At 39.3% G+C, this 144,179-nt stretch overlaps 4 protein-coding genes across 9 annotated transcripts; 2 read left to right on the top strand and 2 right to left on the bottom strand.

Annotated features, from left to right (window-relative positions):
- Positions 1-1,813: 1,813 nt before the first annotated feature.
- On the bottom strand, positions 1,814-44,629 carry Nsl1 (NSL1 component of MIS12 kinetochore complex). Of its 2 annotated transcripts, XM_026387501.2 has the most exons (6): positions 44,380-44,629; positions 41,168-41,246; positions 30,420-30,550; positions 28,702-28,756; positions 5,395-5,462; positions 1,814-3,692 (listed from the first exon to the last, which is right to left on the bottom strand). In XM_026387501.2, the coding sequence occupies exons 1-6, from the start codon at positions 44,611-44,613 to the stop codon at positions 3,417-3,419; spliced, it is 843 nt and encodes a 280-aa protein (XP_026243286.2). In that variant the 5' UTR covers positions 44,614-44,629; the 3' UTR covers positions 1,814-3,416. The 2 variants fall into 2 exon arrangements, with proteins under 2 accessions (XP_026243286.2, XP_077658856.1); XM_077802730.1 differs by lacking the exons at positions 1,814-3,692; positions 5,395-5,462 and adding an exon at positions 27,610-27,676.
- Positions 44,630-44,728: 99 nt separating this feature from the next.
- Tatdn3 (TatD DNase domain containing 3) lies at positions 44,729-61,169 on the top strand. 5 transcript variants are annotated; one of them, XM_026387444.2, is made up of 10 exons: positions 44,729-44,842; positions 47,821-47,853; positions 48,946-49,019; positions 49,224-49,308; positions 52,442-52,504; positions 53,406-53,515; positions 53,682-53,737; positions 55,505-55,617; positions 56,831-56,908; positions 60,939-61,169. In XM_026387444.2, exons 1-10 carry the CDS (start codon positions 44,777-44,779, stop codon positions 61,080-61,082), a joined length of 822 nt encoding a protein of 273 aa, XP_026243229.1. In that variant the 5' UTR covers positions 44,729-44,776; the 3' UTR covers positions 61,083-61,169. The 5 variants fall into 5 exon arrangements, with proteins under 5 accessions (XP_026243229.1, XP_026243228.1, XP_026243232.1 ...); XM_026387443.2 differs by having other exon boundaries at positions 56,828-56,908; XM_077802442.1 differs by having other exon boundaries at positions 44,772-44,846; positions 56,828-56,908.
- Positions 61,170-74,600: 13,431 nt separating this feature from the next.
- Spata45 (spermatogenesis associated 45) lies at positions 74,601-74,909 on the bottom strand. The gene has a single exon (XM_026387383.1). The coding sequence runs from the start codon at positions 74,907-74,909 to the stop codon at positions 74,601-74,603; it is 309 nt and encodes a 102-aa protein (XP_026243168.1).
- A 17,319-nt stretch (positions 74,910-92,228) lies between these two features.
- Positions 92,229-126,937, top strand: Flvcr1 (FLVCR choline and heme transporter 1). Its single transcript, XM_026387461.2, has 10 exons — positions 92,229-92,971; positions 97,044-97,188; positions 102,951-103,091; positions 109,735-109,802; positions 111,204-111,307; positions 113,821-113,931; positions 114,627-114,732; positions 115,035-115,146; positions 124,099-124,166; positions 124,316-126,937. Exons 1-10 carry the CDS (start codon positions 92,234-92,236, stop codon positions 124,388-124,390), a joined length of 1,668 nt encoding a protein of 555 aa, XP_026243246.2. The 5' UTR covers positions 92,229-92,233; the 3' UTR covers positions 124,391-126,937.
- The last annotated feature ends 17,242 nt before the right edge of the window (positions 126,938-144,179 follow it).

Here is a 144,179-nt window from a genome sequence, read left to right as displayed (position 1 = left end):
TTCCTGATTTCTTTCCTGGCAGAAAGCTATTTATTGACTTTTGTATGTTGACTTTGTATGCCAATCTCTCTTCTTAACAGTGTATACTTCTTCAATATTATTGATAGTCATCTTTATCTTAGTTAATAATCTAAAACACTGTCTTTTCCAAATGGTATTTCTATATTAAACTCTGCTATAACTGTATAGTGAAACTTGGGCTCTCAAGATTTCAAGCCTCAGCTGTCTGTCTAGAGCTAGATATTTTTTTTAATTTAATTATAAACATTTCCAGGAACAAAACTAGAAAGATTATAAACATCCATCACACAGATTCAGCATTACCAAGATTTTTACCACATTTGCTTAATCTATTTTTTTCTTTGATGAAATTTTGCAGAGCAAATTCAAGACATCATGTCACTCTATGTATTTCAATATTTAGCCCTTAAAAGGTGGGGCACTTCCTTACATAATTAAAATGAAATTATGTTATATAATCTAATAAACAATTTTTATTTCTGCTTGGGAATTTCTGAAGTGAAACCAATCATACAGAATTTCAATACTGATAGGGTATAGCCAGATGTGAGTGGTGGGAACATGAGGTTAAGGGAATAATTCTATAAATTGTGACCTGACCCTCACATGTTTCTTTTTGTTTGTTTGTTTTGGAACTGGGGATTGAACCCAGGGGCACTCAACCACTGAGCCACATCCCCAGCCTTTTTTTTCCCCCAATTTTTTTTAGTTGTTGACGGACCTTTATTTTATTCATTTATTTATATGCAGTGCTGAGAATCAAACCCAGTGCATCATACATGTGAGGCAAGTGCCCTACCATTGAGCCATAACCCCAGCATCCCCAACCCTTCTTTATATTTTATTTAGAGACAGTGTCTCACTAAGGTGCTTAGGACCTCACTAAGTTACTGAAGCTGGATTTGAACTCACACTCCTCCTGCCTCAGCCTCCCCAGACAGTGGAATTACAGGCATGTACCACCACTCCCAGCTACATGTTTCTTTTTAAAAAGAATTTACCTGCATCCCTGCCTGGCTTAAGTTGACAGAATATGTTGCATTCCTTAGCAAATAACCTGTATCTGCAGGAGAAATGCAGGTCTGAAATGTTAATAAAAAGAATACAAGGGCTGGGGTTATGGCTCAGTGGCAGAGTGCTTGCCTAGCACATGTAAGGCATCGGGTTCGATCCTCAGCACTATACCAAATAAAATAAAGGCATTCTGTCCATCTACAACTATTAAAAAAAGAATATAAGTCACCCTGAAAGGGGTGAAGGGGGGAGGATTTTTGTGACCCTTATACTGACCAGATCCCAGAACTCAGGGAGATCAGGATAATCCTCTCTAAACATAAAATCTATAAGAACAGGTTCTAATTAGGACTAGTCAGCATGGGTCAAAGTGACCTACAGTTGTCATAACAGTGGGAACCTGAAAGTCTGACATCATCTTGCTGTCAATTAAAAGTCAAGAGGTGGGCATGACTCTCTGGAAATTTCATTGGGAGCCCTCTCTGGGTCTTCCTCCAAGTGAATTTTAGGATTATCTCCCAATAAAACTGGAAAGCCAGAGCAGCATGCCATCCCTCTCCTGAGAGGACCTACTCTTTCCCTTAAGAGTGTCCCCTTTTCCTCTTTTCTATCCCTTCTAATAAATTCATGCCTGTTACCTTGAGTGACATGTCTGAAATCTTTCTGGCATGACTGCAAGAAAGGTCTCTGTGCTACATCAGTCTTGCAGTAGGCCTCTACCCAAAACAACAGTATGAAGTTAGCACTGTAAAAAGAGCAATATTCTATAGCCTCAAAACAATTTTAAAGTGAAGTTTAATATCTTCTGAAATGCAAGGTGCTGACCTGCAATTCAACTAAAGCTGAGCTCAAGAAAACCCACTGAAAACTCTTAAAAATACATAGTATCAAGTTCAGTCTTTGTACATTAGGTTAATTAAAAACATTATATACAAACATACAGATATCGAACTGTAACATTAAAACATAGAATGTAAAAATGCAATAAAGTGACTTTATAAGTTTTCTTCACGGAAACAGGCTTCACAAATCTAGACATTTATGATTATTAAGATATTATGAGCAACAGATATATAAAAAAATCTAAGCCATGATTAGTAAATTCCTTTGGAAGTGGAGAAAAGTAGTATACATATCAAAAGGGAAACATGGTAAGTTATATGGTCCCGCCTACTTTGCATATTATAAGAGGCACCAAAAGTGCTATAGGAAACTGTAGTTAAATGTTAGAATTATATGTAATACATTTTCTCAGGCTTCCATTGATGATTATCTATTTGACTTACAAATATCCTTAAATGTAAAATTGTTCAGTATTATTGCATTTGTTGTACAATGAAAATTTGCCAATTAATCTGATATATACTTTGAGCTGAAAGAATTTATGTATAATGAAATAAATGAGGGCTGGGGCTGTAGCTCAGTGGTAGGGTGCCCGCCTTGCACGTGTGAGGCACTGGGTTCGATCCTCAGCACCACATAAAAATAAAGATACTGTGTCTAACTACAACCAAAAAAAAAAAAAAAATACAAAAAGAAAAAGAAAGAAAGAAATGAGGAATCCTAAGAAAAAATTATTAGTTTCTAAGTCAAATTATGTTAAATATTCATGAAAAATAAAATTATAGGCCAGAAACACTGGCTACTTGCCAGTGTTCATTCTGAATAATAATTCTTGCACAAATAATAGCCATCTTTGTCTTTTGAAGCAAACCCAAAAAAAGCCTAAAATTAATCCCACAAATACAAATTAACCGATTTCAGAATAACAAATTCAAAGCCAGTATTGTCATTTGCACATTAAGTTGATATGCAACTCTAGCTGAGAGGTAGAGCACAGGTGTGGCATGCACAAGGCCTTGGGTCCCAACCCCAGCACTCCAAACAAATAAAATCCTACATATAAAAAAATGCATCTGCTCCTGTATAGAACTAATTTGTTTTCAGCACCAAATGAATCATCACACAGCCTCCCCCTCTTGTTTTAAGGAAAGATATACATCAAGGAAATCAATAGAATACATTACTTATACAATTCCTCAAAAGCGGCAAGGCAGCCAAGAGTTGATGGCATTTAAGGAAAGTAAAAAATTTGCACTCTTAATGTCCACTGATGTGATTTGTGCCAACTTCAAACAAAACAAAACAAAGCCCCCAAAAAACCACCACCAACAAAAATAAAACCCAACCTAAAAACACTTTTCACCTAGTATACGTGAAATGAAAAGAAACACAATATTATATCATATCCCAGCACAGACTTACTATGTTTGTATCAATGACTCACTAGTAAGAATTATCTGTTGTTTAAATAAAGTCCTGTCTAGGTAGTAGATGGTAATCTAAACACTGACAGCACCTATAGTCTCAAACAAAAGAGCTTATGAATCCAGATTAATTCTCTTTGGCCGCAGTGGATACCATTTTCTCTGGGGGCAGTCCTTAGTTCGCTTTCTTTTCAGTACCACATCAGAGGTTTTCCTGGGAGCAGTCTCCATTGGTGTGGTTTCTATTTGTGTTATAAAGCTCTCGGGTTTAGCATCTGGTTTTCTACAACTGGAAAAGATTTCTTGGTGGATCCTCTGGAGCTGAATGATAGGTTGCATCTTCAAAACTTGGGAAAATCCATCTCCTTGTTCAATCAATACAGGGAAAGCCTTAAAAAAGTAACAATCAACATTAATCTCAGGTTGTAATACAAACATATGGACGCAGCACTATCTTCAGGTCAAGGCTTTTTTGAGACCTAATTTCTTGGGGTTATGGATATTCTGCTTTTATCTTCAAAATAACAGTTTAAGCTGAGGAATTTTTACTAAAAGCTAAGACTAGAAAGATTTATTCTTATCTTACAATGTTTGGTATTAAAATTAAATTCAACAGAATGGAATAACAGAATTTCAGAGCTAAGGATCTAATGTCTGAAATTCTGTATTTTAGGATTAAGGAGTACTTTGCAAAGCTTAATAATCAAGAAGAGGGATCAGTAAAGGACCAGACAGTAAATAGTTTTGCTCTGGAGGTTTGCATCTCTACCATAAGAATGCAATTCTTCTGTTGTAATGTGAAAGAAACCTCAGAAAATAAGTGAATGAATGGACATAGCTATATTTTAGTAAAACTTTATTTACAAAAATGGGGTAAGTGCGGGGCTGGGGATGTGGCTCAAGCAGTAGCGCGCTTGCCTGGCATGCGTGTGGCCTGGGTTCGATCCTCAGCACCACATACAAACAAAGATGTTGTGTCCACCAAAAAAAAACTAAAAAAATAAATATTAAAAATTCTCTCTTAAAAAAAAAATGGGTAGGCTGAATTTTAGCTTGGCCTACCCTAATTTGCCAATACCCAATCAAGAACATGCTCAGAGAGAGATAATTACTAGAAAATTATAGAATCAATCCAAACCTCAAAAGAATATTACAGAAAATTAACATTAGAACAGGGGAGATTCTGAAGGAGTTTAAAAATAATTTTCGTATACTAGAAATCCAAATGTTTCCTGTTTGGATAAAATAAATATCAAACCATAAACATTTTCATAATAATAATATTAAGATTCTCCAGTTGGAGGAGTAGTATAATATAGTGATTAAGAGTATAGATTCTAGGTGAGGTGTAGGGATTGCTCAGTGGTAGAGTAAGTCCTTTTAGCATACGCGAGGCCTTGCATTCAGCTGCCAAATACCACCAATGAGAGAGAGAGAGAGAGAGAGAGAGAGAGAGAGAGAGAGAGAGAGAATGAGAATGAATGAATATATATAAATTCTAGAGCCAAACATTCACGGTTTAAATCCTGGCTTGGCTACCTTAGCATCTCAGTTTCCTTATCTGTAAAATGGGGGAAATATAGTACCTATAACATAGGGTTAGTATAAGGATTAAATGAAGTAATAAATGTAAAGCAGTTATATGGTGCCTGATTCACTCCAAGTAGACAATAAATGTTAGCTAGTATTATTATCCAGGATCATCTAGTGGGCTGCTAATACTCAGCCCATTAGATGATCCTGGATAATAATACCAACCTTTAATGTACCTTTAATGTGCCTAATAAAGTGTTCTGAATTTTACTGTTGCTTGATACATTTATTAAACATCTATTTATTTATTTAAAAATTTTTTTTAGTTGTAGAGGGACACACAATATCTTTGTTTATTAATTTATTTTTTAATGTGGTGCTGAGGATAAAACCAGTGCCTCACACATGCTAGAGGCAAGCACTCTACCACTAAGCCCCAGCCCCAGCCCATTAAATATCTATTTAAAAGACTAAGAATTAAAACACATATGGATGTTGAGAGTAAATAAGTAGTCATACATTTTGTTCACTTTATACTTTTTTATCACATAGTTTTTACCTTCATGGCTTCACTGATCACCTTAGCTATGGTTTCCCCTCTGCATTTCAGACTTTCCATGCGAGAATCTACAAAAACATCACCAAGCAATATTAGGTTTTTTAATTAAACAGCAAATCATAGAAGCATTCAGATACTATCTGGACACAAATCTGTTAGGACCATTTGCTTTAACTTAATCTTCCTTAGATTGCCTTGTAATCTATTAAAACAAACATCCTAGTAAGTTAATTTGGATAAATGAAAAGACTATAAGAACATTAAAACAGTAAAGTAAAACTAAAAGTTAGAGGCATAAGGTAGTAAGCAAGATTCTACCATGAGCAGTCCTAATAGTGTGTGCTCCTAGAAGAGAGTGCAATATTCATTCTATATATTATCTACCATCATATCTAACATCTCTGAACACCATCATCATATTTTAGAATATAGGTTAATACTTAAGCAAAAGATTTTTTGAACTTAGATATACAATCAGGCTATGGTGGTTATACTAATATCAAACAAAATAAACTCTAAGTCAAAAGTTGTTATCAAAGAGACTTTATTGATAAAAGGAAGTCAATCAATTCAGAAGCTCTATCAATTATTAACCCAACAAGAGCTCTGTTTTGGTTACTGTTTGCATGGAATATCTTCATTCATTCTTTCAATTTCAACCTGTTCATGCCTTTGGATTTCAAATGACTCTCTCTAGACAGAATATAGTTCAATCATATCTTTTTTCTCCATTTGCCAACTTCTACTTTGAATTAGAGAGTTTTTAGACCATTTATATTTAAGGTAATTACTAATAAAGAAGGACTTTTGCCACTTTGGTATCTTTTTTTTTTTTTGTATATTATTATACCATTTTTGTTCCTGGGTTCCTTTGTTACTGCCTTCTTTTTGTTTAATTTTTTGTAACATACCATTGTTGTTCTTTTTTAAAATTTTTTTGTTGTTGATGGACCTTTATTTTATTTATCCATATGCAGTGCTGAGAATTGAACCCAGCGCCTCACACATGCTAGGCAAGTGCTCTACCACTGAGCTTCAACCCCAACCCCTGTTTTTGTTCTTTTCTATTCATTTTTAGTATAATTTTCTAGATAATTTGTTAGGTTACAACTGATAACTAGTATAACATGAAAGCAATTTTCAAATCAATATATTAAGGCCTATGCTAGGTGAAAATTAAAATTCTCAGCAAGTGCTATAGTTTGGATCTTTAATGCCCCTAAAAACTCGTGTGTTAAAGGCTTGGTCCCCAGTTTGGCACTATTAGGATGGTGGAAATATTAAGAGGTGGGGTCTAGCAGGAGGGCTTCAAGCCACTAGGGGTTTGTCTTCCACAAGGGGATTGTGGAACCCCAGTACCTTCCTCTTCTCTCTTTCCCTTACTAGCCATGAGGTGAGAAGTTTTATTCTGTTGCACATTCCTGTCATGATGTGCCATGGCCAACTGATTGTGGACTGATACCTCTAAAACTGTGAGTTGAAATAAACCTTTTCTTTTCATAAGTTGATTATTTCAAGTATTTGTTATAGTAATTGGTGAGTAATACAGTGATTTATTTTTAAATATATGCAGGTATTTCTTTGCAACTAAAACAAACCTCATTTAAAATTTCAAATGTATCTAAAGATATGATACCATGTTAAACTTTCAGTTTTTGACTGAGCCTTATATGATACACTAACAATATCAAGTGTTGGTAAGGATATGAGGCAAGTGGAACAATTACCATGACTGCTGATTGAAATGTAAACTGGAAAACTTTCTGCAGTAGCTATAAAGACTAAATATATGCCTATCACATGACACAAAAACTATTTCTAGATTTATATCCATAAGAAATGAGCACAAAAACAATATATGAATATTCAGAGTTGCACTACGCATATAGCCCAAATCTTCAAACAATCCAAATGACAATTAGTGGAAGAACAGAATAAACTGTTTATAGACACATGGTAGAATACTACAACAATGAAAAAACCTTTTTTACTACTCTTAAAACATGGATGAAATCTCAAAGAAACAACTCAGAGCTAAAGAAGGTAACACAAGAGTACATAACTGTATAATTCCATTTATACGAAGTTCAAGAACAGATAAAACAAATCTATAATGATGTAAGTCAGAAAAGTGGTCATCTCTAGTAGAAGTAGAATACTGACCAAAAAGAAGTATAAGGAAACTTTTGGGGATACTGGAAGATACTGGAATGTTACACAGAGTGTCTATAAAATTAGGAAACAGGATACACATGTGTTAGTTCCATTTTCAAATGATATGCTCAATATCTTTTTAAAGCAATAGGCCCTATTGTTAATCTAAAAACATGTAACAAATACACTATTTTACTTATGCTTTCAGGTTCTTTTGATACTCCAAATTATATTTATTGTATAATTTTAAACATAATGGGAACATTATTTGAAAATGCAGAGTTTAAAAATAAGTATATCCTTCTTTCTAACTATGCAGATACTGAATACCTAAATCAAGGTGGCAGGTACATGTATATATGTGTATAAATTCACCAAGCTGTGCACTGCACGTTATACCAACCCACAGACACACACACACAATGAACACAATATATTTTAGCATTTACTGTAGAAAGTTATCTTACTTTTACTTATATAGTAAGGCAATCCTAATCTTCTTCATTGTTACTGCATGGTTTACAAAATGATCTATCACCTGAGTGATTCTGTTCAATGTTTTATTAACAGTACCAATAATTATGTTCACCAATTTGTGAAGCCTTCACTATGATTCTCTAATTGGAAGATTCTTAGAGACTAAGAACTATCAATGACTAATGTAAAGAACTCCTAAAACACCTAATTACTTTTTTGGTCTATAAACTTATATATTGCTGAACAACAAAGCTTTCCATCTGTTACACACGCAATGCAAAAGTATATTGGGCTTGTATACAAAACGTAGTTAGGTCCTAAGTTTGAATAAAGATGGTCACACATGAATGTCTGATGGGATATGCTAAAGTTGTGCAGGACATATAAGACATTTAGTATCCCTGGCCTGAGTATGAAATGCCAGCTATACCCTTCTCATTACTATGGTAACTCAAAAATGTCCCCCAACTTTTTAAAAATGACCACTAGGGGGCAGTACCTGCTCCAAGGAGAACTCTAGTATTCTTTATCTTCTAGAACTACCTTGGGAACAGGAACCTCATGCTCTCATCTTATGATCTCTGGTGTTGAACACCTAACATGTAGAAGAAGTGCACAATAGTTATGATGGAGCTAGGCTATATAATAGAGAATACTATACAGGCCCAAAAGGGTGAGGTCAATCTAACAGGAAAACTGAAGGGAAAAGAAAATCACAGGTGTTGTAAGAGAGCTGCCTTAAAAGAGGATTTGGTGCTTGGAGGAGCTTGGGGATTATAGGGGTAGGAGGTGGGTGACAGAGGATATGCTATACCAAAACAAGGGAATAAATCAAAGAACAGGAGAAAACAGGAACCAGGAAATGTGATACAGAACAGGAGACAAGTAAAGGAAATTCCCAGAATGATAATGAAAGGAACAGATAGGATGAAAGCTCTCTGCAGCAGACTTAGAGAGTACCCAGTCCAGATTTGGAATAGAAAGGTGGAAGGTTCCCAGAATATTTCCAAGAAAAGAAAGGAATTTAAAAGTGGATTTGATGGATGATAACCTGAAGTGTTTGGTAAAGAAGGAACCAAAAAGAAATTATCATTCCAGAAGGGAGCAAAAAACTATTCAAGAAAGAAATACACTCATAGTAATAATTACCTGACTCAGATTGAAGAACATTTATATAGTCATAACAATATAAATACTAAATACTGATTTTTTTTTTTACAAGAATGACTGAGATTTGGTTAAAAGTAATGCTTGTGAGATGATTCTATTAAGAAATCTGACAATGAAAGGGAAGATTTCAGGAAAGAAATACCACATGAAAGTTTTCTCTACTTGTTCCTACTTAGCCCATTCCTACAATAGTACACGTTGCCATGCCAATCTACATTATGTAATTTTAGTAACCCTGTAAGGCAAGCAGATTTCATTTGCCTTCTTTTATAGGTTAAAAAAAATTAGATGCTGAGAAATGAATCTACAATTGAAGAGAATTAGAATTTACATCTCCTAGAATCCAAAGCATGTACTCTTCTATATTCTATATGTAACTTTCCCAAATACCACTTTGCCAGGAATTACACTATCTTCAGAAGAACAGAGGTTGTGAAATATTTAAAAGTTAGCTCAAGCAAGGGTGAGGATATAGTTCAGTGGTACAGAACTTGCCTAGCATCCACAAGACACCGAGTTTGATCCCTAGCACCACAAAAAGAAAATTAGCTCCAACATAATGAAAATATCTTGAAATAAAAATAATTATGCCTGATAAAGAATTAAAATAGCACAATTATGGAGTTAAATGTTTTAACTATTAACTTTATAATATTTTTTGAGTTAAGTAAATTAAATTCTTTGCATTTAAAAAACTAAGCAGTATCAATAATTTTAAGAACAGAACTAAAGATTTTTAAAAAGAGACAAGGTAGGAGGAGACACATTTAAAAAGATCACTAAATATGTGACTATGCTGTCTGATAATGGAATAATAAATAATTTCCAACATTAATATCTGTTTAGGAAATTTCAAAATATACAAACATCTCACTCCCTAACTCACAATTACTCTAAGTGAATTTTTCACATTTTTTAACTGTGAGAGCATATAGGTACTCCCAATACAAAATCTAATTTAAGAATGTCTCACATGTAGATGTCTGGTCCAGGCCATGCAGAATATGGAATAGGCAGAAGCATTCTCAATAGCCTCAAAAAGACAATTTTGCCAGGCATAATGGCACAAGCCTATCATCTCAGTGACTCCAGCAGCTGAGACAGGATAGCAAGCTCGAGGCCAATCTCAACAACTTAGGCCCTAACCAACTAAGCAAGACCCTGTCTCTAAATAAAAATCAAAAAGAGCTGGGGAGGTGGTTCAGTGGTAAAATGCCCATGGGTTCGATACCCAGACTAAAACAAACAAACAAAAAAACCCAAATCTTCATGGCACCACTATTTACCCTCTTTACCACAAACAATGGTGGAATCCAAAGTTTAGGGATCTAGACTTTGCCCTGAAAAAAATCCTACCTAAACATCACACAGTAAAAATTATGCACCTGAAATGTGATATTCCTAATATCTTTTATCACCAATGTGTAGTATTTCAGCTACATTGTATGTTCAACAAGCCTTTAAGGGGGAGCCTAGAAACTCACTCATTTCTAATAATTTTCAATTTTTTTTTGTCAAGGGGGAATGCATTTCTAATTCCAAAGCCCAGACTTTGAACTTATAAAACATAACTACTTATAAGTGCATGGCTACCTATAAATATTGTAGCCTAAGAAGGACAGCATTGTTAAGAAAGAAGAGGAAATGCCTTTAAATCTTCTGCTTGTAGAGTTAGTAAAGAACTGAAGTATTATTAAGGCTGCTGTATGAAACTTAAAATAGCTCCTTGCCATCACATGTTTAATGAAGAACAAAGAAAAAAAAAGAAGAAGAAAGAGAAAGGGGGGAGGGAGGGAGAAGGAGAGGACAGAAGGGAGGGAGAGCTCTTCAAATTAATTTCAAGGACTTTTAAAAAAAAGGGCAAGATAGAGGCAATTATTCATTATACTAGTAGAATTATAAAAGGTTGTTACTGACAAATGAGAACCACATTTTATTGGTAGACAGTTAATCAGTAGATTACTTCAAGGATATTAAAAAATGTTTGTCCTTAAAAATGTGGAAGTTAAGCACCCTTGAGAATGCTGCCTTCCCTAGCTGCTGCTTTCTAAAACACAGGGAAATGAAAAAGTAGAAATGAAAGATTGAGTAATCACCCTAGTTTTGCTTTCAGGTTATCACAGTGACTAAAGTAGGAAACATGAACTTCCAAAGCAGGCACAAATTCAGGAATTCAGCAAAAATGTATTAACTGACTGTTTGTTTTCTATTTCCAATGTATGTTATGCATATGAATAAGCAAGATCACATAACACAGGATGACTGGTTTGTACTGGTTTCTGAGAATACAACTAAAATCATTAATTAGAACCATGAATAGGAAAACAGCATCCCTGGTAAAAATGAAAACAAAAACTAAGCCATGATTTATGATTTTCTAGAACTTAAAGAGATCTGCTTATTGGACATAATCCTCCACACCCATTCCCACATATACCTTGCCACTTCCTTCAGCACCGTGAAGTCTCTCTAAGGCATTGTTAAACCCCTTACCCTCACTCATTTTATCTGGCCTCAGAGAAATCACTAATCTTAGCTTGTAAAGTTCTTTCCCTCTGTTCACTCCACTGTACTCAGTGGATTTTATTCCATAAATACCTAAGCTCATTCCTGATTTAGGAACTTTGTTCTAGCTCTTCCCTCTGCTTAGAGAGCTCTTCCTCTTGATGGTCACCAAATAAAATTCCTTCCCGTTACTACCACAGAAATGTGTTTCCTATCACTTAAACACATCATCTTGGCACTGATGTCACTAACTTATTTTTGTATATATTACTTTTTCCTCCCACTAGAATGTAAGCTTCACAAAGCAAAGACTTTGTGTTGCTGCTCACCATTATGTCCTCCATGCTGGGAACAGTTCTGGCACACAGTAGACATTCAACATGTATGATTAAATGGACAAAGGAGTAATAGTCACACACTAAGTATTTATGAGCACGGTGCTATTACACTGGCTACATATAATGTAAATATACTGGAAAAAATTTCATAGAACTTTCAGTTGTATGTGTGAAAGAGAGACTATAAATAAGGAAACCCACAAATAAATTATAACAAGTAGTATCAAAGAAATAAACATGTTATGATAAAGATCTAGGGAGACATTTTAATTAGGATGGTTAGGAAAGAACTCTGAGAGGGTAACATTTATGAGAAAGAAAACATGGGAAGAGGAGGGGAAGCATGTGTGAAAGTGAGACACCTTCAATGAACTGAAAGATGGGTAGGCAATGGGGGGCGATAGCCAAAGGAAAGTGCCTGAAATGGATTTAGAGAGGCAAATAGGGGTCAAATCATCTAAGGGAATGCAGAGAAGTTCAAACTTTATTACATATATATGTATGTATATATTTTTTTTTATTGTTGGTCGTTCAAAACATTACATAGTTCCTCATACATCATATTTCACAGTTTGATTCAAATGAGTTATGAACTCCCAATTTTATCCCGTATACAGATTGCTGTATCACATCAGTTACCCTTCCATTGATTGACATATTGCCTTTCTAGTGTCTGATGTATTCTGCTGTCTGTATTATTCTCTACTATCCCCCCTCCCCTCCCCTCCCCTCCCCTTTTCTCTCTCTACCCCTTCTACTGTAAATCACTTCTTCCATTTGAATTATCTTGTCTTACCCCTCCTTTCCTCTTATATGTCATTTTGTATAACCCTGAGGATCGCCTTCCATTTCCATGCGATTCCCCTTCTCGTTTCCTTTCCCTCCCACCTCTCAACACTGTTAATGAAAATCTTCGTCTCAAGCTCTTCGTCCCTACCCTGTCCTTGTTTCCTCCCCTTATATCAGAGGAGTCATTTGGTATTTGTTTTTTAAAGATTGACTAGCTTCACTTAGCATAATCTGCTCTAATGCCATCCATTTCCCTCCAAATTCTATGATTTTGTCATTTTTAAATGCAGAGTAATACTCCATTGTGTATAAATGCCACATTTTTTTAATCCATTCATCTATTGAAGGGCATCTAGGCTGATTCCACAATCTTGCTATCGTGAATTGTGCTGCTATGAACATCGATGTAGCAGTGTCCCTGTAGCATGCTCTTATTAGGTCTTTAGGGAATAGACCGAGAAGGGGAATAGCTGGGTCAAATGGTGGTTCCATTCCCAGCTTTCCAAGAAATCTCCATACTGCTTTCCAAATTGGCTGCACCAATTTGCAGTCCCACCAGCAATGAACAAGAGTGCCCTTTTCCCCACATCCTCTCCAGCACTTATTGTTGTTTGACTTCCTAATGGCTGCCAATCTTACTGGAGTGAGATGGTATCTTAGGGTAGTTTTGATTTGCATTTCTCTGACTGCTAGCGATGGTGAGCATTTTTTCATGTACTTATTGATTGATTGTATGTCCTCTTCTGAGAAGTGTCTGTTCAGGTCCTTTGCCCATTTATTGATTGGGTTACTTGTTGTCTTATTGTCTAATTTTTTGAGTTCTTTATATATTCTGGTTATTAGGGCTCTATCTGAAGTGTGTGGAGTAAAGATTTGTTCCCAGGATGTAGGCTCCCTGTTTATCTCTCTTATTGTTTCTTTTGCTGAGAAAAAACTTTTTAGTTTGAGTAAGTCCCATTTGTTGATTCTAGTTGTTAACTCTTGCGCTATGGGTGTCCTATTGAGGAATTTGGAGCCTGCTCCCACAGTATGTAGATCATAACCAACTTTTTCTTCTATCAGATGCCGTGTCTCTGATTTAATATCAAGCTCCTTGATCCATTTTGAGTTAACTTTTGTGCAAGGCGAGAGATAGGGATTCAGATTCATTTTGATGCAAATGGATTTCCAGTTTTCCCAGCACCATTTGTTGAAGATGCTATCCTTCCTCCATTGCATGCTTTTAGCCCCTTTATCAAATATAAGATAGTTGTAGTTTTGTGGATTGGTTACTGTGTCCTCTGTTCTGTACCATTGGTCCACCCGCCTGTTTTGGTACCAGTACCATGCTGTTTTCGTTACTATTGCTCTGTAGTATAGTTTGAAGTCTGGTATCGCTATACCGCCTGATTCACACTTCCTGCTTAGTATTGTTTTTGCTATTCTGGGTCTTTTATTATTCCATATGAATTTCATGATTCTTTTATCTATTTCTACAAGAAATGCAGCTGGGATTTTGATTGGCATTGCATTGAACTTATAGAGAACTTTTGGTAATATCGCCATTTTGATGATGTTGGATCTGCCTATCCATGAGCAGGGTATATTTTTCCATCTTCTAAGGTCTTCTTCTATGTCTTTCTTTAGGGTTTTGTAATTTTCATTGTATAAATCTTTCACCTCTTTTGTTAGGTTGATTCCCAAGTATTTTATTTTTTTGGGGGATATTGTGAATGGAGTAGTTGTCCTCATTTCCGTTTCAGAGGATTTGTCGCTGATATACAGGAATGCCTTTGATTTATGCGTGTTGATCTTATATCCTGCCACTTTGCTGAATTCATTTATTAGCTCTAATAGCTTCTCTGTAGACCCTTTTGGGTCTGCTAGGTATAGAATCATATCATCTGCAAATAGTGATAATTTAAGTTCTTCTTTTCCAATTTTTATCCCTTTAATTTCTTTCGTCTGTCTAATTGCTCTGGCCAGTGTTTCGAGGACTATGTTGAACAGAAGTGGTGAGAGAGGGCATCCCTGTCTTGTACCAGATCTTAGAGGGAATGCCTTCAATTTTTCTCCATTCAGAATGATGCTGGCCTGTGGCTTATCATAGATTGCTTTTACAATGTTGAGGTATGATCCTGTTATCCCTAATTTTTCTAGAGTTTTGAACATAAAGGGATGCTGTACTTTGTCGAATGCTTTTTCTGCGTCTATCGAGACTATCATATGGTTCTTATTTTTTAGTCTATTGATGTGGTGGATAACATTTATTGATTTCCGTATATTGAACCAGCCTTGCATCCCATGGATGAATCCTACTTGATCATGGTGTATAATTTTTTTGATATGTATTTGAATCCGGTTCGCCAGAATTTTATTGAGGATTTTTGCGTCAAGGTTCATTAGAGATATTGGTCTGTAGTTTTCTTTCTTTGAAGTGTCTTTGTCTGGTTTCGGAATCAGGGTGATGTTGGCCTCGTAGAATGAATTTGGAAGTTCTCCCTCTTTTTCTATTTCCTGAAATAGCTTGAAAAGTATTGGTGTTAGTTCCTCTTTAAAGGTTTTGTAAAACTCTGCTGTATACCCATCCGGTCCTGGGCTTTTCTTAGTTGGTAGTCTTTTGATGGTTTCTTCTATTTCTTCTATTGTTATTGGTCTGTTTAGGTTGTCTATATCCTCCTGGTTCAATCTGGGCAGATCGTAAGACTTAAGGAATTTATCTATGCCTTCACTATCTTCTATTTTATTGGAGTATAAGGCTTCAAAATAGTCTCTGATTATCTTCTGTATTTCTGAAGTGTCTGTTGTGATATTGCCTTTTTCATCCCGTATGCTAGTAATCTGGGTTCTCTCTCTTCTTCTCTTCGTTAGCATGGCTAAGGGTCTGTCAATTTTATTTATTTTTTCAAAGAACCAGCTTTTAGTTTTGTCAATTTTTTCGATTGTTTCTTTTGTTTCAATTTCATTAATTTCAGCTCTGATTTTGATTATTTCTTGCCTTCTACTTCTTTTGCTGTTGTTTTGCTCCTCTTTTTCTAGGATTTTGAGATGAAGTATGAGATCATTTATTTGTTGGTTTTTTCTTTTTTTGAGGAATGAACTCCAAGCAATGAATTTTCCTCTTAGGACTGCTTTCAATGTGTCCCATAGATTCCGATATGTTGTGTCCGTGTTTTCATTTAACTCTAGGAATTTTTTAATTTCCTCCTTGATGTCTTCAATAACCCATATGTCATTCAGCAACCTGTTGTTCATTCTCCAAGTGATGCTTGATTTTTCCTTTCTTCTTTTATCATTGATTTTCAGTTTCATTCCATTATGATCAGATAAGATGCATGGTATTATCTCTACCCCTTTATATTGTCTAAGAGTTGCCCTGTGACATAATATATGGTCTATTTTTGAGAAGGTTCCATGTGCTGCTGAAAAAAAAGTGTAACTACTTGATGTTGGGTGGTAAAGTCTATATATGTCAATTAAGTCTAGGTTATTAATTGTGTTGTTGAGTTCTATAGTTTCCTTGTTTAACTTTTGTTTGGAAGATCTGTCCAGTGGTGAGAGAGGTGTGTTGAAGTCTCCCATGATGATTGTATGGTGGTCTATCAGACTCTTGAACTTGAGAAGAGTTTGCTTGATGAACACCGCTGCACCATTATTTGGGGCATATATATTTATGATTGTTATGTCTTGTTGGTTTATGGTTCCCTTGAGCAGTATGAAGTGTCCTTCTTTATCCCTTTTGATTAGCTTTGGCTTGAAATCTATTTTATTAGATATGAGTATGGACACGCCTGCTTGTTTCCGCTGTCCATATGAGTGGTATGATTTTTCCCAACCTTTCACCTTCAGTCTGTGGATATCTTTTTCTATCAGATGCGTCTCCTGTAGACAGCATATTGTTGGGTCTTGTTTTGTGATCCATTCTACTAGCCTGTGTCTCTTAATTGGTGAGTTTAAGCCATTGACATTTAGGGTTATTATTGAGATATGGTTTGTACTTCTATCCATATTTGTTTGTTGATGTTACTAAACCTGATTTGTTATCCTCTTTGACTACTTTCCCCCCTTTACTGTCCTACCTCCCATTGTTGGTTTTCAATGTTATTTTCCATTTCCTCTTCCTGCAATGTTTTGCCCAGGATTTTTTGAAGAGATGGTTTTCTAGCTGCGAATTCTTTTAACTTTTGTTTATCATGGAAGGTTTTAATTTCATCTTCTAACCTGAAGCTTAATTTTGCCGGATACACGATTCTTGGTTGGAACCCATTTTCTTTCAGTGTTTGAATATGTTATTCCAGGATCTTCTAGCTTTCAGAGTCTGTGTTGAGAGATCAGCTGTTATCCTGATTGGTTTACCCCTAAATGTAATCTGCTTCCTTTCCCTTGTAGCTTTTAAAATTCTTTCCTTATTCTGTATGTTGGACATCTTCACTATAATGTGTCTAGGTGTGGATCTCTTATGGTTTTGTACATTCGGCGTCCTGTAGGCTTCTAGGATTTGGGATTCTGTCTCATTCTTCAAGTCTGGGAAGTTTTCTCGTATTATTTCATTGAATAGGCTGTGTATTCCTCTGGTGTGGAGCTCTGTGCCTTCCTGTATCCCCATGACTCTTAGATTTGGTCTTTTGATATTGTCCCATATTTCTTGGATGTTCTGTTCATGGTTTCTTAGCAGACTTGCTGAGCTGTCTATGTTCTTTTCCAGTTGAAATACTTTGTCTTCATTGTCTGATGTTCTCTCTTCTAAGTGATCTACTCTGCTGGTAGTATTCTCAATTGAGTTTTTAAGTTGGTTTATTTTTTCCTGCATTTCTGGTATTTCTATTTGTTTGTTTTTTATTTCCTCTATCTCCCTGTGAAATTGATCTTTTACTTCCTGGATTTGTTTGTCAATGTGATCTTTCATTATCTGATTTTGCTGTCTCATGTCTTCCTTGAGACTCCAGATCATCTGAAGCATGTATATCCTGATCTCTCTATCTGACATTCCATCTGTTGCACCTATTACCTCTTCTAAAGTTGAGTTGACCTGCATTGCCTGTGGTCCTTTCTTTCCTTGTCTTTTCATACTGCTGGCGTTTCTTTCTGCTTGGTGAAACTGTTGTGTTTTGAAATTTTCCCTCTATTTATTTATATTGCTCTTGTATAGTTGAATAATCACCCTTGCAGGGCATGTAGTGGCTGTGATCCTCCTCCAATTGGTGTGATCCGTCTACCACGCTGGCAGGCCCTAGGTCTGCTCTGCTGGTCGGTCAAAGGTCCGCCTACCCAGCAGGCACGAGGGGCACCTCTATCACTCCGCAGGTTGCTGGGCCTAACCTCCCGATGGGTCGAAGGTTCGCCTAGCTTGCAGGGGGCTGCTCCCGGAGCGAGAGCTAGGCCTCCCGGGGGAGCCCGGATGGTGGAGGCCGACTGCCGGTTCAGGCGGGGCGGGCCAAGCCGCACTGGGTGCCGGCGGCTTGCAAACGCGGCTGGTATCAGCAGGACTTAACTCCTGCACCCGCTGCGGGGGCACCTTTATCGCCGAGTAGCTGTGGTCGCGTGGTTGGGAACCGGGCGGGTGGGGCCGCTTCTCCCAGGGCGAGAGCTGGGCCTCCCGGGGGAGCCCGTATGGTGGAGGACTGCCGGTTCGGGCGGGGCGGGCCAAGCCGCCCAGGGATCCCTCGGGTTGCAAAGGTGGTTGGCGTCTGCAGGACTTAACTTCTGCACCCGCCGCCGGTTCGGGCGGGGCGGGCTAAGCCGCTCAGGGTTCCCGCGGGTTGCAAAGGCGGCTGGCGTCTGCAGGACTTAACTTCTGCACCCGCCACGTGGGCACCTTTATTGCCTAGTAGCTGTGGCTGCCTGGTTAGGAACCGGGCGGGTGGGGCCGCTTTTCCCAGGGCGAGAGCTAGGCCTCCCGGGGGAGCCTGTATGGCGGAGGACTGCCGGTTCCGGCGGGGCGGGCCAAGCCGCTCAGGAATCCCGCGGGTTGCAAAGGTGGTTGGCGTCTGCAGGACTTAACTTCTGCACCCGACACGAGGGCACCTTTATCTCCAAGTAGCTGAGGCCACCTGGTTAGAAACCGGGCGGGTGGGGCCGCTTCTCCCAGGGCGAGAGCTAGGCCTCCCGGGGGAGCCCGTATGGCGGAGGACTGCCGGTTCGGGCGGGGCGGGCCAAGCAGCTCAGGGATCCCGCGGGTTGCAAAGGCGGTTGGCGTCTGCAGGACTTAACTTCTGCACCCGCCACGTGGGCACCTTTATTGCCGAGTAGCTGTGGCTGCCTGGTTAGGAACCGGGCGGGTGGGGCCGCTTCTCCCAGGGCGAGAGCTAGGCCTCCCGGGGGAGCCCGTATGGTGGAGGACTGCCGGTTCGGGCGGGGCGGGCCAAGCCGCCCAGGGATCCCTCGGGTTGCAAAGGTGGTTGGCGTCTGCAGGACTTAACTTCTGCACCCGCCGCCGGTTCGGGCGGGGCGGGCTAAGCCGCTCAGGGTTCCCGCGGGTTGCAAAGGCGGCTGGCGTCTGCAGGACTTAACTTCTGCACCCGCCACGTGGGCACCTTTATTGCCTAGTAGCTGTGGCTGCCTGGTTAGGAACCGGGCGGGTGGGGCCGCTTTTCCCAGGGCGAGAGCTAGGCCTCCCGGGGGAGCCTGTATGGCGGAGGACTGGCGGTTCCGGCGGGGCGGGCCAAGCCGCTCAGGAATCCCGCGGGTTGCAAAGGTGGTTGGCGTCTGCAGGACTTAACTTCTGCACCCGACACGAGGGCACCTTTATCTCCAAGTAGCTGAGGCCACCTGGTTAGAAACCGGGCGGGTGGGGCCGCTTCTCCCAGGGCGAGAGCTAGGCCTCCCGGGGGAGCCCGTATGGCGGAGGACTGCCGGTTCGGGCGGGGCGGGCCAAGCAGCTCAGGGATCCCGCGGGTTGCAAAGGCGGTTGGCGTCTGCAGGACTTAACTTCTGCACCCGCCACGTGGGCACCTTTATTGCCGAGTAGCTGTGGCTGCCTGGTTAGGAACCGGGCGGGTGGGGCCGCTTCTCCCAGGGCGAGAGCTAGGCCTCCCGGGGGAGCCCGTATGGTGGAGGACTGCCGGTTCGGGCGGGGCGGGCCAAGCCGCCCAGGGATCCCTCGGGTTGCAAAGGTGGTTGGCGTCTGCAGGACTTAACTTCTGCACCCGCCGCCGGTTCGGGCGGGGCGGGCTAAGCCGCTCAGGGTTCCCGCGGGTTGCAAAGGCGGCTGGCGTCTGCAGGACTTAACTTCTGCACCCGCCACGTGGGCACCTTTATTGCCTAGTAGCTGTGGCTGCCTGGTTAGGAACCGGGCGGGTGGGGCCGCTTTTCCCAGGGCGAGAGCTAGGCCTCCCGGGGGAGCCTGTATGGCGGAGGACTGCCGGTTCCGGCGGGGCGGGCCAAGCCGCTCAGGAATCCCGCGGGTTGCAAAGGTGGTTGGCGTCTGCAGGACTTAACTTCTGCACCCGACACGAGGGCACCTTTATCTCCAAGTAGCTGAGGCCACCTGGTTAGAAACCGGGCGGGTGGGGCCGCTTCTCCCAGGGCGAGAGCTAGGCCTCCGGGGGAGCCCGTATGGCGGAGGACTGCCGGTTCGGGCGGGGCGGGCCAAGCAGCTCAGGGATCCCGCGGGTTGCAAAGGCGGTTGGCGTCTGCAGGACTTAACTTCTGCACCCGCCACGTGGGCACCTTTATTGCCGAGTAGCTGTGGCTGCCTGGTTAGGAACCGGGCGGGTGGGGCCGCTTCTCCCAGGGCGAGAGCTAGGCCTCCCGGGGGAGCCCGTATGGTGGAGGACTGCCGGTTCGGGCGGGGCGGGCCAAGCCGCCCAGGGATCCCTCGGGTTGCAAAGGTGGTTGGCGTCTGCAGGACTTAACTTCTGCACCCGCCGCCGGTTCGGGCGGGGCGGGCTAAGCCGCTCAGGGTTCCCGCGGGTTGCAAAGGCGGCTGGCGTCTGCAGGACTTAACTTCTGCACCCGCCACGTGGGCACCTTTATTGCCTAGTAGCTGTGGCTGCCTGGTTAGGAACCGGGCGGGTGGGGCCGCTTTTCCCAGGGCGAGAGCTAGGCCTCCCGGGGGAGCCTGTATGGCGGAGGACTGCCGGTTCCGGCGGGGCGGGCCAAGCCGCTCAGGAATCCCGCGGGTTGCAAAGGTGGTTGGCGTCTGCAGGACTTAACTTCTGCACCCGACACGAGGGCACCTTTATCTCCAAGTAGCTGAGGCCACCTGGTTAGAAACCGGGCGGGTGGGGCCGCTTCTCCCAGGGCGAGAGCTAGGCCTCCCGGGGGAGCCCGTATGGCGGAGGACTGCCGGTTCGGGCGGGGCGGGCCAAGCAGCTCAGGGATCCCGCGGGTTGCAAAGGCGGTTGGCGTCTGCAGGACTTAACTTCTGCACCCGCCACGTGGGCACCTTTATTGCCGAGTAGCTGTGGCTGCCTGGTTAGGAACCGGGCGGGTGGGGCCGCTTCTCCCAGGGCGAGAGCTAGGCCTCCCGGGGGAGCCCGTATGGTGGAGGACTGCCGGTTCGGGCGGGGCGGGCCAAGCCGCCCAGGGATCCCTCGGGTTGCAAAGGTGGTTGGCGTCTGCAGGACTTAACTTCTGCACCCGCCGCCGGTTCGGGCGGGGCGGGCTAAGCCGCTCAGGGTTCCCGCGGGTTGCAAAGGCGGCTGGCGTCTGCAGGACTTAACTTCTGCACCCGCCACGTGGGCACCTTTATTGCCTAGTAGCTGTGGCTGCCTGGTTAGGAACCGGGCGGGTGGGGCCGCTTTTCCCAGGGCGAGAGCTAGGCCTCCCGGGGGAGCCTGTATGGCGGAGGACTGGCGGTTCCGGCGGGGCGGGCCAAGCCGCTCAGGAATCCCGCGGGTTGCAAAGGTGGTTGGCGTCTGCAGGACTTAACTTCTGCACCCGACACGAGGGCACCTTTATCTCCAAGTAGCTGAGGCCACCTGGTTAGAAACCGGGCGGGTGGGGCCGCTTCTCCCAGGGCGAGAGCTAGGCCTCCCGGGGGAGCCCGTATGGCGGAGGACTGCCGGTTCGGGCGGGGCGGGCCAAGCAGCTCAGGGATCCCGCGGGTTGCAAAGGCGGTTGGCGTCTGCAGGACTTAACTTCTGCACCCGCCACGTGGGCACCTTTATTGCCGAGTAGCTGTGGCTGCCTGGTTAGGAACCGGGCGGGTGGGGCCGCTTCTCCCAGGGCGAGAGCTAGGCCTCCCGGGGGAGCCCGTATGGTGGAGGACTGCCGGTTCGGGCGGGGCGGGCCAAGCCGCCCAGGGATCCCTCGGGTTGCAAAGGTGGTTGGCGTCTGCAGGACTTAACTTCTGCACCCGCCGCCGGTTCGGGCGGGGCGGGCTAAGCCGCTCAGGGTTCCCGCGGGTTGCAAAGGCGGCTGGCGTCTGCAGGACTTAACTTCTGCACCCGCCACGTGGGCACCTTTATCGCCGAGTAGCTGTGGCCGCCTGGTTAGGAAGCGGGCGGGTGGGGCCGCTTCTCCCAGGGCGAGAGCTAGGCCTCCAGGGGGAGCCGCCTGCCGGAGCGGCTGATGGTTGGGGGACTAGACCTCTGTGCCTGCGTGGTCTTCCAAGATCCACTTCTCTGGGGCAACCTGTCACTTCGAGTAAACCTACCAGTTCACGGCAGCTCTCCTCTTAAGGAAGTTATGCTAGAAGTTCCTCCGTAGCTAGGCTGCAGCTGTTTCGATGAGTCTTTCATATCCCGTTAAAGTGGAGACGTTGGAGTCGCTGCTTCCTCGCCGGCCGCCATGTTGGATCTCCTCTCCTCTATTCAATCTTCAGTTTTGTCCTGTTAGCTGCCTTCAATGGGGAATGCTGAGCAGCTAGGAAAGAATTCAGGATGTGTCTCAAAAAGTCCAGCAGTAGCCGAGGAACAGTTTGTTTTTTCCTAAAAAGGGCTGTCTATAAAGTTATGTAAGATCCAGCTCTTCTCACTGGGAGCGATTCCAGCTCCATCTGGAGGACTCCTTAAGCTGTTTAGAACTTCAGGAAAAGGTTTGGCATTTCCTACTTGGTCACCCTATACTGGTGCCATCTCTAGAGGTAGGGAGGTTCCAGAAGAGAAAGCAGTTTCTCAACTCTCACAGCCAGCTGCAGCCCCACTGAGTTCACCTCGCTTCTCGCTTCAGCCTCGTCCTTCCGCGCGGGCGGCGGCTGCAGCGGCCATGTATGTATATTTTTTAAAAAATATTTTTTCAGTTGTCAATGGACCTTTATTTATTTAAAATGGTGCTGAAAATCAAACCCAGTTCCTCACACATGCAAGGCAAGAGCTCTACCACTGAGCTACAACACCAGCCCTGTATATTTTTATATCAAAAGATTTAGGGATTTTAAGCAGAGGAATGAAAATTGATTTGTGTTTTTAAAAAGTATCCTAGATTTCTAGTCAAGTGATCTTGGAAGTTCATAAAACACCCTATCTTTGCCTCAAACAATGTTGGATACAAAAATCAATCAATCTATCTATCTACCTACCAGCACTGAGGATTGATTCCAGGAGTGCTTTACCACTGAGTAACACTCCAGATCCTTTTTGAGACAGGATCTTGCTAAATTGCTGAGGCTGGCCTTCAAACTTATAATCCTCCTGCCTCAGGCTCCTGAGCTAATTAATGGGATTACATCTGTGGATCACATCCATGCCCATGCAAGGCAAAAGTAGCCAGAATTTGTCTCCTACAAAAATGAAAAGGGTTCAATGTGTTCCAGAAGAGCAGGAAATGGAAAGTGTCCATTTCACTTTTGAAACCAAGGGCTGAGGTGAGTTTTCCCACCTTGAAAAAGAGGCTGGGGGAAAAAAAAAAAAAAAGCCTGCCTTCCACCACTGTCAGGATCTGAAGCTTACTTAAATCTATAGCAAAAACAATGAGAAACAAATAATGCCTCAAGGCCTGGACCTGGACCAGGCCACATGCTGACTGGCTCCAGTATCAACAGTGGGATATGAGCCAATGTAAGATATGGTTCTTACATGGGATTGTTGAGGCCAAATGAAGGCAACCACAAAAATACTGGACAAGGAAGGGCGAAAGCAAAAACAGGAAAATAAGCACAAGAAAAATTCTATTCAAGAAGAGCATGAAAAAATTCTTACATATGTGAAGAAATTAAAAACATGAAAGATGACCGATATAACTAATGTTGGGGAGAGGAACCTCCTGCAGATGAAATTAAAATAGAGCAACCTGATGATGACATCAAAAACTGTTTGAGACCCCCAGGTGCAGTGGTGCACACCTGTAATCCCAGAGATTAGGAGGCTGAGGCAGGAGAATCACAAATTTGCAGCTAGTCTCAGCAACTTAGCAAGGCCCTAAACAACTCAGTGAGACCTTATCTCAAAATAAAAAAGAGGGCTGGGGCTGTAGCTCAGTGGAAGAGCATTTGGCTATCATGTGTGAGGCACTGGGTTCAATTCTCAGCACCACATAAAATAAATGAAATAAAGGTCCATTGAAAACTAAAGAATATTTTTTGAAAAATAAGATAAAAAATAAAAAAGGGCTGAGGATATAGCTCAGTGGTAAGGTGCCTCTGGATTCAATCCTCAGTACCAAAAAAAGCAAAAAAAAAAAAAAAAAAAAAAGTTCTGGATTCTCCAATAGCTAAAGAAAATCAGAACACACATCATAAAAGAAAATAATAATAATAAATTAAAAACAAGTGTAATATAAAAATAGAAAAACTGATTAGCAAAATTGAAAGACTAGGATAAAGATTTTCTAGAAGATGTGAAAGTATATAGGCAGATGTTAGTGGAAGATGGGAGGAAAGAGGAATCAAGGAACAAAAACAATTTTTCAAAAAAATTCAAGAACTATGTGTATATAATCCCATTTAAATAAAATTGCCTTGACCCTTACTTCACTATATTCATAAAAATTAAGATGGATCATAGATCTAGAAATAAAACTAGAACCTAAATAAATAAATAAAATTGCCAACAGGTGAAGAAATTACCAATTAAAAACCATGAAGGTAAACTATATATTGTTGAGTGAAAAAAACATTGACAAAACACAACGTATTATGTAATATTTATATAAGAAAGCAACTTAAAAACTCCTGTGCTATCTGTGTACAAATGCACTAATAAAAACATAAAATTGGATATACCAAACTCCTAACAGTAGTTGCCTATTTGAAGGTGTATGTGATCAGGTAGCCTTAGGAAAAGAGGCTATGGTATATTATCATTTCCTAATTGTTTAAAATTCTTAATTATGTTAATTTTTAGGATAAACTTATATTTATTAAAGACACAAAAACTAACTATAGAGCCAGGCAATGGTGACACAGGCCTGTAATCCCAATGACTCTAGAGGCAGAGACAGGAGGACTGCCTTTGAAGTCAGCCTTAGTAATTTACAGAGGCCTTCAGAAACTTAGCAAGACCCTGTCTTAAAAAATAAAAAGGGCTGGGGATGTAGCTCAGTGGTAAAGTGCCCCTCGATTCAATCCCTAGTATCAAAATAATAAAAACATAACTATAAAAATATTTAAAATACAACCACAATTTAAAACAAAGTTTGATCTATGCCAGTTCATCCGGAGGATTTCCACCATAAATTTGAGTTATAAGACTAAATTGTAGATAACCTGATGTATGAATCACTTTTATGTAAAATAAATTATGCCCCCAAATTATCCAGTTTATACATGCTCCTATAAAATTATATGTTCAGAGAAAAATGGTCTCATACCAGCTTAACTTTCAATATCTAAAGGAGTGGCAGATGAGAAGGGAGAGAGGACACCAAAACAAAAAGAAAAAAAAAATAGAACAGTATCCTTGATTTTAAAAGGAGAATAATATGAGCTCATCTATACAAAAATTTTTGCATTAATATTTCTTGCATGCACTTGATCTTAGTGTTGGAGCACGCCCCCTTAGCCTTGAGTAATGGGGGGTGGAACTGGCTATGGGAGGCAAGTGGGCCTCACCTTGGCAAGGAAGTGTAACTCAGGATTTGGGCGTCACCCAAGGGGATTGGGCTTGTTTGTTGTAACACAATCCCTTGCCTTATTTGGGTGGAATTTTCTATCAAATGTCTTTCCCCTAAATAAAAACAGGGATTGGGGTGTGCTTGCTCTCTTGCCTCTTGCTTCCCTTACTTCCCTTGCCCTCCAATGTGGGAGCTGACACCTGAGGTCTCAGAGCCATCCCTGATCCCCGAAAAACATATTTCTTGTTTGTGTAGTCTTTTCGTTGCCAGCCCAATTCACACAGAGGGACCCTGACTCCATTGCCTGCGCAGGACATGGGCAATAGTTGGCGCCCAGAACAGGGACATTCTGCGTGAATTTCAGGCATTTGGTAGGTGTGGCTTTCTCTCCAATAGTAAGAAGCGTGTATATATTTGCAGAGTATTGTGGATTGGTTTGTGAAAGTGAGAGGAGGGAGGAAAGTGAGTGGACATAAAAAATAAAATAAATTATGGGGAATTCTTTGTCTTCAGAGAGAGAAATCTATTTTGCAATTCAGAAGAAGACAATCAAGGGAAGGTGAGGCCCACTTGCCTCACTGCATGTGATTCCACACCCCCATTACTCAAGGCTAAGGGGACATGCTCAGCTCCTATTCAGGGCAGCCTGACAAGTTAGGACATAGAGAAGTGAGAGCTTAAGATATGGGAAAAGGGGAGGGGCAACAATAATGAATAGAAATGATATCAGTAAGTGGTAGACTAAAATAAAGCAGGTGGAGGTGATAGAATATGACCATAAGGGTCATAAGGGAATTTGACACAGGCTCTCTGGGAAGATCCTCTGATGAGGTGATAGTTTGATAGAAAATTGAAAGAAATGAGAGAGTTGGGCAGATAGTTTCAGAGAGAAATGTGTTTCAGGTAGAGGAAGCAGCAAGCCTGAAAGTCACAGGACTACTATGAGCTTGGAACATCCTGGAACAGCAAGGATGCTATTGTGATTGAAGCACAATAAGCAAGGATAAGAGTGAGAAAAACACCAGGGTCAGAGATGATATCAGAGAAGCAGCCAGGGACCAAATCACTGGGGAGCTCCTAGAACAGGTGAAGTATAATGCAAGAAACTGGAGGGTTTTTAAGTAAGAGGTAAGAACCTGATTTTGCTTTAAAAGAATTCTCTGGATATGGTATAAAAAATAGGACTGAAAAGGAGACTAGTAAGGAAACTATTACAGTAGTCCTACTAAGAGGATATGATGAGGGCTGAGGATGTAGCTCAGTGGTAAAGTATTTGCTTAGCATACTCAAGGCCTTGGGTTCAATCCCCAGAGAAAGAGAAAGCCTATGATAAACAGAACAAAAGTACTAAGAGGTAGATTTGGTGAGTGGCAGCTGGATTTGGAATGTTTGTTTCAAGATAAAGGCTGCAGGATCTGCTAGCGGTTTAAGGGTGTAGATATCAAACAATTTTACTTCTAATTCTGGTGACATGTTAAAAATGTGATTTAAACTATTTTGCTTGTTAATGTTTTCAAATATGCATACATTATTTATATGATTAAGAAAAACAATACATTTTCCAAAAGATATACACTAATTAATCCTTTCCTTACTTTTGAGATTAGAAGGATATGACACAGAAGATTTTTATACTAATGCTATGTAACCAGAATGTTGGGAGTAAAATCACATATACCTTCAAATGATCCTTTAAGTAAGTCTGTATTCCCTCCTAGATAAAAAGGTTACCAGGTTTCTTTAGATAAAAATTAACTGTATCTAAAAAGAGATACTTCAGTATATTTTAAAGAAACAAATTTCTTTTTTTTTTTATAAATATTTATTTTTTAGTTATGGACGGACACACATCTTTGTTGGTATGTGGTGCTGAGGATCGAACCCGGGCCGCACGCATGCCAGGCGAGCGAGCTACCGCTTGAGCCACATCCCAGCCCCTTAAAGAAACAAATTTCAATTACTGTTTTTATGCTGTGCAAAATCAAAACAAATACATGTCAATCACTGTATTTCGAAACTACCCATATTTGGTGAACCATGATAATTGATTAAGCATTAAGTTCTAGGTCAGTTTTTAAAAGTCAAACTGTGAGTTTTGTGATTTTAATCAACTTCAGAACAGTTTCTAATACTTGTACTTGTCCTTCTCAGTTTATCCTGCTGGTTTAGGAGATTTGGGAAATTGGGGGAGGGGAGAGAGAGGTGTGAAAAAAAGAGTTCAGAATTCAAGAAAGACAGGGTATTTCAAGCCATGAGCATAACTATTTCAATCAAATAAATCAAGGGTTTTGCTAGGTTCCTCCCCCCCCCCAATAATTGTTCAGAAATGGCATTTTTGAGTGCCAAAGGAAATTTCAAAAAGTCTGTTAGGAAGATTGCTAAAGTTTTAAAATGTGAGAATAGACATTTAAAAATATGTATGACTCATATTTTTAGCAATGTCAGCTCTACTGCTGCATTTCCATATGTTTATTTGTATTGATTTTATTTATCTGTGTTTTAAGGGAGACATCTAAGTGGAAATAAAACTAGGTTCAAAGGTACAATAAATACCTATCTCTTAAGTTCAGTGTAATTTTATTTATTGGATTTTATTTTGTAAACAAGGATAACTTTGTTTAATAGTATAACTTTGACTGTAATGCAAAGAACAGACGGTAACAGCAATTAGAGACAGGGTTATTATAATAAAATTAGAAATGGGCATGTGTTATAGTAATCTAGGTCAGGAGAAAGCTTTATAAAGTCTAGATTCCTGGGTCTAGCCCTGGAGATTCAAAGACAGCAGGTTTAGAGCAAATTCTCAGAATTCTGAATGAAGAGTAAAATATGAATGACTGGTAGTTAAGTTTAAGTATCAAAGGAAGACATCTTTGATGCTGTACCTTTAGAAGAACAGCAAGAACTTAATAAAAATCACAAGCTCATGCTTCATTTTTACCATAAATGAACACTGCCTTACCTGAATCAGGATCATATTTTAGATCCAATGGAGATACAACAGGTCGGTACTGTTTCTGCAAATAGCATAAATAAAACAGACAATTTAATCATATAATGTCTCACGTAATGTCTTTCAACTAATGTAAGAAAATATACTATGTAATCAATAATACCGTTTTTTAAGGGGGAAAAATATATTTTAGATCCTGAAATCTGTAGGAAAGAGAGGAAAAAAGGTGAGGTCAGGAAGTCCAATTTATATCTTTTATAGTACTGCCACCTGCTGCATACACTAAGAAATAGCACCATAAAAACAGGTATAATCAGAAAAACCAATCAAGTAAATTAAAAACAGAGACTGAATGTTTTGTTTAAGGTACAGGGCAGTCTCCAAATTATGAATAACTGCATTTCAAAAGTTCATTTAGGAAAACTCAAAATTCGTATTTCCAGAGAAATGCCATTCTAAATGATAGTTGAGCTACCATATCATCACACTAAAATCTATATATCCTATGTTAACACTTGAACTACTTTAGAACTATTGGTAATTCCACAGTTCAGGCAACAAGAAAGAGGAAAATATTTCTTCTTATTCCTGCCCAAAGCCAAAAGGAGCAAAAAGAATTTAAAAAATGGAATAAAGTTTAAAAAAGAAAGAATTCTTTAGTGTCTTCACTCCATCCATTTTACCTCACTTTTAAACAAGTACAGTGGGTACATCACCTAGGCAAGGAGGGAGACAGTAGAAAATACACACGCTTAGAATGTTTTTCTCAAGAAATTTTAAAGTGGTAACGGATTAGGTATTTGAAGAATAACTGCTATGGAAGAAAAAGAGAAACGATCTCCTTATAATTTTTTTTTCATAGAATGATGTTTTAAAGTATTTAAGTGTTTTAAAGTATTTAAGTGTTTTAAAGTATTAAGCCCAGTCTTTAATGCCCTAGAACAATCCCTGAAAGGGAAAAGACTAGAAGACTTACATGCAAAAGTATGCTGATTTCAAATACTTAAGGCAAATAGTATAGAATAATCTAAAAGCAGCAAAAATTTCGTATTCAATGGGCAATGCCACTTCCAATAAACCTTCCACAATCCCTAAGGTAACATTTAGATCTAATTTGCTTTGTGGACTTATTTTGTATTTATTCCAGTCCTAATAAATCTGAAAGATGAAGGTATAATACAGTTAATACTAACATTTACAGTAATTGGAAGAAGCAAGCCTATCATTCTGCCTATCTAAAGAAATCAGTCTGAAGGAGTTGACTTCCTGATCTTATGACCCAGATGGTTGAGTTTTAAAGCAAAAAAAAAAAAAAATTATACATAATTCATAAAGCAAATTTGGAATTTCAGCGTTATAAATAAGTACTCAAATCATTTTCTCCACCAATTTAACTAAAGGGTTATTCCAAAATACACAACCATATACAAATAATATTCCAAATACAAATAAGAACTAGAAAACAGTTAAAAGATAAATTCCCTTTCCCTTCCTGGTCTCAGAATCATTAAGTCATCATCAGGCTTCCATCTCCAATTTCAATTTTAACATCACCAGTGTTCCACACCTCATACGACTTAGATCAGGAATAAGTCTTAAGAGACAAATAGTACTGATTAAGACAGGAAAGACAAAGAGAACAAAATATCATCTATCTCCATGTGGTTCACATATTTTATTTTTTTATTGTGGTAAAATATACATAAAAATTAAATAAATCATCTTACCAGAGCTTCATGTTGTGCCTTTAAGGTTTTGATGACACATTCAAGGATCTTTCTGGGATACTGCTTACGTTTTGTTGCTATATCTACTATGACTTCATCAAACTGATCTTCAAGTACTTTGATGTCAGAATCTATTTCAGAAAAAAATAATAACTAAAAGAAGTTCTTAAAACTCACTATATATATTAGTATGGAAAATTGTTATAAGTAAATTAAATTTAGAAAACACAAATAACTAAAGAAAACATATATGGCAAGTTAATAGACACTCCTACTTTGGTGATTAATTAATTTACTCATTCAACAATCCTTTTTTTTTTTTTTTTAGTACCAGGGATTGAACTCAGGGGCACTTGACCACTGAGCCATAACCCCAGTTCTATTTTATATTTTATTTAGAGACAGGGTCTCACTGTGTTGCTTAGCGTCATGCTTTTGCTGAGGCTGGCTTTGAGGCGTGTGCCACTGCACCCAGCTGAACAATCCACTTTTGAGCACCAATAGGAAGTCAGGCCTAAACCAGAGAAATATAAATGTTAACCTAATATGATCCCAAGAAACAGATAACTGCAATTGATAAATCAACAGAGGTATTAGCAAAATGTCATCAAAACACAGAAAATGAAACACTAACTATATCTGGAGTTTAAGACTTTTAAAAGGAAGTAATATTTGAGCCTGGCTCAGTGGTACAGTTTTGTTATTCCAGCAACTCAGGAGACTAAAGCAGGAGGATTGTGAGTTCAAGGCCAGCCTTGGCAACTTAGCAAAAAAATATAAAGAGCTGGGGATATAGCTTGGTGGTAGAGCACTCCTGGGCTCATTCCTAATACAAAAAAGAAATAACATTTGAGCTCAAAATATAACTGTAAATCCACTGGATAAAAATGGTAGGGGAAGGCTGAAGATATAGCTCAGTTGGCAGAGTTCTTGCCCAGCAATCACAAGGCCCTAAATTCAATCCCCAGAGCCAAAAAAAAAAAAAAAAAAAAAAAGGAAAGAAAAAAATGATAAGGAAACGCATTTTTGGCAGAGGAAAACAGTATTTGTAATAGCACAGAGTCTTGAGAAACAGAAAAATTCTAAATGCCTGTGGAATGAACTAAAGGTAAAAAGGATGAAAAATATTTAAGAACTAGACTGTAGGGCTGGGGTACAGCTCAGTGGTATAGCAAGTACTTAGCATGCAAGAGGCCCTGGATTCAATCCCCAGCACTAAAAAGAAACACAAAAACAAACAACAACAAAAAAAAAAACCTTAGACTATAAAGGACATTTAGTATCAGAGATATCCACAAGTTATTAATGTGATTATCCTCACATAAAAATAAAAAAATCTTAAAGAGTAATATACCACATAAAAATAAATTAATAAAAATAAAGGTATTAAGAAAAAAACTTTTGCAGAACTCATAATCAACTTGTCTTTATGAGTGCAAAAATTTTGATTCAGTATGTACATAGGGCCCAGAAATGACACTCTACATGAAATGAGTTCAGGTGCTGATCAACTTTATTCTGAAAATAATTTTGAAGAGTAAAAACACTAAGTAGTTATGAATCCTAAAAAACTAGGTCCTCAGCTTACTTGGTTTACATTAGATGTGTTCTGTTGTGTCAAAATCTGTTAAAAATGGATCTATTTGGGGCTGGGGTTGTGGCTCAGTGGTAGAATGTTCATCTAGCATGCGAGAGGCACTGGGTTCAATCCTCAACACCACATAAAAATAAAATAAAGGTATTGTGTCCCCCTATAACTAAAAAATAAATATTTAAAAAAAATGGATCTAGGGGCTGGGGTTGTAGCTCAGTGGGGAGAGTGTTTGCCTAGCATGTGTGAGGCACTGGGTTCGATCCTCAGCTCCACATAAAAATAAAATAAATAAAATAAAGGTATTTTGTCTGTCTACAAAAAAATTTTTAAATGGATCTATTTATTTTATTAAGTAGAAACTTTGTTATAAAATTTGAAACAGCATGTATATTATTTGAAACATTCTGAGAAACTGCTGATATATGTCAGCATATACATCCATATCAGGTAAAGATTAATGAAGTACATCAGGTATGCTCTTTCATTCATGTAATGAATATTTGTTGAATCCAAATAAATTACTTCTTTAGAGAGTATTATGAGAGAGACATTTCTTACTTAGAATACTTATTTATAAATAAGCAGCTCTAAATTTTAACATATCCATTAAAAAAGTTAAATCACTAACTAGAAAAGAATAATGTACACAACCAGTTTAAAAAAAAAAGTCTCCCAGCTAAACCTTTGTAGGGAAGGAAAATGGTCTCTTAATGCCACCTAAGGATAAAAAAGCTGCAAAATTGAAACATGTAAACAAATTTGAACAGAGAATTATTCATTAATTTAACAAACACTTAACAGGGACCTATAAGGTGCCAAGTTGAAAAATATGAGAAAAACAAATATAGTTCCTGCTCTCAAGGAACTTATGTTCCAAACATTAAATCTAACTGATCCTCCTGTAACTAAGTCAACTCAGGGTAGTAACAGAGGAAGGGAAGAGGTTGGTTTCACTTATATATTCATTCATTCATTCCTTTGTTCCTTCACTTATTTACATAAGGATCTCAAGTGCCCGATCCTAGAAATCTTAGTCAACAAAACAGACAAAAAACTTCTGCCCCAGGGGCTGTGGTTATGGCTCAGTGGTACAGCGCTTACCTAGCACCTGTGAGGCAATGGGTTCAATCCTCACCATCACATTAAAATAAAGGTATTGTGCCCATCCACAACTGGAAAAAAAATAATAAACTTATCTTGCTAAGGGTTGCTTTAGCTATTCTGGATCTCTTATTTTTCCAAATAAATTTCATGACTGCTTTTTTTTTTTATTTCTATGAAGAATGTTATTGGGATTTTAATAGGCATTGCATTAAATCCATATAACGCTTTTGGTGGTATGGCCATTTTGACAATATTAATTCTGCATATACAGGAGCATGGGAGGTCTTTCCATATTCTGAATTTTTCTTCAATTTCTTTCTTTAGTATTCTGTAGCTTTCATTGTAGAGGTCTTTCACCTCTTTTGTTAGATTGATTCTCAGGCTTTTTTTTTTTTTTAAGGCTATTGTGAATGGAGTAGTTTTCTAATTTTTCTTTCTGTGGTTCATCGCTGATGTATAGAAATGCATTTAATTTGTGGGTGTTGTTTTTATATCCTGCTTCTTTGCTGAATTCATTTACTAGTTCTAGAAGTTTTCTGGTGGGAATTTTTTGGATCTTCTAGGTATAGAATTATGTCATCAGTAAATAGTGATGAGTTTGAGTTCTTCTTTACCTCTTTGTATCCCTTTAATTTCTTTCTTTTGTCTAATTGCTCTGGCTAGAGTTTCAAGGATGATGTTGAATAGAAGTGGTGAAAGTGGGCATCCTTGTCTTGTGCCAGTTTTTAGCAGGAATGCTTTCAATTTTTCTCCAATTATAATGATGTTGGCCTTGGGTTTAACATATATAGCATTTATAATGTTGAGGCATGTAAAAACTACTAACCCTAGTTTTTCTAGTGTTTTGAACATGAAGGTGTGCTGTATTTTGTCCTATGCTTTTTCTGCATCTATTGAGATGATCATATGATTCTTGTTTTTAAGTCTATTAATATGATGAATTACGTTTATAGATTTCTGTATGTGGAACCAACCCTGGCATCCCTGGGATGAATCCCATTTGAATGTGGCGCACTATCTTTTTATATGTTTTTGTGTGTGATTTGCCAAAATTTTTTTGAGAATCTTTGCACCTATGTTCACCAGGGATATTGGTCTGAAGTTTTCTTTCCTTGGTGTTTCTTTGTCTGGTTTTGGTCTCAGGGTTGTATCAACCCCATAGAATGAGTTTGGAAGGGTTCCCTCCTTTCCTATTTCATGGAATACTTCAAAGAGTATTGGTGTTAATTCTTGTTTGAAAGTCTTGAAGAACTCAGCTGAGAATCCATCTGGCCCTGGGCTTTTCTTGGTTGGTAGGCTTTTTTTTTTTTTTTTTTTTTTTTTAAAGAGAGAGAGAATTTTTTAATACTTATTTTTTTAGTTTTTGGCGGACACAACATCTTTGTTTGTATGTGGTGCTGAGGATCGAACCCGGGCCACATGCATACCAGGTGAGTGTGCTACCACTTGAGCCACATCCCCAGCCCGGTTGGTATGCTTTTGATGGTGTTTTCTATTTCATTACTCGAAATTAATCTGTCTAAATCATGTATGACCTCCTCATTCAGTTTTGGTAAGTCATATGTCTCTAGAAATTTGTCAATGTCTTCAATATTTTTTATCTTATTAGAGTATAAATTTTCAAAATAGTTTCTAATTACCTTCTGTATTTCGGACATGTCCATTGTGATATTTCCTTCTTCATCTTTTAGTAATTTGAGTTATCGTTTTTCTCTTCATTAGCATGGCCAAAGGTTTACCTATTTTATTTATTTTTTCAAAGAACCAACTTTTTGTCAATTTTTTTCCATTGTTTTTGTTTTGATTTCATTGATTTCAGCTCTGATTTTAATTATTTCCTGTCTTCTACTGCTTTTGGTGTTGATTTGTTCTTCTTTTTCTAAGGTTTTGAGATGTAGTATTAGGTCATTTATTTGTTGACTTTTTATTCTTTTAATGATTGCACTCAATGCAATAAACTTTCCTCTTTGTACTGCCTTCTTAGTGCCCTGGATATTTTGATATGTAGTATCAGTGTTCCCGTTTACCTCTAAGAATTTTTTTATTTCATCCTTGATTTCTTCTACTATCCATTCATCATTCAATTGTGTATTATTTAGTCTCCATTTGTTACAGTAGATTCTATTTTTTTATTTTATTGTTAATTTCTAATTTTATTCCATTCACAATACCCAACCTTAAACTATACTACAGAGCTATAGTAACAAAAACAGCATGGTATTGGCATCAATACATTCTATACTATTGGTCTACATCTACTATGTAGACCAATAGTACAGAATAGAGGACACAGAGACAAACCCACATAAATACGGTTTTCTCATAGTAGACAAAGGTGCCAAAAACATTCACTGAAGAAAAGATAGCCTATTCAACAAATGGTGCTGGCAAAACGGAAATCCATATGTAGCAAAATGAAATTAAACCTCTCTCTCTCGCCCCGTACAAAAATCAACTCAAAGTGGATCAAAGACTTAGGCACTAGAACAGAGACCCTGCACCTACTAGAAGAAAAAATAAGCCCAAATCTTCACCACACCAGCCTAGGATCTGACTTCCTTAACAAGACTCCTAAAGCACAAGAAGTAAAATCAAGAATCAATAAATGGGATGGATTCAAATTCTCAGCAAAGGAAACAATAATGTGAGGAGAGAGCCTACAGATTGGGAGAAAATCTTTACCACATGCACCTCTGATAAAGCATAATCTCTAGTATATATAAAGAACTCAAAAAACTTAATACCAAAAAAATAAATAACCCAATCAATAAATGGGCTAAGGAACTGAAGAGACATTTCACAGAGAAGAAATACAATTGATCAACAAACATATCAAAAAGTATTCAACGTCTAGCAATAAGAGAAATGCAAATCAAAACTGCTCTTAAGATTTCATCTCACTCCAGTCAGAATGGCAATCATCAAGAATACAGGCAACAATAAATGTTGGTGAGGATGTGGTGAAAAAGATGCACTTATACATTGCTGGTGAGACTGCAAATCGGTGTAACCACTATGGGAAACAGTATGGAGATTCCTCAGAAAATTGGGAATGGGGCCATCATTTGGCCCAGCTATCCCACTCCTTGGTTTATACTCAGAAGACTTAAAATCAGCCTACTATAATGATGCAGCCACATCAATGTTTATAGCAGCTCAATTCATAATAGCTAGACTATGGAACAACCTAGGTGTCTCTCAATAGATGAATAGATAAAGAAAATGTGGTATATGTATACTTAATGGAATATTCCAAAGCTTTAAAGAAGAGTGAAATTATGGCATTTACCAGTAAATGGTTGGAGAATATCATGCTAAGTGAAAAAAGCCAATCTCACAAAACCAAAGGCTGAATATTCTTTCTAATATGCTAATTCACAATAAGTAGGGCGGGGCACTACAGAAGAATAGAGTTGCCTTAGATTAGGTAGAGGGAAGTGATGGGAGGGGAGGGGAGGGGATGTGGGGATAGGAAAGATAGTAGAATGAAACAAACATTATTATGTATATATGTGACTACATGACCAATATGATTCTACAACATGTACACTCAGAAAAATGAGAAATTATATCCCATTATGTATGATATATCAAAGTGCATAAATGCATTCTACTGTCATGTAGAACAAATAAAAAATTTTTTAAAAAACCACCTCTGCCCTTGTAAAGCTTACTTACTGCTTCTATGTACTACATCAAAAACAAAACAAATCCTATTAATTCTATTTTCTGAATCTCTCTCTTTTCTGGGGGGAGGGTACTGGGAATTGAATTCATGGGTACTCTATCACTGAACTATATATATTCCCATTCCTTTTTTATTATTTTTTTATTTTGAGATAGGATGTTGTTAAATTGCTGACATCAGCCTTGGATTCACAATCCTCCTGCCTCAGACTCTGAGCCACTGGGATTATAAGGGTGTGACACTACACCTGGCTCTAAATATCTCTTGAACGTATCTTTTTCTATTGTCTTAGTGCAGGTCTTCACCATCTTTTGCTGCACTATTGCAATTAACTCCCTATGGGCTGACTGCCTTAAATTTCTCCATTCTCCAATCCATCCCTCAGACAGTCAGCAGTTAGTTTTCTAAAACAGAATCCTTTGCATCTAATTCTACTTTTAAAAACTCATTGAGGGCTGGGGGTGTAGCTCAACAGTAGAGTGCTTTCCTGACACAGATGGGTTAGATCCCCAGCACTGCAAAACCAGACAAAAACCTCACTGCTTCACATTGCCTACAGATAAAGTACAAATTCCTTAGCATATCCTTCAAGGCTACTGGAAATTTAACCTCAACTTTTCTTTCTGGCCACATCTGCCATTTTTCCCAATTCACTTCTGATATTTTCCAAACACATCACTCCTGTGTGCTTTTGCACATGCTGTTTTGTTTCAGATATCCTTGCTACTTCCTATCTAGCACACTCATTTATTTATGCATCTTACTTAACAACAACCTACTGTTAGGTCTTCTCCCACTTTCCAAAGAGCATAGTGATTCCACACCCATTTCCTTCCATAGCTGCACCATTGTTTGGGGTATACATATTTATGATTGTTATGTCTTGTTGGTGTGTGGTTCCATTGAGCAGTATGTAATGTCCATCTTTATCCCTTTTGATTAATTTTGGCTTGAAGTCTACTTTATTTGATATGAGTATGGAAACCCTTGCTTACTTCCGTAGTCCATGTGAGTGGTATGATTTTTCCCAACCTTTGCCTTCAGTCTGTGTAATGCCTTTTCCTAACAGATGAGTCTCCTGTAGGCAGCACATTGTTGGATTCTTTTTCTTAATCCAATCTGCTAGCCTATGTCTTTTGATTGGTGAGTTTAAGCCATTAACATTTAGGGTTACTATTGAGACATGGTTTGTATTTCCAGCCATATTGGTTTATTTTTGTTATTTAACTTGTTTTTTCTCTTTGATTATTTTTTCCTTTAGTGTACTACCTCCCTTTGCTGGTTTTCATTGTTGTTTTTCATTTCCTCTTCATGAAATGTAGTTCTCGTTTTCTAGCTATAAATTTTTTTAACTTTTTTTTATCGTGGAAGGTTTTTATTTCATCTTCAAATCTGAAGCTTAATTTTGCTGGATACAAGATTCTTGGTTGGCACCCATTATCTTTCAGAGCTTGAAATATATTGTTCCAGGATCTTCTAGCTTTCAGGGTCTGTTCAAACAGAGATCTACGCTGATAGCCACACCTATCAAAAAATGGCGAGAAAAGTTTTCCAAAATGGAGTCTCTCTGCTTCCAGCGCTGGGGTGTCTGGTAAAGTGGGAGGAGCTGGAATGGTCTTGTGCGATGGCTAGATTGCAGTCATGTGACTGGAAAACAGAGGCTCTGATTTCTGCACAGGTGGTCACAGCTCTCCATTTCCTTCCATGAATGATTAGTTCCTAAATGTCAGGACCATGTCTGTTCCTCAGTTTTCCAGCATTTGGCATAAGACCTAGCATTTACCAGGTACCATGAAAGAAGGTGAAAGTATACTGTAGCTTTCTCAACTACCTCTCCTCACAAGCTTGCACCACCACATTCAGCAATTGTTTTTTTCATTTTAATGTATAAATAAAAAAGTGAATTTTGGTAACTTTGAAGAGATAAATATTATAATCCTAAGGACAGTAAAGTCTTCAGAGCGAAGTATTACCTCAATGTTGAGAAGAAAAATTATAACCACAGACAGTTTTGTGGTAGGGCTGTAGTCAGCTCAGGGGTATGAACATAAAGCTATGCTAGTGACTTCAACTCAATAATATGAACATAAAGCAGTGACTTCAAGCTATGCTAGTCAGATCTGAGTGACAGCACCATGAGAACATACTAGTCTCTCTTGTCAAGGTAGCCCTTCTCTGGACATTGCTGTCCTGGCAAGGGGAATTCTGCCTCTCTTTTCACACTAATAATTCCCTACCTTTTTTTTTTCTTTCAACACTAACCATTCTTTCTCTTAAAACTTTTGATATCTTTAGATACTTGTTAGAGTGTGTGTATACATACATATGTATATAAATGATCATATATATATATATATATATATATATATATATATATATATATATATAAAATCAACTCTGCTGTAGGCCAAGAAAATATTCTTTTTAAGGAGTCTTCTACAAATATATGACCTCATCCTTTGCTTGGTACTAGTATACTACTTCTAAGGGTGCTTCAGTATCCACTCTAAGGATCACTTACAAAAATAAAACTTGTTTTATAAGGAATGAATAGGAATTGTCTGGGCCTGTTTCTTTTACTTTTCTTTTTTTTTCCCCCAATATAAGTGAATTTATTTCATGTTAGAGTTGTCAAATCTGACAACAGAACCATTTGCATACATAGTATTCTGGTGTTTTGTCTACTACAGTATAACAAATCTCCTGTAAACAAGTGGCTTAAAAGAACTGCTGCTTAAGTATGGAGATTCCTGGGAAAGTTGGGAATGGAACCACCATTTGACCCAGCTATTGCCCTTCTCGGACTATTCCCTAAAGACCTTAAAAGAGCGTAATACAGGGATACTGCCACATCGATGTTCATAGGAGCACAATTCACAATAGCTAGACTGTGGAACCAACCCAGATGCCCTTCAATAGATGAATGGATAAAAAAAATGTGGCATTTATACACCATGGAGTATTACGCAGCACTAAAAAATGACAAAATCATGGAATTTGCAGGGAAATGGATGGCACTAGAGCAGATTATGCTTAGTGAAGCTAGCCAATCCCTAAAAAACAAATACCAAATGTCTTCTTTGATATAATGAGAGCAACTAAGAACAGAGCAGGGAGGAAGAGCAGGAAGAAAAGATTAACATTAAACAGAGGCATGAGGAGGGAAAGGGAGAGAAAAGGGAAATTGCATGGAAATGGAGGGAGACCCTCAATGTCATACAAAATTACATAAAAGAGGTTGTGAGGGGAATGGGAAAATAAACAAGGAGAGAAATTAATTACAGTAGATGGGGTAGACAGAGAAGATGGGAGGGGAGGGGAGGGGGGATAGTAGAGGATAGGAAAGGTAGCAGAATACAACAGTTACTAATAGGGCATTATGTAAAAATGTGGATGTGTAACCGATGTGATTCTGCAATCTGTATTTGGGGTAAAAATGGGAGTTAATAACCCACTTGAATCTAATGTATGAAATATGATAATGTCAAAAGCTTTGTAATGTTTTAAACAACCAATAAAAAAAATTAAAAAAGAAAAAAAGAACTGCCGCTTATCTGCTCTCTGTTCATGGGTAGAGGGTGGTAGAAAAAGCTCATCTTTGTTCTATATAATATGGGTTGGTGGCTTGATGGACCAAAGGACCCATGATGGTTTCAATCACAGGTCTGCTGCCTTAGCTGGGATGGCCAGAATGGCTGGGGGGCTGGCAGAACTTCTCCTCTCCTTTTATAATCTCTCATCTGCCAGAGCAACTACCTTCAGCAAAGTAGTCAGACTTTTGTGATAAGTTAGATGCCCTCTAACAGAACATTTTGGTCTGAACTATAACCCTGTAAAATTCTTATGAAGTATTAACTCTCAGAAAACCTCAGAGATAGACACTTAAAATGAAGTAATATGGAAAGGTCCTAATCCAGTATGACTTGTGTAATAAGAAAAGCGGCACCACAGACATGCATGCACAGTGAAAAGGACACAGTGAGAAAGGACACAATGAGAAAGTGGTCATCTGTGAGCCAAGGGCAGAAGTCTCAGGAGAAACCAGCCTGCTGACATGGGCCTGTTTCTTCATCTGGGGATAATACTACAGTATTTTCCAATAAACTTTAAAGATTAATCAGATGAAATCCTGTTTATAATACTAGAGAGCATATATGATGGATCAAGGTAACTACTGTGTTTTCTCCAGATTATGACTTCAATAGTCTTCTATATTAGTTTCCACTTTTTATCCTCATAATTCACATAAAGAATTAAAAACAAGTGATAATGACAACTGGGATTTAAAAGAAATATTCAAAATAAAATTAGCGACCAAAAAACAAAGAAATTAATGATAGAAGAAAAAGTTATGACACATACCCATAAAACAATTATCTGAAGCTTCCTGCCATGCTTGCCCATTAATGCTGACATTCTCTTGCACAGCTGATTCAAAGGTCTGCAATAAATTCACAGTAGTCAAGTCACTGAAAAATTTTTTAATGCCAAATCCAAGCATTTTGTCAAAATAATTTCAGATTTGTGACCATGTACATAGAAAAGTTAGAGACTAGCCTATTAGTGCATTTATTCTTTGCAATGAAGTAAAATTCCATTTTAGTCACTGAGATGTACTGATAACAATTTTAGCTATGATAGCCATTATGGTACCTGTGAGAAAATTTGCTGCATAATTTTAGAATATTCTTGTAAACAAATAAATAAAAAAACCTGTATATGAAATTAAAAATAAAGGCTAACAATTTGGACTCAATTGAATCCCAGGTGTACTAGTGATACACATGCTGCAGAATGAATGCCACTGTTAACAAGAGGGAAAATAAACATCCTTAAAATAAACTAAAATTAATTTCTACTTTATAAATAACAATATTGGGGAGGCTGGGGATATAGCTCAGCTGATAGAGTGCTTGTCTCACATGCACAAGGCCCTAGGTTCAATCCCCAGCACCACAAAAAAAAAAAAAAAAAAGGTTTTTTTAGGGATGCAAAGACCAGAAAGACCTGAGATTTGCTTTAACACAATACAAAATAAAGAACTAAAGGAATTTGGTAGTGCCATTAAATTTTTAATGCATATTCCCTATTACCCAACAATTTCACTTATAGCAATATATCTAAATGGATTAGTTTAATTAAAAAAATTAAAGAGGATGGACTCTTTATGGTACAGAATGTTCATTTCAATACTGTTTGAAATATGAAAAATTAAGGGGAAAAATAAAATTCAATTTAAAAATCAGGAAAATTGATAAATACCCACACCAGATGGTACTTTGAAAGAATATCATCTCTATATAACATTGACAGGGGGCTTGGGCTGTGGCTCAGTGGTAGAGTGCTCGCCTAGCATGTGCGAGGCTCTGGGTTCTATCCTCAGTACCACATATAAATAAAGTTATTGTGTGCAACTACAACTAAAAAAATAATTATACATCTTTAAAAAAATTGACAGGTAATAGTCAAAGACATTTAGTTTTTTTTAAAAAAAGGCAAGTCAATAACAATTCATCAGCACGACACTATTAATGTAAGCAAGCAAGCAAAGAAAAACAGAAGGGGGAGTAAAACCATAAAAAAAGGTGTGTGTGTGGGGGGGGGGGGTTTATTCCCCACCAGGTACTCTCCAAATAGTTATCTCCAGGAAGCTTTGAAGAGGGATAAGGAAAAGAAATTCAAAGCAGAATTTTGCTTAAATTTAAGCAAAATAGAATTGCTTAAATTTAAATGCTACTGTTTAAATTTTTAAAAACAAGTATGTGTTTTGTACCACTTTTATAATTAAAAATAGGCATAAATCAAATAACTGACAATTATAAAATGTATATTCTACAAGGATTTTATAAAGTAAAATTTAGGTTGAAAATGTTCATAACACAATACAAAATATGTATGGGCTTGCAAGAATTTATGTATGGACTTGCAAGAATTACCTAAGAATACAAATTGTCTTTGTAATACTCACTGCAGTCCTACCAATACTATTTTTGTAGAATAAATGCTACTATATTATACAGTTTTAGATGAAGAGCTACATCAATATAATTAAAGCTTATTTAAAATGAAACACAAGTTAATTTCCTTGGTAGTTAGTCTAAGCCTTCAAAAATTTATCTTGTTGATTCACTTTAAGATCTCACTAAAGAGGATATAAGATGTTAAGCCACATTCTGCTTTTTACATATGGTAATTAAGTGTTTAAAGTACCTTAACATTTCCTAAGATCAGAGAAACTCTATTATTATTGCAGTCCTCTTTCAAAAAAACTACTAAAAAAATGTTCTGAGGTATACCTTTCTTGCCTTTCTTACAAGAGGGAATGACATGAACCACTGCATATAAAACTGGAATACAAATTACAACCTAAGGAGTTTCTCTCTCCTTCCTCCCTCTCCCCCTCCCCCCTCTCTCTCCATGAACCACTGCATATAAAATTGGAATACAAATTACAATTACAATTTAAGGAGTTTCTCTCTCCTCTCCTTCTCCCTCTCTCTTCTCTCTCCTTTCTCTCTCCTCTCCCCTTTCTCTCCCTTCTCTTCTCAATCTCTTCCTCTCTCTCTCTCTCTCTTACTCCCTCCCTCTCCCCCCCACCCCCAGCAATACTGGGGAGTGAACCCAGAGGCACCCTACAACTGAGCTACAGCCCCATCCTTATTATTTTTGTTCTGAGACAAGGTCCCCACTAAGTTGCCTAGGCTGCCCTTGAATTTGTGATCCTTTTGTCTCAGCCTCCCAAGTACCTGAGATTACAGGCAAGCACCATCATTCTGGGACCCAAAGAATTTTCTTCATTCTTTTTCCATTTAACCTCTATTTTAACTCTTTGCACTGTGATCATTCATATTCACCAATGTGCTGCATTATAAGCTATAAATTATTTTTCTTGCACAGATTGTGTGTTTCCTTATGATAGGCACCAATTCCTCAATTTATTTCCTTTTTCCAACAACTACCATCTCCAGGGCTTTGCAAAATATCCGAGAAAGGAAGGGAAAATGTGTTATAAGGACTAACTTTGACATTAATGAAATTTATAAGCAACATATGGACCCTCTTCACTTATTTTAGACTTATAAAGAAAATGTTTTCGATCTGCTTCTAAGAGGTTCTAAAACGGCAAAAGGCCAAGACCAGGTGACTTTCCAGGATTACCCTTTCTTGGAGAATTCCTCAGAATGTATTATATGCCTGCTCCGTTCAAAAGAGGAATCAATAGACACGTAGAAAGGAAAGTTAACACGTTCAGTGTATCATTACTTTAAGTGGTAAAATGGTAGCTTGAGTTAAAGAAAACATTTTTATTTCAATTAATTTCGCCTGTTTTTTCTTTTATAATTATTTATGCAGGTCGCCTTACATTTCTCCCGGGTCAGCACTGGTCCAAGTAATTAATAATACCCAGCTGATACTAACATCTATTTCGTTCTCCCCTCGCCTTTCTCAGGCTGCTTCTACAGCAGCCTGGGCACCGTTAATTCCGCTGAGGCCTGGAGTAGGGTCTTTCTTAGCCCGGAGACCCGGAGTACTGGGTAAGGAAGTGATAAACAGGCGGCAAACTTGGTCCGTACCCACAGCGCATCTCGCAGCGCGAGCTCCCGAATCTCCTCTGGCAGCGCGTCTCCGAGCTTTTGCACGAAGCAGCGGCACAGTTCTACCAGTTCCGTCACAGCTCTCTTCGAAGTGCAGCGCACTCGGAAGTCCTCTCGGGGGTTGGCTGGGCCTGCGGTCTGGCTGTCTGTCCCGACCACTATCTCTTGGTCCTGCGAAGGGGCGACAGCCACTGACGCAGAAGCCCCCGCCATTTTCCAGTTTGAACTGCAGGCGGGGACCCTGGGACCGGAAGTCCGAGTTCCAGCTAGTGGAAGGAGCACACGTCCCGCCTGAAACTCGAGGGGACGCAGCCTAAGCGTTCCGGCTTTTGCTTCGCAATGCGTGTTTAGAGAAGTGGCGGCTGCAGAAGGGACGATGGGCGCGGTTGGCAAGGGGCTGGTGGATTGTCACTGCCACCTGTCCGCTTCGGACTTTGATAGCGTATGTGAGAACGAGGCGGGACTCGGGAAAGTGGGGAGGTTCTCGTCTTTTCCCCGCAGATTATCTTTCTCTTCCCCGTTGGAGTGAAGCCCGCAAATCCCAGGCCTTGCCCGTGTCCCTTTGAGACCTGCCCGATTTCCTGCTTCACCCCAGTCATATTGATTTTTTTTTTTTTTCTGACCCTGGATTACAGTAGACTCTCCACAAAGCTTGTGTTTGCTGTTTCTGGTTCTTGAAGTCCTTTTTCTTACCTTCCCTGGACCGGGCTGCTTATCCCATATTCTCTAACCGCCCCCCCCCCCCCCCCCCGCCATCTGACACATCGCATGCTCCAGTTCTAATGAAGCAGAGAGGCAAACTAAAAGAATAACACTCACACTCACAAAACCAGTTTATAAAGTGTTTTGCCTGCTACGTTGGAAACAAGAGACTGCTAACAGAGAAGGAAGAGTGGGTGTCTCTTTCAGGGAGCAAACTTGTTAGGAGGTGAGGCTTATGGCTGGGAATATAAAAAAGCCAGCCAAGGCAAGGTGGTTTAGTGGAGCAGGCAGGTTGCAGGTCCCCAGGATAAAATTTAGCGCATTCCATTTACCAAAAGGCTGGATGAGCCTAATGAGCTACGGAGAGGAAGGAATGAAGCTAGACTGAAGAATTTTGTAGGAGATGGGTAAGGTAAGTCAGTAAGGAATTTGAATTGCATTAGATGCACAATTCAGTTCCATTAAAAGTGGGTCTGGGGAGTTAATAAGGCTGACCAGATCAAATAGCCACTTGAAGATCATTTTGCTGCTGTGGCAAATAGATGGAGGTAGAATAGAAGGTAGACCAGTTAAGAGACTTTTACATAATCAGACAAGAAATGATGCTTAGTACTGTAACAATGATCCACTTTGTGCTTTGAATATAGCCCTTGCTGTTCTGCCACTGAGGGCTTATTTTAAAATGGACATGTTTTCTTTCACTTCCTCTCTCCCTCCCTTTCTCTCTGGAATTTCCCCCTCCCTAATTTTAGGGCAAACAGGATTATCTTGCTTTCCCATCCTAGGCAGTTATCTGGCCTTGAGCACACACTCAGAACAGGAATAGAATAGAAATTATTCAGACTTGGGGGATTTTAAGAGATGACTAGCTCACAAATAAACAAATGAATTACAACTCTGGACAGAAAACTACAGGAACTTAGCCTTTGAATCACCTTTTTTAAAAAAAAAATTATTAATATATTTTTATGTGGTGCTGCTGAGGATCAATCCAATGCTTCACATGTGCTAGGCAAGCGGTCTGCCACTGAGCTACAGCCCCAGCCCCCTGAATCACCTCTTTAAAACTCCCCTATTCCAGAAATCTTGCTGAGTAGAATATAAAAGTTAATGTAAAGTTCTTAACTGTAAAGGGTAATCTTTTAAAATAGATGCACTGACTTGTCTGTAAATTTTGAAAAGGTCAATTATGACACAGCGTATGGGTAGCTAATCACAATTTAGGGTAACACTGGGATGTATAGAGTATGAGATTTCGGATTCTGGAGCTTTTTCTGAGTACTTAACATTGGTTTTTGAATATTTTGAGGTTTCTGATGAGTTTCTACTGTTTTATATTAAAATATGTAATGTTATATAAGGGTTTTAGTATTCCAGATAATGAGAGTGGCTTTTTCATGGTATATTGTTGTTTTACTTAATCAAAGTATTTTTCTAGTTTATTAGAAGTATAAATAAATAAATAAACCGCCCTCCCCCATTCCCCCTGATGAGCAGAATCACAGCCTCTGTGACAGGAATCCCTCATGTTTTCTCCTTTGCTAGCAAAGCAATGAAACTTTGTTTTCCTTTCTTTTTTTTTTTTATTGGTTGTTCAAAACATTACATAGTTCTTGATATATCATATTTCACACTTTGATTCAAGTGGGTTATGAACTCCCATTTTTACCCCTTATACAGATTGCAGAATCACATCAGTTACACTTCCATTGATTTACATATTGCCAAAACTATGCCCTCGTTATTGGATTGATGTCAGAGACAAGGACTGAGCTTTTGGTAACAGTACTATAATGATAGTGGAGGAGTCTGAAAGGAGTAGATGTATTCAAGAAATATTTTAGAGATAGACTCTATTATACTTGCTAAGGAATTGGATTTGGAGAGGAAGGGAAAGGGAAAAATCAAAGTAGACTCATATTTGTAGCTTATACTGTAGGGAGAATTGTGGAGCTGCTTACTAGGATGTGGTGGGGAGGTAAGCAAAAGAAATTGGTTTGTGGGAAGAAAAGAAAGATTTATATTGGGAACAGGTTGGAAAGCTTGATCCGTCCAAGTGGAACGGTCATATAGTCATTTTTAAATATGAATCATGGGTTCAGGAGAGATTGGAGATTCAACAAAATGATCTTTTAATTTTTTTAAGTTACAGATAGACATAACACCTTTATTTTATTTATTTATATGGTGCTGAGGATCGAACACAGTGCCTCACACCTGCTAGGCAGGTGCTCTACTACTGAGCTAAAACCTCAGCCCCAATAGAATGATACTTAAAACTGAAAACAGATGAGATCCCTTAATGCAAGTGCAGAAGGAAGAGCAGAGGGAGAAGTCAAGAGAAGGAGGGAAGCCAGTCATGAAACTAACAAGTAGCTGCCGGCGAGAATATGATGGTTGTACAAAGCAAGAGTGGAAACTCTTTCAAGAAGGAAAAAGTATACAAATGAGGGGTTCCTAGTGCCGCTGAGAGGTAGAGTAAGAAGAGAACAGAGAAATATCCTTGATGTTTGACAATAGCAATTTCTTTTTTAGTGCAGTGACAAAAGAAGCCAGACTTGAGAGTAACAGGAGGTGGGTCAGTGTAGGCTCCTCACTTTCCACCATCCTGTTCCTTGCTAACATTGTCATTCTTTATGGTTCCTCAATTTCGTCAATATACACAGCCAAGGAGTCATTACATATTCATCTAATTGTGATAATCTATGCTTATTTTAGGATCTGGACGATGTGTTGGAAAAAGCCAAGAAGGTAAGTCAGTACTTATAATTGTCTCCCTTGTTCTTCTTTGTCTTTCCTGCTAATCTCAAACTGTGACTAATTTCAAGCTGAAACAGTTTGAAGTTTAGATATACTATGTTGATGTTGTTTCAGAAGTTAATAAGTGGCATTTGTACAAATGCTTACTCTATGCCAGGAACCAAGCTAAGCCCTTTCTGAATTTTATCTCACTTAATGTTTTATAACCTTCTGAGGAAGTACTATTTTGTAGCCAACCATTTCCCATTTGATAGATGACACAGTTAAGGCTGAGAAATTAGTAACTCTAGTTCAAATACACATGCTAGTGAAGTGATAGAGACAGGTTAGTCTGAATTCAAAACATATTCCTGAAACCACCATTCTTACTAGTCTTGTATAACAGAATGGTCCATCTGTAAGTTCTTAAATTCACATTATTCTAGAGATTGGGGATATATTATAAAAGTTTTCTGAAACATTTTTATTTCCGCGGTCTAATCAGAAAGTGGTAGAGTCTGGGTGTGGTGGCTCATGCCTGTGATCCCAACTACTCAGGAAGCTGAGGCAGGAGGATCATGAGTTTGAGGACAGCCTGGGCTACTTAGTCAGACCCTGCCTTAAAACTGAATTTAGAAAAAGGGCTAGGGATGCAACTCAGTGGTAGAGCACTTGCCTAACATGCCCAAGGCTCTGGGTTGGATCCTTATTACTTGGGGGGGAAGGGCTGGGGGCTGGGGGAGAGTAATAGAATTAGAAATGATTGCCAATGTCTTTTTACATACAGCCTAATTAGGTGGGTGCGCTTTAGAATCCCACAGGCCTAATGACCTATTTAAGCTATTTGACTGTATTCAAAACTCTGTCTACTGATCTATACAGTGGATTATAACAATACATACCTCCTAGGTCTGTGTATATTAAGGGAGATAATATTTATATTAACTGAGCCTGGGGCCTGAAACAGTAAGTACTCAGTGTTAGCCATTATTATTATATTAATAATAAAAGCCAGAGTAAATAAAAATAACTAAATTTAAAATTTGAATTAAATGTGTGATGTGTATTGTTTGGGACTCTTAACTATTCTATTTTTTTTTTCAGGCCAATGTTATGGCCCTTGTAGCAGTTGCTGAACATTCAGGAGAATTTGAAAAGATTATGCAACTTTCAGAAAGGTACTCCTTCTAATTAAAATTTTAAAGAATTGCTATTAAGGACACTTATATCAATTATATAACATCAAATATTTATTTTTAAAGAGAATGGGAGGAAAAAGCATATTAGCATAGTCCTAAAATTAAGATTCTTTTCTACTTTAGATTGACACTGTAGTTGCCTACTCTATATTCCTGTGTTCTTAATTTATTCTACATTTTTAGATACAGCGGGTTCATTCTGCCATGCTTGGGTGTTCACCCAGTTCAAGAACTTTCACCAGAAGACCAAAGAAGTGTTACATTAAAGGTAATAGTCATATAAAACAAGACCCATAAAAATGATAATAACTTTAAAAATTTTTTTTTAGTTGTAGATGGACACAATACCTTTATTTTATTCATTTATTTCTATGTGGTACTGAGGATCAAACCCAGTGCTTCACACATGCTAGGCAAGAGCTCTACCACTAAGCTCTACCCCAGCTCCTGATAATAACTTTGACCCAGTTATCCTCCTCTTTCTAATTTATATTCTAAGAAAGTAATCCATTTTTTCACAAAAAAATTTGTTATGACATTATTTATAGTAGAGAAAAATAGAAACAGCCACAAGGTTCAGAAATAAAGGAATCATTAACTGACTTGTAGAATGTTAATTATAATTCAGTTATAGAAAATGAGAATTATGAAGTTATTGTAGCACATGAAAAATGTTTACTATAATAAGGAGAAAAACAATACCAAATAGTTTATTGACTATTAGTAATATTCATGTAAAAACATATTCCAAGCCGGGCACCATAGTGCACACCTGTAATCCCAGCAGCTTGGGAGGCTGAGGCAGGAGGATTTCAAGTTCAAAGCCAGCCTCAGCAAAAAGCGAGGCGCTAAGCAACTCAGTGAGACCCTATCTCTAAATAAAATACAAAAATAGGGCTGGGGATGTGGCTCAGTGGTTGAATGCCCCTGAGTTCAATCCCCAGTACCCCCCAAAAATAATAATAATAAAAATATATTCCACAAGGAAAAGACTGGAAAGAAAAACCCAGAAATGATAATAATTATGATGATTTGATAGAATTATAAATTACTTTATTCCACATTTTTTGTCCTGTAATCATATTTCTTTGGAAAAAAAAGTGATAGGATATATGTAGAAAAAGAAAGATACAAAGATTCACAGGTATAATGTGAATAGGTGGGTTCTCTGAACATGAAAGCATCTCTTCAGAATTGCTCTTAAGCTATTAAATTGCATTGATATTACACTCTCTCTAAAAACATCCTATCCACAAGGTCTCATGACTCACAGTATTCAACATGTGTTATATTTCATGCTTGTCTCCTGACTCAGCATCATGAAGATGCACAATTTTTTGAGTTTTTTTATTATATAATGGAGGTGATAGATCATTTCAAAGAAGTAATTACCCTTTGGTACCTATGAATAAGTTATAGGGCCATCGACTTTTATACTAATGAAAGTTATTTAGTATATTCCTACATTAAAGATGGTGACAAGGTGTGATTTATATTTTAAAAAGATCCCTTTGTCTACGGTATGAAGAATGAATTCTGAGGAGGGCAAAAAAGAAAAAAGGATAGTTAGAAGGGTATTGCAGTAGTCCACGTGAGAATAATGATGGGTTGAACCAGAGTGATAGTAGTACAGGTAAAGAGAAGTGAATGAATTTGGCATATGTTTTAGATGGCTTTTCACCACTATGACCAAAATACCCAGCAAGAACAACTTAGAGGGAGTAAAGTTGATTGGGGGTTCATAGTTTCAGAGATTTTCATCCATAGACGGCCAACTTCATTGCTCTGGGTGAGGCAGCACATCATAGGGAAAGGCCCAGTGCAGGAAAGCTGCTCAGCTCATAGTGAGATCAGGAAGTGAAGAGAGAAAGAGGAAGGGACTGCAGGTAGAACAGCCCTTCCAGGGCATGCCCCCAGTGAACCATTTCTCCAGCCAGGATGGACTGATTAGGTCTCATAATCTAATCATTTCACATTTAAATACTCCTGCATTAACAGGAAACTTTTGGGGATACCTTATATCCAAACCATAACAGCAAATATTTTATTTCAAAATAAAATTGCTTTGCCAGGCATGGTGGCACTTGCCTGTTATCCCAGCATCTCTGGATGCTGAGGCAGGAGGGTTGTGAGTTCAAAGCCAGCCTCTGCAATTTAGCAGGGTGCAAAGCAACTTAGCAAGACCCTGTCTCAAAATAAAAAATAAACAATTTTAAAGGCTGGGTATGTGGCTCAGTGAGTTCAATCCCTGAGTACCAAAAAGAAAAAAAAGAAAAGAAAAGAAATTGATGGGGCTGGGGATGTGGCTCAAGCGGTAGCGGGCTCGCCTGGAATGCGTGCGGCCCGGGTTCGATCCTCAGCACCACATACCAACAAAGATGTGTCCGCCGAGAACTAAAAAATAAATATTAAAAATTCTCTCTCTCTCTCTCCTCTCTCACTCTCTCTTTAAAAAAAAAAAGAAATTGCTTTTAATTCACTTCAGGTAAAAATGCTTATCCTCTTGTCCTCCTGAGTTGTTGAGTATGATACAATTAGCTAAACTGCCAGAGAATCACAATCCAAAATGTTGGAAACCAGAGCAGTACAGCACTCCGAAGGATCTCTACTATTTATATAGAGGTCTATTACCATAAGTGTTCATTTAGTTAACCAGTGTTTACTGAGCACCTACTATGTGCCAGCCCCTGCTCTGAGCACTAGAGACCTGACAATGGATAAAAGCCCTCTCATGGAAGCTAGATTTTAGATGGGACAATCATCAATTATATAAACCAGAAAACTTTCAAAGCACTAAGTGCTTTGAAAAAAAATTAAAAATGATTATTTGATAGGAATTTGGATGGTGTTTTGCTGTTGTTGTTTAGTTTTACTTTATATTTTTTTGAGGTACTGGGGATTGAAGAAATAGAAGGCTGATATGGCTAAAGGGATAGAGAAAGTGATAATGATAGAATCAGAAGAATTGGACAAGATATCTCATAAAGACCTTGTTTGATTTTAGTTTACATGTAATGAAGGATGTAAAGTGTGGAGTGACAAGACGTGATTTATGTCTTTAAAAGATTCAGTTGGCTATAATAATCCAAAATTTTACCAAATTATACTTCCTAACTAACTGCCAGGAAATGTCTGTAAACAGAGGGCAATGATTAAGTGGGACTCTTCGTTGAAAAGTCATATTTTTATAATCTGAATACGTATGGGATAAGTTTCTACTCAGACTATAGGTAGAAGTACTCACAATTATAGAAGGGTTACTATTCTTAGTTCACTAACTGGTTAAATACATTAAATGTATGTAAAGTATCGGCATAGCATAGAGCCTAGCACTCAATGTGTACTCATGAAATAGTAGTTTCCTTCTTCCATTTTAACAAATTTACTTTTTGTTCTCCCAGGATTTGGATTTAGCTTTGCCTATCATTGAGAAGTATAAGGATCAGTTGTTGGCAATTGGAGAGGTAAAGACCCATTAGCTGATCAAACAACTTTTAATCTAGACCTCCAAATGATATATGATAGGTGAAAATAATCCTTATTTTCATATTGGTGATTATAACTGACTTGAATAATTATGTTCACTACATTCAGCTGAATTTGTTGATAGTTCCTCAGTAAACAAGAGAGCATGGGAATGAAAGAATAGAAAACCATAGGCTTATATTAATAAGAGAAACTATTCTAATAGCATTTCTAAATACTTTGCTTTTTTTTTCTCTCTCTCTCTTTTGCTTAAACGTGGGTCATTGCTTTGGTTAGTTAAAGTAGTGTATGTGTATCTCTTCATAAGTAATTTAAAAGCAAACTTTAAACAGGGTATAGTTTGTAACAGTTTTATTTAAATTATTTATAATGCTAAAATATTTTCATCACCTATTAATAAAGTCCATTCCTTATTCAAGATAGAAGAATAACACTCAAACTTAGAATATAGATAATATAATGCATGCCAATATAGTGTCAAAGGAAACAGTCATCTATAATCTATGCTGTCCAGTGTGATAACCACATGTAGCTGTTGAACATTTGAAATATGAGTCCTCCAAATTGAAATGGGCTGTAAGTGTAAAACACATACTGAATTTCAAAGTCCAGTACCCCCTCCCAGAAAAATAATATAAAAAGTTCAGGTTTTTGTACATGTTAAAATGATATTTTTAACCTACTGGGTTAAATAAAATAAAGTTTGTTATTAAAATTAATTTCACTTGTTTTTTTCAATATTTTTAATGTGGCTACTATAAAATGTGAATTCCATATATGGCTTATGTTATGTTTCTACCACATAGTACTAATTTATAGAATCTCTTTGGGGATTTATTAAGCCATAAATATGTAATTTCCTTTATTTTTCTGTTACAGGTTGGACTAGATTTCTCTCCCAGATTTGCTAACACTGATAAACAGAAGGAAGAGCAAAGACAAGTTCTAATCACACAGGTCCAATTAGCCAAAAGACTAAATTTGCCTCTGTAGGTTTACTTATCTTTCTGTATTAATAGCTATAGAGCAAATTAATTAATGAACAAAGAATCCTCCTGAAATGGAGTTCTGCATCTCTTTTTCTCTGAATTATTGAACAAAAATAATACTTTCAGATTTCCAAGTATTAAAAGGAATTTTGTTGTTATTAAACAGAAATGTTCACTCACGCTCAGCTGGAAGACCTACCATCAGCCTCTTGCAGGAACAAGGTATTTAAGATTCCTGAGAGAAATGTGTCTAATCTGCAAGTTTGACATTTCTAGTTCATAATATCATAGAGCAAGCCACATTTTGATTTGATTTCTTAAAGGGAAATGAATGAAGCAAGAGCAAAGATAGAAATCAACTAAGGTGATTTTGCAAGTCAGGGTACTTTTTACAAAGGTTTCACACAATATATTTAACAGGACAGGATAGAGCAAATGAAAACTTGAATCAATTTATATTCCTTACTTTAAAAATCAGTAGCTCCAGTTTGGTTTCTTTTTTTTTTTTCTTTTGGTACCAGGGATTGAACCCAGTGGGGCTTAACCACCAAGCCACATCACCAGCCCTTTTTTTATATTTTATTTAGAGACAAGCCCTCATTGAGTTGCTGAGGCTGGGTTTGAACTTTCAATTCTCCTGCCTCAGCTTCTCACTGCTGGAATTACAGACATGCGCCACTGCGCCCAGCAGCAACTTCAGCTTCTAAATCACCATGAGTAACATGAAAGAAGAAAACAAGGCAAGGCAGGGCAATCACACAACAATCATCTTGGATCAATGTTTTGTATGTTTTCTGTCTATTGCTTCACAAAATGGTACTGTACTGATTGTGGCCATCATACATAAAATGCACTGTCATCTTCACGGTTGTCACTAAAGTAAAAACATCTTATAGCATTATTGTTTTTAAATGCCATCCACAGTAAAAAATTTTCTTAATTTTGAGACTCATATGCACATAAATAAAGCTAACATTTTTCATAAGCAGCACATACATGTGTATTTGTATGTAAATATATTTACATAGCACTCAATGTGTACTCATTGAGTTTAAGTGTATGCAAGCCCATGCTTGTGGGTTATCACCTACTAAAATTGATTTTATAGCCCATTTATTGTCATAACCCATAAATAGTCACACATACCATTTGAAAAAACACTGTCAATTAATGAAGCAGATGTAATTGCCTGCAATTAAACATTGTATTTCTCCGTGATGAATACTGAACCCTTCTGAAATCACTGAAAACAGGATTTTTTACAATTTTTTTATTTTTAGTTCTAGATGGACACAATACCTTTATTTATTTATTTTTATGTGGTCCTGAGGATCGAACCCATTGCTTCACGTACAAGGCAAGTGCTCTGCCTCTGAGCCTCAACCCCAGCCCCCTGAAAACATGATTTTTATGTTGACTGAGCAAAGCAACTGTCCTTTAAGAACTAGAGTTGATTTTATGAAGCCAACTCTTAACTGTTTAATTTGTGTGTCATCTAGCTCTCCATTTCTTCTTTATTAGCATTTTTTTAGGAAAATAAATGTGCCTAAAAATCTTCTATTAGGGGCAATAATTTGACAATTCAAAGACTTCTGGAAAAAAAATCTGACGGTATAGGCAGTTTAAATAATTGCTTTTAAAATTGTTTCAATTTTATTTAAAAAGAATTTATTTTTAATATTTATTTAGTTGTAAATGAACACACAGTATCTTTATTTATTTTTATGTGGTGCTGAGGATTGAACCCAGTGCCTCACACATGCAAAGCAAGTGCTTTACCACTGAGCTACAGCCCCAGCCCAAGAATATTTTTTATTCTATTTATTGAATGTTGTATTTATCTACCCTGAAGTCATAGAATCTTGCCTTTATATCGCAGTAACCAAGATTTACTTAGAATTTCAAATCTCTGTTGTTTAATTTGACTAAAGAGAAAAACTTTTCTTAAGGAAACAAAGTGGAACACTAATTTATCTTTAATTTTGGAAGGTGCTGACAAGGTACTGCTGCATGCGTTTGATGGCCGGCCATCTGTAGCCATGGAAGGAGTAAGAGCTGGGTACTTCTTCTCAATTCCACCTTCTATCATAAGAAGTGGACAGGTAAATTTTTTCATTAAAAATTATCATCCAATACTTTGTGAAATGTACTTTAAAATATAGGCTTTGACAACATACTTATGATACTTTTCTAGTTACATTTCAAAAGTTAATATATCTCTCATATATATATATATATATATATTAAAAATATATTACAGACCAAAATATAAGAGCTAAAATTTATAAAACCCTCAGAAGAAAATAGGTCTAAATATTTTGACCTTGGTTTTGCAATGGTTTCCCTAGCTACAACAACAAAAACATAAGCAACCAAAGAAAAAATATAGATTTAGACATTATCAAAATTCACAACTTCTGCAATTAAAAAAAAGAGACATATACTTCAAAGCATACTGTCAATAAAGTGGAAAGACAACCCACATAAAGAGAAAAAATATCTGCAAGTCATGTATCTGATAAAAGTTCAGGTAGAATATGTAACATACCATTACAGCTCAATAATTAAAAAAAAAACAAACTTGATTTTAAAAATTGGCAAAGGATTTACAAAGATATTTTTCTCAAGAAGACATCAAGTGACCATAAGTGCATAAACATGCTCAACATTATTCTCCATTATGTTAATGCCAATCAAAGGCACAGTGAGATGCTCTACTACCCAACTCAGTTTAGTAGTTCCTCAAAAAATTAAAGGTAGATAGAAAGAAACACTGAATGTGGCAGTGGTGGGCCAATGACGGAATTCTCTTCTTTGGGTCTTTCAGAAGATATGTGATATCAGATATATGAATTTCTTGGGACTGGGGATGTGGCTCAAGCGGTAGCGCGCTCGCCTGGCATGCGTGCAGCCCGGGTTCAATCCTCAGCACCACATACAAACAAAGATGTTGTGTCTGCCGAAAACTAAAAAATAAATATTAAAAAAGTTTTCTCTCTCTCTCTCTCTCTCTCTAAAAAAAAAAAAAAAAAAGATATTTGAATTTCTTGATGGACTTACTTCATTTTTGCTATGGTTATAACTAGAAGCTTAGTTCCCCGGAAGCTTTGAATAAGTTTGTCAATGAGTGTTAATATTTTAACAATAACTGTTAATAGTGGAATGATGTGAACATAGTAGTCATCCAGGTAGTATTTATCAATTTACTATTAAAACCTGAATTTTAGTTTCTTCTGGAATGATGCATGCGGGTTTAATATTTTATCTGTATTTTTTCATGTTTTAATTTATTGGCTTTCTCTTTTCTCTAAGAAGCAGAAACTTGTGAAACAGTTGCCTTTAACTTCGATCTGCTTAGAAACAGATTCACCTGTGCTAGGACCAGAAAAACAGGTAAATGATTTTTCAATTTGAATATTATTTAGGTTGTATCTTTCATGTTAGCTGTTTCAGTTTAACTATGTTTTTCGGCATAGTGTAAATACAGTGGAATCCTAATGCTAGGTTGATTGTTTACATTGAGTTTTTTAAAATTATTTTTAGTTGTCAATGAACCTTTATTTTGTTTATTTATATGTGGTGCTGAGAATCAAACCCAGTGCCTCACACATGCTAGGCAAATGCTCTATCACTGATCAATTCCCCAGCCGTGTATTGAGTTTTTTTCTAAATACAGCTGTTGTGCTACATAGAATGTAATTTGTTAGGGAGCATGCCCTAATTTACACAGTGTCTAGAACCAGAAAGATTTGATTCAAATTTTGTTTCTGTTGCTGACTAGATAACTTTGGGTAAGCTTTTTAATCTCTCTGAAACTGTTTTTTTTTCTTTCATTTATAATATGTGGGCAAAATAATACTATACTTTAAGGATTATGGTAAGGACTACATGAAGGTACGTGAAAGCACCTAACAGTAGCTGGTATATTGTAGGTGATCAATAAATATTCATTTTTCTCCTTTTAATTAGCTTGTTATTATGTATTTCTTTCATTACAAGTATTGATAGAATCATAGATTTGTGTATCTGACCTTTGCTATAGTATCTCTTTTTGTTATTGTAGACCACAAAGAATCACCTTTTAAATTTCATACTTTCATATTGCTATATTGGCTATATATTTATTATATAGCCAAATTATATATAATTTTCTGAAAGGAAGTCATAGCATCTGCTTTTTATTTGCTTTAAATAGTGTCTGTTACAGTTACCTCATAATGTACAATTTGATAAGTGCTTGTGATGTCCATTAGATCTGTGTCTCTACACATCCCAAATTCAGAGAACTGTCCCTCAAAATTTGGAGGTCTAGAAGCAGCAGAAATCATTATGTGATTATTAACAAATGATGATTATTTGTGATTTCGATGTGAATTATACTAATTAATATCCAATTAACTACATTCTTAGTGGAGAGGGTACTGGGGATTTCACTCAGGGGCACATGGCCACCGAGACACATCCCCAGCCCAATTTTGTATTTTATTTAGAGACAGGGTCTCACTGAGTTGCTTAGCACCTCACTTTTGTTGAGACTGGCTTTGAACTTGTGATCCTCCTGTCTCAGCTTCCCAAGCCAGTAGGATTATAGTCGTGCACCACCATACCTGGCTAATTAACTACATTTTTGTAAATCATTTTTTATCAGAGTATAAAAGCCAGGAATGAGAAAGTAGAGGATCATAACTTCTTTTTTCTATTTGAGTATAGGTCAGAATAGTATAGAATTACTGTCCTGACATGTTAAATGAAAGAAAAGGATCTAGCATTTTTCTCCTATACAAGAATAAATTTTGAATGCTGTTATAACTCAGTTTTTTTATTTGTATTTAGATGATTTAACAAAAACTGAGTTTGTGGCATAGTGCCTTGTACTAAGTAGGTATTCAATAAACATTTTTTGTGTGTATGTATATAGATGTGTGTGTGTGTGTGTGTGTGTGTGTGTATGTGTGTGTGTGTGTGTGTGTTTGGTGGTGCTGGGTATCAAACCCACAGCCTCACTAGCCAGGGCTCTACCACTGAACTACATCCCCAGCCCTAAATGTTTATTCTGGAAAGTTAGAAATAGGGAAGATCATGAACAAGAATATAAAACTATCTGCCACATTATAATTGTTACAGGCTAAAGTCAGATTGCTTGGGTTTAATCTCAGCTGGCCTTCTTGCTATCTGTGTAGGATGTTTTTTTACCTACTAAAATTAGAGGTACTACTAGTAATCCTACCTACTGCATGGAGTTATTTTGAGGATTAAATGAAATATTTCATGAAAAGTTTAGAAGAGAGTCATCTATAAAAAAAAAAAAAGCACTACATAAATGTAAGTTCTCTGTCCTTCCAGACTTTTTATATCCATGTATGTATATACATATATTTCATAAAAATAGGATTAGCCTGAATGTATTATTTCATAATTTCCTTTTATGTGTGCACTTCTGCATATATTAACAAATATACTTTCCACCTCATGTTTAACAACTATATAATATTCCAGTGTTAAAAGTAAATATGCAATCAGTTACTTGAAAAATTGTGCTCTATATGTGTAATATAAAATGAATTGCATTCTGCCATCATGTATAACAAATTAGAATAAATAAATAATTTAATTTTGGGCTGGGGATGTGGCTCAAGCGGTAGCGGCGTGCCTGACATGCGTGCGGCCCAGATTTGATCCTCAGCACCACATACAAATAAAGATGTTGTGTCCGCCGAAAACTAAAAAAAAAAAAAAATATTAAAAAATTCTCTCTCTCTCTCTCTCTCTCTCTCTCTCTTAAAAAAAATTAATTTTTTTAAAAAAGTAAATATTTGGGCTGGGATTGTGGCTCAGTGGTAGAGCACTCAGCATGGGTGGGACCTGAGTTCGATTCTCAGCACCACATAAAAAAAAAAAAAAAAAAGATTCATTCTCTCTCTCTAAAAAAAGTAAATATTGGCTGGGTGCAGTGGTGCATGCCTATAAACCCAGTGGCTTGGGAGGCAGAGGCAGGAGGATTTTGAGTTCAGAGCTAGCCTCAGCAAAAGCTAGGTGTTAAGCCACTCAGTGAGACCCTGTCTCTAAATAAAATACAAAATAAGGATGGGGATGAGGCTCAGTGGTCAAATGCCCCTGAGTTCAATTTCTGGCTCAAAATAAATAAATAATATTAACCATTTAGATTGTATTATAAACAATGCGAATAACATACTTGAACATAAATTTTTGTGCACATTTTTTATTGTGTTGTTAGGCTACATTAATAAGGTTTTTTTTAACTTTAACAATTAATTTTATTCCTCTGAATATTATCACCATGAGTAGATGCTTATTAGTAACAACAGTAATTATTTATTTCATCAAATCTAAATGCTACTGATTATAGATACAATATGTTAAGAAAAGAAAAACACTGTGTGTTGTACTAAGACATGCCACTGAGTGTCAGTAAAATATATATATATATATCCATTTCAGAGATGTTAAGATGGGGTAGGAGGAATGCATCTTGGAATCAGTGAAATTCCAGTACATAGGTTATCTGGTCTTTCCAGATAGATGGTGTTTTTCTTTTAGTCAAACTGTCATATAACCTGTGAGGTAAGAGGCCAAGCAATAGCTCCTTTTGGAGCAACTTACGCAACAAATTAAAGAACAGTTGATCCATCAGACAAGCTAGTCTCCAAGTGTTCACTACTACATATTGCTTCATATGCTAGGAACTGGGACTTTAATTGTTAATACCCCAAGGAGCATAGACTTAGAATCAATATTGCAGAGGTACCTTTTCTCCTGCCTTCATCAACTTATTAAAAAAAAAAACTACAATTTTTAAAAGTAAATCAATTTAAAGGAAAAAAACAAGATGATCTTATCAGAAAAAAAGATTTTATCAGTTGTTTTTTATTTGTTCTTTTTAGGTATATGTGACAGAGTATATTTTGACATTATACAAGGGTTGGAACTTATTCTAATTAGGTTCCCATTCTTGTGGTTGTACACAATGTGGAGTTACTCTGGTCAAGTATTCATATGAACATAGGAAAGTTATGTGGGATTCATTGTACTGTCTTTCCTATTCCCATCCCCCCATCTCTTCCCTTCATTCCCCTTAGTCTAATCCACTGAGCTTCTATTCTTCCCTCCCCTACTCCTTTTTTGTGTGTTAGTATCAGCATATAAGGGGAACATTCAACCTTTGCTTTGCGGGGATTGGCTTATTTCACTTACCATGATAGTCTCCATTTCCATCCATTTACCAGCAAATGGCTGGGTAATATTCCATTGTGTATATATACCACATTTTCTTTATCCATTTATCTGTTGAAGAACTTATCAGTTGTTTTTCACCAACTCATTTTTTTTTCTGTTTTATCTACAGTTTCCAAGGACCTGCTTCCCTTGAATTATGTTTAAATTAGTGCCTGTTTTTTTGTTTCAGGTACGGAATGAGCCCTGCAACGTTTCTATTTCAGCTGAATATATTGCCCAAGTGAAGGGGATCTCAGTGGAAGAAGTGGTAGAAGTAACAACGCAGAATGCATTGAAACTCTTTCCCAAGCTTCAACACCTGCTCCAGAAATAGCTTCAAAACCATTCATTGCATAATCAAATCATCTTCAGGGGACAACATTTGAGAAAAAGAAATGTACAGATTAAGAATCTGAACTGAGGCTGGGTGCAGAGGCACATGCCTGTAATCCCAGCGGCTCAGGAAGATCACAAGTTCAAAGCCAGTCTTAGAAACTTAGCAAAGCCCCAAGCAACTTAGCAAGACTCTGTCTCAAAGTAAAATATCAAAAGAGCTGGGGATGTGGCTCAGTAGCGGCTAAGTGCCCCTGGGTTCAATCCCCAGCACACAAAAAAAGGGGAACTGAAGAAACCATTCCACAGGATACAGATGTAAATTCTAGAGGAATATTTCTCTTTTAAGGATAACTTGACTTGCGTCCTGAAACCCTGGTTCTGATTCCAGCCTTGTGCTCCTTTTCAGTTAGCCAAGTGCTAGCAGAAAATTGGGTAAATCCTATTGCTGTACTTTACCTTGCCCCACTAAATAGAACTACCTTCTGAACCCAAACCATCACTTCTAGGAAGGGGTTCTCCCACAGGTAGGAAGACATCAGCACCAACATGAGGAGGGAATGGGTTTGATCCCTCGCTACTTGTTTTGCTTCAATAGAACTGAACAAGTGAAAGGAAAGTCTGTTTTTTTGTACCATCAGAAATATCTTTCCTGAGTTTGTAATACTTAGTACTTTGAATTATTTCTCCTTAAGAGCAAAATGTATAAGGTTTCACAGTGATATTAGATTTTGACTTCCAAGGTCTCTGTTTGATAGTCACTATTAAATAGCAAGCCTAAAACTTGTGCCCCTTGGCACAAAAGTTGCGTTAATAAAATAATTTAAAGTTCCAATCTGAATTTTGTCATATTTAAAATGTAAATGACTTTCTTAAAAATGTATCTGCCCTTTTTGGTGTGAAATAATATTTTGCTTTTACATTTTAAAAAACTGTAGGGGCTGGGGATATAGCTCAATTGGTAGAGTTCCTGCTTGCATGCACAAGGCCCTAAGTTCTGTCCCCAGCACCATACACACACACACACATCTTAACTGTAAAAACAATCCTGTAGATAGGTAGGTGGTAATGTTCATAACAACAGTGAGTGTACCCAATGCCCCTGAAATGTATACTTCAAAATGGTTAAGATGGTGCATTTCATTTTATTTGGGGGCAGTTTTATAAATTTATTTGCCAGTCAGTGGTTTGTTCTCATCCACATTGACTATCTGCAGATTTTTGAAAGTGTTAGCAGAGACATAAGTTACAAGAGTATATAGAACTTGTGTGGTGAATCTTCATCCTCATTTCCTCTCTAGATAACAGCATATGGATATGGTATGGGACATTCCCCATTCCTTTGGCTCGGACAGCTTTGTTGAGCCTGATATCAAAGCACATATCTGGAGTCTCCATCTTCTTCATAATACATTTTCAGATTGTGAGTGCCCAAGAGGCACAATTTTGAGTCTATTCCATGAATGCACTTGTGAATATTGATGGTGTATTCTCAGGTCACTGCCTCATTGATGGCAAAAAGGCCCTTCTCGTTACCCTTCTTTGTGGGAGCCATTCTGCCAGGCCCAGGAATGGACAAGATGTGAAGCCATCTTTAAAATAAATTGTGAAACCACTATTTAAAAATACAAATTTACTCCTATGATTTATACTAAAATTGGGTATTCAATTTTGCTAAGCATCAAATGCTAGAAAAAGTACTTGTCATAGAAAAAAAATCAACTTCCTAAAAGGCAAAATAATTTCATGTAAGGAATCTTTAGTAGATATTTTGAGGTAAATTCATTTTCAGAGAAATCAAAACTAATGCTAGGGCAGATTGTCCAAACTAAAGCAGAGTAGCTAAGAAACAGAATAGGGTATTTTATGAGTGTGTTAATCAACCTCCCATTATTCTAACAAGACACCTGAGATGATAAACTTATGAAGAGAGTATTTTGGTTCACAGTTTCAGAGGTTTCAGTCCATAGTTAGTTTGTCTCATTGTTTTGGGGCCTGTAGCAAGGCAGCACATCATGGTGACTAAATGTAATGGAACAAAGTCACACATCTTATGTCTGGGACTTGAAAGACAGCAAGAGAGGAAGAGACTGGGTTCCCACAGTCCCCTTCAAGGACACACCTCTTTGAGGACATGATCCCAACATCTCCCACTACATCCTGCTTCTTAAAGTTTCTGCTACCTCTTGCTAGCAGCAAAGGCTGGGTACTGAGTCTCCAGCACATAGACTTTGGGACGACATTTAAGATCCAAACATGGTGATGTACACCTGTAATCCCAACAGCTTGGGAGGCTGAGCCAGGAGGATCCCAAGTTCAAAGCCAGCCTCAGCAACTTAGCAAGGTCCTAGGTATCTTAGCAAGACCTTGTCTCAAAAAAGAAAAAGCATTGGAAATGTGACTCTGGTTAAGCACCCCTGAGTTCAATCCTGGGTTCAATCCCCAGTGAAAGAAGCAGCCACGCGAGACAATTCACCAGAGAAAGTTCCACTTTATTGCAAAAGGCTGTGGGCTTATATAGATCTAAAGAGAGATGACAGGGCTTAGATAAATGGCGGGCCACCAGTTTATTGGCAAGTTCTTCCAGATATCAGTTCCGGAGCCCATGGAATTAGTTCCTATTGGGGCTAAGGTTCCCCGCCAGCGAGATTTGAAATATTGGCGCCTGCGGCAGAGTTCACACCCGTGGGAACTTTTCGCGCTAGTGGAAAAGGGGAAAGCAGGAAGAGAAACTCCTGAGGCGCCATGTTGGGTTTTTTTCTGGGGTGCGGCTGCCGTTATACTTTTTCCCAACACCCGGTACCAAAAAAAAAAAAAAAAAAAAAAAGATTCAAATGATAGCAATGAGGTATGTAACTATCCATCAGCATTAATATACACAAAATTTCTACATTTAACAGGAGCTTATAGTAAAACCAGACTTCAGAGCTCTTCCAACTCTATTTCTTTTTCCTGTTTCCTACCTCCTCCTGCCCACATTTCTTCTGTTAAACTCTCATCTTAATGTCCAACATAAATTACTGCATCTTATTCACTCACTCCAGCCAGGCATGATCCCCACCTTCATGTTGTTTAGTCATTTTTTAAATTTACTTATTATAACTTATTTATAATATTTATTTCATGTATTCCATAAAGTTATTGCGCCCTTCTATAAGTGACCCACTAGATGATGTCCAGAGGTTACAAAGAGGAATAAGACATGTTCCTTGTTCTCAGTTCATGTTTTAATAAAAGAGGTAGCCAAATGGACAAGTCATTTCAAAGCAATGTGAGAAATGCCACAATAATGGAGATCAGAGTGCTGTCAACCAGTCTAATGAAACATTCCTTTATTTTTTTCAGTACTGGGGATTGAACCCAGATTCTCCTGCATCCTGAGCAAGTGCTGGACATTCTCAGCCCCCTTTTTATTTTTTGGAGATAGGGTCTTGTGGGAGGCCATCCTCACACGTGATTTGAGTTACCTCCCTGGCTGGGTGAGAGGCGCTTGGACACAGTGGTGTTAAAGCCATCCCACACCCTTTCCCAGGTCCGAGGGCTTGTCCATGCAGAGGCGTGCCTGGCCACTGACCTGAAGACCCAATCGCCGGCCCTGACCTTCATTGGATGAGATTTTCCCTTGAATTCTTTGTTCCCCAATAAAAGCTCACTCCCTGGCATTCTCTCTCTCTCTCTCTCTCTCTCTCTCTCTCTCTCTCTCTCTCTCTCTCTTCTCTTCTCTTCTCTTCTCTTCTCTCTTCTCTTCTCTTCTCTTCTTCTCTTCTGCAAACCTTGCCACCGCATTAGGTGGCTGGAGGCGGGAGCTAGGAGAAGCCATCTCAGAGCTAGGGTTTAAAGGTAAATGAGAGTCTGTCTCTTTAATTTAAAACTCACTAGCAATTTCTTATGCATCAAACCTTCTTTTATGAAGCTTGGGCTGGTCGTGTGGCAGAGGGTCTCACCAAGCTGAGCCAGCCATCCTCCTGCTTCAACCTTCAGATTAACTGGAATTACAGGTGTGCACCCCCACACTCAGTTTATATTCCTTTTTAGTATAATTGTCTTGTGTATGTTTTGCACCCTGAGAGGTTGTAAACCTTTTTTGTTTTCACCTCTTTTTTTGTACTGGGGATTGAACCCAGGGGCACTTAATCACTGAGCCACATCCCCACCCTTTTTTATATATATATTTTGAGACAAAGTCTCATTAAGTTTCTGTGACTGGCTTTGAACCAGGATCTTCCTGCTTCAGGCCCCTGAGTCACTGGGCTTTCAGGCATGTGCCACTGAGTCCAGCTTTGTCTTCGAATTTTGTACATGGACTGGAACAAAGAGGGGAAGGAAACATGTGACAGAGGTAAGGATTATGATAGGAGTGAGCAAGAGAAAGAGCAAGCAGCAAAGTGCATGATAATGAAAGAACAGGTATTAATTTCTTCTTACAAGAATGATATAATTTCATCTGATTATTACTAAAAAAAAAAAAAAAAAGATAAGAGCTAGAGTGAAAACCTTTTCTTTCAGTAAGGGAAGTCACCATATGCTGGGAGGTAGGGAGACATTTTGCCTTTTAGCCAAGGCAGGAAGAAGCTGTTTCCAATTAGGACTTCTGGAAATGAGGAAAGGAATAGAATTGGAGGTTAAAAATAAAACTAAAGACAGGCAGAAGATGGAGGAATGTTTTATAGCTATGCCCAAGTTATCAACAGAGGCATTTTGGGGTTACAAATATGATTACATATCCCAATGCTGCTGATAGAAGAAAATAAAAATTATTCTATCTGAAATAAAATATCTACCCCAACCTTTAAAAAACCTTCACAGAATAATATTCTCAGTGAACTTCAAAACAAAGCAGCAACCTTTTAAAAGCCAAATCAATTAAATTGTTATTCATATCATATATATCTGACTAGTTGTATCTTCCTTGAGCTACAAAAGTGCATATTTTAGGAAATTTCAGCAATTGGTAGTAAAGAGAGATTTATTTTTAATCCTAAGGAAAAAATTTGGTCACCTAGAAGAGTAAAAAGTAGAAAATAAAATTTTCTTCAACTCTCTTAAGTTTGTGTGATGGACTCCTGAAACAGAAGACAGATTAATAAAATAAAAGCAAGCAAGTTTATTAGTGCACATTGTATGGGAGAAAAGTCACTCAAGGTAGTGGCTTAGAAGACTGCCTTAAATAGTATTTCCACAAAGAACAATACCTTTTAGAGAAGTAACAAGACAAAGGAAAACAATCCCAGGCTTCAAAGGAGGAAAACATAGAATGTAAATTTATGGACTGAAAATTGGCTCACTGGTGCCTGTCTCTGAGCTGATAAGCAAGTGTTGTAAAGAGGAATTTATATCCATTCTGTGGGTGGGAAAAAAGGAAGGATGTAAAAAGACCTTCTGAATTTGTGAATGCTATGGTTTGGATCTGGAATGTTCCACAAAGTCTCGTGTGTTGAAGGCTTGGTCCCCAATGCAGCAGTGTTCAGAGGTGGGGCAAAAAGGTAATTGAGTCTGTGTGTTTATTTTGATCTCACTAGTTAACTTCTATGCTACGAACCTCTTGAATGAAACCAGCGATGCTGGTTGTGCGGTGGACTCAAGGGCTCTGACCTCATCAGTGAATTAGTCCATTAATGGGTTAATAGTTTGATGAAATTATTGGAAGGTAGTAAAAACATAGGAAATATAAATTCCAGGGGTAGTCAGCCAGCATGGATGAGGAAGAGGGACCTGCAATACAAAGGGGGCATAATACAAAAGAGTTTTTTCATTAAAATCCCCAAAGGAAACATGCAAATTTGCTGGTCTCTGCTCTTCCTCTAGGACAGGAAGTGGACCACTTCACCCACCCATCACTCTAGAATAACAGAAAAGTGCAGATTTGAGAAAGGGTTTTACACCTAGGTATACTTGACCTGCCCACCCACACCACTTCATTCCATATCGTCACAATCCAGCCCTCATAGGTCCTTCTTGTTCAGAAGGCCTTAAACAGTTGTGGACTGGCTATTGAAGTTTGGCTTCTGGCTCCTGCTCGGTTGTCCCTTTGGACACATTGCAGGAGCGACTTATGGAAGAGGCATTGGCTTTCTGTGGCTGCAACTACAATGGTAGGCCTAGCTGGTCTTTTCCAGACATCCCTGGTACTTGAGAAAATATCTCAGTATGGCCCGCTGTCATTGTTGCATTAGTGGGATTGACTGGGGCATTCCACTGCAGGCAGCTCTGCAGGAAGCCAGGGCTGAAAAGGAGGAGCTGTCATCAAGTGTTATACCGAGGAATCACAGGCACCTAGCAGGACAGGTGAAGGGTGAAGCACTACTGGGAGGCAGGGTGAGGGTGGCTTGACTTCCTGCCATTTCAAGTAGGGTCGGAGTCCATGTTATTTTGTGACTTTTTGAGTTTCTGATTTTAGCTCAAAGCTCTTACAAGTTCTTACAAGTTCTTAGAGGAGCACAGAATAGAAATGTGTAATGGTGGGGGTGGGGTGAGGCAAGGCAGCTTAAAGGAGGTGGTATTTAAATTAAATCTTGCACAAGTTGAAGTTGGAGAGGTAGGAGAATACGCTGAATTCAGAGAACCACAAGCAGTTCCATAAAGCCAGAGGTATATGGTGAGACAACAGGATAGGGCCATAGAGAAATGAGGATAGGGAGGTTGTTCATTGTATTGGGTAGAACCTGATTTGCTTATCTTCTCTATTTACCTTGGATTGAGCCAAACAATAGTACTGTATTTGATGATCTTTATTTGAGCTTCTGTAAGTGTTAGAAGATGATTTTCCATGGCTCTCTCCTGTTTCAGTACACCAAGGGTCAGCAGCACTGATAACCCTTGTTCCTTTCTTTTTGGAAGGTAGAGATATGGTTTCTTTCTGGAGCAGAGGGCAGGCTCTGGCAGATAATGTCTCCTTCCAGGCAAAGGTCAGGTTTCTTAAGCTCAGGAATCTTCCCCTGTGTGACAAAACCTCTGTGTGTGTGTGTGTGTGTGTGTGTGTGTGTGTGTGTGTGTCTACCTGGACTGCTCCCTGTTGGTCCAAGGATCTTGAGGTGGTGGGGGAGGGCAAGGAGAACCAGCCCCAGCATGAGGCTTATGCTGCTGCTTTTCCTTTGTAAAGCTCTTTGGCTCTGAACCCAGAGTCTCATCTCTTCTGCCAGTGCCCAGGAAACTGGCAAGTCAACTCTTCATGGTTTTTGAAACTAGGTATTTGTCTTTGGGGAAGCAAAAATTAGATCTAGGTCTGGCTAATTTTTTACATACATCATAGTTTTATCCACACTGTGCCTGAGAAAAGTCTAAGCTGAGGCAGGGTTGTAGGCCAGGCAACTTATCGACGTCCCTTCCTATGTCAGAATACTTTGACTTTCTGTGAATCTGAGCTTCCATTGGAGGCAGAGAGAAACCATAAACAATGCCAAGAAGAGTCCGAGTTCCAGGCCAGTCAGCACTCAGCTTGCCATTTGGAATAGGCGCTTAAGTACAAAAAAAAAAAAAACATAAGCCAAGTTAAAAGTCTGAGGTACTGTGCCCAGAGAAGAAATGAGAAGAAAGTGACAGCAGCCAAATAGGATTTGGCCACAAGATGATTCTAAGAAATTCTCACTTTAGGGATGAGCAATAAAATATAACAAAAACTTGAACTACATACATGCACCTTATTTTACTTCTCAAGTAAAATCAATCTTATTTTACTTATAAAATAAGATTTTATTCAAATCACCAAAACTGTAGGCTTGACAGAGTAAGTTAAGGTAATTGGCAAGTACAAACAAGTGTTAATTTCGAGCAATTTTAGCCTTCCACTGACCAGTGGCGTTGGTCAACATATTCTTCTGACTTACAGAAACAAATATAGACTAAAATTTAAACATTTTAGATTAGTAAAGGGGACGTTGCTATAAAGTTTAGGTCTTTCATCTTTGAAACTGTCTTTAATAACTCAGATCCCCTGTTCAAAACATCTAAGACTAAGTGGTGGAATGGAATGAGTGAAGAAGATGTAGCATGTTTTATATGACTCAAAAATTTGGGGTGTTTTAGCTAATAACTTTGTTTAGCTTCTTTTGTTTGTTTGTTTGTTTTTGGTGCTAGGGAATTGAACCCAGGGTCTTGTGCATGCAAGGCAAGCACTCTACCAACTGAATTATATCTCCAGCCCCACTGTTTAGCTTCTTTTATAATTAATTTCTAAATAATTCAGGCAAACATTGAAGAAAGATCAAAGAGAATGTATTTGTGTGTCTCTAAGAGATGCACTTCATCTTCATCCAAATATGCCATTATCTGAAAAACAAAAACAGAAACAAAATAAATAAATAAATAAACAAAGTACTTGGTATATAAATTATAATGCATTTCAAAGTTTTCAAAATAACCTGAAGGGCAGAGAGGTTGAATACCATTCTATAGCTGGACACTAATGCTCAGAAATATCACACGACTAGAAGCATGAGACTAATTAATGAGAGAGGCAGACCTTGAACCCAAGTCTTCTGTTTTGTTTTTCTTTGTTTTATTTTGTTACCAGGGATTGAACCCAGGGGCACTTAATCACTGAGCCACATCCTCAGACCTTCTTTATATATTTTTATTTAGAGACAGGGTCTCTCTGAGTTGTTAGGGCCTGGCCAAGTTGCTGAGGATGGCTTTGAACTCCCAATCCTCCTGCCTTAGCCTCCCAAGCCCCTGGAATTACAGGTGTGTGCCACCATACCCATCCAAGACTTCTGTTTTTAAGGCTGTACATTTAAGTAACACTGCCCTTCTTTTGGCCTCCATATCTCCAAATGAATGACTGAAGAGAAAACTTGGAGATCTCTGTCCAAGAAAACTCCTTCCCTGGTCCTCACATCACTATTGACAGGAGCCCCCCAGAACTCTTGAGTACTTTTAGCAAAATCCTTGACCTCCTTCTCCTTCTACTCTCAGGGTTCCTGGGGATCTGGAATGTCCCCCAAGGCCCAGGTGTTAGAGATTTTGTTCCCAAGGCGGCGTTATTGGGAGGTGGTAAAACCTTTAAGAGATAGGGCCTAGTAAGAAGTCTTTAGGTCACTGAACACATACGCGGGAAGGAAATTTTGAGATCCTCGTGCTTTCCTTTCTTTGGCCTCCTAGTCATAATTTGAGCAATTTTGCTCCACAATGCTTTCCTATCCTTGCTATATGACACCCCCTGCCCACCAGCAACCTAAAAGCAATGGCTTTTTCTGGAATCTCTAAAACTGTGAGCCAAAATAAACCTTCTCTCTTTATAGGTTGATGATCTCAGATATTTGTTACAGTAACAGAAAGCTGACCAATACACCTCTCCTCACCAGTTTAGACCACCACCAGGTTCAACCATCAGGACCAATTTTGTTCTATGCCTTGGGTAATAATCCTCAAATAGTTCTTTAGACAGCAATGAATCCCGGCTCAAGCAATTCCTATCCCGCTGTATCACTTCTTTATGTTTCTCCAAATATGTAACCGTTTATCAAATGTATCTTTTTTTTTTTAACTTTAAACAAGTTTCTGATTTGTCCCAGAAGAGGAAGAAAACAAAACTATGGTGGTTCTGTGGAAGGAAGCCAGGTTGAATAGAGGAAATGAGTTTGGGGTGGGGAACAGGAATTCTAGAAAAGCATATGCCATGTCCCAGTCAGTATTGATTCAGTCAGCCAATATTTTCTGAGTGCCTAATTTGTGCCAGACACTGTTACAGGGAATGAGGATAAAACAATGAAAACCCGCATATGATCCCTGCTTGAGCAGGGAATTCTGTGTTAGCCATGGGAGATGGGAGATGGCCTCAAGGGCAAGGGGCAGTCTGATAGGTGCAATCTGATATGCAAATAAATCTAGAAGAGAGATCAGGGTCAGAAATAGAAAATGTGGGTGTCAGCAGACAGAGATGATATTTTAAGTACTCTTACAGGTTAAGTTCCACGAGCTATCTCGGTCAAGATCACCTAGAGATGTTTGGTGTTTTGCTGTTCTTCAATATCCACAGGACAGGAGAGGGTCAGCTTCTCTAAAGAAGATGTTATTTTATCGTGAATGATGTTTATTGAATTCATTTAATGAATGTTTCTTGAGAGCCTACCACAGTAATATGTCTATCCAACTTTAGAGGTAACATCCCAATTCTTCATTTGTAAAACGCCTCTGCTGGTCTCCTGGAGGGCACTCTCTTATGGGTTCTCAGTCCAGTAGCAGGTCTGAAGTTCTGTTTCAAGATGGGGTCAATTTCCTTTAGGGGCAAGTTGGCCATTTGGCTGCTCTTTAGCAAATTCCTCCAATACAGATTTTTTTTTTTTTAATAAGGATGCCAACAGTTTTACCTCTATTTCTCAAGTGATCTAAACTCAGTTTAGGAACAAAGAAACCTTAATAGTATTCAGAATAAAGTAGGCACTAAAAAGATTTTTTTAAAAAGTAGCATGCCTTTTTTTCTTTAGCCCAGGTACTTCCCACTTGTGGAAATAAGAAAATAAAATGTGTTGGCCTTGGTGGTGTGTGCTTGTAATTCCAGTGACTAGGGAGGGTCAGGAAGAAGGATTGGAATTTCTAGACCAGCCTCAGCAACTTAGTGAGACCCTAAGAAACTTAGAGAGACCCTGTCTCAAAATACAAAGGTCTAAAGGTGTGGCTCAGTGGCTAAGCACCCCTGGGTTCAATCCTCTGTACAAAACAAACAAACAAACATAGTATTATTATAATAACAGTTTTGACCTTGCAGACTCCTGAAAAAGACTCAAGTACACAAGGATCCCTGAGCCACACTTTTGAGAACGACTAGTTTAGATTACTAAGACAGATAATGTGTTAGAGTCAGCTTTTGTACTGCTGTGACCAAAACACCTGACAAGAACAACCTGAGGAGGAAAAGTTCATTTTGACTCACGGTTCCCGAGGTTCAGCACGTGGGCAGTTGACTCCATCACTTTGGGCCTGAGGTGAGGCAGGACATCATAGTAGAAGGGTGTGGTGGAGGAAAGAAGCTGAGGAAATGGCTGCCAGGAAGCAGATAGAGATCTCCACCCACCAGGGACAAAATATAAACCTCAAAGGTACACCATTAGTGACCTGCTTCCTCCAGCCACACCTGCCTACAGTTACCATTCAGTTAATTCATACCAGTGAATTAATCCACCGATTAGGTCAAGGCTCTCACAACCTAATCATTTCACCTCTGAACATTCTTTTGTTATCTCACGTAGGAGCTTTGGAGGGACACCAAACAGTAACACCATGTATTTACATGCCAAATTTTTATCATTTAAATTAGGTCTATACTTATCTTGTATCCATACACCATAAAGTTAAATTGCTGTTTAAATCTGTTTAGTTAAAAGGGGCAAAGATTTTTTTCTAAAATATTTTTAAAATCATTTTACTTACTTATTTTTTAATTTTTGGTACCAGGGATTGAACCTAGGGGCATTAAACCACTGAGCCACATCTGCAGACTTTTTCTTTTTCAGTACCTTTATTTAATTTTTTTTATGGGGTGCTGAGGATCAAACCCAGTGCCTCATACATGGTAAGCAAATGCTCTACCACTGAGTCACAACCGAAACCCTGGGAGTTTTTTTTAAATGATTTTTGGCTTATAAACTTTATACCATAAAACTTGTTTATGTTTACATGTGTTAAATTATGTATTGTAAAAAGCCATGTATAACCATGTAAAGTCATATACTATGTTTGTCTTGGAGGCAGATTTTTCCCTCCACTATCAAACTTGTGACAATTAATTCATAGTAGCTATGAATTAATTCTTCTCGTTCCAAATAATTCAACCAGAGTAAAAGATTATGCTTTTTTTCTCTTAGAATGAGCAATACTCTTTGTAAAAGTATTTTTTGAGTAAAACATGGCCAGTGCACCTCAGCTTGGGAGGCTGAGGCAGGAGGATCACAAGTTCAAAGCCAGCTTCAGCAAAAGCAAGGCACTAAGCAACTCAGTGAGACCCTGTCTCTAAATAAAATACAAAAAAGGACTGGGATGTGTCTCAGTGGTTAAATGCTCCTGGGTTCAATCCCCAGTACACACCCTACCCTGCAGGAAAAAAAAAAAGGATTGTTATAGATTAATTTTAAGATACAATGCATCCTTTTGGCTTTCTATGTCACACTGCATCACTTCCCTCTACCACTTACTAAGAGCTCTGACCAAATGGAAGTCACAGTCACATCAAAAAATTAAATCTCCAATGTGGTCCATTCTTTAGCTTCTGAACTAAATAAAGCATTGGTTGTATTAAATATAATTACATACGCACACTTCCCCCAACCCTCCACAATTGAGAAAATATTACCTGTTGACTGCCTTGACTAAGAAAGAAGTCAATATTTATAACAATACCAAAATAACTGGCATTTACGACTTCTTCTTCCTGAAAAATAATACCACTACCCCATACCATTGCCTTCCACCCAACCTCCCTCCACTTTTTTTTTTTTTAATTATTGCTTTCAGGGCTATTGTGTGACTTTTATCATCAAAATCATTTTTCCTTTGCTTCAATTTTGCACATAAAATGTTTGCAGAAGGCAACAGAAATTGGTGAGATAGGGGGTCTCTGAAGTTCTTGGGATCTATCACAATTATGTGTAACAACTTTTTTAAAAAAATGTGGTGCTAAGGTCATCAGCATCACAATCACCATAGTCTTTTGAGAATCCAGATTTCAGGACCCAGACTAGAGCCTATTGAACGAATCAGCCTGGGTCTGGGATTCTGTATAGGCACAAGAAACTGAGGGTCTGAACTCTGGTGGATCTTATACAAACCAGCCTAGTTTACTGATACTTTTTCCTTCAGACAGATTAAAGTATCTCAGGGTAATATCTAGTGTGTTAGTCAGCTTTCCATTGCTGTGACATAGTAGCTATGACAAAATACCTGACAAAAACAACTGAAAGAAGAAAAGGTTTATTTTGCTCACAGTTGCAGAGGTTCAGTTCATGGTTAATTGACTTCATTGCTCAGGGCCCAGGTAAGGCAGAACAGCATGGTGGAAGGGAATGGTGGTAGAAAGCTGTTCATTTTATGGCAGCCAGGAAGAGGGAGAGGGAAAGAGAGAGAGGGGAGCGGGAGGGGAGAGGCACCTCATGAGAAGCCAGGGACAAGATATAATCCCCAATGGCATGCATCCAATAACCTACTTCCTCCAAACTCACTCTTTCTGCCTATAGTTAACACTCAGTAGTCGGTTTCAAATTATTAATCTACCATATGGATTAATTCACTGATGAAATTACAGCTTTCATATATAATCATTTCACTTCTGAACATTGCTACATTGGATATCATGTTTTCTTTTTTTTAACTATCTCTTATTTATTTGTTTATTTTTATGTGGTGCTGAGGATCGAACCCAGTGCCTCATTCATGCAAGGCAAGTGCTCTACCGCTGAGCCACAGCCTCAGCCCCCGATATCATGTTTTTAACACATGAATTTTGGGGGAGACACTGTATATCCAAACCATAATATATAGGAACCTCTTTTGACCCCAGAATTTTTTTCCTAAATTTTCTTATGAATTCTTCCTATGAAGAGTAGGAATTCTCCTGTAACATCTTACTTTTTGGTTCAAAGTGCCTTTTCTCTGGGTGAACAAAGACACTTGGTTGGACCCAGGAGTTCCTGCTGCTGTCAGGAATACCTTCTTTGAAATGGGTGAAAACACAGGACTGATGGGCACCACTGAAGTGCCTCTTCTGAACTCTCAGGAAGCTGACTTGATTGCTTCTTTCCACAAAACAGTTGGTTTCACGCTTTTCATTTATCTGCTCTAGGAGACGTTGTTTGCTTATTCTATTTTGATTTATTGTTTTTAATCTGTTGATGGATGACATGATAACAAATAAACTCTCAAGTCGTTCTTGCTATCCTGCAAATGAAAAAAATACTATCAGTTGCCTGCCTGACCTAGAAGCAGTATTCACAATTATATTTACGTTCCTCTTTCTCCTTCTGCAAAATATTCCTACTACCACCATGTCCCCAACCCCACATCTCACCCCAATTTTTGCTATTGATTCCTAAGGACTTTGTGGTTTTGGGTTTTCTTCAGGGAGAAAAAGACCAAAAAAAAGTATATAGGAAAAGAGTATATTTTGTTTTTGAAAATACTATTCATTGGTTCTGATTACAACGATATTGTTACTTCTGATTTAATACGCAATATATATGTACATACATATGTATGTATATATATTGGAATATATATATTAGAAAATTAAGGAAATACAGAAAAGTTAAAGTCACTTTTTTTGCGGGGGGGGGGGTATTGGAAATTGAACCCAAGGGGGCTTAACCACTGAGAAACATCCCCAGCCCTTTTTATATTTTATTTAAAGACAGACTCTTGCTAAGTTGCTTAGAGTCTTGCTAAATTGTTAGGGCTGGCAATCCTCCTGCCTCAGCCTTCTGAGATGCTGGGATTACAGGCATGTGCCACCACACCCAGATTAAAGTCACTTTTGATTCAGTGGTCACCAACATTTCGGGTGTTACAAATATCCAAAATATCCAAAGTGATTTCATTATAAAAAGTACTGAAAAAGTCATTAAGTTGGCTATGGTAGAACATAGATTTAAAAATATGTGTTAAGTACTTAGGGATTTTTTTAAAAATATTTTTTTAGATGTTGATGGATCTTTATTTTATTCATTTATTTAAATGCGGTGCTGAGAATCGAACCCAGGGCCTCACATATGCTAGGCAAGTGCTCTACCACTGAGCCACAACCCCAGCCCCACTTAGGAATGTTTTTATTTGTTAAGGCCATAGATTTGTCATTTCAGGCATTTGAAGTGCTTAAAAATCAAATGTGTGAAATTTATAAGGGAAGTTTATATTTAAAGGACTTGTATTAACTAAGTTTTAAATGGACTGATTACTTCAGGGTATCTAGTCTTCTCAACTTGAGTTACTTGAATATTAGCAGAAAAAAATAAGAGTTATTCTTTTTTATTATTTTATAGGATTTGTTTATTTATATATATGTTTTATTTTGACAGTATTGAGGCTTGAACCCAGGACTCTGAACATTAAGGTCAAGTGCTTTACCACTGAGCTACATCCCTAGGTAAAGTTTATCATTCTTACTGTAAACAAAAATAACTCAATTTATAAATAGAATAACAAAAACCATACTGAAATCAAAAGTTGGCAAAAGGATTGTACAATTTTTGCTTTAGAAAATTAGCATTGGGCTGGGGATGTGGCTCAAGCGGTAGCGCGCTCGCCTGGCATGCGTGCGGCCCGGGTTCGATCCTCAGCACCACATACCAACAAAGATGTTGTGTCCGCAGAGAATTAAAAAATAAATATTAAAAATTCTCTCTCCTCCCTCTCTCTCTCTCTCTCCCCTCTCACTCTCTCTTTAAAAAAAAAAAAGTAGAAAATTAGCATTAATTTGAAATCCAAGTAACTATAAAAAGGATTTTCTACACACAAGGACTGTGTTCAGACATTTAAGACAAGCTCACGTTAACATTTTTGTATACATGAACAGAATTTAAGAAGCAAATGCACAATGTGGGACTGGAAAGATTATTTTCTTTCTTTTTTTTTTTTTCTTTTGTTCAGGGGATTGAACCCAGGGGCACTTAACCATCGAACCACATTCCCAGCCCTTTTTAATATTTTGTTTAGAGACAAGGTCTCTCTGAGTTACTTAGGGCCGCACTAATTTGCTGAGACTGGCAATCCTCCTGCCTCAGCCTCCTGAGCCCGGGATTACTGGTGTGTGCCACCGCACCTGGCCTGAACAGACTTTCACTGAAGTGTCTGTGATGAACTATTCACACATATCTCCCAGTGAAAACTGCCAAGAAATGTGGGGGATTTTTCTGTTTTCCAAATTTTTCAGTGAAGAACTAACAAGAGAGTTAGGAACTATCAGGCCCCTGACTACAGAAGGCAAGAACCAGAGAGGACAGGCAGTCTGATCCCAGGAAGGTTAAAGGAGTTTTTCCAGCCTTTATAAGAAGGGGCACAAAAACCAAAGCCCAAGGCCTGTGAACAGTGGGGAGTCTAAAGAAGAGTTTTTCACAAGTTAGAACCCAGCGATCACCTCCTCAGGGCAGCAGCAGTGGAGCAGAAATAAACTCTGCACTCAGACCAGCTCAGAGTGGAAAACCCCTCCAGGGAAGGTTCCTGTGCTAGAATCCTTGCATTGTGCTTTCAGCCCAAATTCACAATCAGGGTGTTAACCAGAAACAGCAAGCTGTGAAGCCAGGGTGGGTACAAAAAATGTCAAGCTCAGAATTTAGCTGCAGGGGATCCAGACGGGAAACACCTGTGTGTGCTTGCGTGCATGTGTACGTGTGTGTGTGTAATAAAAAATATAAAAAGAAAAGAACCTTTTCCCCCTCTGAACTGCAGTATAATTTTTCCATTTCTGGCACATGTACTTTTCCCATTTTATATTTCAGTCTCCCTTGAGAAATCCTTGAGCTTAGAATCCTTTTTTTTTTTCACAATAATTTTTGAAGTTTGAACTCAGTTTAATGGAGGAGCCCAATAAGAAGTGGCTGACTTCTTAAAGATAAAAATCCAATAATGTTTGTTCATAAACATACAACCCTCCTAAAAATATCCCCTTGGTATTCAAGTGATTTAAGTAGACATCTTTAGATGTCGATTGAAGAAGTGAGAATATTCCTTTTCAACATTGGATCTAGTGAGTTTAACTTGAAGGAAGACAGAATGTCTTACACACTCAACATTAAAGAATTATATTGGCCTCCATAAAGCAAACTATGCCAATCATGAATGAATTATCCGGTATAATGAAAATCAAGAATAATATGGATGAAATAAAAATCGACATTTTTTATTTAATTAGATGAATTAAAATATCTCATTTTTATCATTAACTTAAAATTCCTTTTACTAATGATAGGAGTTCATCAGAAATCAAACTTTTTGAATTCTATCTCCATTGATACTTTACCATCTGCTCTGGGGGATGTATAAACGAAATGGAGAACTGATTAAAGGACAGTAAAAAGATAACCTGGCAATTATTTTTTTATGTACTTTTGAGTTAATTTATATTTTATTAAAAGCCCATCTTCGGGCTGGAGATGTGGCTCAGCGGTAGCGCGCTCGCCTGGCATGCGTGCGGCCCGGGTTCGATCCTCAGCACCACATACCAACAAAGATGTTGTGTCCGCCGAGAACTAAAAAATAAATATTAAAAATTCTCTCTCTCTCTCTCTCTCTCTCTCTCTCTCTCTCTCTCTCTCTCTCCTGTCTCACTCTCTCTTTAAAAAAAAAAAAAAAAAAGCCCATCTTCTAGGCCTACTGCAAATGAAATGGAGATGTCTTAATTGAAACTTCATTGAGATTATCACAGAATTCAAACATTTATTACAAATTATCTAAAAACTGCAGCTCAATAAAATTACTCAGCTCTACAAGTTAGTGGTAAGATCATGGATTTGGGGGTTATTTGTTTCAGATGCTAACTATGTTACCCACTAACTTCTTTGGGCCTTAGTTTCTTTATATATTCAGTGGAAAGAACGTCCAACTCTTAAAAGTCCAAACTCCCTAAAGGAGTTAAAATCTATGAAGAGTCTGCTATTGTCATCCTCAATAAATGGTCACTTTATTATATTAATTAGGTACTTTGAAAAAAAGGATTCATTCAGTTTATAAAATAGATGTTTTTTTCTTCTCTCCACTTAAATCCATTTGTGTGTTGTGACACAAATTGACACCTAAGTGTAGCACTGAAGTGCTAGCGATTGTTCCTAAGCACAAGAATGTACCTGATGGAGAAATGTCTGTTAGATAAGCTTTGTGTAGGCATGAGTTGTAGTGCTGTAGGTCATGGGTTCAATTAATCAAGTGTTAATGAATCAACAATATCTATTAAATTAAACAGTAACAGAAACCAGACATGGTCGTGAGAGCCTGCAGCTACTCAGAAGGCTAATGCAGGAGATGGCTTGAGCCCAGAAGTCTAGGCCTGTCTGGACAACAAAGCGAGACCCTCCCTCCCTTCTAACATTCCCCTCACACACATAAAAATAAACAAACCATACAAAAGATTACATAGTGATTGTTTGAAAAAATATTGTCATCAGAGGCTCATGGGAACCTAACTTCCCTAGAAACAATGGTTCAGCGTTTGCTAATTTTACTGCTTTCATCAACTTTTTTAGAACATAACTACTAAAAGAATGAAAATTGATTGCGTATAGAGAGAAAATATATTACTGTTTCTACAGATTCATTATTATCAATTACCTATTATTTATTTTTAATTTTTTATGTATTTTTTGTCAATGAGCCTTTATTTATTTATATGTTGTGCTGAGAATCGAACCCAGTGCCTCACACCTGCTAGGCAAATGCTCTACCACGGAGCCACCACCCCAACCCTCAATTACCTTTTATTTATTTTATTTTATTTTTTTTAATTATTGGTCGTTCAAAACATTACATAGTTCTTAATACATCATATTTCACAGTTTGATTCAGGTGGGTTATGAACTCCCAATTTTACCCCGTATACAGATTGCTGTATCACATCAGTTACCCTTCCATTGATTGACATATTGCCTTTCCCGTGTCTGATGTATTCTGATGTCTGTCCTATTCTCTACTATCCCCCCTCCCCTCCCCTCCCCTCCCCTTTTCTCTCTCTACCCCTTCTACTGTAAATCATTTCTTCCCTTTGTATTATCTTGTCTTACCCCTCCTTTCCTCTTATATGTCATTTTGTATAACCCTGAGGATTGCCTTCTATTTCCATGCGATTTCCCTTCTCACTCCCTTTCCCACCCACCTCTCGTCCCTGTTTAATGTACATCTTCTACTCAAGCTCTTTGTCCCTACCCTGTCCTTGTTTACTCCCCTTATATCAAAGGAGTCATTTGGTATTTGTTTTTTAAAGATTGACTGGCTTCACTTAGCATAATCTGCTCTAATGCCATCCATTTCCCTCCAAATTCTATGATTTTGTCATTTTTTACTGCAGAATAATACTCCATTGTGTATAAATGCCACATTTTTTTTATCCACTCATCTATTGAAGGGCATCTAGGCTGATTCCACAATCTTGCTATGGTGAATTGTGTTGCTATCCCTCAATTACCTTTTATATACAGCAATTCAATGCCAATTTGAAATCCACCTGTGAGGATCAGCCCACTGGGATGTTACCCTGGTGATGGAATGTTCTCATCTGGGCCATCCACCCTTGTTCTATTCATAGAACCCTGGCTAAGAAAAGTTTTAGAGTAAAAGAGACTATTTATTTACTTGTCATATATCTTTGGATACATTATTCCATCTTGCAACATCAATTTCTTCATCTATTGTGGAGAGCCATTCTCACACGTGACTGGGCGACTCCCAGTTTGGGTCTGAGGCGTTCTGGCTGTGTCAGAGCTTTCCCGGCCCTCTCCTGATGAGAGAACAGGTCCGTGTGGGGGTGTGACTGACAACTGACCACGGGGGCCAAATCGCTGACCCTGACCTTGGAGTGCAGCCCCCCCTCAACCTTCATTAGATGGAATTCTCCCCTGAATTTCTTGTTCCCCAATAAAAGGCTACTCCCTGGCGTGCTCTCCCTCTCTCTCCTGCTAGCCCTGAGTAATCCTTGCTGCCCTACGGGTGGTTTGAGGTGGAAGCCAGAGAGGGGAGCCATCTCGGACCTGGTCATAGAAAAAGGTAACTGAGTCTGTGTGTTTTATTTCGATCTCTGCTAGCTAACTTTTATGCCAAGAACCTCATTAATGAAACCATTGCGCTGGCCGCATGGTGGAATCTATAAAATGGGAATACAGATAATATTTCATTAAGCTGGGTGTTTGTGAGTGGTCCACTGAGTAGAGGCTGATGGGATTAAATGAGGCAGATATGCAAAGCTCTGTGTGTTGTAGCTGCCATCAATTTTTATACATATTTCTTGAGCACCTATTCTCTGCTTGGTGCTATTGTGTGTATTAGGGGCAAATACTTGCCCCATGGAGAGTAGCTCTAATCTAAGGGTTCATTGGAGGTTCTCAGTCAATGGTAGCTATTTTTATTAATTTTATTAAAATCTCAAGCCTAGCATGGTGGTGTACCTAGAGTCCCAGCTACTCTGAAGTCAGAAGGATTGTTTGAGCCCAGGAGTTTGGGACCAACTTGGAAAACATAGTAAGACCCCATCTCAAAAAGAAGAAAAAAATTCATATTTTACACAGAGAATTATTTTATTCATTTATCTGTTTTCTCAGAAGAGGAGGTCTCCATTAAAAAAAAATCTTTAGAAATAGAAAAATCATTTGTATTTCACAAATACAAATATAGTCCTCATTTCTTTATAGGAATTAATAATAAGTAAAATAAAATAATTATTGCAGAAAGTGTTTCACAATGCCAGACAAATAAGTTCCCTAGAGATGCACTTGATGGGTTAGCAGCAAGCAGCATACCAGGCCACCCAACTCTGAGGGCCCTAGAGCACAGAATTGAGAGGACCAAGGCAGGACAGTTACCAAGGATAAGAGGGCATTTTTATTCATTGTTTTGTTTGGTTTTGAACAAAGTTCCCCAGATAAATGCAAAGTGTTATCCAGAGACCCAATCCACTGGGTCTGTCCTGGGTACCTGTGAGACTGGCCATTCTCTCAATTTTAGTCTCTGCCAACTAAACACATTCACTGAGTTAAGTGCAATGCTTCTCTATGACATGAGTTGCTAAGAGAAAGCTTTGTAGGTACTGAGGGGAGTATAAAAGAAAATATAAGACCCAGTCCCTGGCTTCAAGAAGCTCAGATTTAAATAAGGAATAAAACAGGTGAAGGAAGTCACATTGCCAGAAATTCAGTGAGTTTTTGTTTGTTTGTTTGTTTTGATAGCAAGGATTGAACTCAGGGACACTTAACCACTTAGCCACATCCTCACCCCTTTTTATATATATTTTATTTTGAGAGAGGGTCTCATTGAGTTGCTTAGAGCCTTGCTAAATTGCTGAGGCTGGCTTTGAAATTTCAGTCCTTCTACCTGAGCCTCCCAAGGTGCTGGAATTACAGGTGTGCACCACCACACTAGGCCAGTGAGTGGTCTTGAATGTGCTATCAGGGTCAGAAGAGGTACAGGCCTCCTAGATTCCAGACATGGAGAAAGACTAAGGAAAAGAAGTAGGAATTGAGTTGACCTGGACCACAAAGGATGGGCAGGATATGGCTAAACTGAGAGAAGATAGGTGAGTGTTCCTAACAGATCACTCAAGGAAGACTGCAATCTAGAAATGCACAGGGCGTGCTGGAGCTATAGAGTGGCCCAATGTGGTACAGCTCCTTAAACCTTCCTGCCCAAAGAGGCAGTGTATTAGCAACCTCATACTCTCAGGCCTGGAGATCAGGAATTCATTTTGCTGTAGTAGTTAACAAATAACTACTACTATCCTAATCATAGCATTCATGCACTGAATAGTTATTGAGCATTATTTTTTAGATACAATGCTAGGTGCAGGATATTCAAAGATGACTTAGGCAGTTGCTGCCCCAAGAAGCTCATAGTTGTTTGGGAGACAAATACACATGACTAATGCAAAAAGCGGTATTGTAAATGTAAATGGGATTGGGCCAAAGAGAAATATACTCACAATGAGTTTGCACATGTTTCCCCATGAGTCACCTCAAGTCATTTTGGAAATAATTCAGAGTTTATAACATACCCATTCTCTTATAATTGTTATACTGCTGATTCCCACAAATTCTTGTTGGAATAATGTGGGGTGTTCAGTAAACCATAGGTAAATATATGTTATGTGTTCGTTCCACTCGAGAGCTGCAAAGGCCTAAGGCATACTGTTTACCAGTCCCAAAGAGAGAACCTAGAGGACCCAAAAAGAGATTTTGGACATTTTATTTCTTACTCCTCGGTGGTGGTGGATCAGGATACAATGGAGGGCTTCGATGTGCCTATAAGCTGGGGGAATGTATAGGATAGGTGCATGCCCACTGTGCAGGTGGCTTTCTTCAGATGCTTCATTCCTTTACTTTACAACCAAGGTCATTTGTGTAGATATTCTCTCAAAGATTGGAGATAAGGGAAATGGCAGGCTCCCCCTCCCCATTTCCCTATTTACCACATTCTTTTAGAGACCTTCTTATCTCACTGCAAAATTTCCTAGGCACTGATTAGTGTTTAACCCAACAGTGTTATATTGCTTACTAATAGGTATTTTTGCCCTTTTTATTTATACTGGGTCTCACTAAGTTGCTGAGGCTGGCTTTGAATTTGCAATTCTCCCATCTCAGCCTCCAGAGCCACTGGGATTACAGGTCTGTGTCACTGCACCGGCTTCAATTCATCTTCCACAATAAGATATATTTTGATCATTCTACTTCTTCAGACAAGAGATTTCAAAGCCTTCTTAATATTTAGAAAATAAAACTGAGGTTCCTTAACTGAAATTCAAGGCCTCTCATGATTTGGCCCAGCCCACCCAGTTTTTATTGCAGCCATACCAGTTCTCCTCCCCCATGCCATAGCCACTCTTACCTGGATGCCTTTTCTACCATCTAGAGTGTCCTCCCCTTCCTCTCCAACAACTGAACCTATTTTGTTTTCTTTTCCATGACCCGCTCCAAATTCACTGGCTGGTCTAGCACAAGATACAATAGTGAAGTAGGTGATGTCTATTACTGACTGCTTTGCTACAGGTCAGTCTCCAACTCCACCTCTGCCACTACATTCCCTCCCTTCCAGAGCTGCAGGGACCTTGATCCACAATCTGCATCATGGAAAGAATCTACACCATGGAAAGTCTGTGTGAAAGTGTGTGTGTGTGTGTGTGTGTGTGTGTGTGTGTGTGTGCGCGCTAGCGTGCGCCCATGGGTTTACCATGACTTGCTTATTGACTTAGAATTGCTCACTCCATTCCCTACCTTCCTTTCAGACCTGCTATCTTAGGTATCTGCTTTCTGGGCCTCATGCATGTTCTCTCCTTTGTCTAGGCCTCTTTGGATCAGGAGCTTGACTTCCAGTGGCTTGGTTCCATCTGGCACATCTCTAGATACCATTTCCAGGAGCTATTTGTTCTCTCAACTGGAATCAGATAGTCCTCTGGAGTAGATGCTCCACACTGGCATAGGGAGGGAGACTGAAGGTCTATTTCTGGCATAATCTCTTCATCACTACTTCAGTAAATGAATTCCAAAGAACTAAAGCAACAGGAAGGTTGCACAATCTTTCTAGTATAACTCTAGCAAAGAAGAAATTAATTGCTTTAGGTGGGAGGGGTGAGCAGAGGCAGATTTGCTGTGAAGTTAATAAAGCTTAAATTTCAGGGTGTCTTTGAAGGTCTTGCATATCATTTTGTATTTTAATTTTGATGTCAGTTTCTTAAAAACTTTCCCCAAGATAATTTAAAAACCTGGCCCAACCCCAGGGTGGAGGGTAAAGAGCAATAATGCAGGTTTCAATTAATTCCAGTGAGGCAATTAAATTGAAAGTGAAAGTAAGAGAAAGTGAGGGTTTTTAAAGTGCTAGAGCTTCAAGAAAGGGCTTTTTGTGCTAACCCATGACTTGGGAGGAATCAGCTTGGAAATATAATGCTCAGGTCCTATGTCACTAAGTCCTCTGGTCATATACTTAATCAAACTGAGAGAGCAAATCATTTCCTTTACTTGGATAAGTAACTTTACAAGAAAATGAAGAAAATCAAACATAATGTTATTTTACTTTTGATTTTTTTTGTAATCATCATAATAATCAGTGTGTTATCTAAGATGTTTGAACATTTTAGAGACCTTGGTATGTTAGGGAATCTGACTGATTTGACTTTTAATTTTAAATTATATTTAATTTCACTTGTAGTTTTTATTTGGAAGGTCTGAAAGAATTTGCTTATGAAAAGCATCTTGTTGTTTTAGAGAAATTTGTTTCAATCTAAAAGTTTTTCAAGAGCTTGGTAATGTTTTGAACAACCAATAAAAAAAAATTAAAAAAAAAATAAAAGTTTTGACTTATTAAATTTGTGAGCAGTATCTTACATCTTTGGATGATATGTTAGCCTTCCATTGTTACAACAAAAAATGCCTGGGAAAATCAACTTAGAGGAAAAATTTATATTTTCACTATATCAGAGGTTTCAATCCACGTCACTTGGCCCCGTTACTTTGAGCTTGTGGTGTGGCAGAAGGGTGTGACAAGGTAAAGCTGCTCATGGCATCCAGGAAGCAAAGAAAGAGAGGAGGGGGTCAGGGTCCCAACATCCCATTTAAGGCCGCACCTTGGATGACCTAACTTCCTTCCACTGAGCCCCACCTCCTAAAGATTCCCCCACCTCCCAACAGCACCATCTGCTAGGGACCAAGCCTTCAACACAGGAGTCTTTGGTGGGGACATTTAGATCCAAACCATAACAGATGATTTGTTTGTTAACATTTTAGCAGTGTCATACTGGTAAATGTAGCATTTGTTTATTTCCATTGTATATATACTCTCATCATAGATGATTTTAAGCTACCAATGCTGATGTCGTTGAGGGTGGAAAGAGATACACTCAATCAGCTCTCTCAAGCCTGTGCCCAACATACCACTACTTATAAGTTTGCCTTGTTATAAATCCAATGCTGTATTTCAGAATCACCAGGGGAAAATAGGTATGTATATTTAAGTTTAAATGATATTAACATGTAATTTGAAGACAATAATGATCTCAGAGCTGGAAAATTTCTTGTGAACTTCCCAGAAAGGCTGAAGTAATGTGAAGTAGTCAGCCCTTTGCAACTCAAAGGTCTAAAAAAATGGCAGAATCATCTGCTTTCATGCATCAGTTTGGTTTAACTGCACTGATAACCTTAACTAGCATCAAGGACAAGAGGAAGAAAAATAAACAAAAAACACACAAGAGGGAAAATCCTGGGGCTTTTTATCCCTTCTAGGAAGGCAAAAGACGCATACAAATAAAATGTCTCAATGTGGGGAAAAAGTACACATGGGAGAATTCAGCATGGTCTGTGCTCCCTAGGAGGACAGAATGTGGTGTTAGTGGACCAAAATCTACCTCCTCATATAATGTTACCGCTGTTGACCGGTGACGAGTCCTTGCTTCCCCGATGTTGAAGAATAACACTAAAGAAGCACGCGGAGGCAAGGTCAGAGTAGAAATTAGAAGTTTATTAAAGGACAGCAGAAAAGACTTCTCCCAGAGGAAGAAGGGGACCCAAGAGGTGGAATCCGTGGAAGGGCTGTTGTTTCCCCTTTTTATAGTTTTGGTGATGGAATGTAGGTCAGAAGGCCTGAGGGGTGGGACACAGGTGGGCTTAATTATCACCTTTTGGGATGGGATTATCACTTCTCTGGGATGGGCTATCTCCAAATCTGTTGGGGCTGTTGGTTAACACTTCTTTGAGGTGGACTTTGGCCTAGGGCCTTTTCAGGACTTTATTAACATTCCATGAATTGTCCTGTGTTTTCCCTGAGTCATTCTCAGCATGGCCTCCATTTTAGATTTCACTTGATATTAGACCCGATTTACCTAACTTCAAACTGACTACCTAATTTTAAATCTGGCTTCAATAACATCATGGATAGTGTTATTCTAATATGCATCTTATCCTCCAAAGTTCTTAGATTATAGGAGACCTTTGCTTCAGAACAGCCACATCACTCTTAATGGCATCTTGAACCTTGACTCCTAGATATTCAGATCTCTTATCACTGAATGGTTACTTATTCAAATCTCTGGGAATTGGCATTCTACACTAATAATATAGTTCAATCTCATCCTGATTCCTAGCCAAGTGGTGCTCTTAGTAGTGTCCTTTCTGACAGAGATTAAGGTTCATGTTATGTTATACATGTAAACACATAATATGAAGTGTGATTCATGCCTCAATTGGTTAATAAATATCTACCACTGATACCACAAGAGAAAGGAGACAGTTTAAGGATTTAGAATGACTTTTCAAGAAATACTGCTGAGTTTTCCCCTTTTCTGGACTCCATTTTTAACTCTATGGAATTTGTTGAACTTTATGAATTTTTTCTAATTCTTCCATTAGAAATATCTTTTTCACTTTTCATAAATCCTTGCAACAAAGTCAGAAGAAATCTTAACTCTCTCATAGCTCAATTTTCCATGAAATTTAGAAATCCTATTCACAACATACTTGTTCTGACTAGTTGGTTGCAGTGTTTGTTGGGGATGGCATAGGATCGTCTAGATATGTCCAGATGATATGTCACAAGATAGTCCAATTGTTGACCATCTGTGATGATAAGGAAATTGCCTCTTATTATTCAAGGATCATTAGGATCATTAGGATAAAGCCACTGTGTGTGACCCTTTAGGTGCATCCGGAGAGCACCCTCCAGGAATAAACAACTGTAGAAGAATCCAAGCAGGTTTACATACATAAGACAGGAAATTGAACCTGAGTCAATACAAAGAGAATGAGATATGACTACGAGAAACACAAAGATATGAGTTAGATGAGTTGATAATGATGATAAGTGATGAGTGATTTACTGAATATTAGCATAGATAAGAAATCAGGCCCTGTTTGAGTGCTTTACATTTATTAGCCATTAATTTCTTACAAAGATCTCATGAAGAACATTGCCTTCATTTTACAGTTGTGTGAGTGCGCCCGTGTGCTCCCGCACACACAGTAGCTAGTCAAAGGTCATGCAGCTAAAAAGTGAAAGAGCTTGAATCTGAATCAAGGCCATTTGGCTTCAGAGTTGGATATTTAGCCATTACAATAGATCAACTTACCGACTATAAGAGAATGCCTGTCATTGTTCAATCTTTTAATCCTCATAGCAATCCTACAAAGCAGGATTCTGTTACTCTATTACAAACAGCTAAGTAACTTGCCCAGGGTCATACAGCTAATGAGTATTAAAGTTGGGATTCAGTCCTAAGTAGTTGGTCTCTAGATCTGATGCCTTTCCCCATTACTATAGATTCCCTATATGGTAGACTCCAGATAGATGGTAATAGCATCAGATACAAAGCTTTGTCATATGCAGGGAAGGGAAATGGTAAGGTGGGCAAGAATAGGTACCAGCAATCAATGGAAGGGTAACTGATGTGATACAGCAATCTGTATACGGGGTAAAAGCGGGAGTTCATAACCCACTTGAATCAAACCGTGTAATATGATGTATTAAGAACTATGTAACGTTATGAACGACCAATAAAAAAAAAAAAAGAATAGGTACCAGCGAGTAAAACATGGAGGAAAACTAGCTGCTGACTGGCTGTGCAGGACACCCAGGGAACTCTCAACCCAAATGTAGAGAAGACAAATGATCTTTAAAAACCTTCCGCATACGAGTACATTCCGGGAAGCTACCCCACGCAGAGAGAAAAGTTATCTACAAATCTGGCAAGAGATGATCGCCAGCTCTCACTGATAATAGGGAAATGAAATTGAATATAATTTGCCTGTTTGGGTTTCAAGAAGGGGGTGAGAATTTTGCAAATACCTGAATGTTTACTATGATTGTTTAAACAAAATGGTCCATTAAAATTCAAGCTGCTGGGCTGGGATTGTAGCTCAGGGGTAGAGCGCTTACCTAGCATGTGTGAGGCATTGGGTTCGATCTTCAGCATCACATAAAAAATGAATAAATAAATAAAATAAAGGTATTGTGTCCATATTCTTAAAATAATTTAAGCTGCTGTATTCCCTTTCTTAACAGATTTTTTGTTTGTTTGTTTGTTTGAACACAGGGTCTCCCTATGTTACCCAGGCTTTCTTTAAACCTCTAGTCCTAAGCAATCCTCCTGCTTTAGCTTCTGAACAGCTGGGTCAGTAACAGGCAGGTACCACTGTCCCCAGCTTACACAGCTTTTTTAAAAGCTGCATAGAAAGTTTCATGGTACATAAAAGTATTAATAAGATGTCTGTGATAATTTGTGCTGAATATTAAGCACAGTAATTATTGTCTTTCAAAAATCCATAAAATAAAGTTTCAAACTGAGGCTTAAATTCATTGGATCTGATGTTATAGCTATTTTCTTTTATTCATTAGGTGAACATTGCTCAGTAATCTAAAATAATCTCCAAATAGATGCTCAGGAAATTATGCTGGGGGTGGAGTTATAAGATTTTTAATATATACATATTAATTCATTTACTAAGCAAGCAATTTTTAAAAATATTCAATAGTAAATTCTGTGCTAACTGCATTGATTCAGTAAATATTTATTTTTATTTTTAATTAATTATTTATTGCTTTTTAGTTATACACAACAGCAGAATCTACTTTGATACAATTGTAGAAGCATGGAATATATTTTATTCTAGTTGGGATCTCATTTGCTGGGGTACTAGGGATTGAACTCAGCGTCATTTGACCACTGAGCCACATCCCCAGCCCTATTTTGTATTTTATTTAGAGACAGGGTCTCACTGAGTTGCTTAGCACCTGGTCATTGCTGAGGCTGGCTTTGAACTCCAGATCCTTCTGTCTCAACCTCCAGGAGAAAGCCACCTGCCCAGCGTAGGCCTTCATTCTTATGGATATACTCGATGGTGGAATTCACTGTGTTGTTTTCAAATATGTACATGGGGAAATTATATCATATTTATTCCACCATCTTTCCTTTTCCTATCCCCCTCCTTCCCTTCCATTTCCCATTATCAATCTATTGTACTTCTTTCTATTCCTCGCCCTATACCCCCATATTGTGGGTTAGCTTCCACACATGGGAGAAAACATTTGATCTTTGGTTTTTTGGGACAGTCTCCAGATCCTCCATCCATATTTTTACAAATATCATAAAGTTATTCTTCTTTAGGGCTGAGTTTAATCCTCCATAGTGTATATATGCCACGTTTTCTTTATCCATTCATCTGTTGAAGAGCGCCTAGGTTGGTTCCATAGCTTAGCTATTGTGAACTGAGCTGCTATAAAAATTGATGTGGTGGCGTCACTATAGTATGTCGATTTAAAATCCTTTGGGTATTTATTGAGGAGTGGGATAACTGGGTCAAATGGTGGTTCCATTCCAAGTGTTTGATTCAGCAAATACTGAACATGCACTTTGTGCTAGATTCTGACATACATTCTCAGAAAACAGTAGCAGCGAAAAGTAACAAATTTTCAGTCCTGCCTTTATGAAGCTCACATTCTAGTGGGGAGGGAGAAAATAATCAGAAAAAAAATATAAGTAAAATATAGGACATTTTAGATGCTAGTAAGCGCTAAGAAAAATAAAGCAGGGTAAAAGCATGGGTGGCGGAAGGCAGGTAGTAATTAAATTGGGCAGCCAATGAAGACATTCCAATGCACGTACTTATGGAGCCAGACTTGAGGATAGGTAGTTAGTGTACTTAGGTAAATCGGGTCTAATATCAAGTAAGATAAAGAAAAATGGAGGCCATTATTGAGTATGGAGTCCAGGAAACCAGAGCAGCTCTTGGGGAAATTGAAATGTTAATGTCCCCAAGGCCAGGAACCCATCCTAAGGAACTGTTAAAGAAACAGCTCCCAGCATACAGGGAGGTGCTAATTCAAAACTGCCCCAGGCCCTTACAGCCCAGATTACTCCTTCAGCCCACCCATCTCCCACCAGTTGGCCTTTCCACCTGCATTCTATCACTGCAGGATTAAGGGAAACAAAGGACAGGAGTGTGGGAAGATTAAAAGAAGATTTTAGCTATAAAAGAGGGAAGACCTCCCTCTTCCATGGATTCCGCCTTCCGGCCCCCTTCTTCCTCCAGGAAGAAGTCTTTTCTGCTGTCCTTTAATAAAGCCTTCCACTTTCCACTCGCCTTGGTGTGCTTCTCTGGTGTTTATACTTCAGCATTCCCAGAAGCAAGGACTCCTCACTGGTAAACAGCAGTAACACTTAGGGCTGCCTGATACTGCCTGATACACTTTTATACATGCCCAAAATAATAATGTAAGAAGCAATGAAAACGTGTACAGGTTTTAGAGTGCTAGATATGGATACATTTTAAGTCTATAAAAGGATCCTGGGGCTGGGGTTGTAGCTCAGTGGTAGAGTGCTTGCTTAGTACGTGTGAGGCACTGGGTTCGATCCTCAGCACCATATATAAACAAGTAAATAAAATAAAGGTATTGTGTCCATCTACAACAAATAAATATGTTTAAAAGGATCCTAGATATACCTAGTTTTAATTCCATTTTAATAGTAAATACTTAGGGTATCATTTTTTTCAAATGTAGTTTTCCAAGGAGTGGTAGGATTCACTTTTTCTCCACACCAGGAAGCCCCCAAGGTCCTTTTTACTTAGGAGTAAATGAACTGTATCTCATTTTAATGATTTTATTCCCCACAGCCTGTAACTGGTACACATCGTTCAAAACAAGTTTGGTACCTGGCACCGACGGAACCCACTGAAGGTGCAAGTCCACTTACTATTAACTACAGATTTGGGTCCTAGAGAACGAATGAGCAACAGGGTCTCCCCTCTGCACAACACGTCTCAGTCGCCTAATGCAAACCAGCGTGGAGGAGGTGGGGGAATTCCAACTTCGCAAGGACAAATTTCTGACGAAATCTCTTTCTCTAATCAGACTGGAACGCTTTCTGGCCTTTTTCTTCTGCCGAAATAGAACGAACCTACAGATCGTGGTCTGTGTGCTCCAGAGCTTGGGTGTGGGGGCGAGAGGCCACAGCAGAACTCCGACCTCAGGAAGCCCCTCTTGGTGGCGACAAGGTACCTGTCCCTGGGTCGTTTCCCTGCTTCGACCGCCCTCTCGTTCCGGGTCCGGAGCTGCCCAGTCCGCGGGCCACCTCCCGCCTGCCCAGCCCCAAGAGCCAGAGGACCCCCGGGACCCTCCCCATCCTTCCTGGAAGGAGAACACTCTCAGCAGGGTCTTCCTCTCTAGCCTCCGGGTACGTTTGCAGCCCGCCCCGCCCTTCCCGGCAGATTCCCTATTGGCTCTCGCGCCGGGAGAAGATGCCCTCTGATTGGCCGGCGAGCCGCTACCACTTCGGACGCGGCGCTCTCGGGGCGGGGCCTGACATGGAGTGACTGGCGGCCCGGAGGAGCGTGGGGAGGACGCGTTCACCTGCGCTCTCAGGCAGGGCTAGTGTGCGCACCACCCGGGAAGGGTAGCCGGAGTGGGGGACCCAGGGGGTGGTGGGGCTGGGGTGCCGGGAGGGACCAGGGTACAGAGGTAGGGAGGTGGGCTGGGGCGCGAAGCAGCAGCAGGGAGCACAGTGACATGGCGCGGCCAGACTCTGAGGAGGGGGCGACGGTGGCTCCCGGGCACCCGCTTGCGAAAGGATACCTTCCGGTCCCGAGGGACGCTGCGGCCGGGAAGGTGAGCGCGGAGCAGCAGAACGGGCCCAGAGCTGGCTCCCTGCTCCTGAATGGGGTCCCCAGAGACAACGCCGCTGACCTCTCCGGAGCGCTTGGCGGGCCGCAGATTCTGCTGGCGCCGGAAGAGGAGACCCAGGCCCGGCTGCTACCCACGGACGCGGGAGAGGAGACTTCGGGTGCCGAAGGGACACCGCTGCCCCGGACCGCGCTTTCCACGCGGCGCTTTGTGGTGCTGCTGATCTTCAGCCTGTACTCGCTGGTGAACGCCTTTCAGTGGATCCAGTACAGCATCATCAGCAATGTGTTCCAGGGCTTCTACGGCGTCTCTTTGCTGCACATTGACTGGCTGTCCATGGTTTACATGCTGGCCTACGTGCCTCTCATATTCCCAGCCACCTGGCTGTTGGACACCAAAGGCCTGCGACTCACCGCCCTGCTGGGCTCTGGCCTCAACTGCCTAGGTGCCTGGATCAAGTGCGGCAGTGTGCAGCAGCATCTCTTCTGGGTCACCATGTTGGGCCAGTGCCTATGCTCCGTGGCCCAGGTGTTCATCCTGGGCTTGCCCTCCCACATTGCCTCAGTTTGGTTTGGGCCCAAAGAGGTGTCCACGGCTTGCGCCACCGCCGTGCTGGGCAATCAGGTAAGGACCTGAGTGAAAGAGAAAAGTCGGATCCTTAGAGGACCAGAAAAAGCCATAGTCCATGTGAGCTAGTCATATAAATGGACCTCGGGAGGCATTTGTCTATAAAATGAAGATGAGGAGATGAGTAGTTGTAAAATAAGAGACAGTCTTGTATTAAAGAGGGCTTTTAGGCTCTTTGTAAGGACAGAACTTTCAAAATCAGCTTACAGTGACTACCTTGTCGTCTTGCTTTGAAAATTATTTATATTGGCCTGTATGTGCTTAATGTCATAGAAAACTTGTCAGTGCATTAATGAAGTAAACTTGCATAGGTGTTATGTTTGTCACCAGTGTGTTCTTTGCAAAAGGGAGGTGGTGGATTCTGGGAAGTTTGTTTTCATTTAGAGTGGTCATTGTGAACACTATTTAATTTTATATATTAGTAGTCAGCACAGAGCTATGTATTAATGACTCCTAAATCAATATTCTGGTGATAAAGATTTCAAGGCATTACTGAGTCCAATTACTTACTTTTAACATAAGACTATGCAAGACAAATCACTGATTGTGGAAAACATCGCAGAATGGATGGTTTTTTTGCTAAGTCTCCATTAAGAGTCCAGATTGTAATGCCATTAGCATTTCAGAAGCATTGTTAGGTAGAATCGTTTTTGTGTGTGTTTTTAAAAACTGCGGACTGATTCTCATTATTTAAATTATGTGTATGGGATCCTATGATACTTTATGTAAACTATATTGAGTGTTCATTCAGCTTGAGAATATCTAGTTAAAAACTGGTACACCAGAACCTCCACATCTCTATACTTATATTGCCATATGTAACTATGTAACACAAGAATGTTACTTTCTCACTTCAAATCTCACATTTGTTTCAAGATCACAGGAATATTTATTTAAAATACACAAAGACTGACTCTAGATGCTGGTTGCTTTATTTCCTTTTTCTACAAGTGCAGAAGAAAGAGTAGCTTGAAACATATTTGTGTATTCAAAATAATTTATGACTGACACTTCACTTGGTTGCTTCTGCATATTCAATGGGAGCTGTTTTCTTAAAGTATTTTACATTTAAAAATTATATTCAAGATTAATTCTTCATTGAGCATGATAAAAATATCAACTCCATTTACTTATAGGCAGACTTCCTTTTAACCACACACTTGTGGATTATCTTCCTACTCTTCCTTGTGTTCTCATTCCTTCCTTGGCTCCAATAGTTGTACCGATGCTCATTATTCCCAAGTATGCACTTTCAGCCTAGTTTATGGAATGTCCATTCATACTTAGCATTGTTGAGCACTCACTAAGAGGCTGGCAACACACTAAGTGTTTCACATGCATTATGTCATTTAATTTAATACTATAAGATTGGAACTGTTAGTCTCCTCATTTGATAGGTAATAGAAACTGAGACTTGAAGTAATGAAATTATTTTGTAATGGTCACATAGCTAGTTAGTGGTGTGTGACCACACTCAAGTCTGTCTAGTTCTTGAATTCCTAGCTTTTAATTTCTGCATCTGTACTGCAAGTCTCTAACTAGAAGACCCTTTTAAAACATAGATCAAATTATGTCGTTGCCCTGCTTTGAACTTGCCAATGATTTCCCATAGTACATAAAATGTAAACTCTACTCTAAATGACAAAAACTAAAAACAAAACAAAACAAAAAACCCACCAACTTATATATATGTCTTCTTTGGTTCCTTAAACAGCGCTAAGCTTGTACTTGGTTAAGGGTCTTTGCAGAAGCATTCCCTTTGCCTGGAATGTTCTTCATTTTAGGATCATGTGATTATATTCTTAGTGTCACTCAGCTCTCTGTTTAAATTCATTCTAAATATCCAGTGGCATTTCTCAATCCCATTTAGAGTTGCTCAGTCAATTTTATATATCATTATATTGTAATTCTTCATATTACATTTATCACTCTCATATTTATTATTTATGTATTTATATACATACATGTTCATTGTTGTCTATTATCCATCTCCTTTCCCCTTGATTATAATGTAGATTTCATGACAAGCTATATGGTGTGAATACACACAGCTCTATCACTACACTACTATATTATAATCATTACTGTATTTATTATAGCACCTGGCTTGTTGTAGGCTCTCCCTGAAAATATGATGAGTGCATGAAGAAACTTCAGACTCATTGCCACTGGAGTATTGCCATATCTCTTAGGAATCCACCACTCAAAATTATCTTGTAGTTCATTTCTTTTCACCTCTATTGCTTAGTTTGGCCACCCATGGTGCTTACCTAGACCATACTAACTGATCTCCTTATCTGCAGCCCTTGCTGCCTTCCCTCTGTTCTTCACAGTCTTCCTGCTCCCTAATGTGCCGATCTCTTCAGAGCACTACCTTGGCCCCTGCAGTGACTTCCATTGTCCTTAAGATAAAACAAGACCCCCTCTAATGTGACTTGCAAGATTTTTTAGATCTGCCTCCTACCAGCTCTTTATCTCACTCCATGCCCCCCTCCCCTTTTCCGCATACACAGTCTTTCTCTGCTTTGAGCCATACCGTGCATACTGACAATTTCTTACAAGGCCCCTTCCTGGCCTTTGTACATGAATGCACTTTGGCTTAGAACACTACTTCTTGTTCATTTGTCTAGCTCCAACTTCTTTCAGCCCTTTGTTTCTCCAAAAACTTTTCTTAAACCCAAGTCTGTACAAGGTGCTCCTACAAAATATTCTACCACCTAGAATGAGCACATGTCTCAGTATACCTGGCTTAGTCTGGGTGTACATCTGTTGCTTAGTATAATTACTATTGAAGTTTGTTTTACTCTGAACAGTGTTCTGATTTGGGTAATAAATTACACAGTCTCCCCAGTCTTAGAACTCTCTAATTCTCCATCACAGTACTGTATTACCACAATCTGTTAGAGTATCTTTTTGATTGTCTCTATTCAGCTTTTTGGAAAGAAGCAAGTGAAATATTTGTTAAACATTATTCTTCCTACCTCAGCCTTGAAACATTTCTTGGGCCCTTCCAATACCACAAAGTAGTCACTCCCCTCCCTCCTTCCTTCTAATCTCTAGTAATTACTAAACTGCTTTCTCTCCATATGTATTTACCTAGTCTGAATGTTTCATACAAACAGAATTATACAATATATGGCCCCATTTGTATCTGACTTCTTTCGCTTATCATGTTTTCAAAGTTAATGCATGTTATAGCACTGCATCAGTACATCATTTCTTTTTGTAACTGAATAATATTGCATATACCACAGTTTGTTTATCTACTCATTCACTGATAAACATTTCAGTTATTGCCATATTTTGGATATTGTGAATTATGACTACTATGAACATTTATATATAATTATTTATTTGAATACCTATTTTCAGTTTTGGGGGTATATACCTAGGCATAGATTGCTGTTTCATAGGGTAATTTTATCCACAATGGCTGTATCATTTTATACTTCCACCAGCAGTATAGGAGGGTTTTAATTTCTCCATATTCTTGCCAACCCTTGTTATTTTATTGTTATAGCCCTTCTAGGGGTGTGATGTGGAATCTCATTGTGGTTTTGATTTGCTTGTCCCTAAAGATTAAAGATATAGGCATTTTTTAATATGCTTATTGGCCATTTGCATATATTTAGGAAAATCTCTATTCAAGTCCTTTGCTTATTTTAAAACTAGAACATTTGTCTTTTTGTTCTTTAGTTGTTGAGAGTTCTTTATTTTGGATGCTAGTCTCTTGATTCTTTCTCATTCTGTGGTTTGTTTTTTCTTAATCCTGTTTTTATATATTCTTACTCCCTTTCATGATTGTAAGCATAAAAGTGTAAGGACTATATTTTACATTATTTTATAGCAGAATCACTCAGAGTAGAAACTCATTATATGTTTTTTTTTTAATAGGAAAGAGATTTGTTGGAAATTTTCCTTTAACAATAATACAAGGACATTAGAATATAGTTTTAGAATTTATAGTATACCTTTATAAATATTAGCTCTTCTGTATGTTCTGTTAAATGGCAGTATTTACCTTTTTCTCTAGCGATATGAGCTGTTAACGGGACTATTCATTTTACAGCTTGGAACCGCAGTTGGCTTTTTACTACCACCTGTTTTAGTGCCCAACACACAGAATGATACAGATCTCCTGGCTCATAATATAAGCATCATGTTTTATGGAACATCAGGTGTCGCCACACTTTTATTTATTTTAACAGCAATTGGTAAGTGAATTATTTTCCTTAAAGATTAGATAAATGCATGACAAAGAGATGAGAATAACTAACCCTGAAAATTTTTGCTGATACTATCACAAATGCCATTTGCTTGTTTTATTCTAGCTGTGTACTATGCTCAGATAATGATGGTACAACCCTAGGGTCCACTACATGGTATTTTACTATCGTAAAAGGTTTGACGACTAATCCATCTCATTTATCTCCTTACTAACTTTTCTTCCTGATAATTTCAAATATATCACTTGCTTCCTTCCCATATTTGTCTACATGGTCCGCATCTTATGCCTACCTAGCCAGGAACAAGTTTTTGTCATGCTTTGAAATGAGTAAAGTAGGCTACCATCTTTCTTTTAATGATAAGTCCTCCCAAGGATCCCCAATTTTAAAATTAACTGGATCTAAAATGTTGACCAGTGGATGATCCTGGGCAGCAGCAAGCCGTTCAACGGAATTTCAAACTGTGGCAACTATCTGCTTGTTAGGCCACTCCAGCAAAGCACGGCTGCCACCATTCGTCACTGAGTCCTCTCGTCTGGGCCTGTCTCTTGAAGCAGTCAGTCAAAAGTCAGCTGCAAGCAGCCATCACCAGTTTGGAAGAAGCTTTGGGAAGGTCTGCTTTTTAAAGTTTATTTTTAATGGGAAACAATTTTAATTTCAGGGAAAAAAGGTAGTGAGGTATATGTAAGTAATAGAGCTGTTAACATAACTATAATAATGCCCCCTGGCACTCTGTATCTTAAATGGAATTGGGGAAGAAAAGAACTATAAAGTTGAAAAGCCCCCTTTTCATCATTGAAATGTATAATTAAATATAATTATAGGCAGAAGTTTTAGATCTATATATTAACTTATAGCATACCCTTAACAGTAATGAAAAATTCATATTTTATGATCTCCAGATGTGAAATCCTCAGTTTTCAGAGAAATGTGTGCTGAAGACTCTAGAGTGTTCCATTAGAGACTGTCTTGGTAGATGAACTGCAGGATCCAGGTATAGGAAGCTCAGCCCACATGCTTAATTTCTTTTTTTAAGATGATGAACAAAATGTTCTCTTGGTAGCATAATAAGTATTCTGACATGTCCGATCTGCTTGAGGTTGGTTTTTATATTTTCAGTTAATCAGAGAGTGGCATACTTGCAGTGTGCTAATTATTGAAAAAAAGACAAATTATCCCTGTACTATTTTAGCACTTAACATGGTTTTTAAAACATTTTAGAAGTAAAAACTCTCTTAAATTTGCTTTTTTAAAAAATATTTTTTTAGTTGTTGATGGACCTTTATTTTACTTATTTTTATGTGGTGCTGAGAATCGAACCCAGTGCCTCACGCAGGCTAGGCAAGCACTCTACCACTGAGCCACAACCCTAGCCCCTAAATTTGCTTTATCTGGTAGCCATATTTGATTTGCTAGTTGGAATAGGAAATATTGTTTTTACATGTTTCATTAGTAATAGAGATTTTTAAGGCATAAAATTCTCATTCCATTGAGGGGCGTGTGTAAAAGAACATAAATTCCAGTTTTCCTTTTTATATCATTTTCAGTTAGTTTTCTATTTGGAAGAGCGTAGTAAACTACATATCAGATATCCAAAAATATGAAATTATTATATATATGATATGTGTGCATATATGCTTAAATTGATACAATATAAGATTTTTATCTAAGGAAGAACAATCATAATAGGTATAACCATCAGCATATTACTCTGTTTTGTTTTCCTCATGTCCAAATTTTTGCTCAAGGCTCCTGAATTACTAAGATATGACCCTCCTTCCCTCTGAATTATACTCATGATTATTTTGAAAATCCAGCCAACATGGTGTACTGAATTGGTATTCAGCAGTCATACTGTTTTGAAAGTTCAGGCCATAGAACCCTATTCCCCTCCCTCATGGAGCATATGTGTGAATGTAGTTCATCCAGCATTTCCACTGAATTTCATGCTGGAAGAACCCCACTGTAGCCTCTCACATTTGGTTGCTGATGTGTGCTAATCATCCCTTTGAGGAAGGTCCTGTTACCATCACTCCCATTTTACATACAGATGAGGAAACTGGGTCATGTAACTTGATATAACTTTAAGTTGCCCAAGTTCACAATTAATAAAGTCAGGTTTAAGCCTAGGTAGTGTAAATCTATATATAAAATGTTATATTCAAAATAGATCATTTTAATTTTACTTTACCTCATTTTATTTCTAATTTAAATTCCTCTTGTATAAGTGGTAATGTTGTTGTATTTAAAGTCTGTAGAGCAATAAATTTGCCATTTAGCCCAAATATGTCAATTAAAATATTTTCCTGATTCATTAATGTAAGTGGATGACAGAAACCAAAAGTAATGCTAATAAAAACATTTAATACTAATGTATTTAAACACAAGTGTATATGGCACGTAGGCATTTTACTTGTGATTTTTTTTTTTTTTTTTTTTTTTTTTTGGTGGTAGTGGGGATTGAACCCAGGGCCTTCTGCATGTAGACAAGCACTCTGCCAACTGAGCTATATCCCCAGCTCTTACTTTTGATTTTTCTATCAAAGATATGCTTGGACTAGGCTTGTAGCTCAGTGGTAGAGTGCTTGCCCGGCATGTGTAAGGCACTGGGTTCAATCCTCAGTACCACATATAAATAAATAAATAAATAATAAATAAATAAAGGTATCGTGTCCATCTACAACTAAAATAATAATAGTTATTATAATAATTATAATTATAATAATTTTAAAAAAGATATCCATATGTAAGCTATTAACTTTTAACAAATACATTTTATTTAGTCTGTAAGAATTTCAAGCCACTAAGGCAAAGGCTCTGATTTTGTAAAATAATGTTTCTAAATGGACAATATATTTTATATTTTAATAATTGCAAAATTCTTTTAGATATGTCATATCATGTGATCCTTTAGAGCTTATTATTGTTAATTCTGTTTTATGAAGGAGAAAGCAGAAACTGAGGGCTGGGGATGTAGCTTAGTGACAGAAAGCTTTCCTAGCATGCATTAGGTCCTATGTTCGATCCCCAGCATTGCAGAAAAAAGAAAACAAAGAAAGAAAATAGCAATTCAGTGTAAACAAGGTCATACACCCTTGGCTTTTTGTTCACCTTTTTTTCATGTAAACTTAAGTCTGACTTTACTATAGGGTGTAGTTTTTAAATACAGACTAGATTTTGCTAAGAGAAAGTTTATCTGAACTAAATGATAACACTTATATTCAGAAAATAAATCTAGTGGAGTTAAAGACTGGTGAAAAATTGTATTCACCTCTCTGTGAAATTTGACTTCAGATTTGGAACATTTAGACTTCTTTTTATCATAGTGAATAAAAGCCTAAGTAATAGACTTAAAACACATTAAATAACCTGCTACCTTGTAAGCAAAGTTTTACAGTCTGAAATTTTTACAACTGTGAGTATTCTGTACTAACATTGTTAATAAACAGATATCTCCTATCTAACTAAGACACAAAAAGACTTTCTGGAAAAGATGCCAAACATCCTAACAGATCAAGGATCGGATAGGGTAAAAGGAGGAAGAAGAATTGCAACAACTTAAACATTTTAATCTCCTAGTCTTTCCAAGTAAGGATATTAAGTAGTAAATATTTATGAGCTATATCTCTTCTTGAATTAGTTGTGATATCTGTAAAAAATAGATATTTCAGTTTGATACATTTTGATTATATCATAATTAATGTTTTGACCAGCCAAAAAAACTTAATTTTTTGGTTTTTAGCAGCAAAAAGGAGAATTGGAGAATTGCAGTATTTTGTAGAAGTTATAAGGGATATTTTTTCCTTTCTCAGTGATTCTCAAACCCAGATGGCTATACTGATAGCATTTGGGGAGTTTTTGTGTTTACTATAGATTTTATCATGGAGATTCTCATTATTGAACTTGGATAGAATCTCAAAATATGTATTGTTTTAAAATGGTTCCAGTTGACAGGTTCATCAGTTCTAACCCACTTAGAATAGGTCTCCCTTGTTGGAAGAAAGAAATTGTCACAAAAGAACAGGAGGGAGGGAGAAAGAGAAAGAAAAGCAGAAATTAGAAAATTTCACTAAAGAGGGGGAAAAAAAGAAAAGCAGAAATTGTAATCTTCCAGAAATGTTACTTTTTTTCTGAATCAACTTACCTTCTTTTTTCTCTTTGAATTTACTCTATTTGATTAAATGCTAAGGTGTATGTTTTCATGAAATCTCTGAAGTCAAGGTGCCTTTACTGATCAATGATGTCTAACATTTGTGGTAATGGAGACAAGGTTGTGTGAAAACCTTGTGATAACCTGGCAAGGTCACTGAATGCAAGCATCTTAGATTTAATGATACAGACTTTTTCTTCTGTTGTAGTTACATTTTTTTTAGTGAATAGCTTAAAATTTTGAGGGACTAAAAAGAGTAGATTTTAATTTCTGACATACCAAATTTTAAAATGCAGATTAACTCTTTTGTCACTTAGTCATGACTTCTGGATAGCCTGTTAGTTTTCTATCTCTATAACAAAATACTTCAGGTAATTAACTTATAAAAAGAAAAAGATTATTTTAACTCATAGTTTTGGAGGTTCTGATTAGGCAGACAAATTGCTTTAGGCCTTTGATGGGCTTGCTGGGTGGCCATGGCACAGAGAGCGTGATGGAGCAGATGGCTCACATGAGTCAAGAAACGAAAAAGAGAGAAAAGGGTTGGGGTCCCACCATCCCCTTCCAGGGCATGCCCCTGGTAACTTAAAGGCCCCCCACCAGGCCCCATTTCTGAAAGGTTCCACTTGGAGAATCTTTAGCTTCCCCAGGGACCAAGCCTTTAACACATGAACCTTTAAAGGACACTTATCCACACCATACCACTGACCCTATAGAAATCTCTCCCTAGCCATCTATTGTGGGAAATTGGTAGATCCTTCCCTGCCTAGACAAAGGAAGTCTTTAGATGTCTGGCTAAGAATGCTGTGAGATCTCTAACTAGAAACAGTACTAAAACTGTAGAGCATCAGACACCATATGCCACACTTTCCTGTCTGTTATTTCTACCCCTAGATTTTCCATGTGCCACTCAAGTAAGTGAGCAAGAAATACAGCCTGCTCCCATGAAACCACCTGGACTTCCTCAGTTCCAGGTGTGTCCTTGAATCAGATGATAAACTTTGCATCAAATTGCAGAAGGAATAGTTACTAACTCAAGACAGTCCTCTCAATGTTCAGTAGTTTATCATCTTGTTCATACCCGAGGCTTACCTCTAATTACAAATTGAACTAAATTTAAAAATAGAATCCTTGGGCTGGGGATGTGGCTCAAGCGGTAGCGCGCTCGCCTGGCATGCGTGCGACCCGGGTTCGATCCTCAGCACCACATACCAACAAAGATGTTGTGTCGGCCGAGAACTAAAAAATAAATATTAAAAAAAAAATAGAATCCTTGATATAGTAAAAATTAATTTTGATCAACTAAAATGAAATAATCAGTAGGCAAGATGGTGACATATTAATGATGGTTTTGTAGCTCAGATAAGTGAACTGGCCAAATCTCTTGAGTTTTGGTCAGAGGGCTGAGACGATAATACCAAACTGTTTTGCACTTAGAAGTCACTGAAAATGAAAAACCTCACCATAAAAGACATTCACTACTTCCTTAAACTGATTCTGTCTGCTCACTAAGAGAGATATAAATAATTATGTATTTTTATCTGGGCAATTTATTACACTTATGTTAATTACATATAATCCTTCTCATGTTCATTCCCAGCATTCAAAGAAAAACCTCCATACCCACCAAGTCAGGCTCAGGCAGCAATTCAAGACAGTCCCCCTGAAGAGTACTCTTACAAGAAATCAATAAGAAACCTGTTTAAAAATATTCCTTTTGTCCTTCTGTTGATCAGTTATGGTAAGTGGCTTTCTTGTATTTTCTATGATGTCTGTGTAAACCTTTGAGCACTGTGGATTCTTTTTATTTAACCTGGTGGTTTAACCTTAATGAAATTGGTTAGTGAACTCCATAGCATAATCACGGACTTAAATGATAAACTGAAAGCAAAAGAATCCATGGTGGATCATTTTACATGATTTCAAAATAAATAGATCTCAAAGAGAGAAGTGTTGTTTTCTTGTGAGTTCTCCTGGAGTACAGGTCATTGATGAACTGTCGTTATGACTACATGCAATAAGCATGTGGGAAGTGCTATCAGTGGCTCCTTTCTTACACCCTGTGCAAACTGGCACTTATTTTTAACTGTTCTGTCAAAACTAGATATTAAGAAAATCATATTACAGTTCTAACTTAAAAACAATTCTGGCTGGGCGCAGTGGCAACTTAGGAGGCTGACGCAGGAGGATTGTGAGTTCAAAGCCAGTCTTAGCAGATTAGCAAGGCACTTAGCAACTCAGTGAGACCCTGTCTCTAAATAAAATATAAAAAAGAGCTGGGGCTCAGTGGTTAAGAACCTGGGGTTCAATTAAAATTCTGGTTCTTCTAAAATTTTCAAGTTAGCTGACAGTTACTTATCCTACACTGTAGCTTTGACTGCAGATACCAACTCTGGTTCTTTTCAGGGTTTTATGACAGTTTGGTTTTTTGTTTCTTACATGAACACTATCCACATTGTATACTAACACTCCCTGATTTGTGTTTTTCTTGCCTTTGGAAGTTACTTGCTACTTCTCTTTTTTTGTGGCCTGATTTGAACTCTCACCCTTTCAACAGGATTAGTTCCTCAGTTTTTAATGGAAATTGCTAATCATGAAAGAGTGAGATATTTAATCTAAAGAACTCCATATACCCGTCACTATGTAGGCTGTCACCCGGCTTCAACAGTTACCAACATTTTGTCATTCTTAATTTATATACTTCCTCTATTTTTTCCTAGAATTATATATATATATATATATATATATATATATATATATATTTATTTATTTATTTATTTTGAGATGGTGTCTCACTGAGTTGCTTAGAAATTTGCTAAGTTGCTGAGGTTCGCTGTGAACTTGTGATCTTCCTGCCTCAGCTCCTGAGCTGCCGGGATTACAGGCGTGTGCACCACACCTGGCTTCCTAGAATATGTTAAAAGGGAATTTCAGAAGTGTCATATCATCTTATCTTTAAATACTTTAGCATGTCATAATTCCTTTCCTTAATTTTACAGGAATCCTCTCTTTGTAGTTAAACCTAAAATTTTAAAGAAGGAGGTAGAGAAATACAGTGGCTCAATACTATTAGAGCAAATTTATTTCTTAAGGCTGTCGTTTAAGAGAACTTTTTCAATACAAATTTGTATTGTTTTCCAATACAAAATTTGTTTTTCAGACAAACTTAAGACCAACTCCAATACAGACATACACACAGAATTTCTCCACATGTATGTACACTCTTCATTCCAGTCTCTTCATTTTGTGCCATTATTTCCTTTACCTGAAATGTGTTCCTACAACACCTACCTTAATGTGTACTTCACTTATTGTTCATGTTGTTATTCATTTGTAATTTATTTCATCAAAAGCTATAAATACCAACTAAATGTATAACAGTGCTCTAAATGCTTTGTGGGCTAGAATGAAGCATGGTATAATTTCTGCCCATAAGTAATTTATCATTAGTTGTCTGACCATTTATTGTTATCTCCCAAGTGGGGAAGATAATTTAAACACCTGAAAAGTAAACAACAATGTAGAAGGGATTTATAAAATAGTAATAGTAATATGAGAGGTTGCATGGTGAGTGCATGCTACAGGCCTTCCTGGTTAGGAAAGGGTGAATGAAGGAAGGGCTGTGGGTGGCAGGGAGGGCGACGTGAAGAACATGGGGATAGAGTTCATTGCGCAGACAAAGGGGAAAAGGAAATGGTGGGAGCCAGGGCCTGAGATGGTACCCTCTCTGAGTACTCTGACTTCTGTGGGGTTTTGATCTCTTTAGGATCATATCACTTGGTAGTTAACTTGATTGTACACAAGTGGTTATTAAAATTATGTTTAAGGGAGCTAGAGTTGTGGCTCAGTGGTAGAGCTCTTGCCGGACATGTGTGAGGTCCTGGGCTCCGTCCTCAGTACTGCATACAAATAAACAAATAAATAAAAAACAAAAGATCCATTGGCAACTAAAAAAATATTTTTAAAAAATTATGTTTAAAATCTGTAAAGGTGTAGGGCTGGGGTTTTGTCTTAGTGGCAGTGCACTTGCCTGGCATGTATAAGGCACTGGATTCCATTCTCAGCACTGCATATAAATAAATAAATAAAATAAAGGTCTATCGACAACTAAAAAAATCTTTTTAAAAAAACGTATAAAGGGCTTTCATATGTATTTAATTCTTCAAGTAATTATTTTTGAGATGGAAAGAAGACTTGATTTCTTTTTTCTTAATTTTAAGTTTTATTTATTCGTACAAACAGATAATACATGCATATAGTATCAAATTCATAAGGTACCATGGGTGCACAATGGAAAGTTAGTGTCCCCCATCTCTTTTCCTGGGTCACCCACTTTCCTTCCCAAAGGCAATTACTGAACTTGTAAGGCTATTGTAACCTTTATAATCAAAATCAGATAAGGATTGTATAAGGGGGAAATTATTAGTTAATTTCACTTATGAATGTAGATAGTAAAAAAACCAACTAAAATACTAGGAAACTAATTTATAAAAATAATAATACATCCCGACCACATTTGGCTTATCTCAGGAATGAGAAATGTTTTAGTAGTCTTATAATATATTCATATAATTTACCACAGTAATGGATCAAAGAGAAAAATTAACCCAATTGCTGAGTGAAAGCATGTGATAAAATTAATTACCCATTGATCAAAGACTTGTAGCAAACTGAATACAAATGAACTTTCTGAACCGGATATATCAGGTTTATCTACAAAACCCCAACAGCACACATCATATTAAAGGCAAAACCTTAGAACCATTCTATTTAAGAATCAATAAGAAGCATCCCTTAGATAAAATACCTACTGTCACTTTGTATTCAGCATCCAACTGGGAGTCCTGGCTGTCTCAGAAACATAGGAAAAAGAAAGAAACAATATAAGAAACAGAAATAAAGAAGTTATTGTTTGTAGGTAACATGATTGTGTATATCAGCAGTCAGAAAACAATGGCCCTGAGCCAATTCTATCTGTTGCCTGTTTTTATAAAAACAGTTATTGCACAGTGTCTTTAGCTATTTCTGGGTTCCAAGAGCTAGTTGAGTAGTTGCATCAAAGACAACATGGCCTGCAAAGTTAAAAATATTTACAATCTATTCCTTTACAGAAAATTTGCTGATCCCTCATCCATTAAAATAATGCAGAAGAACCTAGAAACAACTATTAAGCTAATGAATCATTGAGATTACTAGATAGATAACTGACGATTTGAAAACATTCATTGCATTTCTCTTTATATTAGCAACAAAAATATATCTTGAAATAAATAACCAAAAGAACTTTATAAAGAAAATTATAAAACATTGCAAGGCATAAAAGAAGACCTAAATGGAGGAATATACCTTTATGTACAGAGAGAACTCAAATTGATAATGATGCCAGTTTATGATGCAGGATCACTGTATTGATGAAAGGGCCAGACACAGAGACTGCTTGGGAAGCTAATTTGAGTTTACTCTATTGAAGGAGTATAAGGAGCAAAGAGTTAGGAAATACGGTGAGGAGCGCAACGTCTCAACCACAGTTGGAGAAATTTCTTTGCCCACTAAACAGATACAAGTTAAGGATCATAATGTTGAGTGAAGATCAGGTCACATCTTTTGGATGAATACTTGTCACCTCCACGCCTTGTATTCTACACGTAAGATTGGAACAGTCTTGCACATGGAATAGTCTGGATAAGGAATAGCACTTCTAGGAGAAATTTTTAGAATTGTATATATAGTGTCAAAGACTCGGCAACCAAATGAACTAAGGAAAGCATTTTTGAGGTATGCTTTATTACTATCCCAAATATTGCCCTCTGTTACATGAAACACAGATATACCATACTCTAGATTCAGATAACATAGCATCCCTTGCTGTTAGTATTCTTATAATATATTCATATAATTTACCAAGTAAAAATTAATCCAATTGCTGAGTGAAAGCATGTGATAAAATTAATTACCCATTGATCAAAGACTTGTAGCAAACTGTGAATAAAAATGAACTTTCTGAACCAGATATATCAGGTTTATCTACAAACCCTAACAGTAGACATCACACTAAAGGCAGAACCTTAGTACCATTCCATTTACAAATCAGTAAGAAGCATCCCTTAGATAAGATACCTACTTTGTAAATTTATTTATTTGTTCTAATCGGAAGTCTTTGTCTAAACACTTGCTGTCCTTATTCAGATCTGGAATAGATAAGATCACCCTTGGTTGCTGTGTAGTAGAATACACTCAGTCCTGAGCATAGACCTCATTTTATCCTCTGCTTTCCCAGGCAAATCCAGTCTGGCCAAGGGGCAACCTTGGACTCAATGGGAAGCTGAGTAACAAAGACCAGTTACCCAGGTGTTTTTGTTCAGTTTTGCTAACAGGTTTTTAAACCAGCTGTAGGCTTTATCCTGTAATCTCATTTAAATAGGGATTATAATAGAACATAACTTATTCTAAAATTCCTATGAGAGAAGTAAGGATCAAGAACAACAAAGATAATTTTAAAATTATTAAACATAATTTTAGCAAAGAACAAGATGAGGGACTAATTCTTAGCTACCAAGATTTATAAAGCTATGGTAATTAAGATGTCATGAATAGCAACAGATAGATGGTTAGATAACTGGAAGAATAGAGAGTCCCATGGTCTACTCCTATCTTGATGGAGGCTGTTACATTACCTCAATGAAACCCTTGCAGAAAATATTTAGTGGCCTGTCAAATTAAAGTTTATTCCTTGGCATGCTCCATGTTCAATGTGAATTAGCAGCAAGGTTTTGCTCATGAAAGTGACTCAGATTCAGTCTGACATCTCTCTGCCTGCTTCCACAGCTAGTTGGGTGGAAAACAGAGTGTTACTTTTGCTCATATTTTAAGTCATGTGGCCACTCCTGGAATAAATAAAATGAGAATATTTGCAAATAATTGATGACTAGCACATTATTCATATATAAAAACTTGATGTTTGACAGAAATTATTTCATCAATTGTCCTGAGATAATTGATTATCTCAATCAAGGTTGAGCATCACATACAATAACATACACATACATAATGCCATCTGGTTTTCTTGAGATTTTTTTTTCTTTTTTTTTTTTAAGAGAGAGAATTTCTTAATATTTATTTTTTAGTCTTCAGTGGACAAAACATCTTTATTTTTATGTGATGCTGAGGATCGAACCCAGTGCCCCCGCACATGCCAGGCGAGCACAATACCATTTGAGCCACATCCCCAGCCCAGGGATTGTTTTTTCTGATTGGTTCATAGGAGTTATTTTTATAGCAGATACTACTCCTTTGTTCTCTTATCTTTTGAGAAAGATGAGAGATAGGATTGTGGAAAGTCTAAAAATGAATCTGAAGTACAGATGATGAAATGTTAATGTTCAACAAAACTAGGTCTTAAATAAGGATATTTCTATAGAATTTTCTATACTCTTTATATTCCTGAAATATTTAATAATATATATGGAGAAATAATAAACTGAAACCTCAGTAACATTAAAATCTCAGCTTACCAAAATTCATATAATACATTAAGATATACTAGGGTTTATACCTACTTATATGATTCCTGATAACCAGCTCTTTTTATATGTCTCTTTTTAAGTATTCTTTCATTAATATTGATTTGCGAATTGCCTTGTAAATATTTTGATACAGGAGTAAGATCTTTGAAGTAAGATCTTTTAACATTCATTGGCTATAGTGCATTGTAGATGCTAAGTAAATGATCCATTGCTTGTTGGTTGCCATATACAGTGTTGTATGTGGGGATATGATTTATGGTCAGAATATCTGAATCTAAATAATAATAGTGCTATGACAGAATTTTGCTATCATATTCTATTAGTCCATTTTCTGTTGCTATAACAAAATACCTGAGGTTGGGTGCTTTGTAAAGAAAAAAATATTTATTAAACTCATAGTTTTGAAGGCTGAAAGTCCAAGAGCAGGTTATTCCTTTTCTTCTGAGGGCTTCCTGACTGCATCACAATGCAGGAGAGAGGAGAATGGGAAATGGCCACATGTGACCAAGAGATAGGATCAACTCACTTTTTAACAACCTTGTCTTGTGAGAGCTAATTCTCTATCATTATTAATCCCTTTCAAGGGTTTAATTAACTTAATCACCTTGCTCTAGGCCTCCCTCTTAAAGATCTCATCACCTCAATACCAGCATACTTGGGATAAACTTCCAAACCATAGCACTTCTCTCTAGTAAATTTAGGTGTTAAGTTAATCACTCCACATTCTGAAAGGGAATGGCAGTAGTTTTTAATTTCATCAACAGTGTGGGAAATACATTATATTTTCACAGCTGTTACCTGGTATTCCGTGTTACTTCATGAACTGGAAAATGATACATTTATAATTTTTTCTTCATGTAGGAATCATGACTGGAGCATTTTATTCAGTCTCAACATTATTAAATCAAATGATATTGACACATTACGAGGTAAGCTTCTGCTCTCATCTTATTGCATGTCTGGCCAAGAATTTTTCTTCAGCCTTCTGATCATAAGTTCAAGAATTAACACTTTGTTGCTGTAGAAGATTTACATTTGTTTTAACTGAGAATACATTTGTTTAAAAAAAAAAAAAAAAGAAAGAACATTTTAAGGGTCTAGTTGAATGAAGCAGCATCCTATCTGAAGATCTAGAAAGGCCCTCAACTGAGCAGAGGAGGTGAAAGGACTGAAGAAAGGAGAAAAAAGGCACAAAAGAGGATTGGTCATTTGGGGGGTACCTGGGATCAAACCCAGGGATGCTTACCCACTAGGTCACACCACCAGCGCTTTTTATTTTTTGAGACAGGGTCTCTCTAAGTTGCTGAGGTGAGCCTCAAACTTGCTGTCCCCCTGCCTCAGCCTCCTAAGCTGCTGGGATTACAGGTGTGAGCCACCGCACCCAGTTCTGTAGTTACTTTACAGGGTTAAAACAGCGGGAACCCAGCTCCTGATTGGTTGCTGTGCATCTCTAGCCCATTTTAAAGTCAAGTTCGATTATGTGGCAGCTAGCAGGAATGACTCCATTCTGATTTTAGTCTAGTCTGGTCGGGTCTGTCTGGCCTAAAATAGGAGCTCAGTCTGAAAACAATGATCTCTTTATTTATTTATTTAGGTACCAGGTATTGAACTCAGAGGTGCTTAACCACTGAACCACATCCCCAGCCCTTTTTATGTTTTATTTTGAGACAATATCTCCATAAGTTGCTTAGGGCCTCAATAAGATGCTGAGGCTGGCTTTGAACTCACAGTCCTCCTACTTCAACCTCCCAAGTCACTAGGATTACAGGTGTGCGCCACCATGCCCAGTGATCTCCCATAATTTTCATCAAACCTATTAAATCTGACTTATAAAGCATACAATGTTGGAAGCAGAAATTATTATCTCTATGACCATACTTATACTAATGTTATTGGGTATATGGAAAAAGACAAAACTATTTTAAAGGGAAATCAACATAAACATGGAGAAGTAAATATTAAATTCTAACTGACCTCTCTGCTTTCCAAAGGAAAACACAGTTGTAATCTGTAAAAGCTATTCCTTTTTAGATACATAAATTACATAAGAATCCTAATAAAAATCATTGTGCTTCTAGCTACGGAGGTGCAAGGAAATTTTTCCTTTTTTATTCCCTCTCTTATTTTAGATATTTTTTCTGGTTTTAAAATATGATGCCCTCTATATATTTTTTACAACCCACCCCCAAACTCTAACCCAGGTATTGAATCTTCCTTCTGTGTGCTTAATTTTATCTGATTATTTCCATGGTCTATATAAAGGTATGGAATATGAAGGATATATTTGAATTAAAAATATTTGATTAGTTTCTTCTGCAAATTGTTTTCAGGGAGAAGAGGTGAATGCTGGAAGGATTGGGCTAACACTAGTAGTAGCTGGAATGGTGGGCTCCATTCTCTGTGGCTTGTGGCTGGATTACACCAAAACATACAAGTAAGTGAAAAACAGATGTGTATAAGTGTTTTTTGTTTTTTTTTCTGGGGTTCGGGTGGGTTATCGGGGATTGAACCCAGTGGTGCTTTACCACTGAGACACATCCCCAGCCCATTTCTTAAATATTTTATTTGGAGATAGGGTCTCACTGTGTTGCTTAGGACCTTAGGTTGTTGAGGCTGACTTTGAACTTGCCATCCTCCTTCCTCAGCCTCCCAAACCACTGGGACCCAAAGGTATTTTGATTTTGAAAGAAATTTTACTTTTTATCTTAAGGGATTTAAAGTGTTACTGTTACTTAAAGACCTGAGTTCTAAACACTTGTAGGTTCTTGTCACTTAGCAAATGTTTCAATAATCTATATATTACCATATTTTATTGGTCACATTTATTTTATCTTTGAGAACGTGGATACCTGATGAACTTCTTTCAATTTAACAATATGTATATATTCTTTTTAGAAGGATTCACATCTATCTAAAATAGGTCCTTCTTTTATGTGTTCTTCTTAGTCTTACATCACAGTAGAGTGTATTTTGACATGTTATACATGCATGGAGTATAACTTATCCTAATTAGGTTCCTGTTCTTGTGGTTGCACATGATGTGGAGTTTCCCTGGTCATGTATTCGAATATAAGACTAGGAAAGTTACATTTGATGAATTCTACTGTCCTTCCTATTCTCCTTTCCCTCCCCTCCCTTTGTTTCCCATTGTCTAATCCAATGGACTTCTATTCTGCCCCTGCCCACTCTTCCTTGTTGTGCATTAGCATATCAGAGAGAACATTGGGCTTCTGGTTTTTTGGGATTGGCTTACTTCACTTAGTATTATAGTCTCTAGTCTATCCATAAAATAGGTTCTTTCTAGAAACATTTGACTTTTGACAGACTTTATCTTCTTCTTTCTTATGTTACAGGTTTGAAAACAATCAAAAAGCTGTTCCATCAATAACATTTACCCTTTTTTTAATTCTTTTTTTTTTGTAGTTGTAGATGGACCGCATTATTTTATTTGTTTATTTTTATGTGGTGCCGAGTATCTAACCCAGGGCCTCACATGGGAGAGGCAAGTGCTGTGCTACAGCCCCAGCCCCATTTGTCTTTTTTTTGTGATAAAAATTTTTGGCTAAGATGTTTCAACCGTAGCACCACTTAACTATTATAAAATGCGTAATATAAAAATGCTGTTCATTTGCATCTATATGGAACGGCAAAATGCTAACATAAAAGAAAAAGTGAGAGACACTAATTGGGAAACCAAGAAAAGGTTTCAGAAGCAGCATCTTTTTCTGGAGGCCTTAAAAGAATTAATAGGCTAAACCGTCTCTTGTGTGCTTGGGAGGATGAATGAATGGACCTGTGAGTGAATAAATGAATAGAATGAAGTAAACTGAATGAATGAATCAGAACTGTGTCAGATATGCCTTTAAGGCCCAGGATATTTATACTATTATCCTAAACCCTTCCAAAAGTATCTTTGACCTTGAAATGCTACAAGATAATTCTCTCACAATTTAAGAATGCACTTATTATAGTTTCACTACTGTAAAATTATATCTTAGGGTAAGACTCATTTAATTTGTAGAGGAAGAGCTCATGTGTAAAGGGCTTCCTTTCTTTATAGTCTTTAGTCCACAGTATGTTTAGAAAACTTGGTAGGCATAGAAATGTGTTCTGGTCACCCTGACTTTCTTCTCAGGGTAACTCCCGTTCCTTCTCCCAACTCCTGGTGTGTGTATCCCTTTTGGCTAGGAATTACAGCAAGCGATATGTGATCCCTGTCCTTGAGACACTCATCATCTAAATGGAGCTATAAGACATCCACAAAAGAAACATTAAATGATAATATAATACACTAAAATTGATGTCATAAGTGCCAGTTGTGTAGGTATAATTGGTAAGGGAATTTAAAGGAGGGAATTTTGTGTGCTGCAGTGGTTAGGGAAGGCATTCGGAAGAGGTGAGATTTGATCTGAATCGTGAAATATGAGCGGGGAACTCTCCTGTTTGGTGGCATAAAAGTTATTTTGTCTATGTGAGTATCCCTTCCTATCTAAGCACTGGCTATGGTGTGAGTTTTTTTTCCTGCTGTTGTTGAATCTTAAATTTAATCTTGAAAGCCCATGATTTGGTGGATAACATTTTCTACAAATAAGAAGAATGGGTGAGTTGTTTTTTTTTCCCTTTGGTACTGGGGATTGAACCCAGAGGTGCTTTACCACTGACCTGTATCGCAGCCCTATTTATTTCTTATTTTGTGACAGAGTTTTAATAAGTTGCTTAGGGTCTTGCTAAATTGCTGAGGCTGTCCTTGAACTTTTAATCCTCCTGCCTCAGCCTCTCAAGTCACTGGGATTATAGGCATGGACCTGTGTACCTAGCTAGAATGAACAAATTTTGAAAAACAAGGATTTTTTACTATTTAGATAGTGCAATGGCTAGCCACATGATTTTTATGTGCCTATGATAATCAGAAAAAAAAATACTAACAGTTTTGTTGTTTTGTTTTAGACAGACAACTTTGATAGTTTACATTTTGTCTTTTATCGGAATGGTTATATTTACTTTCACGTTGGACCTTGGTTACATTATCATCGTGTTTGTTACTGGAGGGATACTTGGGTAAGTGTCAAATATAATAAAGACAAATGATACCATGTTATTATAATTCTGAAGTCTTATTACTCTGGCTTTAATTTTTTTAAAGGTCATCCCAAGCTTCTATAATATTTTAAAGTCTGGAAGATCCATCCACTGCTTACTGTGTATATAAATGTGAACTATAAAAAATAGTTGAAAATTGGTTTTTGTATACTGTTGGTAAAAAATGGATAATCCTTACCTAGTCCAAGTAACTTTAGGTATAAAGATAATTGGCCTAGAAAACTAGATGCAGGGCTGGGGATGTGGCTCAAGTGGTAGAGTGCTCGCCTGGCTTGCGTGCGGCCCAGGTTCGATCCTTAGCACCACATACAGACAAAGATGCTGTGTCCGCCAAATACTGAAAAATGAACATTAAAATTCTCTCTCTCTCTCCCTCTTTCTCACTCTCTCTCTCTCACTCTTTCTTTAAAAAAAAAAAAAAAAGAAAATTAGATGCAATTTTTTCTTAGAAACAAACTCAGGAATTGCTTTGCTTCCCAATTCTTGTGAATTGGCTGGTTAATCAATAATAATATTTTCTTATATCAATAATAATAATCAATAATAATAGTTTCACATAGCAACCTCAAAATATTCACTTATAGAATGCTTGCATCAATGTGTGACATTGTCCTGGTACTTTTTCCCCCATAATTGTGGCTTTGTTTCCCTAGGTTTTTCATGACTGGTTACCTTCCCTTGGGTTTTGAATTTGCTGTTGAAATTACTTACCCTGAATCTGAGGGCACTTCGTCTGGTCTTCTCAATGCTGCTGCACAGGTGGGTATTCCTCAGCTTTCTCTTAAACCCTCGATGATTATTTTACCTAGTCATCTAGTGAATCTTTTAACAATCTCATTTTTCAGTGACTATTTCTAGAAGCCAAACCGTATGAAGAAAATGAGTTTAAAAAGTTCTGGGGAAAAAAAATGTACTTTTTTTTTTTTTTTTTTTGATGCTAGGGATTGAACCCAGGGCCTTGTGCATGCAAGGCAAGCACTCTACCAACTGAGCTATATCCTCAGCCCCCAAATGTACACTTGAAAGAAGCAAATTTTATTATTTCTCTTATTTTATTTTAGGTGTTTGGGATTTTGTTCACATTGGCTCAAGGAAAGCTCACAACAGACCATGGTCCTAAGGCAGGAAACATTTTCCTTTGTATCTGGATGTTTTTAGGCATCATTTTAACAGGTAAATTAGAGTGTTGTGTTGTGCTTTTAATTAAATTTTCATGTATATTGCTTCTTAAGGGCTTTGTAGAATTCAAGGGTTAAAAATGAGATAAGAAATCAGGAAATTATTTTCTTCTAAGTATATAAATGTATTAATTTGTTTTGCTGGGTGTGGTGGCACGTGCCTGTCATTCCAGAAACTCTGAAGGCTGAGGCAGGAGGATCACAAGTTCTAGGTCAGCCTCAGTAACTTAGCAAGACTGTCTCAAAATAAAAAGGTAAAAAGGATTGGAGATGGGTAAAATGCCCCTGGATTCAATCCCTACTCTAAAATGACAACAATAAAATCTGTTAATTTAAATTTTTCAAAATCAGTACAGTTACTGTTCACAGAAAACAAATCCATTTTAAGAAGCACAGAGAAGACCTGGAGTTGAGTCAAACCCCCTTAGGCATTACTTAACCTCTCCAAGACTGTAGACAGGAAATCCAGCATCAGCTCAGACTCTCCTATGAACATTCACAGCATAGGTCACTGCTGTGACCCTAGGAGGGGGTCAGATTTCTTCCTACCAGCAACCAAGCGGCTCAGCAGTGAACAGCAGCTGGGAGACCAGTTCTGACACTCTCTACCTGGGGAGAGCATAAGAGCGTACAGGTTGAAGGTTCAGTCCCCCAAACTCTCCCTACTTAAACCTCGTCACAGATCTCCTTTTCCAGAATCTTATGACAGTCAGGGATCTCCACAACCCTCTCCTCAATTTCTACTGAGTTCCTAAGACAGCTCACAGGACTCAAGAGAAACACTATACTTACATTTACTGAGTTAATGAAGGATGCAAATAGGCAGCCAGATGAAGAGATATCACAGGGTAAGGTCTGGAAGGGTCCTGTGCACCGGAGCCTTTGTCCCCATGGAGTGGTGGTGTGCCACACACCTGGCTCATGAGTTTTGTTTGTCTTCCTGTGATTCTCCATATGAGCTTTCTGAAGCTCCCAAATCCTGTACCTTGAGGGTTTTATAGAGCCTTTATTGTACAGCCATGATTGCTAATAGACTGGGTGGGGAAACCCAGAAAGGCCTGTCTGTTCAGATTCTTCTTGGCCTTTGTACAGCAGTCCTCTCTCTAAGGTACGGGACAGGAGCCCTCTGGAATGAGGAAGGTCAATGACTTATTATCAAGGGTAGGTCAGAGTCAAAGTCAAAAAGGCGGGAGATTAGGGTTTTTCTGATCCACCTTGGGGAAGAGAAATTCTAGTTTCTGTGTCCTGCCTTGGAGAGGGAGTTGGGTACCAGAAACCATGGTAAACAAAATAAAACAATGCATAGATAGAGATATGAATATGTAGACATAGATTGCTAGATCCATCTCATAATATTACAACCTCTCAAGTCCCCCTTTTCTCATTCATATAGGAATAGGGTATTAAAAGCCTGCAGTGTAGGGTCACTGTAAGGATTAACTAAGGTGGTTCATGAGAAGCTCCCAGGAGGGCATCTGACACCTAGAGAATGCCTTATGCATGTTATTGTAATGTAGTAGCAGTGGTAAGAGTCATGGAAGTTGTGGAATGACATGGAATGGTTGGCTAGTTCTTTCACTTTTTAGGTATAACCACAGAGACATGTGCAGGAAAGAGAATAGTGTCCCGTTTCCAGAGAAAGAGAATTTAAAGAACTTTTATCCATAGCTTGCCCGTGCACATAACAGATGTGATGGTGGCTTTGGAAGCAGACCTCATGTTCAGCAGTATTTCCAGGGCCAGGTTGACTTCAACTGTTATTTTACTTTGTGAATTTCTTCCTGTATCCCTTTACCAAGATAAGAAACAGCAGCTAAGGATAGTCAAAAAATTACAAACAAATTTGTTTGTAACTTAATTTGAGGATATAATCTCATGAATCAAAGTTTCTTTTTATGTTGGTTGGCATACCTGATCATTCTTTTTGAAAGCTTCAGTCTGAAGTCTTACCTGTGGTAAATATTTATTTTGAATATACACAACCACCTAAGGTCACTATCATTCATGTGTGCTTAAAGAGCGTTTTCTCAAAGAAAAACATTCCTATTACACAGTTTTCCCCCCACCATTATCCCTTGTTATCTTCAGTTAATTAACATGAAATATCTATTATAAGTAATTCCTTATTGGTTCTTAATTTCCAGACAGGTACCATGCATCTATCAAATAGAGTGCACGAAAAAATAATTTTGTACTCCCTTTGACTTTTTTTTTTGTAGATTCATGAATGTTAATTCAAGCAAATCATGCCTGAAAAATTCATGTAGAAATGACAAAACTTCTTTGAAATTAGTTTTACATTAAATGCCTTTACCATCTAATGTGCTAATTAATTTCTCTCATGTGTTGAGTATTTTAAAACTGGAGAGACCTTGATGGGCTTTCTAAAATATTGATACCAGTAATGAAGCAGAATGAAAAGGGACAGTGTGGATTTCAAGGGAAACACCGGATTTCCAGTTTCTAGCCTGACATGTGAGAAATTTGAAGGTTGCCTCTCTACACTAACAACAATTTAAAAACTGAACAAACTGAAAAATCACTCTCTTTGGATCCATTAAGAGAAGTGAAGTTGTCATGCAAACCATTGCCTCCAAAATTGGAGAGACCAACAGACAATTAGAGAGAACTACGGTTTACTCAAACAGAACCCTGGAGCTGAAACCATTGTTGGGGAAGGAATCCAGAGCTGGGGTTGCTGAGGTGCTGGAGGCTCAGTGTGGACAACTCTGAGATCCAGTGGGAACCTACTCGTGAGGCCCACAGGCCTTCGAAATTGTACTCCTGCTTCTGCAGGAGGAGAGAAGGAACCATTTTGGAAAATACCTGGAACATTCTACTCATAACAAGATATGCCCTCAGAAGGAACTGTTGTAATCTGCTGGGATTTATCAAAGAATCTGACTGACCTGGGGAGAGGTAAATACCCAAGTCCTGCCCACTCCTGCCTTCCCAATGGAAGAAGGAAAATTTGCAACTCTAGACCTCCTCCAGTCATCCTGTCCCACCTAAGGTAGGGGTGGTGAGGGGAGGATTGAGCAACATTTGTGAAGTTCACAATCCAGAAGCACTGGCCTCATTATAGGAAAACATATGCTTCCCCTCCCCTACACCTTACCACCACATTACCACGGGTCTTTTACAGCCACCCTTTTGAATCCAGTTTTTCACGAATGACGATGAAGAAAAACAATCAAAAGGCACTCCAAGGCAAAAAGCAACTTGAAGCCATGCGCAGTGGTGCACGCCTATAATCCCAGTGGCTCCAGAGGCTGAGGCAGGAGAATTGAGGTTCAAAGCCCTCCTCAGCAATGGCAAGGCACTAAGCAACTCAGTGAGACCCTGTCTCTGAATAAAATACAAAATAGGGCTGGGGATGTGGCTCAGTGGTCGAGTGACCCTGAGTTTGATCCCTGCTACCCACCCACCAAAAAAAAGCAACTTGAAGAAACAGAGCAAGTATTGCCATACTCAAATACAGTGTGGATGTGGAATTAATCAGAGTGGGAGGTTAAAACATGTGAGTAATATGCCACAGACCACAGTGGATGAAGTCGACAGCTTTCAAGAACAGGTGAGCATTATAAACGCAAAGGAGGACATTCTAAGAAACCAAAATATGCTAGAGATTGAAAACATGGTGACGGAGTGCAGAATGTCTCTGGGGTTATCATAGACTGGATACAGCAAAAGAAAGAATTTCTGGATTTGAGAATATGTCAGTACACACCTTCAAAACTGAAAAGCAGAAAGACCAAAATAGATCTTTTATTGACTTCCTCCTTGAGGTTATGAATTGTTTTCCTGATTTTTTTGAATTGTTTGTATTCTCTTGTCTCTCTCCGAGCTTCCTTCAGATCGTTCTTTTGAATTCCTTTTCAGATACTTGATGAATTACATTTTCTTTGAGGTTTATTATTAGAGAATATTAAGCATTCTTGAGGGTTTCACGTTTCCTTACTTTTCCATGTTTCTGTGTTTAAATCTCTGTCACCCTGTTAGCAAGTAGAGTAGCCTCTCACTTATCCCCTTCACAAATAAGGACCATGGCAAATAATAAACAGCTGTACTCCACCAGGAGTGATTAAGGAAGTGCACTGAAGTGGCAGCACAGTGGAGGGTCACGGTGGAGTGGGAGAAAGAGGACAGCGAGGCCTCCTGCCTCCCTTACCCTGTCTTATCTGCCCAGATGGACTTGGAGCCAGGACGGACTTACCTTTATTGGGAAAAGATAAGCTCGAGAACCTTGTAGGTCCCCATTGTTCCTGCAGATGACTCCTGCGGACCTCACAGACTCTGAACAGAGTTTAGAGTTGCCATAGTTCACGTGGCTGTCTTGCCACACGGTTAGAGCCAGTGTGGTACACCTTCCAACACCGTGATCCACCCTGCTACAACTTGGCACCACCTTGAACCTGGACCCACCGCTAGAGTGCATCCCACCCTGGGGGTGAGTCGCCATAGCACACCTCCGTTCTTGAGACTCCTCTGTCGTTTCACCACGCTGGCACTGTGGGGTCATCATGGCAACAGCAGTGCCAAGACCCAGACATCTAAACCCATGCAGTGCCCCATCCCCCAGGGAATAGACAGACTAGCACAGAAAAAGCCAACACAAAGCCTGTATCCTCCTGCATCTGCCTGCACTTATGCCCAGCCCAGCAACCAGGCAGATGGCAGCTCAACCACTGAAGATCAGATACCATCCTGACCACACTGCCACAGCACCTTGCCACACTACCACAGTATAAGCACCTGCAGCCTTGGCCACCATACAGAACCACAGACATGGCTGACAAGGATTACAGCTGAAGAAACTGCACAGAGAACACTACTGAATCTGCCCAGAATCAAAGCTGACACCACACCCGATTGAAACCGTAGCATCCACCACATGAAAAAGCCTCTCCCTAACAACAACACGATTCCATAAAGTTGGAGGCAGCGACTGTGGCTCTAGTTGCACAGATATAAACACAGGGACACAAGAAACACGGAGAAGCAAGGAAACCTGAAACCCTCAGGGGTGCACAGTAGTTCTCTAGTAAATAGACCCCAAAGACAAGGAAATTTATGAAAATGTCTGAAAAGGAATTCAAAATAATGGTCTGAAGGAAGCTGAGCGAGAAATGGGAGAATACAAACTAACAGTTCAATAAAATAAGGAAAACCATTCATAGAAGGAGAAATTCACCAAAAAAGATACTGTAAAAAAGAACTAAACAGAAATCTTGTAGCCAAATAATTCAATGGATGAAATAATAAATATAGTTGATAGGCTAAATGAATCAGAAGAAGGAATTTCCAGACGTGAAGCTAGACCTTTAAAACTAACTCATTCAGAAAAACAAAAAGAATGAAAAAGGGCAAGGAAAGCCCACAGGACTGATAGGTTACCATTAAGTGAATAAATGTCCCCATTATGGGAGTGCCAGAGGTTGGAGAAATGGAGAGGGGCCGAGGAAGCATATTTAACAAAATAATTGCTAAAAACTTACTAAGTCTTAGGAAAGAGATGGACATCCAGATCCATGAAACTCAAAGGAAGTTCAATTAGACAACCCAAAGATGTTCACGGATTGGAAGAATTCACATTGTTAAGTTAAAATGTTTATACTATCCAAAAAATCTATTAATTTAATGCAGCCTATCAAACTGCCAATAATATTCTTCCCAGAAATGTGGAAGGAAAAAAAATGCTTCTGAAATTCATATGGAACCCTAAATAGCCAAGGCAATACTGAACAAAAAGAGCAAAACTGAATACATTTGATACCTGACTTCAAACCATTGTACAAAGCCATGAAAACTAAGCAGGGTACTGGCATAAAAATAGACACGTAAACCATGGAACAGAATAGAGAACCTAGAAGTAATTCTGTGATCTATAGCTAACTGAATTTCAACAAAGGGAGAAGGAACATACAGTGGAGAAAAGAAAGTCTCTTCAATAAATGTTGAGAAAACACAATGTCCATATCCAGAAGAATGACAGTAGAATCCTCTCACCATATACAAAAATCAACAAAAGGTGGATTGAAGTCTTAAATTTAAGACCCCCAAATATGAAACTATAAGAAGGAAACACTTTATGACATTAGTCTGGGCAAAGATTCTTTGGATATGACCCCAAAAACATAGGCAGCAAAAATAATTGACAGGTGGGATCACATCAACTAAAAGGCTTCCTGTCCAGCAGTGCTTATAGAATGGGGGAAGATATTTACACACTGTTGATCTGACAAGGGATTAATGGGCAGAAGGAACTAAATTCAACCGCACTATAACAATCCAGTTTTTAAATGGGTAAATGATTACAATAGACATGTCTCAAAAGAAGATATATAAATGGCCAAGTGTATAGAAAAAATGCCCAGCACTGGTCAGCAGGGAAATGTGAGTTAGTACCATAATGACAGGCCATCTCACCCCAGTTGAATGGCTCTTATCATAAGGGCAAAAAAATAATAAAAAATGTGGACAGGGATGTGGAGAAAAGAGAACCCTCATGCATTGTTGGTGAGAATTAAATTATGGAAAACAGTATGGTATTCCTCAAAATAATAGAAACAGAACTACTATGTTGTTTAGCAGTTCTGCTGCGGAGTATTATATCCAAAGGAAAGGAAACCAGTGCATCAAAAAAAAAAAAAAATACCTGTAGGTTTATTACAGCACTATTCACAGTACCCATGATATGGAATCAACCTAGGTCTCCACCGTAGATGAGTAGATAAAGAAAATATGGCAGATATACCACGTGGGATATTATTCAGTAATAAAAAGAATGAAATCCTTTTGTGGCAATATGGATGGAACTGGAGGACATTTTTAAGTGAAGTGAGTCAGGCACAGAGAGACAGATAGCTCATGTTCTCTCACGTGTGGAAGTTAAAAAAGTTGATCTCATTAGTAGTAGATTGGGAGGCTGAGGCAGGAGGATCACGAGTTCAAAGCCAGCCTCAGTAAAAGCAAGGTACTAATCAACTCAGTGAGACCCTGTCTCTAGATAAAATACAAAAAAAGGGCTGGGATGTGGTCCAGTGCCCCTGGATTCAATCCCCAGTACTCCCCCTCAAAATAGAATAATGGATGCTGTGAGGGCTGAAGTAGGTGGAGGAGGTTAACAGGTGCAGGGGTACACCTGGACCAGAAGAGTTCCGTCTAATGCTCCATAGTACAGTAGGGCAACTGTGGTTTACAACATTTAAACATGTATTTCAACTAATGGAGGTAATTTTATATATATATATATATATATATATATATATATATATATATATGTGTGTGTGTATTTTAATTTGTTATATATGATAGCAGAATGAATTATAATTCATATTACACATATAGAGCACAGTTTTTCATCTCTGCTTGTACACAAAGTAAAGTTGTGTCTTCATACATGTACTTAAAGTGGAGATGATTTTGCATGAATTTTGAACTTTTTACAGGCATGTACCAACCATGCCTGGCAAATCCATTTTTAATACGAAGACACAGATGAAAAGTAAATTGATGCAGAAAGATATCAATGGAAGCATTGGGCTAACTTTTTGAGCACTGAAAATAAAATAATCTTACCTTCATCTTTTATTTCTACTTTGACTAGTGAAATTACTGAACTGTCACATACTTTTATCTTTTTTCTTATTTTACATTCTTTCTGATTAGTCCATGGCTTTGACTGTCACTGTAACACTAGTAACTTACAAATCTGCATCCTCAGTCCCTGACCACTGTTGTATTTTAGGTCAACACATCCAATCGCATCATCTGACCTGGACGTACCATGGACGTCTTCTACTCAACTTGCCCAGAACTGAATTTACCTTCTTCCTATCACACCGATTCTTTTATTTTTCAATTTCAATAACTACAACTGTCATCCATTTAATAACAGAAGCAAGAAAACTCTGAAGTCACTCAATCCCCCACCTTACCACCATTTTTTATACCTTGAAAAATATCTTACTTGTTCTTTTCTTTCTCTTTTACAATATCTTTATTTTGTTAGTTCTTTTTATGTGGTGCTGGGGATTGAACCCAGTGCCTCATGCATGCTAGGCAAGTGCTCTACCACTGAGCCACAACTCCAGTCCCTTACTTGTCCTTTTCTAAAATGTCTCTTTAACCTATCCCTAATATTATCATTCTTTCCATTGAGGCAGTTACTGCCTCTTGCCTGGCTAACCTCTTGGCTGGCTTCCTGCCTCTTATCTTGTTGCTGATTATAACAGCCTCCATGTTGCTGTCCGGTTGTGCTCCCTAATGCACAGGTCTGGTGGTGCCACTGCCCTGCTCAGATGCAATGTGAGCTCTTCACACAGTGTACCTGACACCTATCATATCCTCCCACTCCCTCTTGTGCTTGATTCCCCAGTGATCCCAAACTACCTGTGGTGTCCAGAATAGGCTGTGCTCTTCCTGCCCTGCTCCCTTTATTTATGTTGCTTTTATGCCTTCCTCTCCCCCTTGTGTGCTTGACAAGTTCCTGCTGATTTTTCAAGATGTAATTCAAGGGTGTCTCCTCTGGCAGGCCCTCTGGTTTCCTGGGACTGACGTGGGAACATTTTCTCCTGGGCTTTCCCTCTCCCTTGTTTATTTCTGCGACATCACAGTAGTCATGCAATGTTATGGTTATGTACATATCAATATTTCCTTAGTTCAGAGAATCCTTTAGGAAAATGAAAGTTCTTTTTATCTTTTGTTCCTCAAATCCCATATTTTATTCACTAATGAATGACTTATTAAATAAGTTAAAGTCTTAGCTGTTTTGTCAAGATACAAGGATTTTATTGACTATTATGGCATTAATATTGTGCTAAATATTTTGATAATTAATTAAGGTATTAAATTTTTTGATAATGCCCCAAAAGACTGTGTTGCTTGAAGAAAAATATATCCACAAAAAATTTGTTGTAACTCCATTGATGCTCCTCTGTTTCAGCATTAATCAAGTCTGACCTGAGAAGACACAATATAAATATAGGAATCACGAATGTTGAAATTAAAGCTGTAAGTAATATTCATTATGATTATACTATAGAGAAGAGTGTACAGAGAATAAGTGTGAAACTATTTTTATTTAGACAATCAACTGTTGATCTGCTGAAATAGCATATGCCAGGTGCTATACATTTTTTATATTCTGATTCTGTTTACAGGTGCCAGTTGAAAGTCCCGTAGATCAAAAAGCAAAAACGGTTATATTATCCAACCAGCCAGAATCATCAATTTGAAGTTGAAAGAAAAAGTTACTGTCCCTCAGAAATTGGGGTACAGCCTGATGATCTTTGGAAAGATACATGGACAGTAAAGCTGGGTTTATTAGTGGTGGAAATGGATATTTACTTGAAAATTACTGTATGAACTGTGAACAAATGGTTGTTGTTTTGCTGGTTAATTTAAGTAATATTTTGCTTAAAATATTTTTGCTCTGCATCATGTTTAACACTACCATTTACCTAACTAATGTCCATTTTCAGTCATACATCATGTCTGAAAGTAAACTTCTTGACATTTATTCTTTCAAAAGTGTTTTTCTTGTAAAACATGGAAGCTTAAAAGACTTTCTAAAATGATAATATGGGAGTCTTGTCCTTGTAATGCATATAAATGTACATATAGTTTATATAAAAAATATTCAGTGGGACCAAATACACAATCTGTTCCCTAACTAGCTACCTTTCTACTGTGCTGACCAGCTATCCGGGCCACCACAGTGAATGCAATATACCAACATGATGCTCCTAACCCACTGAAGGACAGTATTGGGATCTGGCATCCAGAAGACTGCTAAGATCTCTTCCCATTTCTTATATTGTTACAAAGTGTGTTGTAACAGTAATTGTCAATGACCATAAAAACTGTTCCGCGTGCAGATGCTACCATAACCTTGGTCTAAGAATCATGCTCTAATTAAGCTAAGGAGTTCAGACACAGGCACATTGAGTTCTTTTCTGTGCTGCCTTCTTATCATGAATAAATGCTGTCACTATATTTTTTAGTATCCCTTGAAACAGAGTAGTTTTATACCCAGTGTCCTTTTTTACTCTCTTCTTATTTTCAATATATAACTTTCTAGCAAGGAAATTTTATCATATGTGTTACTGGTTATCTCATGATTTCTTGTATCACATCCTATATTTTTGCCTTGAAGATTCCTAAGATAAGGAAATCTATAATAACTTCAGATAGCGCGGGTGTCCCCGTGTAGTGGAGACCTCTTAGATGCTAACAGCTCTAATTTTTCAGTGTCATTTTTATGACCATTCTCCTTTGAGGAATACTGTGCCCAGGCACACATTCCACTGATGTGCTGAGGGAGCGGATTCTTCATCACAGGATTCTTTCAACACTCTGTTGAAACAGTCTGCTCTTTTACAAGCTCAGGGTAAGGAGAATAGGACCAAATGTGTTTCCACAGTGCCTACCACTGTGTTTTGTTTACAGTGAGAGTTTAAATGTTGTTGATGTCCTGACTCAAGCTTATAGGGACTGTCTTTACAGTAATGCCATTTATCAACCATAATTTTTACATTATGCCCATATACCCAAAAAAGCTGATCATGTGATGAATATGCTTGAAGTGAATAACAGTTTTGACTTAAGTGAAACATATGCATTGGTTTATGTTCTCTGTAATCAAATGACTATGAATTGTGTGGAATCTGACCTGAGAGAATGTGTTATCAAAACAACATAGCTAAGAATCAAAAACTCTGGTTCTGTGTCCCAGATCTGCTTCTGTTTGTCATTGTCACTCTGGACAAGTTGTTTAACATCTCTGGGTGGCATTTTCCTGATCCATGAAATGAATGTGTTCACTTTGATTTTTTTCTTTTTTTTTTTTTTAAAGAGAGAGAGAAGAGAGAGAGAGATAATTTTTTAATATTTATTTTTCAGTTTTCAGTGGACACAAAAATCTTTATTTTTTTTTTTTATTTTCATGTGGTGCTAAGGATCGAACCCAGCACCCCGCACATGCCAGGTGAGTGCGTTACCGATTGAGCCACATCCCCAGCCCTCACTTTGATTTCAAAGATCTTTTTTAAATATTAAATATCATTCATCATGGAGTAAAACAGGTCTAACCAGAGAAAAATGTCTTTGATGATTGTTGGTGGAAACAAGGGACTTTCAAATCTCTTTTTAGCCTCTTTAGTCAGTCTGCAGTAGATCAGGCAGAATATTCCTGATAAGTAGCTCCTTTTGATATTTACATCATAGGTTAAAATTGCCAAAACTATTTTAGGATACCCACTCCCAAATAATTGTTTCTATTTTGAAATTGTCTATATTTAAAATAAATTTACCGAGTTCTGAGGTTTTGAAAAAATTATTGATAAAAGTTGGAATACTTTCTTTCTGAAAAGTGTACACATATGTGTTGCATGTTTTTTCCTTGTTTAGAAAAGGGGCAAAAAAAGATGTGATAGAATCCACAATGAATTGATAGTTTTTCTGTGTTTTGAGTGAAAATTTCTAAGACGTGTCAAACGAGAATGTTATAATTTTGCAAAATGAAATAGGTGATCATCATCTGTATAAATTTCAATCAAATGATTTTAGGAAAAAACTGATGGTTTCAAAAGCTGTGGTATTTATAGATATTGCAAATATAGCTTTTGCCTTTTCAGAATGTTGGAGAAATGTTTTTGAAAATATATTTGCGTGTAAAAATATGTTTGTGTGCAATAGCTAGAAGAATGCCTGTGTTTTATGTCATTATTCATGTTCTAATTTTTGCTCTTTGTACAGTTTATCTGTTTGCTTATTCTTCATTATTTCAGACTCATAATAAATTTATTTTTTTAATGTTCATGTTGTTTGCCTTTTTAGAAAAAAAGTTCTGGTGCTAAGTTATTCACAAGGAGTGGAAAGGGATTATAAGATTTCAGGGTGGACTGAGGAGGGAAAGAGGTAGTTTATGGAACACGAGGAAACAAAATCCTCCAAGTTCAGGACTAAAACAAACCAACAGATTTTATTCATTTACAAATAACTTCAGAAAATGAGGTCAGCAAGATGGCAGAAGAGGAACTTTCTATTGTCATCCTCCTGCAAAAGCATTGATTTCAATAACTACCCATGGACAGGAGTAAATTTGTGGGTATCCAGAAGTTCAGTGTAGAGATTTAACACAGAGTTTGAGCAAAAGATCTGAGAATAGATGCATTGAAGAAAGTAAGAAGAACAATTTCACGTTAGCCACAGGACCACATCCTCTAAGTGGCACAACTCAGTGCCAAGAGAAACTGTCACTCTGGGATTTCTCTCAGGAAAATGAAAGCATGAACACTTGTTTCCCCCAGCTGTATGGGATGCTTTCCTAGAGGGCTAATGATTTCTTGTCCCAACCAGAAGACTGAGGTGATTAATATGGCCCAGTGTTGGGAAAAGCCAGACTCAAAGAAGAAAGGCCATGGAACACATTAACCACTCTGCACATTAATCACTATACACGCAAACCACTTGGGAGGCTTCACTTTGGACCACCCTCCTGCCATGTAGACTAGGGTCACCCCAAATACTGTGTACATCTCACCCTCTATTCTCCCAAGGCCGGCTCCCTGAACATACCCCTATAAATAGTGACTGCAGATATCTTCTGCAGGTCGTGGCTCGGCTCTGCAGCATTGGAAGAAGAAGGCACTTGAAATTTTTAAGGAGCCACCCTAGGGAAAACAAACAGGAAATTCTGAGCACCTCGCCTGGCTTTGCAGGATTAAGGGAAGACATACAATCTTGAGAATAGGTGTAGAGCAGGCAAATCTCTAGCAAATGTCTGAAAGAGTCACAGAATCCCTATTCAGGCTGATTGGTAAAGGCATTTCTCTCCCAAGATAGTAAAGACTGAAGGAGTGATTACCTCTTCAAATGCAGAGACAGCAACTAAGACTTCCCCAAATCAGGGAAACAGATATCACAAAAGAGCACAATATTTCAGTAACAAACTAAAGAAATTAAGATTATAAAATTGCCTGACTAGGAATTAAAAATAGTTGTATTTATATATTTAGGGGTACTAGGGATTAAACCCAGGGAAAAATAATTGTTTAAGGAAACTCAGCAAAGCTACATGAGGAGACATGCAACTCAAGTCTAAAATGGAATAAGTAAAACAAGATGTTTCACAGATAGAAATCATTAAAAAGAATAGAATTTTGCAACTGATGAATACAATAGATGAAAGGAAAAATGTCATATGAGTGTCAACAGCAGACTTGACCAGGCAGAAAGAGCAAAAATATGAAAAGGAATGACAAGAAGCTACAGGATTCATGTAACATCTTCAAGAAAGGTGACTTTTTTTTTTCTTTCTTTCTTTTGGGGAATTATAAAGTTGTGGAGAAAGAAAAGTGGTCAGAAAGCTAATTATTTAAAGAAAAAAAGTTTGGAATTTTTCCAAGTGTGAAAGAGTTATGGACATCCAACTATGTGAAGCTTAAAGGTCCGAAATCAGGTTCAATCCAAATAAGACTTTGCCAAGACATATTGTACTCAAACTTTTAAAAAGAATTTCAAAAACAGTAAAAGAGGCTTATCACAGACAAAGGAACTTCCAGAGGCTGTTAGATTTCTCAGCAGAAGACTTGCAGGCCAAGAGAATGGGATGTTCTTTGAAAATGTGAAAAGTAAAAAAAAACAAAAACAAAACAAACAAAAACTGCTCACTAAGAATACTTCATCTGTATTGAAGATGAAGGGCTGTCGCTCAGTGGCAGAGCACTTGCCTAGCGTGTGTGAGTGAAGCACTGGGTTTGGTCCTTAGCACCACATAAAAATGAAACAACTACAAAAATAATTTAAAGAAATACTTCACCCAGAAAAGCTATCCTTCATAAATGAGAAATTAAAAGAAGAAAGAAAGAGAATCCCAAGTAAAAGTTGAGGGAGTTCAACTTGAAGAGAATTCAAGCTGAAACAAAAGCATGCTAACTAATCCCTCACATGAAAACATAAAACTCACTGGTAAAGGTGATCATAGAGTCTAGTTCAGAATATCTTAATGTCACGGTGGTGTATAGAATGTTTTAACAGTAAGATATTCTATTCAAACCTCATGATGGCCACAAAGCAAAAATCTATAGTAGATATAAAACAGGTAAAAAGAAGGGAATCAAAGCATACTACTAAAGAAGATTATCAGATTAAAAAAAAAAGGCAGTAAGGAAAGAGGGAAGTAACAATGGATCTACAAAATGCCAGAAAACAATGAACAAATTGGCAATAGTAAGTGTTAGCCCTTAAGTAATTACTTTGAATGTAAACTGATTGAATTTTCCAATCAAAAGGCACAGAATGAATGAATGGATTAAAAAATAATAACTATCTGCCCCTATAGGAGAATCACTTCGGCTTTAGGAATACACATACTGAAAAGGAAGGAATGGGGAAAAAAAATCGTGTGAATGGAAAACAGAAAAGTAGACTTTTAAGTCAAAAATTGCATCAAGCTGGGGGACGGGGGCTGGGGTTGTGGCTCAGTGGTTAGAGCGCTTGCCTAGTATGTGTGAGGCACTGGGTTCATTCCCCAGCACCACATAAAAAAATAAAAAATAAATAAAAATATTTAAAAAAACTGCATCAAGGGACAAAAAGGTCAGTATGTAATGACAGGGATTAGTACATCAAAAGTGCATAGCAATCATGAGTGGTCTTTTACACTTGGATAACCACACATTGAGAGAGGAGACTGGCTGTTGTCTGGATGGATTGGCCTGTGGGAAAAAAGTGAGAGGGAAGAGCAAGGGAGGGTTAAGGATCAAAGGACTCTAATGAGGAGACAGGAAATATAAAGAGCTACTGGAGACAGAGAAGGAATCCATTGGACAGAAAGCAGAAAAATTAGGGGTAGTTTTATTAGTGAAGCCAAGGAGAAGAGAAAGGGTAGTTGCAAAGGAATTGGCACATAAAATTGAGTCTAATATAAGAGAGGGATTTCTGTTCAGTGAAAAATCCTGAATCCTTCAAAATCCATTTTCACCCAAACTGAGACAAATAAGCTCTGGGTCAAGACAGCTAGGACCAGATTTATGGGTGGACAGAATTTTCCATTGCATAATCCAGAGTGTGGGATTTAAAAAGCTGTCCTTGGAGAGGATATAAAAATAGTGTCCCTCTGTCAGATGCTGAAAGAGAAGAAAACAAATCATTCTAGTCCACAGCACTTGATCAGTGTTTGTTCATGTGCAAGATGAGATGGGAGCCCAGGGAGGACAGGGGGGTTCCCCTCCTGCCCAGCAGACACACAGGCTGCTCTGGTTGGCGCAGGCAGGGCTTTTCTCTTCTACCCAGCAGAGGACTGGAGTGCCAGGAGGCCCCCAGGTTCATTGTTTTTTTGCCTCTTATGCCTCTGCTCACCCCAGCCCTCACCTTCACCTCGCTCTTCAAAACCTTTCCTCAACGTCCATCTGACGAGTTATGGAGGACCCGTAACAGCCTCAAATGTCACCTGGACTGTGTTTGCATTGTAAACTGGTTTAGGCTAAATGAATAAAGACGATAGCTTCAATTGTCCAGTAAGAAACTGAATGAGGCCAGTGTCCTTTTTTGTGTTCCTGAAGTCACTCTGCATTACATTAGTACCTCATAACCTACAAGTACATCTGCCTTTTCCTAAGCACTAAAAATCTGGCAGCTAGACCCTTGTCTGTCAGGCACAGTGCCAGGGGGAGCCATTTCCACTCCAAAAAATGGGGAGAGCATGCCCTCTACTGGCCATTTAATGAACTGTTTCAGAGTAGTTGAAATTTCAGAGGCTTGTGGAAGAGACATGTCTGACTTGCGTGTGTGTGTGTGTGTGTGTGAGTGTGTGTGTGTGTGTGTGTGTATTTGGTTGTAGATGCTTTGTGGAAGGAACCACTGATTTAGAGCCAGTCCTCTGTGTGTGTGTTTGGGGCCATCCATATGTCTAATAGGTTTGGAGATATAGCTGAAATAAACTGACATTTCCTTGACCCCAATCCTCAAAACACACACACACACACACACACACACACACACACACACACACATACACACACTGTGTTAAACAACTGAGTGGCCACCTGCACCCACCACCTGGGCAGCATAGCATGAGGGAAACATTAGCTATCAATGACCTTTTGGGTTTCTAGATCACATTCAAGCAAAATAATGGGATGATCAGTGTGGCAAACAGCCCAGTGACCAAGCCTAACCCGGATGGAAGTTTGCACAGGACACAGCTTCTGCGAATGGAAGAGTGTGTGGTGTTTTTTACTGGCTGCTCCTCTGTGGAAGCCCTCCAGTGCCCCTGGCCATGTTGTGACAGGAGGAGGAACTTGCTTACAGTACACCCTCAGCTGGGCCCACCGGCTTTCTCCAGTCCCCAGCCCTGCTGACCAAAGATCAAGACGTTGAGGACCCACGCTGGAATGTGACAGACTCGTGCTGGCACAGGACTGGACTGTGATGGTAGCCTCAGAGCCAGGTTACTTGGGAATCCATGAAAACAAGCTCTCCAGGCTGGGGTGGATGCTGACCTGGCCCTGGGAAGACTGAAAGCATGCCCCCATAGGTGACATTGCTCAGCATTTCTCCCTGTCATTCCCTGGGAGAAGAGGATGTTATTTTCACCTAGGAAGGGGGACTCTTGGCACAACACAGTGGGGTGAACCCCTGCGGCTGCCCTGCTGGAGGCCCTGCTTCCTTACCCAAGGCTGAGCTCTCACTCCCACACCACACCAAAGCCCAGGAGTTCTCAAATGTGCCGATGCCTCTGAACCACCCAGAAGGTTTAATGAAATCGAGTGCTGGACTCTGAGGTTCTAGTTCTGTAGGTCTAGGCTGGGGCCTGAGAATTTGTATTTGTAACAAGTTTCCAGGCAGATGCTGCTGGCCTGGGGATCACACTGTCAGATTTCCCACCCTAAGTTGCTGCCCCCAGCCATGCCCCACCCTGCCACCCGATGGTGTCCAAGAGCACATGCTGGCTACGCTGTCCCAGGGTCCCCTGGCAGCCCCAGAAGCCCCACCACTGGCCTGATGGTATACATGACCTGGTGTTCTTTTCTTTATCGGGATGAGTGGGTTTTGTATTTCCCCCACAAAGAGGAACAATGCAGAGATTTGGTTTCTCAGACACCCCAACAGTTCCCATCCCTGTGGGTGCATCTGTGACTGGGGAGGAAAGATCCCAGATGGAGCCGCCAAGCTGTCTCCACGCCTTGTGAGCCACTGGCAGCTGCTTCTGAGGGGAAACAAACTCCAGCCCCCGCGGCAACCCCGAGAGGAGCAGGCTGTCTCCTGGTGTGCCTGGCTGCGGCTCCTCTGCTGGGCTCTTCCCCACTACGTGTCCATCTTCCTCCCCTCCCCTTTCTTCTGGACCAATTCAGAAAAGGGAAAAGGTGGGTTGGAGAAAGAAGCCAAGGATGGCACTGGGTGGAAGGGAGGGGGTGGAAGAACCATCTCCTAGGGAAAAGCAGTTCCCTCCCTGGTGAAGGGAAGAAGCCAGCCACACCCTCTACTGGTTTGGAGAAGAAAGAGCCAAGGAGAGAAGAGGCCCCAGCCTGGAACTCCACAGGAAGCCCCCCACTCTGAACAGGGGAAATTTCCTAAGCACCCACCAGGGCACTCTTTCCTCTGAGAGAGTAAAGGAGGGAAAGAGACTCAGTCTTGACTTCTGTATCCTAAGAATCACATGGAGACCCCAAGACTGCTATCCTGGGTCCCACGCACACAGGACAGGACTACCCTAATTTATTCACTTCTAGAATTGTCTATCAGGGGTTCCCCTCACTCTTTCTCTGCTGTATCATTTAGAAGATTATATGATAAAGACCTCTTTTATCTTCTTTAAGTGATCTCTCTCTCTCTCTCTCTCTCTCTCTCTCTCTCTCTCTGGTATTAGAGATTGAACCTAGGGGTACATAATCACTAAACCACATCCCCAGCCCCTTTTATTTTTTGTTTTGACACAGGGTCTTGCTAAGTTGCTGAAGCTGGTTTTGAACTTGTGATCCTCATGCCTCAGCCTAGAGGCTGGTATTACAGGCATGAGCCACCGCACCAGGCTTTAAATTATCTCTTCAAATACAAAACTTCCTCTGGGTTAATTGACAAGTTAATTGTGTGGGTTTTTTTTTTATTCATTTAACAAACATTTGACCTTTGGGGCAGCAGGTTGAAGTTGCAGAACCAAACAAGGACTGATGCTAGCTGGAATCGCCTAGTGAGGACAGATGGAAATTTAAAGGGTCTGTAGAGTATGCTGTAACACATGGGTGACTCCTGGGATGGGCATGTGTGGTGGGAGGGAGCGGGTGAGAGGAGAACATGGCAGAGGTCATGTTGGAACTGATTGACAGGGACATCTATCTATTGTCCTAGTGAGACCTCCTCTTGTTTTCCACATGTTACCAAACAGAAATGTCTGCCCTTAGCAAAAGCTCCATGTGCATTTACACCTGATCTTCCCAGTTATTTTGTGTATGCCTATATGTGTGTATGGTATCAGGGGTTGAATCTAGGAATTCACTGTCACTGAGCAATATCCCAAGCCCTCTTTTAAAATTTTATTTTAAGCCTGAGTCCTGCTAAGTTGCCCAGGGTGACCTTGAACTTGCCATCCTCCTGCCTCAGCCTCCCCAGCAGCAGTGGGGACCTCAGGTGTCTGCCATATCCAGCTCCCCAGTCCTCCTTTTTATCTCAGGTTTCCTTCTGCATTGTTGTGGCTGGCGTTTGATGCTTCCTTTCACTTCCTCACCCTCTGGGGACAGGTGAGCTCTTTCCAAATGGGTAAGATTCTCCAAAATTTGAGAACTTGTCAAGAAGTCGTTCCTGGGTAGGGGACCAGATCCCCTGATAATTGCTTCCCCAAACTCAAATGTATTGTGTACAATAACCAGAGGTGCTTGTGATTTTTTTAAAAAAAGCAACCCCCCAACACACACACATATAAGTTGCCAAACCCATTCTGCAGAAAAGGATTCCCTAGACCCAGGCAGAGACCTGGAATTTCATCTATCACCAGCTTTGCATGTGTTCCTACCATATTGGGCAGTGGCCATCTTTATTATTTTATTTTTTTCTTTACCAGGGATTGAACCCAGGGGTGCTTAATCACTGAGCCACATCCCCAGTCCTTTTCTTTTTTCTCTTTTTTTTGGGGGGGGGGCAGGGGGAGGGATTGGGGGAACAGGGTCTCACTAGTTTACTTATAGTCTCTCTAAATTGCTGAGGCTGGCTTTGAATCTATGATGCTCCTGACTCAGCCTCCCAAGCTGCTGGGATTACAGGCGTGTGCCACTGTGCCCAGCTTAGCGGCCATCTTTTGAGGACCACTGACCCACCAGAATGAAGCCCCGGAGCCTTGAAGGTTCTTAACACCTATGTGGAGAACTGCCTAGTGAGGGAGAGTCTCATAAGAACACGTTCTGGAGAACCTGACATATTAACCAAGGCCTTGACTTAGGAAGGAGCCCCAGACAGCCCTCTGGAGCATCCTCCAGGGCTGAGGAAAGTGTTCACGGGTGGCTCTTCTGCAGAAGGGGTCACAGGGAATGGAAATAATCCACTAGTAAGCAATGCAGGTCAGGCTTCCAACTAAAGGGCTAGGGTCTTACTGCAGGAGGGAATAATGAAGTGCCCTGTCTGCAGAGAGCACTACGCTTTCCAAAGGGTTTCATCCATGTTCTCTCATTTAACCACTGCAACCAATCCCATGGGGGAAGTGGCTTTGACCCACATAGTGGCAGCACCAACCAATAGCAGGGAGGGGCTTCAGTATTGCCTGGCTCCCAGTTCTTCATGGCACCTCTAATTATCCTAATAATCTAACTAAAAACAGTGTGTCTGTGCTCCTGGACCATTTCCTGGCACTCTATACTGCTTCTTTAAGAGCACGTGGGTGTCCCAAGTGCCTCTCATAAAACATTCTGGAGCTTTACTAATCGCAACCATCTGGCATGAGAGTAAACTCAGGCCTGGCCTTGCCAAAAGTTGCATAACCAGAAAAGAATGGAGTTGGAACTAGGGCCCCACTCTTGGGGCTCCCAGTGCAGGAGAGAGTCTCTGGGACAGGGAAGGTCATAGCAGCACTGAGCAGGGAGCAGCTGGCAGCAGCCCCAGCCTCAGGCAGGCAGTGTGGACCTTGTCTATCCTGTGACCCTGGGGGTGACTCCAAGGAGGAGTTGGCACTGATTACCAGCCTGAGGGGAACTGGGTGCTGCCAAACACCTGGCATGAATCTGCCATTGGTTCTTCTGTCTCCTGGTACCTAAGATGCTTGCCAGGATTGCTCTATGGCACTGGGTCTTGTGACCCTCAAAAAGGGAGGTGTTCTGAAGCCAGTCTGTCTGAGCAACTGCCCCTGATTCCCTTGAGGCTTTGCCTTTTCTATGCCCATCCTCAGACCCTCACAGTGAAGATCTGGGTCAGTGATGGGGGCTGGGAAGAGATACCAGGCATATAGAGGCAGACGCTCTGGCTTGTCGTCAGCCCCTGGGATTGTTTGGCAGAAAGTCCACCTCCTCCTCCTGAGTCAGATATCCAGAAGGAGCATATATGTGAGGCTCTTTGATGATAATTCTGTGTTGAATAAAGTTTGCAACTTTAGATCCGTTTACTTTTCTCATGTTTATTTTAATGACTTCTGTACTTTTAAGTCTGCAGAAGCAAATTCATCTTTAAAAACTCCCTTCGTTTTGAGTGATCGGTACCATGTGATAGCTGTGGTCCACATTGTCCACCCAGGAGACAGTGGGCCATCTGGAGACCAGCAGCCCAAACTCAGCTGGGCTGAACAGCTGCACCTGGGGTTCCTGGCAGTGAAGCTGCTCCATGCTGCACCAGGGACCCCATCTGTCCCACCACTGGAGGAACTGAGCAGCTGTTTGGCTGTCTCCTCCACCCCCAGCTGGAAAGCATTGAAGGTGGGGTGAATACCTGGTCCAGAGAGGGGGCGGCCTTTCATTCCCTCAGACCTAGGGGCACAGCCAGTGTCTCTGCCTCCTAAGGTGGCTGAGGCCTCCTTCCTTGTTAGAGCTGCTGTTGAGCCATCAAGGGGATCTGGGCAAAGGGATGGGGGAAAAGCATGGAGGCTCTCTGTGTTGTCATCAGACCTCAAAGCTGTAACTGTCCAGAGTGATAGCCAGCCCAGAGTGGCCATGCAGGGGAGGAGTGGGCAGCAGAGAGTGGGGGACAGAGCAAAGGCTTTGGTGGTAGATCTTACATGTTTACTCTGCCTCTTCCTAGTGGGGCAACATTGGGCCCATTACTAACCTCTCAGCTGTCTTACCACCTGCATGCTAGGAATCAGGAGCGAGTGCATTAAATGAGAAGTTGACTGCGAATTCCCAACAAAGCAGGATGCCTTGCAGGTCCTGGTGCCTGTGCTTTGGACAGGCCAAGTAGTTGTCAGGACCAATCAGCTGACCTAGCAAGCTGGGCATCTGTCTGCCTTGGGAATCCCACAGGTGCCAGACCCTTCTGTAAAAATGCAAAAACAGGGGCTGGGGCTGGGGCTCATCAGTACTGCACTTGGGTGGCATGTGTGAGCACTGGGTTTGATTCTCAGCACCACATATAAATAAATAAAATAAAGGTCTATCAATAACTAAAAAAAATATTAAAAAATTATTTTTAAAAGTGCAAAAACAGAGCCAATCCCTAAGAGTGCTTATCCCCTTGCTGTGTCTGAGAGAAGAGGGAAAGTCACAAGACAAATGGCCTTTGTCTCTGGACATCCCCTTCTCCTTGAGCTCAGACTTCTCTGTGCAGTGCCTGATTACTCAGGAGGGAGAGGGCTTGACCTGAGGGATCATCTCATTTTCTCTTCTCCTTCTACTTCCCTGACCTAAGGTACATCTGCTCTGATAGGGTCCAAGTTAAGCTGCAGAGCCTCAGTGGCTCATTGGCAGGATCCCACCTGGAGTCCTGTGCTCTCTCAGGGAAGAGGGCACTCTGCTTCTTCTGGCTTTCCTTGAGGATGGAGGCAGCACATTGGAGCTAATGCTCAATGGGGTCCCAGATCCTGTCACAGAAGCTGCTCCTAGCCAGCTGTGCTGGTCCCTATAAAATGTAAACACAGGTGCCTTTGCCCTTCTGAAAACAGCCTTTGGATTTGACTCTGGTTCAAATCTTAAAAACCACCCATTGGCAAACCTAGGTTATTCCCATGCTGCACACTGAGGATTTCCTATTGCCTTCCGGAACTCGCTTCCTGATCTTAACAAACAGTGCTGCCTCTTCAGTCCCAAGTTGGCCCTCAGCCTTCAGTGTTATTTCTTCTGGGGCCACCAGGTGGCAGTGAGGAGCACTTCCCTCACCCCACCTCCTGCTGGGGCTTCTTCATCCCTACCGCCATGACTCTCAAGAATGCTCAGCAAACACCTTTGTTCTACCTCCAAGTAGCTGTGTGACTTTGGCGAGGTTACTAACACTTCTGAGCTGAGTTTCTGATTCACCAGCTCTGGGATGTGGATGAACATTTGCATTTCTAACAAGTTGCTAGACAATATGGTTGCTCCTGTTCAGGGGACAGTGCCAGGTTCTATAAGCACCCAGCAAGCTGGACATCTATCTGCCCTGGGAATCCCACAGGTGCCAGATCCTTCTGTAAAGAGCCCTTCAGACTCTTCTAGGACCCAGAAGACTGGAATTGTGCTCTCCTGAACTTTACAGGAAGAGATGGCCACAAGCCCTCCTCTCTGGAATGTTCCTGTACCAGCAGACCCCTTCCCCAACATCCCTTGTCACTAAATCCTGACACTACTCTCCATCAAAGGCCTCAAGAGCCAAACAATCAACCTTTCTTTAACAACAGGAGCTCAATACAGGGAAGGTGCCATTGGAGAGAACAGGAAGAAGAGAAAAGTAACTGGAGAAGGTCAGAGAGGAAGGGGACAGAGGCGTGAGCCCCCATGTCTGTCCTAGACAAGATAGCCACTGTGAGTGCTGAGTGTTAACAATAGGGAGCTGAAGTATTCCCAGCTAAGAAGACCCTGGAGGCTGGGTGCTGGAGGCCCCACCTGCACTCCTCCTGGGCACCTTTCCCAGGTGCCTGCAGGACACAACTGAGCTCTGGCCAGCTAAATGTGGGTAGAAGTGGTGCCTTTTGCAATCTGGCCACAAAAGCTTCCCTGGTCTCTCTCATTTTATGTTCCATTTAATATGCAAATCCTGGACTGCCTTGGGAGCCACACCTCGGAGATGATGGTACCATGATGCCTCTGGTCCCATGATGGCTGCATGGGACAGGGCACTCCATCCCCAGGCCCTGCAGACTTTAACATGAGAGAAGAATGAGCCCCTATTGAATGAAGCCACTGAGTTTTGGGACTTACTTGTTACAGCATCTGCCACCACCCTCACTAATACATCTGACACCTGCTCTGATGAGAGATGAGAAAGAAGGGACACGGCCATACACTAGCTGGTTCCTCCACAAGCTTCCTCAGATTTAATATCTGGATTTAGTCTGATCTCTGTGTGATCTTCTTCATATTGAGCATCTGCCCCAGGCTTATAATAGCCAATGCCAAAGGAATGTTCATTAATTGCTTTGTTTTCATTCATTTGTTTACTCCCCACAATACTCTAAAAAGCAGTAAAAGGGGGGAAACTATTATAGTCCCTCTTGTGAAGATGCAGGTCCGAGGAAGGTCAAGTGTTGTGTTCAAGGTCACTGATAGACTCTAGTAAAAACAGAGCCAGTATTTGAAGCCAGCCCTCTTGTCTCTAAGCTACACTACCTGCTTGCCAAAGACTCAAGGGCAGTTGTCAGCTGGGAGGAGTTCACGACTGAGTTGAAAAGACCCGAGTTCTACTTGAGAGAATGGGACAGAATGGGATTGTTTGCTAAATCCAGATAGTTAAGACCCAGAGTTGAAGGAGAAGGAGAGAGGAACATGGGATGAATGCAACAAGGTCACGTCCACAGTCACTCTAGGGGGTTGGGGACGTAAATCTACGAATTCCACAGATTCCCAACCATCCCTTCCCTTCACTCTGCTCCAGCTTGTACCCTCCTCTTCAGACTCCTGGCTTCAGATCTGTTCCAAGAGTTGAGCACTGGAGGGGGTCTGACTTGTGCTACGTGGGATCCTTAGCACCTATCACAGTGCCAGGCACATAGTGGACGCTCAATAAATATTTGTGGAATTAATTAATAAGGATAAACTTCAGCAAGATCTGGACTTGGCAGTGGGATTCTGCCACTTGGGGGTCTCAAATCATTGATTTTATGGACAATGGAACTCTCAAAAAGTCACCTGGTCCATGTCTTGCTTCTACTGAGGACTACCTGCCTTACTCTTTTCAGTAAAAACTTAATGAACGTCAAGACTGATCAAGACCTTTGGAAACCATCTAGTTCTGTGGGTCTCAGACCTGACAGTGTATAGTCCTCTAGTGTGTGTACCCTACTTCTAAAGATTCTGATTTAGTTGGTCTGGGTGGCAGCCTGGCATCGGAATTTTTAGCTCCTCAGGTGTTTTTTAGTGTGTGTGCCCAGGATTTAGAAATAGGGATCTAATCCAACCCTCTCATTTTATATACCAACCTCAGAGAGAGGAGGGACTATATAGTGAAGAACGAAGACCCAAATTCATTTAGCCCTCTTCTCCACTCAAAATGCATCTTCATCATCTGTTTAGAAAATATATTTTTGGAAGGGAGGAGCAGAAAGTTCTTCTTAAGGTCATACCCTTTCAACGTTCCCTTTATCTGCTGAGTGGGCTTAGATTTAATGCAGATGAGAACACAGCTCCTCTTCCATCCCCGCCTGGTCTGTGCCAGTCTCCTGTTACAGACACGGGCGCTGATTGGTTCTGTTTCCTGGGAAGACCTCGGTGCACCTCCCTAATGCCTCTCCTTGATGTCTGTCTGTCCCTTGCCAGTTTGTTTCTGATTTTCCTTCCTCTTCTTCCACTGGCTTTCCACCCACTCCTGGCTAGTCCTCTGCAGATCATTCCTGCCTGGCTGAGTGGCCCCCCAGCAAGATCTGGAAATAAGTGAATGGTTGCCTCCTCCTTCTTCCTTCTCCTTACTAGTGAGTCCCCTCCAGCTCTGTAGGGGAAGGGCTGGCCCCAGAGGACCCTGCTGTGTCTTCCCCACAGCTGGCAAACAGTGGAACTTGAGTCATGGCCTTGGAACACAAATAATCTGCTTTCATTTGTTTAAAAAAAATCACTAGCGGCCAAAAAAACATACTAATAAAGGCTTGGAGAAAGATGATCCAGAGCAGATAAACAGTCCCTTAGTCAGCAGTGCAGTAAATAAAAGCCCATGCAGGGAGCCGCACTGAGAGTAGTTTAGGGTAGGCTGTCTGGAGAGTTTTAACCCTCCTTAGCCCCAGCAACAATGGACACCTTAGAATTTTCACACTCCTAGGCTTGGCGTAGAACTTTCAGGGCAGTATTACCAACACTTCTCTTCACTGTGCCTCCCAATCCCTTGTGAGCACAGGAGGCCGTTTTGTTCCTTCCTGTCTTCCAGGGGTGAAATCACTGCTGCTCCCATTCGCTCCTGACCCTTCTCCACCCTCCAGCTGTGGCCCTGGACTCCACAGAGCATCCTCTGCTGCCTTCTAGAACCTTGCCAATCATTTCCAATTCAAGCATGTGACAGCCAGTAGAACCTTCAGTCCTGTACACAGAAGGAGCTCAAACACTTAATGTTGAGATACCTCATGATGTGTGGAAAGCATGAACACAGTGTCTCTGATACATAGCAGGGGCTGTGCATAAAGCTAATTCATTTTTACCAATTGCACCATCTCATTTAATCTGTACAGAACTTCTGTGAGGTGTGTGTAATTGGACCAATATTCAAAAGAGGAAATAGACTTAGAAAAACCTGGCTGAGTTGGGTCTACAGGTTTGCACTGATTTTATCTTCAAATAATTATAGGTGATTTGGGGGCTCATTTTCCTGAAGGTCAGGGGCTTAGAGCCTGCGTATAACAATGCTGCCCAAGGCAGAAGATCGTGGCCAGAAGTACAGAGTTGGAAAAATCATCCAAGCCAGAGAGGATGACCCAACACAGCATGCCAAACATCACCATGGATATGTCTGAAAAGGGTCGTCCAGTGTTTCATGATGGAATTTACTGCCAATATTTCAAAGACCAGAACATTTCCCAACAAGATTTAGTCTTCCAAGTTTACCTTGAAAAATTGTAGATCTGAGAACACTAACCACTTGGCCAACAATTGGAGGAAGCTGACGGCCCCTTCCCTAGGGGGGCCTGCTTGCTCCCTTTGCCAGTCTCCTCTCAATCAGCTTCACCTGCTCCTGTTATCTGTCTGTCTCTCTTGACATTTGAGCTTATGGCCCCTAATCTATTTCCACCCACCCGCTTCCTGTTAGAAAAGCAGGACCCTGAGAAGCAAGGAGACCAAAGACACAGGCAAAAGGGGGATCTTGAGCAAGCTGCCTAGCTTCCCTGTGCTGCCATTTCCTCATCTGTAAAATGAGAATATTGATTAGTGCCTGCGGTTGTCTGCCTGGGCTGCCACAACAAAACCCACGGACTGAGTGACTTACACAACAAACACCTAGCTCCTCCGAGTTCTGCAGGGTAGCCCTCTATAACCAAACTGCCAACCAATTTGGATTCTTGGGAAGGCTCTCTTCCTGGCTTGCAAGAAGAGAGTCACCGGCCCTCTTGTTGGTGTGTGAACTTCAAGGGGAGAGCATGCAAGCAAGGGAACCAATCCTATCCGATCAGAACCCCACCTTTATGACTCCATTTTATTTTAATTACTTCTTTAGGGGCCTCATCTCCAAATGCAGCCACACTGGAGCTGTGGGAATCATAAACACTCAGTCCACGGTGGTGCTTATTTCCTAAACTGGCCCTGGAAGGAGGGAATGGATGCGTGAAAAGCACTCAGAGCAGCATCGAGAGTGTAGCAACAATATATGATGCTGATGCTGATGACGAGGGTATAGGGCTCCTCTTCAGATTTTTATAGGACTCTCTCTGCCAATAGATGTTTGTTATGGGGACCTGCTCTGCTCCCCAAAAGCTGCCATCTTGCATTAGACCTAGGAAAGTATTACAGTTAAGAAAGGAAGAACTGTTGGTATGTTTCTGACTCCTTTCCTCAAATAGGGTATTCAGGGAGCCTCAGGAAGAAAGTAGAGCCACCTTCCTATACAACCACGGGCTCAAGTATCTAGTCCCCATATCCAGGAGGGATAGTTGGTCTCTGAATATGCTTATGCTGATGGTCTGACTGCATGTCTTGTTTCCCCCTTGTTCAAGGTTCTTGTTACATCTTATCTGCTTTTCCCTTTCACCTCCATGTATCCCCCAGAAGGGGGCATGTGTCAGCACCCTGAAGATGGAGGGTACACTAGGCAGTCTCTGTTTGCCCCCCAAGTCTACTTTCTCTGTCCCCCAAATATTGCTTCAGTGGACCATGGGCTCCCAAGGCTCCCGTTCTCACTTGCATTTCCTCAGTTGGTGGTAACAGCTTGCTAGTCCTGGAAATGTCACCATGCCTGACGGGACAGGTCCCTCAATCCTGCCCACACCTCTGTCAATAGTCCCTTTAAAAATTCATTTCACTTTACTTTCTCACGAGCTCCACATATTTTCTTCTTGATCCCTGACTGATACAGAAAAGTCTGGTATCTTGCTTTCTGGGGGAAAGTGGAAAAGACTGAACTCAGAAAGCTCTTCAGGCAAAATGGGTGTGCCCCCCCATTCTGCTCATGAAAGAGTATCCAGCTCCAATCCCATGAATAGTCATAAGACACATCCTGTGGCATTCACCAAATACATAGGGAGTGCTAGCCCCCACCCAGGATGGTCCAGGCAGCACTAAAATTAGCAGGTGGAATTCCCTTCACATCAGATGGCTTCCTGGACCTTCAGAAACTCCCTGATGCAGCCCATATGATCCCAGTCGTGCACTTCCATGGCAACTACTGTAGGTCTGTCCATCCAACAAGACAGGTCTGTTCAGCATGTTTCCATTTCCCTCTGAGACATAGATGCTTTATTGCTAAGCTCACTTCACTCCCCTATACAACCTAGGTTATCCCAAGTCATCTCAACCACTATTCCTCTCTATGTGAATCATTTTTTGTTTGTTTGTTTTGGGGTTTTTTTTTTTTTTGGTACCAGGGATTGAACCCAGGGGCCTTAATCACTGAGCCACATCCCCTGCCCCCCCCCTTTTTAATATTTTATTTAGAGACAGAATCTCACTGAGTTGCTTAGGGCCTCACTCAGTTGCTGAGGCTGGCTGGCTTTGATCCTTCTGTCTCAGCCTCCCAAGCTGCTGGGATTACAGGTGTGCACCACTGCACCCAGTGGAAAATCGATTTTAAAAAGCCCTGCAGAGACCAAATTCAAGTAGAGATGATCTGCAACTTACATGGTTCAACCTATAATTTTCCAACTCTAAGAGGGTACAAAAGTGATATGCAATCGGTAGAGTCCAAACCTTGAAATTTGAAGGTTGCTCTTTCCCCAGGCTAATGATGCAATATTTTCTTGTGATGCTGGGCAGTACAGTGAGCCACAGTTCCCAGGTGGCTGATCACAAAAATAAACAACCAATACTCTACAGTGGAAGGACAGTATAAACGACATGAGATAGTCAACACTTTATATTTTATATTATAACATGGTATTTGTGTTAGGTGATTTTGTCCTATTGTAGGCTATTGTACGTGTCCTCGGCACATTTAAGACAGACTAGGCTAAGTTAGAGTGTTAAGTAGGTTAGTGCATTAAATGTTGTTTTTGTTTTTGGGGGGGGAGGGGGGTTGTGCTGGGGATAGAACCCAGGGCCTCACACACGTCAGGCAAGCACTCTACTACTGAGCTACAACCCCGACCCTATTAACTGCATTTTAACTTAAAGTTTTCCATTGATGATGGGTTTACTTAAGCCCAGGGTGAGTTGGGGAGCCTCTGGGGTTGCAAGGTGGCTGCTTTCCAAGGAACAGGTGGGCACAGAGCCTGCAAGGACACCGTCAGGAGGGGGACAACAGGCTTCTCATAGGCTGCCATTGTAAGAAAAGGCAGTCATTTTACAGCAGATG

The sequence above is a fragment of the Urocitellus parryii genome, chromosome 9 (assembly GCF_045843805.1).
Source record: "Urocitellus parryii isolate mUroPar1 chromosome 9, mUroPar1.hap1, whole genome shotgun sequence".
Taxonomy (NCBI): Eukaryota; Metazoa; Chordata; class Mammalia; order Rodentia; family Sciuridae; genus Urocitellus; species Urocitellus parryii.
The sequence above is the reverse complement of the archived record's forward strand: the minus strand, read 5'-3'. Positions and strand labels throughout refer to the sequence as shown.

Excerpts from the sequence above, each read along its gene's own strand:
- Nsl1 (XM_026387501.2), bottom strand. The coding sequence starts at position 44,613 with ATGGCGGGGGCTTCTGCGTCAGTGGCTGTCGCCCCTTCGCAGGACCAA. Across the intron at positions 28,757-30,419 it reads AGGCACAACATGAAGCTCTG|AAACAGTACCGACCTGTTGT; the intron begins GTAAGATGATTT and ends TGCTATTTGCAG. Across the intron at positions 3,693-5,394 it reads TGATCAGTGAAGCCATGAAG|GCTTTCCCTGTATTGATTGA; the intron begins GTAAAAACTATG and ends TACTTTTTTAAG.
- Tatdn3 (XM_026387443.2), top strand. The coding sequence starts at position 44,777 with ATGGGCGCGGTTGGCAAGGGGCTGGTGGATTGTCACTGCCACCTGTCC. Across the intron at positions 49,020-49,223 it reads ATTATGCAACTTTCAGAAAG|ATACAGCGGGTTCATTCTGC; the intron begins GTACTCCTTCTA and ends CTACATTTTTAG. Across the intron at positions 53,738-55,504 it reads CAGCCTCTTGCAGGAACAAG|GTGCTGACAAGGTACTGCTG; the intron begins GTATTTAAGATT and ends TAATTTTGGAAG.
- Spata45 (XM_026387383.1), bottom strand. The coding sequence starts at position 74,909 with ATGTCATCCATCAACAGATTAAAAACAATAAATCAAAATAGAATAAGC.
- Flvcr1 (XM_026387461.2), top strand. The coding sequence starts at position 92,234 with ATGGCGCGGCCAGACTCTGAGGAGGGGGCGACGGTGGCTCCCGGGCAC. Across the intron at positions 97,189-102,950 it reads ATTTATTTTAACAGCAATTG|CATTCAAAGAAAAACCTCCA; the intron begins GTAAGTGAATTA and ends GTTCATTCCCAG. Across the intron at positions 124,167-124,315 it reads CGAATGTTGAAATTAAAGCT|GTGCCAGTTGAAAGTCCCGT; the intron begins GTAAGTAATATT and ends TTCTGTTTACAG.